This window comes from Vigna unguiculata, chromosome 8 (assembly GCF_004118075.2).
Source record: "Vigna unguiculata cultivar IT97K-499-35 chromosome 8, ASM411807v1, whole genome shotgun sequence".
NCBI lineage: Eukaryota > Viridiplantae > Streptophyta > Magnoliopsida > Fabales > Fabaceae > Vigna > Vigna unguiculata.
In genome coordinates, this window is record NC_040286.1 from 30986073 (window position 1) to 31104263 (window position 118191).

At 32.3% G+C, this 118191-nt stretch overlaps 11 protein-coding genes and 2 non-coding genes across 25 annotated transcripts; 6 read left to right on the plus strand and 7 right to left on the minus strand.

Annotated features, from left to right (window-relative positions):
• Nucleotides 1-7329: 7329 nt before the first annotated feature.
• On the minus strand, nt 7330-27717 carry LOC114194167 (ABC transporter B family member 25, mitochondrial). 2 transcript variants are annotated; one of them, XM_028084256.1, is made up of 20 exons: nt 27144-27717; nt 26606-26836; nt 26333-26507; nt 25555-25616; nt 25151-25194; nt 23517-23619; nt 23190-23297; nt 17595-17678; nt 17446-17506; nt 16935-17080; nt 16623-16739; nt 16119-16204; nt 15834-15922; nt 11304-11359; nt 10643-10723; nt 10485-10550; nt 10295-10387; nt 9551-9615; nt 8168-8303; nt 7330-7887 (listed from the first exon to the last, which is right to left on the minus strand). In XM_028084256.1, the coding sequence occupies exons 1-20, from the start codon at nt 27435-27437 to the stop codon at nt 7741-7743; spliced, it is 2244 nt and encodes a 747-aa protein (XP_027940057.1). In that variant the 5' UTR covers nt 27438-27717; the 3' UTR covers nt 7330-7740. The 2 variants fall into 2 exon arrangements, with proteins under 2 accessions (XP_027940057.1, XP_027940058.1); XM_028084257.1 differs by having other exon boundaries at nt 27102-27275.
• Nucleotides 27718-33800: 6083 nt separating this feature from the next.
• LOC114194500 (sister chromatid cohesion protein SCC4) lies at nt 33801-41530 on the minus strand. The gene is made up of 13 exons (XM_028084766.1): nt 41097-41530; nt 40855-41006; nt 39203-39344; nt 38607-38723; nt 37955-38456; nt 37282-37320; nt 37060-37181; nt 36376-36522; nt 36085-36174; nt 35862-35986; nt 35077-35282; nt 34481-34605; nt 33801-34394 (listed from the first exon to the last, which is right to left on the minus strand). The coding sequence occupies exons 1-13, from the start codon at nt 41307-41309 to the stop codon at nt 34206-34208; spliced, it is 2169 nt and encodes a 722-aa protein (XP_027940567.1). The 5' UTR covers nt 41310-41530; the 3' UTR covers nt 33801-34205.
• A 110-nt stretch (nt 41531-41640) lies between these two features.
• Nucleotides 41641-41713, plus strand: TRNAF-GAA. The gene has a single exon. It is a non-coding gene; the product is annotated as a tRNA-Phe (tRNA).
• A 94-nt stretch (nt 41714-41807) lies between these two features.
• Nucleotides 41808-41880, plus strand: TRNAF-GAA. The gene has a single exon. It is a non-coding gene; the product is annotated as a tRNA-Phe (tRNA).
• A 1380-nt stretch (nt 41881-43260) lies between these two features.
• LOC114193417 (calcium uniporter protein 5, mitochondrial-like) lies at nt 43261-45544 on the minus strand. The gene is made up of 2 exons (XM_028083206.1): nt 44567-45544; nt 43261-43868 (listed from the first exon to the last, which is right to left on the minus strand). Exons 1-2 carry the CDS (start codon nt 45128-45130, stop codon nt 43383-43385), a joined length of 1050 nt encoding a protein of 349 aa, XP_027939007.1. The 5' UTR covers nt 45131-45544; the 3' UTR covers nt 43261-43382.
• A 2446-nt stretch (nt 45545-47990) lies between these two features.
• On the minus strand, nt 47991-50639 carry LOC114193525 (transmembrane protein 56-like). 2 transcript variants are annotated; one of them, XM_028083356.1, is made up of 8 exons: nt 50292-50627; nt 50008-50096; nt 49797-49935; nt 49558-49632; nt 49336-49457; nt 49181-49256; nt 48423-48482; nt 47991-48320 (listed from the first exon to the last, which is right to left on the minus strand). In XM_028083356.1, the coding sequence occupies exons 1-8, from the start codon at nt 50400-50402 to the stop codon at nt 48177-48179; spliced, it is 816 nt and encodes a 271-aa protein (XP_027939157.1). In that variant the 5' UTR covers nt 50403-50627; the 3' UTR covers nt 47991-48176. The 2 variants fall into 2 exon arrangements, with proteins under 2 accessions (XP_027939157.1, XP_027939158.1); XM_028083357.1 differs by having other exon boundaries at nt 48021-48320; nt 49185-49256; nt 50292-50639.
• A 1911-nt stretch (nt 50640-52550) lies between these two features.
• LOC114194445 (CBS domain-containing protein CBSX3, mitochondrial) lies at nt 52551-55889 on the minus strand. 2 transcript variants are annotated; one of them, XM_028084660.1, is made up of 6 exons: nt 55355-55759; nt 54644-54910; nt 54479-54560; nt 53713-53786; nt 53112-53172; nt 52551-52930 (listed from the first exon to the last, which is right to left on the minus strand). In XM_028084660.1, the coding sequence occupies exons 2-6, from the start codon at nt 54899-54901 to the stop codon at nt 52788-52790; spliced, it is 618 nt and encodes a 205-aa protein (XP_027940461.1). In that variant the 5' UTR covers nt 54902-54910; nt 55355-55759; the 3' UTR covers nt 52551-52787. The 2 variants fall into 2 exon arrangements, with proteins under 2 accessions (XP_027940461.1, XP_027940460.1); XM_028084659.1 differs by having other exon boundaries at nt 52562-52930; nt 55748-55889.
• A 17695-nt stretch (nt 55890-73584) lies between these two features.
• Nucleotides 73585-79422, plus strand: LOC114195378 (2-hydroxyacyl-CoA lyase). Of its 5 annotated transcripts, none has more exons than XM_028085818.1 (4): nt 73585-75140; nt 75948-76933; nt 77563-77663; nt 77773-79422. In XM_028085818.1, the coding sequence occupies exons 1-2, from the start codon at nt 73764-73766 to the stop codon at nt 76260-76262; spliced, it is 1692 nt and encodes a 563-aa protein (XP_027941619.1). In that variant the 5' UTR covers nt 73585-73763; the 3' UTR covers nt 76263-76933; nt 77563-77663; nt 77773-79422. The 5 variants fall into 5 exon arrangements, with proteins under 5 accessions (XP_027941619.1, XP_027941620.1, XP_027941621.1 ...); XM_028085819.1 differs by having other exon boundaries at nt 79166-79422; XM_028085820.1 differs by having other exon boundaries at nt 77566-77663; nt 79166-79422.
• An 8630-nt stretch (nt 79423-88052) lies between these two features.
• LOC114193809 (deoxyuridine 5'-triphosphate nucleotidohydrolase) lies at nt 88053-89076 on the plus strand. Its single transcript, XM_028083750.1, has 3 exons — nt 88053-88400; nt 88482-88573; nt 88662-89076. The coding sequence occupies exons 1-3, from the start codon at nt 88096-88098 to the stop codon at nt 88904-88906; spliced, it is 642 nt and encodes a 213-aa protein (XP_027939551.1). The 5' UTR covers nt 88053-88095; the 3' UTR covers nt 88907-89076.
• A 4418-nt stretch (nt 89077-93494) lies between these two features.
• LOC114193350 (uncharacterized protein At1g65710-like) lies at nt 93495-95997 on the plus strand. Its single transcript, XM_028083102.1, has 2 exons — nt 93495-94746; nt 94835-95997. The coding sequence occupies exons 1-2, from the start codon at nt 93658-93660 to the stop codon at nt 95705-95707; spliced, it is 1962 nt and encodes a 653-aa protein (XP_027938903.1). The 5' UTR covers nt 93495-93657; the 3' UTR covers nt 95708-95997.
• A 2376-nt stretch (nt 95998-98373) lies between these two features.
• On the plus strand, nt 98374-99514 carry LOC114193769 (NDR1/HIN1-like protein 6). The gene has a single exon (XM_028083701.1). It carries the CDS (start codon nt 98524-98526, stop codon nt 99310-99312), a length of 789 nt encoding a protein of 262 aa, XP_027939502.1. The 5' UTR covers nt 98374-98523; the 3' UTR covers nt 99313-99514.
• Nucleotides 99515-99927: 413 nt separating this feature from the next.
• Nucleotides 99928-108135, minus strand: LOC114195421 (nijmegen breakage syndrome 1 protein). Of its 6 annotated transcripts, none has more exons than XR_003606482.1 (14): nt 108044-108135; nt 107814-107867; nt 106369-106633; nt 106107-106189; nt 105370-105500; nt 104568-104614; nt 104336-104447; nt 103994-104080; nt 102841-103012; nt 101461-101921; nt 101219-101234; nt 100950-101052; nt 100743-100813; nt 99928-100284 (listed from the first exon to the last, which is right to left on the minus strand). XR_003606482.1 is itself a non-coding variant. In XM_028085893.1 (14 exons), exons 1-13 carry the CDS (start codon nt 108078-108080, stop codon nt 100745-100747), a joined length of 1680 nt encoding a protein of 559 aa, XP_027941694.1. In that variant the 5' UTR covers nt 108081-108135; the 3' UTR covers nt 99928-100309; nt 100743-100744. The 6 variants fall into 6 exon arrangements, 4 of the variants coding, with proteins under 4 accessions (XP_027941694.1, XP_027941693.1, XP_027941692.1 ...); XR_003606481.1 differs by having other exon boundaries at nt 99928-100309; XM_028085893.1 differs by having other exon boundaries at nt 99928-100309; nt 101173-101234; nt 104336-104444.
• Nucleotides 108136-113505: 5370 nt separating this feature from the next.
• LOC114193970 (probable acyl-activating enzyme 5, peroxisomal) lies at nt 113506-115699 on the minus strand. The gene has a single exon (XM_028083982.1). It carries the CDS (start codon nt 115315-115317, stop codon nt 113659-113661), a length of 1659 nt encoding a protein of 552 aa, XP_027939783.1. The 5' UTR covers nt 115318-115699; the 3' UTR covers nt 113506-113658.
• Between the last annotated feature and the right edge of the window lie 2492 nt (nt 115700-118191).

Consider the following 118191-nt stretch of genomic DNA (forward strand, 5'->3'; position numbering starts at 1 on the left):
TTATAATGTTATCTTCTCTTGGGTTTAGTTTCTCTTATATGTATTTGCACCTGACAGAATCTTGCTCAGGATGTGCTTTTCAGTCTCCATTTTAAACCTTCATGGAATTTCTCATTGTGCAAATGATCATATCATTAAATTGTATTTTTTTTTGGTGATTTATTTTCCAGAAAATTTTTTGCAGGGCTGCTACTTTTCTATCTTGATTTATTTTCCTGGCTATTGTTGCATGCATCTTCCTAATCTAATCATTGTACTTCATTTTGTGTTGGAAATTTGATCTATGTCTCTTTGGATTATAAGTTTAATCCACTTTACTTTTGGAAATGGCTAGTTCATATTGCAAGTTTAGTCCACAAATTTCACAAGTTTTTTGCAGGTAATAGATCCATCTTAAGACCTACCAGATAGAAAAAAAGTAAGGAAATTTATAACTACCCTTAGTACCTCAAATTAAGGTAATAACACCAATTGCTTTGGTTTGGATTTAATAAGAACCCTCAATTTATGATTGTGCAATATTTTTTCCATGTAAAAGGTTTTTTTTTTTCTTTTTTATAAATTTTAGCCAATATAACAACACTATTAGAAGGTCAAAATTTTGTCGTGATATTTTTTCTATAGGGTATTTAAATAGTTGCCTGTCTACAAAGTGAATTTTTACTTGTGAAATTGACATCTTTTACGTTTATTTTTCGTCTAATATATGCAATCTAATTAAACAAAACTCTTGACTTAAATTCAATGGCTTATGTTATAAACTCTTGTACTCATGCACACAGAAATGTAATTGCAAATTTTTACTGCAAACAACCATTTTGTGATAGAAACAGTAGAAGTAAATTCTGTATCCTGGTAAGGATAAAAATAATGTAAAATGTTGGGTAATGAATAAGAATATAGTCTTAAAAGATGGTGAAATCTAGTTTACTGGTTTTAACTTATTTTTATGATTTTTTGTTGGCTAGACATCTATAATTTCCATTCATTTAATAATTTATTCATATTAATTTTTATTTTCTTTTACTTATACTAAATAGAACACAGGAAAACACGTAAGGGATGAATTTTTTATGGGGCAGTTGGACAATTGTTAATCAAGAAAACCATGTATATAATTTTGACATATTCAGCGAAAGAACTTAGAATCAGTTTATTGGTTTTTAAAAGTATTTTATACATTATGTCAAAGGTGAAAATGGTAGACTCGTATTGGATGTATTTACAGAGTAAGAGTTTCTTGTAATACACATATATTCTTACTAGAAATTATTAAAGTGAGAATGGGTAACACATACAAGTGCATTATCATTCGTTATACATCTCTCCCAGATTTATCTTAGAAACATGCCAACATTGATTGTAGTGCGACACTCACTTTACTCCCAAATGACAACAAAAGAAAACATTTCATTGGTCACATGAAAACATTATTACATTTTCCTTTTCATGCATTTTTCTTATAGGAGGAGGCTCTTGAAGGCAAACAGTAAGTGTCATTATCGTGATGGCAGGTTAATGGTGATGATTCTGCTTACAGGGACTACATTTTTATGTGTCATTTATCAGGTAGTGGTTTTACCAGATAACTGTCATAAAAGATGAAGAAAACAAACAACTCCTTGAATGCAAGACAGTAGTTCATATAAATAATCTATAATATCTAGAACAAATATTATAAATTACTAATTTATATCTATGTGATTGATGATATTACTACTTGAGAATGAGGCTGTTATATAGCTGTTTATAGACTGACAATCTACATTTGTGTCATACTCTTTTTTCATATTTTCTTCTTGGAGTAACGTTGTTGTAATAATAATTGCATAACTGATCAATCTTCTGTACTCTGACCAGTTTTGCAGTGCCTGAAATTAATTAAATATAATTAAATATCAGCCGTGCAATCGGCGCCACAGACCCTGCCTTTTTGTGTATCATCACTGTTCACTAGGCTGGGTCTACAACCCTAGCTACTGATTGGAACTTGGAGCTAGGACCTTCTAGTTTCTTTGACATTCGCAAGATTTATTTTTTCTAATTTTTCTCTTCAAATACCGTGCACTGTTAATACATTATACAACTGTTACTTTCAATTTCTTTTTCATGAAAGTGTATAAAAAAATGGTCTGGTGGATAGTGTTACACTATTCTGATGTAATGACATTGACAGAAGTTTTAATCATGGTCCATGTTTGTTTTGTTTACTTATAATGTGTTTTTGAGGATAATGTCACAGTACAGTACCATCTTAAGCCTCAGCTCAGGAGTTTCATATATAGAGGAGCTTCATATTAAGAAATAATGATAAATAGGCTTGGTATTCCTATATACTTCCAAAAGGGCATGTTATTATTATATAGGGTTGCATGTGTATAACTGGACTAAAACTAGGCTAGTTACTTGAGGAGATCGAGATGAAAGTACAATTGAACTGGATCTCTTACTTTTTTTTTATGTATTGATTTAATACTAGATATTTTGAGGGGCATGTGATGTGTTAAAGTCATGAAGTGAAGTGCTCTTAAATCTGAAGTGGATTTTCCTCTCCTATTCCCTTTTGTCCATATGTTAGAATCCCCATATATTATTTTTTTATAATCATGCTCAGTGTTGATGATGTTAATGCAGGACCACTATTCCTTCATGTTTGTCCAGGGACGTGTGTGAGTCATTTGTTTAGTATTTTATAATCAGTTGCATGTCACGTGTTGAAAAACCATTTGACAATTTGATTTTTGGAGGGTTTATATTGGTTAAAAGTTTTCAATTCTTTTAATAATAATACAAAAGTGGCACTTGTCTCCATTGTGGTACGGCATTTTGTAAATACTTTAATTAAGCATCTCCTCACTCACACTAATCCTCCATCAAGGGTGGTCCAAAGTGAGATGTTGAATGTTCTCATGATGAGTGCATGGGTGGCATCATATGCATGCTGCTGGAATTGTTGTGAGAGAGATGGTGAAACAATTTTTGTGGTACATGAGGAAGTGGGGTGCATGGTCTCAGAAAGCTTTTTCAATCACTAAGATTTATCTGAGAAAGCTGAGCTTGAAAAGCCAACCAACAAGGTTGGTGGAGAGGGTTTTGCATTCCATAGGACAAACAATAAGGGAACAAGGACAAAGAAAAGCAATAAGAGTATAACATAAATAAAAACCCCATTATGGAGTACATTGCATGTGCCATGAACAGTGCTGTGTTTTCACTGCCAAATTTCTCAAATGATTTTAGGGTTTATAAGCCAAGATTAATATCCTTGTGTTTAAGGTGTTCAGAAGCAGCATTGGCAAGAGCAGGGTTAATACTGTCTGGAGTGTGAAGAGTCACATGATGTTTTTTATGAATCTTAACTGATGATAATGTGTAATATTTTGAAGATTTTGTCTGAGTCCATGAATCTAACATGGACCGAGTCCTCGTTTTTCACGAAGAGACTTGAGGATGGTGACACCACTCACAGTCCAAGTGGCAGTACATTAAATACTGAAGTGTGGGGTTTCACCTGTGGTGGTGTGGTCCTGCTGAGTGTGATGGCAGCTGGGTAATCAATGATGCATAAATATGGTAAAAGGGCAATGGGAGTTATTCACTTGGATTATACTCTTTTTTAGGTTTTAAATTTTTAATATTATTAAACCTTCAACTTGTGTTTTTGAGCTGTCTTTGTCACTGCTACTGTGGAGTCTCTGAAACCTTATGTTTATTCTAAAGGGTTATGTTTCAGCCAAATTAATAATCTCTTGTTATCATTAGAATCAACTTCGGAGAATCTACACAACAAAAATCTAGACAACATGGTTTCAGATTTTATTTGCTAAGGTGGATGTCACTACAGTTATACTTTCTGTCTAGTATGCAGTTAAGCACACTACTACCAAATCAACTCATTTATGGAACTTCAATAATTAATGTTTAATTATTAGTAGGGGACAACTTGAATCTTTCACTGCTAATCTGCTTCCATATTATATCGTTTTTGCTACATGAAACATATATTTTAAATCCTGCATTGGTTTTATAGAGCTAGTTTGCAATGGACAATTTATCTTCCACTTTCAGGTCTAAAACACATCTAAACATTACTGGTGAATCATGAGTCTTTATTTTATAATGAAGTTTAAAATGTTTAGACTTTATTTGAATAAATGTAAGAACTCGTAATAGATAAATATGTATTTGTTTTTTCATAAATTAGAATCTGTCTGCATATGAAAGAAATTATTGTACTGGTTTTTTCAAAAACTTGATTAGATCTTTTTCGAGATAGTTTTAAGTTACTAGCAATGTCTTGTGATAAAGTTCATGAAATCGTAGTCTAAATGTGTGTACGAAGAAGTAATGAATAAAATTGCACAATTGAAAATTATTATTATTGTCTTTTTTCTAACTTATTCAGGTTCAACAGGAATAGATAATGGGGAATGGTGAATCCATTCACATTTTATGTCACAGGAAAATAACAATCTTTATCCAATCAAACCTTAATCTCTTTTAATAATATAACCATGATTGAATTTGTATAATGAAAGATTAACTCTAAATAATGTGAAAGTATACCTATTGAAAACAAATCTGATGGAGGGAAGGCAGAACACATTCATTGTTTATCCAAATACGAAGAGTTCAAACTATAGCTAGTCATGCAGAACTGATGGGTACAGAAAATAAAATTACATAAACAGCAAAGTGGATACTGCATGTATTTGACTCCTGTTTGAATTTTTACAAATGATATATAAAATACAAGTTTAATTAAAGAGCACTTAAAAATAATGATTAAATTTCAATCACTTCATGTATATAATTCTACAACTTGTGCAATAGTTTAGAGAAGGTAGCAGAAGTATAATACTGGGTGAAAGTGCTTGTTACAGTGTAAAATAGACATGTAGAATGAGTTTGGTAAGTTTCTATTACAACGATGTTTTTGTTTTCTAGGAGTTCAATATCTTGATTTTTAGCAGTCCCATAAAATGCACATATCTCAACGCATTTAGGACACTTCCGAGAGTAGTAGTGTTTCTTTCGGGAACATTTGTGTCCCATACAGTGAATTGTCTCCATTTTCTTCCTCAAGTGTCCCATATCTTTGTTTTCACCTGTATCAAGGATAGAAAATAAAATTAGTTGCACTTAATCATTCAAACAAAGAGATAGTGTTAAAAAAACATTTTAGTTAATTGTATGATCATGGATTCTTTAACAAAGAAACTGCAAGAATTTAGCAAACACTTCAATTGAAAAACGAGAGCAGCAAACGTCACAAATCTTGAATTCGTTGCAGAAATTCAATTATTTGTAGGAGATGGATCCTAATAACATAATCATAAAGGTTAAGTATTCACCAGAATTCCTTACCAGCAATTTTAGGAACTTGCACCCTCTGCTGCGGTTGTGTGCTTTCTTCCTCCTTCTCTATCTGGGACTGTTTCGGAAGAAAGTTACTCCTGAAAATGTTAAGGGTCAGAACCATCTTCGAAAACCTTCTGTGAAGAGCACACAACTATAATTTTACCGCTGAAAGAACACTGATAATGTTTTTCATTTCTTCAAGCACCTTGTGTTCGTGCGATTAACAACACCCTTTGTGCAAAGTTATGCATAATAGAAGCACGTTATCAAAATGTACTTAACTGAATATATGAAGAAAACATCGGGAAGTGCATCACCAAATCAATATTTATTAAATACGTGAAAAAATTGAAATTTCCTTCTAAGTATGAATTGTTTTAGATTGTGTGGATGACGAGAAAAATTGAAATAGTAGAAAATGATCCTCAAAATAACAACTTGGATTAAATATGTTTTTGGTTCCTTAACTTAGTGAATTTTGGAATAAGTTCATTTCGAAACTTTGGACTAATTTAGTCATTTATTTTTAAGATAAGTGGATTTAGTTATGTTAATAAAATTTTATTAAGTTTATTTGACATTTCAAGCGCGTTTCATAATAGGATTTGACTTAACATTAAAGAAAAATGTGTCAAACAGTATAAACAACTCAACTGCAATGCTGAAATACGGACGAAACGTCAAATAAATCTAACAAAATTTGATTAAAAGGACTAAATTCACATATTTTAAAAGATAAATGACTAAATTGGTCTCAAGTTTTGGAATGGACTAATTCTAAATTTCACTAAAACTTAAGGGACAAAAACATATTTAACCCTAATAACTTTTTAGCATAAAAATGCAACGGGATAAATTATTCAGTTATAAATCATAATTTAATGTATATAAGTATCTTTATTATGGATCGTCTTGAATATTGTTTTTTTTTTTGTTTCTATTAGGGTTGGCTGGTTTGATCTTCACATTTTGCCTTTCCTTCCTTTATTAATTCACATCATATAGTAGAGAAATATATATTACATTTCTTTCTTGATGTGTTAATTTTAGGGGTGGGGCACAACACTCAGACATAAACGTAAACGTAAATATTATCTGCTTAAAAAATTCCAAATAGATCCCGTGATAATGATAAAATCTAAATTTGACAACATATAAATTTAAATATTAATATTTATTTATTTATTTTATCCGCTAATAAACAGAGATGTCTCTCTTCAATTTTATAAGAAAATATCAACAAAATAAATTTCACACAACTTAATTTAAAAGTAATGTATATCTATAAAGTTTTATTTAGTTATCCTAGCGGTCTGTTGACAAAAAAAAAATGTTTTACATGATGTTATTTGTTGATGAAAATATTTAACTGAAAATAGACTTTGTTGTGTTCTTGTCTAAATATAGAACAAAAACTAATTTTTCTAGTGCATCTTGTAAGAAAAAATAGAGTTTAAAGGTATTAAGAAGGTTATTAATTTGAGCACTAATTCTTATAAAAGTTCTTATTAGAGCAAATTGATGTGATATAGTGGGTTATTAAAATTGGAAATTGAGTATTAAAGATACTGTGTTTTAAAATACAAGATTCGTAATTTTTTAAAGGTGTATACCATGAAAATGTTGGTTCTTAAAGCACTTTATTATTAGAACAAAATTTGTAAAATAAAATGAGTTGTTAAAAAGTTATATGGATGGTAAGACCCATATAATATCATTGCACGGTAAGCATTCTAACAGTGCTCAAAAGTATGTTTAAATTGGATTCCAGAAAAAGAAAATGAAATTCAGAACAATTAATTTTCATCTGTTTGAACTTTAGTTTTGTATTTCCAAACTAACTCTATCAAGTACAAATTGGTTCAATTCAAATCAACCAAACCCCCAAATTTACAAATTTTATTTTTGAAGAAAAATACCTAATTTTGTAGGAAAAAAGGTATAATGGCGTAAACAACATATATTGACTTACATTAACCAAATAATACAATTAATTTATTTAGTTGAAAGTGCTTTTGTTTATGCAACAATAGATACCCCACAGTCTGTAATTCAAATTCAATAATACAAACTCTTGCTGTAAGCAGAAAGCTCATAAGACCAAAAACTGTGTTGGACTGACGTATACAAGTGTTGCTTTTGAAGACCAAAAACTTACATATGTTGGTACAAAGAATTGATATTCCCATGAAATGACTTTCGATATTCCTTGCTGCAGAATTGGCCTAGCTAAACAATACAAAATGTGCTACAGAGGCTAAGAAAAGCTTACAACAATTAGGGATCACAGCACTTCAAAATTGTAATGAAGTTATGGACTATTAACATTGCATTATGCCTTTTTCTCTCACCGAGAGGAAGGGAGAAGCTTTCTATCACTTATTGTGCTCCTACATCAATGGCTGTATCAATTGCATCAATTGAGTTATTTTGTTGTCCCCACAGTTGTGCATATCTTCCTGCTTTTGATAACAGCTCTTCATGTGGTCCTTGCTCAACCACCTTCCCATTTTCCAGAACAATAATCTGAACAATGGCAAATAAAGCTTTTGATGTAAATAATGTACTGTTCAAAGAACATACACAGGTTTTCTTTGGGGTTCATCATATATCCACTGTTATGAAATGTGCCTTTTTTATGATGTGTCCAACTTCAACATATACATTATTACTATTAGAAAAAAATTAGTAACTGTTCTGGAGCAATCTATGTAAACTTAAAGTTTGTTATAACAGGTTCACATGAGGAAACACATAATCTAGGAGCTAAGCAATGTTTAAGGACATAAAAATAGATAGAGATTACCTCATCACACTGCATTGCAGTGGTAAGCCTGTGAGCAATGAATATGGAAGTCCGATTTTTTGCTACGGATTTTAATGCACTTAAAATCTCTGCTTCTGTAGTGCTGTCAAGAGCACTTGTAGCTTCATCACACAACCTGGTAGCGAGACAGGACAAGGGCAAAGGGGAGCAATTAAAATAAACATCACTAACATTTATTTATTCTATGTTGACAAACAATGATGCTTCTCACTTTATCTGAATCACAGGGATCTCCCATGATTGAAGAATGGCAGACTATATATCTAATAATTTCGATCAGATTGTTAAATCAGTAATGCAGCATGACCACAATATCTCAGTAGAAACCTATAGGTTATTTATTTACCATAACCGTATTTATAGTTATAATTTGATAATACATCAAAATAAGAGGCAAATTTTAAGTAAAATAAGTCAACTCACAATTTCAACATTCCCATTTATGCATGATCCAAGAAAAAAACACATCCAAACAGTTAACAAAATTCTTTAGTACTTCACGTCAAGTGCAGGAAACGGGTTATTGTTCAGGAAAGAAGACACTTTAATCTCAAAAATATATACTAATGTAGACTATACAGGTTATGTTACTAAGAAAATCAGCTTCGGCATACTGTGTTTCTTGGAGTGGTAACATGGAGAAAGAAAAAACATGATAGTATCTCTTTCCAATGCAAAAGCTGAATTTCGAGCCCTTGCTCAAGGTGTGTGTGAAGGACTCTGGATGAAAATTACACTAGATGACCTTAAAATAAAGATAGATAACAGGTCAATCATGAGCATTACCCCATATTCCAGTACAACATGATAAGACCAAACATATTGAAATTGACAAAGGCCTTGTGATTACAACAACCTATATCCCTACATGACTTCAGATAACAGACATTTTCACCAAGGACTTCCTCAGGGTAGATTTCAAAATCTTGTAATCAAGTTGAAAATGATCTACAGTCATTTAGCAACTTGAGGGGGAGAGGATTAAATAGGGAATTATTAGGCTAAGAATATATTTAGAATTTTCTTATTCATTTTAACATTTATTTCCTTATTTTAAAGAGTTTAATTGTTTAAAAATAAAGCTGAGGAGATGTAATTGGTGTGATTGTCATCAATAATTTATTTATTTTTATTTCCTTACTTAGTTCAAGTGTAATCTTTTTGTTCTTGAGGAAAGGTAATTCAATAAACACATTTTATAGAAATGATTTGATTACATCTTTGGAAAGAAAGTAGACAAATTCATTAAAATAATTTCAGTCCACAAAGACAAATCATTTTCGTCTGAAACGTGGTAAATATAAAAATACAAGCCACACACAAGAAAAAGTGTCAAGTAGATAAAATGATTAGAATACTCACAGAATTGCAGGTGCTTTTAAGAATGAACGAGCCAAGGCAACACGTTGCTTCTCACCACCACTCAACTAATAAGAAAAGCCATAAGTAAAAATTTAAGAGTTTTTCATTGTAGACTTCTATCATTTGAAAAAAATAAAATAATGTAAGAACATGGGATTGTATTTCTCAAGGTAAGACATTACAACACTCACAAACATAATAAGATCCCTAGGTAAATCTTTTACATCTTCTATAATCAGATCTTTGTAAAAGAAACTGAAAGAGAGAGAAGTTTGTAACAAACTAAACTGCATACATTTTATTAACCTGTGAAAGAGGAACATTACATGCACATTTATAGTTAACTACAACAGAAGAGGAACTAACTGCTTTATTGTACATAACAAAATATAAGTACATACCTCTAATACTATTTAACACTTTAATCTAAAATGTCAGGTATGACTTTTGTAACAACCTAAATAGATATATGGAAATTTTAGCCACAAAGGCCACATCTCCTCTCACTTAAAGAACTTCTTTTCTAATTTATTTAAGCAATGCATCCATGTCCGTTTTAAATTAATTGTCATGTCCTTTTATAAGTTATTAACATCGGATTTTCTCAATACATCTAGATTGTGGGTGTTTATTTCAGTGATCTCAGATTTGCAATGCATAATCCTCAATACCCTTGAACAAGTTATTACCCAGAAGAACAATACTGAGAAACGTATATTTTAAAAAAGAAGAAATTTCTATCACCTTGAGCCCTCGCTCCCCGACAACAGTTGAATATTGATCAGGAAAATTCATGATAGTGTTATGAATCGCTGCTTGTTGAGCAGCTTCATAGACCTGTATCCATATAGTAATAAATAAAACTTGGAACCTAGCAGTGGAAATTTGCAAGTTGAAGAAGCAAGCAGAGATACAGCATTACAGTAAAAGTTACCTCCTCTTTTGTTGCAGAAAGCCGACCATAGTGGATGTTGTGAAATATAGTATCATTAAAAAGTACCTGTCCACAATCAATTAGGTTTCCACAACTTCCAACATCTGGCAGGGGAAACATGTATGAGATTTTAGAGATATGTGCTTTGTTCAACTTACAGTATCTTGTGGAACAACACCAATGGACTTCCGCAAACTCTCAAGGGTTACCTCCCGAATATCTTGATTATCTATCTTTATCTGTAAGGTTCGAGAAAAAAGGAGAATGAGAGAAAAATAATGTCTAATTTAACAATATAAGACAATGAGCAATTCGTGGCATAATTACAAAGATTGCAGATAAAAAAACTGCCGTTGGGCTATCAAAAGCCTTAATTATAAAGACAACCTGCTTGCAAGAAGTGATCAGTAGTACTCACTATTACTGGCTAGAAATTCATAAAGGAAACAGAAGTTTCAACGATAAAAATGGCAAGAGTCTGATGAAACCAAAGTTCATGCATAAGCTCCATGCAAAGGATCATTTATTTGTAAACTAAAGCAAGCTAAACTTAGATTAATGTTCTTTAAGTTATAATGGAATATAAATCCATCTATCAGAACCAAAACATTTAGCTTTATTACATGTCAAGTATCCATGGATAAGTAACTAACCAAATTAACCTCAATTTATATAGTTCATTCATTATTGACGCCTATACACATCTTAAAAATCATGCCTCTCATGGTACAAATGAGACAGGACGAAACTGCATGTCATTTATATCATGGCAATATAGCTTAAATTCACGACAGTTAGATCAATTGATTCATATCTTACACTTCCAGAATTAGGATCAAAGAACCTGAATAGCAATCTAAGAATGGTTGATTTTCCTGTCCAGAATTACAAATTTGAATCATGTCAGAAATGAGCATGTATTATTATTAAAGAGCAGAGAATATTCAAAAGCCAGAAAATGCAACAGGCACCATATTTAAATTTGAACACCGAGGCATTTCATGTTTTAGAAGTATGTATACCGTATACGAACTAAATAATACTAAGCTTCAATATCATAGGAAAACCCATTATAAAGAGAAAATCCTGTTCAAGTGAGGCTGGCTAAACAAAAAACACGAAAACTTCACTCTCAATTAACTAATAGACATGGTTGTGATTAAGTAAACCAACAGCCAAACCTTAAAAACAAGAAGCAATGAGTTATCAATCATAAATAAATATAGAACACACTGTTGATTGTTGAAATTGTCAGACACACCGTGTGGCATACCAACTACTAGATGAAAAATCATGCGGAGAGTGGCAGTGCATGAATGGGTTTTAAACCACAATCTCCCACCTGCTTCCTAGTTGGTGACCATCAGATGCAATAGAAATGTCAATTATTCACAAAACGAAAGGCTGATAATAACCTTGGGAGAACCACACCACAAAAGCTAGTCATTGTACTAGAGACTTAAGGCCTTAACCCTGCACCAGATTCCTATGCTTCGTATATGACTTAGGTTCAATATCTTCAAATCATGTAAAACACATTTTCCTACCACAAATTTAGAACGATGATATTTTCCACACGAGCGAGCAAACAGACCTATGCTTGACAGCAATCCCAGAACACAGGATTCAACTAGTCAGGAAAGGAAATGGCTACATGCCATGAAGAAGGCCACCCTAAAAGGATAGCAAATAGGGCAAATGGATCCAAAACTTCCTGCGCAGATCAGCCCCTTCTAAATCCGATGGCCAGTTAATTCCAAAAAAAGTATACACCCACTAATGTTGTTGGGAAAGGTATAGCATGCATGGACTAAATGCGGACAAGAAAATTATAATTATTGTTGCAACCAAATACAAATAAAGCATTTGATCCCTAAAAATTGTATGATAAAAATTTTAAAATTTATAAAGTCCTCGGAAGTTTTATTTTTTGAGTGACTTGTCAAATTTCACCTTAAAATCAATTTACATTATGTGAACATATATTTATAAGCTGCACTCAAAAATTGAAGTAGGTAATGCTGGACGGCTGAACAATCCCCCGCCTTAGATGCACGCTGAAACAGGTGAGTCTATCATGATGAGCAATTTATCAAGATCTATTGGCTTTGATATCATGATAGATTTCATCTTAAAAACAATTGACACGAAGCGAAGTTACACTCGAAGAATTGAGGTAGACAACTTGAGACTTCCCAACATGACTTAAGTGTTTTTGGACTAGAAAAGTACATAAAACGCACATACATATTGTAGTGTGATTACTCAGAAATATTTGAGTTATGTATGCAAGCATCCATATATGCTTAATATAAGTTGTCTTAATGTTTTTATACATAAGCGTTCGCACCTTAAGGAGTTTCTCTTTAATAAAACCATCCACAACCGCTTTTCATAAAAAGAATTATAAAGAATTGTGTTATATGCTATCTCTATTATAATCTTCGACAAAGTGTTTTGTAACCTTTAACTGCTTTCAGAAAACAGCTAAGTGATTCAACAATCATATATTTTTCTATCTTTCTAAATATTATGTTTGCATTTGTGAAGTAGATATAGCTATAAACTTTGTACAAGTCAATGAAAAAAGAAAGTTAGCTAATCAGCACGCATGCCAAAGTAGCTTGTTAAAATGTAATGTTATTTCATTATTATTTCTGTTGTATGTACCCACCTCTAGGATTAGGGTTCATGGTAAGTGCCTTCTTACCTTATTTTGTAACTCCTATATAAAAAGCAAAACAGTGTAGTTTGAATACACTGGTTTTCCTCCATCTGATTTATTCAAGTTAGCCAGACAAAAAGAAAAGGAAGAAATGTGTCTTACAGTTATATGAAAGAGAGAACTTTTTCACAAAAAATTGTCATGTTGTTTGGCTAGACTCTCTTCCCTCAACCTTGTGTGGTTTGATATTTCATTTCTTTAATACATATAAAAGAGAAAGAACTTTTTCATAAAAATGGTCCTGTTTGTTGTTGGTGTCTGATATTTCATGCCTTTAATAAAGAAAAGAATGGGAAGAAACTTATTCTACTATGATTATCTTATCAAGCTTATATAAGAAGACTCCCAGATCAAAGATTCCCCAAACTTCAATATGGAAGAAACAAATCGCAAGACCTTCTCAGTCTTTTTTGTTTTGCTTTCTTCAAATTCATTTTTTTTTGTCAGGTCGGATTATGAACAAGTGCTTGAATGCAGCAGTAACATCTATCTTGTGTGCAAACCCTTGCCTGCAATTGATAGCTCAATGCCACGAGAACATTATCCCTGTTTCTATTTGATCCCAAAAATTAACCAAAAAAAACATTTATTGTACTAGTGCTTGTATACAACAACTATAGAAAGCAATGAACCTCAAGAGCTTTGTTTGTTCATATAATCCTAGAATTGTTCACTGCTACTGCTACGTTCAAAGTGGTGCAACTGAAGAGAACATGCGCCAAGAAAAAGCGTTCGATCCAATTCATTTGCCACAATTTGATAATAAACAAAGGAAATGTATCAGAATTAGATAGTGTGGGAGATAAAGTCTCGTCATGCCTATAATATAATTTGGATTGGGATGAAAAATGTAAAGCTGTCTGTGTTGTGTAGTAGATTTCAGAATGGGAGGTTGGAGAACATTCTTTTGCTTTGCAGAGAAGGAAGTGTGTCGGTGTGTGTGTGAGTTCTTCAGACTATTCCGAAAAAATAAACAATTCTGGAACAGATTTTAAATGTTCGAGCAAATTTATTCCATAATGAAAAATATTCTTTGGAGTGTTTCAGAACAAGTAACCTGAAAATTTCAGATTCTTTATTCCGCAATAGGTAAGAATGCATTCCAGAATCCTGTAGAATATGATTTTTCCTATAGTCTCTTTTCCAGAGATGGGTTGTTTGGAAGATTTTTAAAACATTCTGAATAGCATTTTCCAAAAAGAATAAGGATTTTAAAAGGCCATTTTACTCATTCCACTGCAATTGGGGGGTGCAAGAAGAGATGATGGCTGTAAAGGAAGCAATTGCCTTTTCTATTTATTATTTCTAGAGCCTTGGGCCATGAGTTGAATCCAATTTGAGTCAAACATTTCTCTATCCTATTTTTACATGGACCGGTATTTAACTTGTTATTTATGAACTGTTACTAATGGTAATATAGTAAAAGCTAAAGAAGAAGAAGAATAAATCAATGTTGATTAAAAAATATTACAGAAACATTTTAAGCATAAGATATAACATTATAAACTAAATAGAGCATAATAAACATAAAACTTCAAATGTTAATAAAGAAACTTAAATATCATAATAATACTAAACTTAAAGAAACCTAAAATCCTATTTGTGTATGTATGTATGTAGATAAGTAAAAAAGAATATCAATATTATCAAACATACATATATTATTATATAACACAAACAATATATATGTAAAAAATCTAAGAGTATCCTCTGGCGAATCAGGTAGGCCAAGTGGAAACATTGCGTCGGTCCATATTCTTAATGGAGCCAAAAAAATAAATAATATAGCAGTCATTTTGGCCCAAACTAAAAGAAAGATAAAAAAAATCTAAATATAAAAAAATATGCACTTCTTATCATTTAAGTCACATAAATGAAATTAATTTTAATTGTTAGATCCAGTAATCTGATAAATAAATTATAACACAACACAAGATATGTTATAAATTATAATCAAATAATATTATTTTCAATTTTTTTAAAATTATAATTTTTATTTTAAAAAAAGACTGACCAACAAGCCTATGGGTCAAGCCGACCTAGACCCATTTGGACAGTAGGATAAATGAACCGGGTCAGAATTGGTCCACTTAAATTTAGACTGTTATATTTCCAGCCTAACCAAACCCATTTTACCAGCTATTTGGGCTGGCCCAATAAGGCCAAAACAATTTTACTGGCTCTGCCTACTACTGCTATCAACTATTGGCAATTATGATCTACTTTACTTTTTGTTTATGTACAATAAGTTTTTATTATGAATGATTATTAGTGCATGAATTTTGATCTATTTTCCCTTTTTGAACTTTTATAAATGTGTGTAGAATAATAAAATAGCGGTCATTCCACTATTATCAGCACACATCTATGTCACTTTAAGGATCAGCTGCTAGTTTGGTAGCACTTCACATTGCAAAAACTGAAACACTTTGTGATGTGAATTAGTGATGGAGAATGGTAGCAGATAGATGCCACTCGCTTTGCAAAATAGTATGAAAAGTAAAAATAAATCGTAGGAAAATCCATTCCATTGCGAATCTCCAGGAATAGGCAGCAGGAAAATTTCTAAGACTTAGCATGTAAAATAATTTAAGAAAATAAAGAATTATCATGCTGAAGCTTACCACTTCCACTAGTTCCAACAATTGCAACACTTTTACCCGCTGGCACAACAAATGATATTCCATCTAGTATCTTTCTTTCTGTGAGGTAACTGGAGATAAAATGCATCAATATACAATCAATTGAATACAAATCAAAACTTATAGGTATCATTGCATCAGACATAAATCTGGCTTCTTAATTTTCTACTGCATCAATCTCCCTCTACTAGTATTATCATATATATTAGCCGAAAGTCAATCTATATGAATGGTAAAACATAACGTAGTAAAGAGGCAATCACGCACCTAAAATGTACATTCTCAAATTGGATACTCCCCCCATTATATTTGAGAGTCTGTGCATTTTCTTTATCCCTAATGTCTGCTCTTTCCTGTAATAATAGTAATAATAATAAAAATAAATAATAATAATAATAATAACTAATAATAATAATAATAGAAAAAGCAAATAAGCAGTATCACAAAATCAGAAAGGCGTAGATCTAGTAAGCATGATCACATAACTAAACATATCTTTGTTACTTTTGCAATTACAGCATGCTCACTAGAATCCAGAAAACTGATTAAAAGAAAGAAATAGACAAACATCTAGCGATTAAGAACAAACAATACTAACTCCAATAAGAAGAAATTACATAATTATCCATGATGTGAAAAAAATCTAGCAATAATCAGTATTTTGAACTCGTCTATGGTACATACGAGGTGAAAGAAAGAAATTTGACAATCAACAATACATATTTCAAATTAACTTCAAGATAATTTACTAAAATTCAACATGGAAGATACCTCGAGTAACTGAAACATGGATTTCATGTCAACTAAACTCTGTACAGTCTCACGAAAAACACTACCAAGGAAATTAAGTGGAAGTGATAATTGGAAGAGAAGCCCATTCACCATTACCTGCATATTGAATTTAGATTAATTTAAGAAAAGAAGATATTCATTATGACAGTAAGAAGATAACTACAAAGAGATTGGAGGATAAGGAATCCTTTGTCCATGACAACAAACATAATCATTAAAGAACAAATAAAAGCTTCAATGGAGTAAAGCTATTCAACCCTCATACTAGAACTAAATTTAAGAAAACTTTACCAAATCACCAACAGTCATCGTTCCATCCATGATCCCATGAGAGCACAGCACCATGGCCGATGAAAGAGCAGCACTAAATATAAAATTTTGACCAAAATTCAATACAGCAAGACTTTGTTGGGTTTTCAAAGCAGCATCCTCATATCCTAGACAATGACATTACAAACCGCAGCAGGACAAGCAACATCAATTATAAAAAAGAATTAAGAGAAGCACAAAAAAACTGGAGAAGCAAGCAACATCAATTATAAAAGAATTAAATTAATAAAGTCAAGAAGCACCTAATCTCGAAACTCAAAAGCTAACTTAAACAAGATTATATGCTCTCTTAAGTGAGTTTAAAGGCAACAACGTGAAGGCTCATTACTAGCTTAAGTGAGAGACGCCCATATAGACCTATGAAATGATGGTCATACAAATTGGCCAAGAACAATATATGAGCAATAAGAATATACAAAATAACTAGTGCCATTTTGCACACCGAACTTAACAAGGAAAATTGATCACTTACTCTTTAGGTACTTGTCATAATTATCAGCTTCATAAACTTCATTATTAAAATATTTGACAGTCTGTAAAAAAGAAAAAATAAGTGATAAAAAAAAACACTAAATCGAAGATAACATAAAAAATCTGGCATTAATAACTGAAAATGCTCACCTCGTAATTAATAAGTGAGTCAATAACCCTTGTACTAGCATCATTATCAGCCCTGTTCATGGTTTTCCGGAACTTAGTCCTCCACTGAAAAAAAAAAACAGAAAACATAACAGTTCATGACTACTATAATCAATTAATTTTCAACAAATCCATTGCATCATACTAAAATCCATGTATTCCACCAAGTCATTAGTTGGCCAACAAAAAACAAATTATTTGTTACAGAGAACTGAAACTTTATTTCACATAAAAGAGAACTGCAAAATTACTGAATGTGATATTTGGAGGAATATTTCTTAAAGGGAAATTCACTTTTATAGAAAATTTGAAATGTTTTATGACAAAAAGAGTTGTTAGCATGGATAATTTCAAAAGAAATTGAAATTTCAGAAATTTACTAGCAATTTGTACCTTAACATTAGAGAATTTCAAATTCTACCTATAAACTTTTTAGTAAAAAGTGAAAACTTGAAATCTTTTGTACACTTTTCTCTCTCAAATGCATGTCTCTTTGTCTTCATATTTTCTTTGATTCAATCTGAGTCAGGACAATGTCAATTCCGCTTTGGTAAAGGACATTTTCGGTTCAGCCAAGATCAAATCGTCATCGGCTTGACATAATTTTTTCAACTAGTGTCTACAAGATTTCATTCATGTTAAAGCTTCTCGTAGGTACTTTTGGTCACTACCATCAAGGTTATATTTTGCTGATATAGACCCGCATTATTTCTCTATTGCTGATAAAAGCAATTCACATTCAATGTATTTGAATTTTCTAAAAATTGTAAAATTTCCTATTCTAACACAAGGTATGTGATTTTGATAATCATAAAGGGGCTAAACTTTTAGGAATGTGTAATCCAAGCTACTACCAAGTGCTTTTTGTAGGAGCATAAGACTCATCACTTTACGTAGGTTTCATTGGCCTGGTAGCTAATTGAGGGAAAGACTTGGCAAATCGTGTTCACTTAGTTTAGAATGGTCCTCTTTTAGGTTTTCCCATCTTTAATTTATAGAAACTTATCCCATCCATCTTAGTCAAAACCTAGGAGGAACAAAAAAAGATAAGTGATAATTGTGTAAACAAAGATAGTGACCATTAAACCTCCACATCTGTAACGGCTAAAAGTAAAAATGAAGCACAAGCTTTGATGCATCGATATGATACATGTTGTTAGATATTGTTTGATATTATTAAGATATTGTTAGATATTATTAAGATATTGTTAGATATTTAACATGGTATCTAGAGCTTAAGGTTTTTTTTTTTTTTCGCTACGGCTGCCTCCGCCTCTGCCGCCACCGCCACTGCTGCCACCGGATCCGCCGGCGCCGCCCGCCGGAGCCGCCGCTGCCGGAGCCGCCATCACCTTCGCCACCGAGTCGTCGTCGCCGGAGTGTTAATTCCGACCGGCGACCATACAGTTCTAATCGTCCCTCTACACACGTTGGTACAGTTATGGAGTCTCCTTCTCTTATTCATGCTCAGTTAGGTCATCCAAGCCTTGCCAAGTTACAACAGCTTGTCCCTGCCTTGTCCAAGTTGTCTCATTTGGATTGTGAGCCGTGTCAATTAGGCAAGCATAGTCGTACTTCTTTTCCTCGTAGTGTCACACATGATGCTTCGTCCCCTTTTGCCTTGGTTCACTCTAACATTTGGGGTCTTAGTCGCGTTAAGTCTACTTTAGGTTTTCAATACTTTGTTACTTTCATTGATGATTATTCCAGATGCCCTTGGTTATTTTTAATGAAACATCGTTGGAAATTATTTCATATCTTTCAATCTTTTTTTAATGAAATTAAAACTCAGTTCGGTGTTTCTATTAGAGTTTTGCGTAGTGATAATGGCCGTGAATATCTTTCTCATTCTTTCAAACAATTTATGGCTTCTCACGGCATTCTGCATCAAACTTCTTGTGCTTATACCCCTCAACAAAATGGTGTAGCTGAACGTAAAAATAGACATCTTATGGAAACCACTCGCACTCTTTTAATTCTTAGCGAGGTTCCTGAAAATTTCTGAGGTGATGCCATTCTTACTGCCTGTTATCTCATTAATCGTATGCCTTCTTCGGCTTTAAAGAATAACATACCTCATTCCATTTTATTCCCTCATGAACCTCTTCATCCCTTACCTCTAAGGGTTTTCGGGTCTACATGTTTTGTTCATAATTTTAGTCATGGTCTTGACAAGCTTTCTCCTAGATCACATAAGTGTGTTTTCTTAGGGTTTACAAGATCACAAAGAGGATACAAATGTTTTTCTCCTTTTCTTAACCGTTATTTTGTGTCTGCAGATGTCACCTTTAATGAGTTCTCCCTTTATTTTAAGAGTCAATCTTCACCTCTGACTCCATCCAATCCTGACAACTCTTCTAATACCTTTAATGTTCCTATTGTTTGTGACCCTCTTACTGTGTCTTCTTCACCCTCGGTTCCTGCTCCACAGTCAACTACTCCACCACCACCTCTTCAGGTTTATAGTCGTCGTAATCGATCACAACCACCATGACTCCACTCCAGTGCCAACTACTCTGTCTCCTTCGGCTCTGACACATGAGTCTGACCTTCCCATTGCCCTCCGAAAAGGTATGTGTTCTACCCGTAATCCCTCTCCCCATTATATTGCTTTGAGTTATCATCGATTGTCATTACCTTTTTATACATGTCTTTCCTCTATTTCTTCTGTGACCATTCCAAAAACTGTTCGTGACGTTTTAGCCCATCCTGGTTGGCGTCAGGCCATGACAGATGAATTAAGTGCTCTTCATAACAGTGGAACTTGGGAACTGGTCCCGTTGCCGTCTGAGAAATCTATTGTTGGTTGCAGGCAGGTGTTTACTATCAAAGTTGGACCTAATAGTACTATTGATTGCCTCAAAGCTCGTCTTGTGGCCAAAGGTTATACTCAAATTTTTGGGTTGGATTATGGAGATACTTTTTCCCCCGTGGCAAAGATGGCTTCTGTTCGTTTATTTATCGCCATGGCTACTCTTCAACAATGGCCTCTTTATCAACTAGATGTTAAAAATGCTTTCCTCAATGGTGATTTGCAAGAAGAAATCTATATGGAGCAACCTCCTGGATTTGTTGCTCAGGAGGAGTCTTCTAGGATGGTATGTCGTCTTCGCAAATCCCTATATGGCCTAAAACAATCTCCTAGGGCCTGGTTTGGAAAGTTTAGCAATGTTGTTCAGCAATTTGGTATGACTCGATATGAAGGAGATCATTCTGTCTTTTACCAACACTCGGGTGTTGGATGTGCTTACTTGATAGTATATGTTGATGACATCGTTCTTACAGGAAGTAACAACCATGGCATCTCTCAGTTGAAACAACATATCTGTCACCATTTTCAGACCAAAGATCTTGGCAAAATCATATATTTCTTGGGTATTGAGGTGGCACAGTCTAATGATGGTATTGTTATATCTCAGAGAAAGTATGCCATGGATATTCTGGAGGAAACTGGGTTGATGAGTTCAAAGTCTGTTGATACACACATGGATCCCAATACTAAACTTCTACCAAATCAGGGGGAGCCTATATCTGATCCTGAGCAGTATAGAAGATTGGTTGGAAAATTGAATTATCTTTCCTTTGCAGTCAGTGTGGTAAGCCAATTTCTTAATTCTCCATGTGAAGATCATTGGAATGCAGTCATTCGCATCTTGAAGTATATTAAAAAATCTCTTGGAAAAGGATTGTTATATGGTTCTAATAACCATACAAGAGTTGTTTGCTATTCAGATGCTGATTGGGAAGAATCTCCTTCTGATAGAAGATCTACATCTAGGTATTGTGTCTCCATTGGTGATAACTTGATCTCGTGGAAAAGTAAGAAACAGAGTGTTGTAACAAGATCCAGTGCAAAAGCAGAATATAGAGCTATGGTCTCAGCTGCCTGTGAACTTGTTTGGCTCAAACAATTGCTTAAAGAGTTACAATTTGGAGATGTTACCCAAATGACACTTGTGTGTAACAATCAGGCTGCTCTTCATATTAGCTCTAATCATGTCTTTCATGAGAGGACCAAACACATTGAGATTGATTGTCATTTCATTCGGGAAAAGATCATGTCTGGAGACATCAAAACTGAGTTTGTTAACTCAAGTGATCAGTTAGTAGATATTTTTACTAAGTCTTTACGGGGACCTAGAATTGATTATATTTGTAACAAGCTTGGCACATACGATTTGTATGCTCCAGCTTGAGGGGGAGTGTTAGATATTGTTTGATATTATTAAGATATTGTTAGATATTGTTAATCACAATATCAAACAATATCTTCTATTTATTCTTTTTATTTTCAGTTACTCTTTTTACTTGTACCTCTCTCTATTATAAATAGATTACCCTATGTGTGGTTTATACACAAGGGAGATTAATCTCAATCCCTATTTTTTTTATTCTCAACACATGTATCATATATAATGCATGTCCGATACAGCAATAAGCTTACTTAAAAGATAAGTGCATACTATATGTGACATGCATATTTAAAATTGTATAAATTTCTGAAAAAATAAAAATCAGTGTTATGAAAAATCAGCTATAGCACCATGGCAGAAATTGGGGGTAGAGTTATAGCTTGTCAACAGAAAACAATAGTGGGGATGTGGGTTTTCCATGGCAGCCCATTGCAGTTGCTTTGGGTGTCACAGAGTGGCATCACACGAGATGTGGCAGATGTTGCAAAGTGGCAGCACAGTGCCCATGCAAAACAAATGAGGAGAAGCTTCAGCTCTCATGACCCGACTCAAGCCAGCGAAACCCTAATCTTTTCTCTTTCTTTTTATTTTCCTACCAAGTTAAAAACCTAGTCATCCCAAGTGTTATTTTCCTCTTGAGAAAAAAAAAAGAGTCGGTCAATACAACCTAGAGCGTACAAAACATTACAACAGAATGTTAACCTAGGCCACCTTACCCATATTGAACCAACAGCCTGCTTCGTTATTAAGAAAAATGCAAGTCCTTTTCTTTTCTTTCAAATTTACTTTTATCGGTGCCACGCCACGCCACCCACCCTTTTCTCAGGTTGTTTTAATTTGATTTTAATGTTATTTGAATTTCTAAACATGATATTATTCTTACTAACCATGGTTGTCTTTTACTTTTGCATTGTAATTATATTTATGCATTTTTATTAAATTACCTATATGTATATGTTGTATTTTTTATGCCCAATAAACCATTAAGGCTTCCGATATATTCATGAAGGAATTTTGGGGTTCCCAATATTTTCCGTTATCTAGGTAACAGTAACACGGTAATAAATATATAACGACAATTGTGCAGAACCAACTTAAAATCACATTTCAAACACATTTACAAAATAAAAAAGTATAAACCATTCTCATCATAAAAGTATTTGTTCTTCATAGCTGTGGATACTTCATCAAGCGTATTGGTGAAGTATCCTATAGTATTGATGTCGAATATGTAAAACATATAAAAGTATCAGTACATCAGAGTGTATAAGGTTGCCATAATGTCATTAACATATATAACAAGACCAAAAGGCAATGCAAGAGAGTACCAAACTTTTCCAAGCGTAACTATATTGCATAATTAGATTGGTTTAAGGCATGATACCTGTGTGATAGACAAAGTGAAAATAACATAAGCAGCAACTGATGAGGAAGTAATCAGCGCAAAGGGAGCTCCAAATTTGTAGGCCAGTATACCTGCTACCATAGATATCTGGATGGATACATGTTAAATCTGTTGAACTTGTTAAAAAACCGTAAGCATGAGTTGGGATGACAAAATAATTTTCGAAGATCATTAAAGAAACCTCAAAGAGAACAGGAAGCCACTATTAAAATACGGTTCCTGCTAAATATTTTCTATGCTTAAATGTGAGCAACATTGGGAGAATACATCATTGAGCTAAGCAACAAGGGAACAACTGAGGCGTACCTCTAATATGGTAGGCACTACATTGAACACCATAGAGTAGAGAATGAAACTTATTCCACGACTACCGCGATCAATTATTCTACTTAATGCACCAGTTTCTCGGCTGGAAATAACAATAACTAGGTGAAGGGGGTACTCGATTAAACAATAGACAAACACTAAAAAAACATAAGACAATCACAAATAGAAGTGAATATTTTGTGACTTCGATGGTTTAGTTAATAATTAATGATTCACATTCAATCATTTACCATAGCAAATGTTGCTGTTTTAAAATGTGTGAATAAACACAATTCACCCAAGCAGACTGCAGACAGAAATTTACTTGCGGTTCTAAATTGTGACTGGTAGGTGTTCACAAAAGCAGAAAACTAAGCCAATCATGAATTACAGAGAAGATGTTCAATGCTCGAGCCATGTTGAATGGTTGACCTAGTTCTGCTTCAACCACAAACCCTTCGAAAATTCCAAATATAGTACTTTTTTGGTGTAGAAAGTCCAAATCAAACACGGACCACTTCATAACAATCAGATCTTAACTAATAATATTCGTAAATTTCTTTGGGAAGAGAGGGAGCTAAGAAACAAATATAACCAGAAAACTAATTCAGAGATCAAGGAACAATGCTCCTTTTGAAACTATTCACAATAACTCGGCAGAGCCTATTAGAAAGCAACCAAAAACTCCCAATGCATTCCGTGGTGAGACCATAATTTCATTTATAATCAAACCTTCAAAAAGCCCTTTTTTGTATGAAGTTACAATCATAAGGTAAAAATTAAAAAAGTAAATAACATAAAAGAGGGAAACAAATATCCCACGATATCCTAAATATAAGTATCCATGACATCCTAGAAATAAATATCACATGATATCCGACAGATATATCACACAAAGATCAACGTTTCGTAAATAAAGATGATATGAGCCCAGCAATATGGGAACATGAATATAAGTCAAGAGTTGAACCAAGGCTATTCTCTCTTCAGAAATGGTGAATATGTGTCAAGCAGCAGAGGAACACCCAAGGTAAGGCATTAATCAGAAAAAAGATTAAACGACCAGTGATGGACTGCTTCAAACAGCAAAATTGCTCAAAGATAAGGACAACTGATCCCTGGCACGGGAAGAGAGGATGTCAACAAGGTTTGTGGAGGCAGCATCCCAAACCATGGTCTGGAAGGTAGTCTGTGGATGACTTTCTTGAGAAGATGTTTAGGGACTAGTCCAATCTAGGCATTGCAAATACAGTTGTAATGCTCTTATCTGATCAAAGCACTTTCCAAGGGTGGATGATGGCTGGCAACTGACAGCAATTCGCAACTAAGGAGGAAGAACCTGGCCACTAGAAATAGCGGCTGGACTTTGGTGCAATTAATGCAATGCAGGACTGGCAGCAATGAAGGTGGCTAGGGTACTATGAGCACAATGAAGGCAGGTAGGGTTTAGACACAAGCAAAACCAGCCAAGGATCAGGTCCTCTCATAAAAAAGTGTGATTACATATCATATATATAAACTCCATCTAACCTAAATTAAGGGAATACGACATGCACAAATAAAATAAAATTTGAGCAATTATAAATCTGACTGAGAGTAGGAGTAAATCCTAGTAAATATATTACAACACATACCTTAGATGATACCGAAGGTCAAGGTCATGCAAATGTGAGAAGACCTACGACAGTCAGATACAAGTGTAATTTGAGTATTTTTAACATCATATAAGAACATAAAGTGTGATTTTGAAAAAGACGGCTCTGAAGCTGTTTAAAAGAGAGTTAAATCTAAAACCTTTGGATTTGCCTCCCCTAGAAAGAACAAGTGTGATGGGTGTATCACCCATGATTTAAATGAATGTACCTCACGAAATTAACCCTCTAAAACAAACAGGGATGCACTGTTATTTTCTCACTAATCATTTTAGATAAACCAAATCCTAAATAAATGTATTCTATAGATACAAAATACAAACAGATATATCAAAAATACTTATATCCTTATTTGATGTATTGAAACCAAGAAAAAGCATGCATACCTTCCTTGATACTAATCGAATTGTCCGCAGTGCAACCTTAGAAAATATAGCAGTCCGCAGTTCTGCCACAAGTTGGATCCAATAAATAAAAATTTAGCAGAATGAATGATGAAAACGCATGCCTTTTTTCAAAGAAAAATATAAAAGCAAGGTATATCAGTAGAGAGTAATGAGTGTATACAAAAATTGGATTTGAAGAAGAAAGGATGAGGTTTAAGGATTTAAGTTCAAGTTTTATAATCATGTGGTTGGTATGCACAAACTTAATAATAATATAGATGAGCATTGACTGTGCATTGCATGGGTTAAAATCTAGTTATTATCAAATGAGAATTGTATTAGTTATTCTTGTGGGCTCGAACTTAATATTCAATTTGCTAAGAGATCAGCATCTCTAAAAGTGCATATAGCTGTTTCAAATTTTCCCTTCAATTTGCTTTGGAATAGGAACATGTTTTCAAACTCTCTCTGCTATTGATTTTTCCTTTTCAATATGCAGATGGATTGGGCAGCCCTGCTGTACTCCTACTTACCATTTTTACGCTTGTTTTCGTGCTTTAGATTAGCTCATTTCAGCTCATAAGGATATATCTTATCCTCGCTCCTAATCTAGTTACTTCTCTAACATAAATGTAGCTCCAAGTCCAACCAGCATAACTTAAAAAATTGTTTCGGTTGAGAATCCTAGACTTAAAAATTTAGAATTGTAAAGCATGCCAATGCCACTCCAATAGATAAGACCAGGTTCAGAAGGTAGATAAAAGAAGTACATAAATACCATTGAAAGCAGAGGCTCCTGAACGCGCAATCCCATATCCAACCAACACTGCCACTGGGGTTGCAAAAAGAGCCAACCCACTTGAACTCGAAGCAAGAGCAGCAGCATTCCCCGAAGCAGTCGTCAGCGAATCAACTGCAAGCTTGAACAAGAACGGGACCTGAACATTCAAAACCTGAACACAAAGTTCCGACAAAAAGCAAGGGTCATCAATCACCATAAGCAAGTTATCCGTAGCATAAACCATGAACAGTAAGCAACCAGGTCACGAACCTTAGCCCCAACAAGTAAACCCAAAGCGGCAATAACCCGAACCCGGAATTCAAAATTATCTTTCATCCAAAGGTAACTGGCTAGTGTGCGAAGGATCTTCACATCAGCAACTTTCCCATCAGGAAGTGATGGTGGTGGTTTAGGAATGGTGGAAGAAGCAGCCTTTTGACTTTGGTTTCCATCATCTTTAGCTGAAGTTGAGAAAAATGCTCGCCCATCCACACTTGAACTCTAATCCACACAATTCAATAACCACGATCAGCATCGAAGTCATTCAATTTAAACTAATCACATGCATTTGTTCAAGAGAACCAAGAGGGAAAACGACAAAACTTATATGCATTTTTTAGATACTTTTGGTGGTGCTCTCCAATCAAAATTGAATTTTCACTTCGATAACCGATGTTGATTATTAAGGTAACCCTTTAGAATGCATATGAGGTGAAACTTCAAGAATAATTGAAGAACTGCAGCAAAAGCATCTAAGAAACTGCACCTAAGTTTTGCCCCAAAGAAAAAAGTAGATAATTGGACTAACGGGATGTGGTAAGTGAGGTCTGGGAACTCTGCCATGTGGAGAATTAGAATTTGATGAATCAGAGAGGAACCCCTTTACAGCAAAAAGTAAACCTGGGCACGCTCTGTGTTTTGGGGCATTGAAACTGATTCCATAACCATGACTGCAACATGTTCTAGTGCGACTTGGGTAGGTTGTGGCGATCACAGAAACTGTAAAAAGAGAGCGAACTCGATTGCCACTGCCACTGCAAGCACCGATGCTGGCATCGCGTTGAAGAAGGTGCCGAGAAGCTGAAGCAGCAGCAGCAAGCATTTTAGAACAAGTTTGAAGCTTGTTTGTGTTTTCCTTTCCTTCCGCAAATGGGTCAAAGCAAAGGTCGGAACTTTCTAGAGTTTGACGGATTCGGAAAGTTCAGAAAAAACCCTAATGGGATTCGAATCGAAGAATGTTAGATGAAAAAGGAAGGGGAGACATTCCTGTGGGAATTTGAAAAACATAAGGACTCCAAAGTGTTGATTTTTGGTATGAAGTTATGTACCCATCATTCATTCCCCCACGGAATAAAATGGAAAATGAAACATAGTCAATTGCTCTAGGTTTCTTCACTTTAAATTCTGAGAACCATGGAGAAAATTTGAAAATTATGTTTTTTTTAGAGGAAAAATATGGTGTTAGTTTTACCCAAATTCGATTTAATTAAAAATATTTGTAGCCTCTCGATTAATTTCAGGACAAGTTTGTCTTTGGATAACCTACAAACCATGGTTTTCATTTATCTAAATTATATGTAAAGTTAAAAAAATAAACTTAAATATATATTCTTTTATCCTCTAAATTTAAAATTAATTTTCGAGTTCTTTTACAATTTCAGGGAAAAATTGAAAAAGAAATACACATGTTCATATAAGATGCCTCGGGAAGCGAATGAAAAATAAAAGTGACTTAAGTAAAGTTTTAACCATGTTTGGGTAAAAATGACTGATACATACTTTATTTTTCAAATTATTATACGGTTAAATTTAAATTTTGATTAAAAGACTTACTTTCAATTTTATAGATTATACTATATTTTTTTAAATTATTCTAGGGAAGTACTTACTTGTATTATTTATTATTTTGCTCAAATGATCAATCCAAAATCACATGCTATTGTTCTTTCTTTGTGCATGGAAGAAAGTTATCTTCATGGCAACAAAACTCCCTTAATGCATATCATTAAATATCGGAGGTCGGCATTGTATATGCTTTAATAAGTTGATTTATGCTGAACTCATTTTTGCAAATTAATTTATGAAGTGAGAGTTATACTCAACTTATATGACACAAGTTCCTTTTATAAATAATTGGTGTGAGATTTATAATTAATGGAATAAAAAGTATATTAATATAATCATTTAAGAGTTTACACTATGAAGCTATATTATTTATACAATAATACAAAAAACTTTAAAGGTATCCCTATATTGTACTAACCACCGATACCTTTGTCACAATATCATAATTCTAACTATGGACTCCTCGTTCTTCAAAGGTGTCTCTAAACTTGCATCTTCATTTGCTCCCATCAGAATGGTGATCATTGCAAAAGAATAACACAATACAAGACCACAAAGTGCAAGGGTAAGCTAGTATACAAAAGAGTTATCCTAAATAAGACCATTTAAATCATATTAATTATAAGTCATTATACTCTATTTGAGGTGAATGATCATTATAGTCTCAGGATGTCACTTTACTTAAATCCATAGTGCAATGCATACACTAAAGTAACATCACCATAAAATCTTCCCACGAGATCCATGGAATTACGTTAAACACATACAATGCTTGTATATATCAACAAACTCATTATCATCACAGTTTTACAATAATACTTTCACAATCAGATACAACCTTAATCACATTTTCAAATTCACATATCAATAATTCCATCTCACATTCAAAATACCAAACAATCACATATTATACAAAAACATATCAAGTCGAGTCTCAAAATACCAACATCATTCATGCATAGCTTCATACATCATATTTTAAAATTAACTCAATCAATCACAGCTTAAAAATAAGGAATTAAAATTTTGCAGCATTATCATTTGAGTTGGAAATTCTCGCTTAAGCGACTATGGCTCTCGTTCAAACGATAAGGGCTCACTTAAGCTAAAGATTATCGGTTGAGCTAAAACTAAACACAAACAAAAAGAATTATAGTGGCTTTCTCACTTAAGCTAAAGATTATCGCTTAAGCGACAAGGACCCTCGCTTAAGCGAAAAATTCTCATTTGAGTTAAAATTTGAATAAAGAGTAGAGCGGAATTCTGACTATTTTCGATTGAATTAGATTTCTCTCGCTTTAGCGACGACAAAAGCTCTCGCTTAAGCTAAAAATTATCACTTAAGTTAAAGTAGTATATTTTCACATATTCTCAAACATTAAAAACCAGAAAACACAAACCACCACAATTTGCATGCACTCATCAATTTAGTACATAAAAACACAACTAATGACCAAGATAAGTAGTTTATTTCGAAATTTAAACAAAATCTAACTTTTCTTACCTTGTGATGCAGGACAAATCTAACTAGTGTCAATATAAAATATTATCATTCATTTGATATCCGTTAAAAGTTTTTCTCAACATGCACCTAGGATTGATAACTTTTTAGAAATCTCCATTATTATCTTCCTTTCATATTTCAAAAATTGTCATGTTATGCTTTCTTCACATATAAAACATGTTTAATGACCCTTAACAATATATTTTGACAAGTTTTCATATATAAAAAGGTCATTCATGATACAAAATAACGTGCACGTAGAGGTGTCAATTTGGCCCAGCCCACAGGGTTTGGCCCTGGCCCATGTGGGCTAGGGCCAAAAAAGCCCACATTGAAAAAAAGCCCCCAACAAAGAAGCTCACAGGGCCAAAAACCCTACAAAAGCCTTGTGGGCCAGGGCCAACCCATGGGCTTTCATCTTCCACATGAAAAATATATTATTTTTTAAAATATATTACTATCTATGGGACAGGCCCAACGAGTCGTACAAGCACGACGACCCGAATAGGTCTAACGACTCGGACCTGCCCGACGACCTCGACAAGAACGACGACTCGAACGGGCCAAATGATCCAAATGGGCCCAACAACCCAAACTGGCCCAACAACCCGAACGAGACAAACGATATGAACAGGCCCGACGACACAGATGGGCCCGACGATCCGAACGAGCCCAATGATCCAAACAAGCCCAACGACCACAACGGGCCCAACAACCTATATGGACCTGACGACCCAAACGGGGCCTACGACCCAAACAGGCCCTACGACCCAGACGGGCCCTACGACTCGAACGGGCACGAAGACACATACGGGGCTGACGACCCAGACGGACCCGACAATCAGGACGGGCCCGACGACCTGGATGAGCTCGACGACCCGGATCGAGTCTGACTACCTAGACGGGCCCAACACATAGACGGGCCCAATGAACTGAACGGGCCCGACGAGCCAGACGGACCCGACGACCTGAACGGGTCCGACGACCCGAACAGGTCGTCAGGCCCATCCGAGTTGTCGAGAGCGTTCGGGTCGTCGAGCCCGTTCAGGTCGTCGGGCTTGTTCGGGTCGTCGGACCCGTTCGGGTTGTGGGGCCCATCTGGGTCGTCTGGCATGTTCGGGTCGTCTGGGTTATCGGGCCCGTTCTGGTCGTCGGGCCCGTTCGGGTCATCTGACATGTTTGGGTCGTCGGGCCCATTCGGATTGTCAGGCCCATTTGGCTCGTTGGGCCCGTTCAGGTTGTCGACCCTATTTGGATCGTCGGGTCCATACGAGTCATCGGCCCGTTCAGGTCGTTGGGCCTGTATGGATTATTGGGCCTGTTTGAATCGTTGGGCCCGTTCGGGTCGTCAGCCCGTTTAGATCGTTGGGCTCGTCTAGGTCGTAGGGCCCATCTGGCTCGTCTGGCCTGTCCCGGTTTTCGGGCCCGTTTGGGTCGTTGGGCCCGTCCGTGTTGTCTGGCATGTCCGGGTTGTCAAGTCCGTCTTGGTCATCGGGCCCATCTTGGTCGTCTGGCCCGTCTAGGTTTTTGGGCCCGTCCGTGTTGTTTAGCATGTCCAGGTTGTCAATCCCGTCCTGGTCGTCGGGCTCATCTTGGTCGTCGGGTCTGTCCTTGTCATCAGGCCTGTCCTGGTCATTGGGCTCGTCCGGGTTGTCGAGCCCATCCGGGTCATCGAGTCCGTTTGGGTCGCTCAACTTAATCTTTGACTCTGGCTTAATGTAGATTATTTAGGGGGCTAACCCACCTTAGCCCTAGCCCTAACCCACTAGAGAGGGGACTTTGGGGGCTGGGGCTTTTTTTTGGCCCCCTCATTTGGGAGTCCCCTAAAAGGAGACTTTATGAAGAGTGGACCAGGGCTAGGAGCCAAATTGACACCTCTACGTGCACGTATTTGGAAAGATGTATAAGCAAGCATTTCAATTCCTTCATCCTATAACAATTTTAAATCCTCTTATTGTACAACAATTTTAAATCCTCAATGAAGGGATTGAAATAAACATCTATGTTCTATTCCGAATATCTTGAATCAAAGATCACTATAAATAACATTCTGCTTTTTCACTTCACAAAATTCAAAAGATAAACTGTAAATAAATATCTCAGTAAATAATGAATTATGGTTGACACTTAATTACTAAATGAGTTTATTTTATCTTCAAATAAACCACACATTGTTTTTTCATTGTTTATGATGTGTAATATGCATTTGATTTATATAAAACTGGAGCCTTTTAGAAAGCAAACTTGTTTTATGCATCTTCTCTAGTAGTTCATTGAACAAAAGGTGATGAATTACAAGATAAAGGTTTAACAATACGTTACTCATAAACAACGGTAAGTGTCTTTTTTCTTTGTTCACATAACAATTTTTCTAACGATTAATAAAAGAACCATTAATTCCATCACAAAGAATAAAAGAAATATTTTTTAAGTGTATTATAGATCATTTCATTCAAACCCGAGCTATAACCTATACTAGTTACATATTATATAAAGTTGAACTTGGGACTAAAGAATTTAAATGTTTAAGGCAATTACCCTTTCATTTTCTTTCTACCTCCTATCGAATTTTAGTTTTAGGAACACGAAAAAAAAATTGGAATTTTTTTTCCAGAAATTAATCACACCTTTTACGAAAACATCTATTTTCTAAAAGCTTTTGATGAAATGAGAGAAGAAATTTATCCAAGTAAAGGAAGTAATTGTCCATGTTTAAATCTTTCTTAATTGAGTAAGTATCTTCTTGGTATGTTAATTTTAGAGATGCGTGGATTTAATTATTTTAATTAAATTTTGTTAAATCAAACATATTTTATGATAACATTTGAGTTATTTATATTGTTTAATATATTTATGTTTTTAATGTTAACTAAGAAACACATTTAAATCGTAAAATAAACTTAATAAAATTTGGTTAGAACGATTGAATTCACGTATTTCTAAAGTTTGAAGATAAAATTAGACAAAATTTCGAAGATATACTAATTTCAATTTTCACTATCAAAAACATATTTAATCCTTCTTAATTCTTTTAGGCTTTATCTTCCAAATATTTTGTTCTAAAAAGTTCTTTCTAAAATTTACTTCATACATTTAAGAAAACTTAATTAAAAAAAATTGTTATGAAAATTTTATTGGAGACGGTTTCTAAAACAGGTGATCAAAAAGTCATCCTTAGGAAAGATAAAATGGCCCTTTAAAAATTTATAGGAATGCAATTAGAAATTATGGAGATGCAGGAAGAAAATAAAACTTTTTTTATTGCAACTTATGTTGGCATTGTTCTTCCAACGAATCAAGGGGCGCTTCTTGGTGTACTTCCATAGTTTCTCGGTCCATCTCCATAAGTCAACACCCTCTTCCTCCTCATCATGCATGATATCATAAATACTTGGATCTAAGTTCTTATTATAATTTAATTGATCTCACTGCAGATTTTTTTTTTTCTTATTGAATGCATATAACATTCATAGATTTATTTTATGGACAACTATCATTTCTGAAAAAAACAGCATGGCATAACAAATTTACATAAATATAACATTATTAAACTTCCAAGTAAAATATAGTTTGAAAATTGATATTTGTATCCTATTGAACAACACATTTCCAGATATATAAGATTACATTTTCCCGTCTCATTCAATAAAATTGCACAATCTCAAACTAAACACTGCAATTCAGTTACGTCCCTTGAAACTTTTAGTCTTTTTTTTTTTCACACATTTTACAAAAGCTAATTTTCATAATTCAATGTCTAGTGGACATTGCCTTTTGCTAACAACGATGCGTATTACTCCAGTTTAACACCAGAATATTATCAACTCACTCCACAGCAAGGTAGTATTCTTACAACCCACAAAAGTGGATAGCACATTCACATTTTGAGAGGACCGAGTGGATAATTGAAGCCAATTTTTACAACATTCGAACAATCTACACACATTTAAGCTTCTGGCATTCTGTATTGAATAACCATGAACAACAGCGGCAAAAAGGCCAAAGCAAATGAAGTTCCTTTTGTAAACAAGTAGATCAGCCATAATCATGAATGGTATGATTAACTTTGACAAAGAACAAAACATTTCGTCTAGATGTAGTGTACATGAAATTCTATTTCACTAAAACCATTGCAATTAATTTACATATAACATCTTCAAATAAGAATGCATACTGACTTCTTTGAATTGAAAAATACTATAAACAGCCGAACAAACAACAATCCTAAGGACCTGCCTTAAAAAACCTACTCTACTTTTTTTTCTCTCTTTCGATACAAAAAGAATAAAATAGAAATAAGCACCTATTCTAAATGTTAATTGGTAGCTTCTAATATCTATCCCCTCTATAACTTATGAATAACATTTTAATTAACTGTACAGAATCTTTTACAGTGATGCGCGTGAAACAAAACCTTGCTGGAAACCCTATCTACTAACTCTTCAACCCACTTGGACCTTGGACCAATAGCTTGCAACTAATTCACAAAAATATAATGGCTTTGCCTGCACAAGGAACATACTAAAGTCTCCGTTTTCCACGTCTTCTGGTGTCTATATCAACAAGCCTTGACGATGAAGGAGCAGGCATGGCTGCCGACAGACCAATAGATTCTGGGATATCAAGATTGATTCCCAGAGCTGGGCCTGCCATTGCACGCTTGATGTCCAAATCGTTTAATTGATGGACTTGAAGTCTTATTTTGTCAATCTGTTAATCAAAGTGATGAAATAAACAATAAATTGCTAAATCCAAAAGTCATACTGCATACCGATTCTTTGTCGAGAAGAACTTACAATTTCAATATGATAAATGGATGCATGTGCATCAGCAAGTCTCCTCTGCAAATCTTCAGTTTTTTTTGCCTGATACTCCACATTTTCCATTTCGTTTCCCCTTTCACCTAATTCTTTATATAAAGCTACAAGAACCAGGAATTATATTTGAACATTTTTTTTTTAAATAAAAGAAACCTAATAAGAAACATTGAGATACATTCAATTAAGGACGACCATTGTAAAAACAGGAATATAACAGGAATATACATGCATAATCTTCAATCACACATACATAAGCATATGGATGCACACACATGCAATTAAGGATGACCATTGTAAAAACAGGAAGCACATGCAGGCACACACACGCAATTAAGGACGACCGTTGTAAAAACAGGAATACACACACACCCAACCTCCAAATAATATACCGCATACACAAGGTTTGTCATCAAAAAGTTCAAACCAAAAATGAGCACAATAAATAAGAAAGGCATGACACTCAGATGGCAATATAAGTACTCGTCTACAAAGTGTGCAACTAGGGAACACTTAAAGTCATGATAGATTTGTTGCATTCGCAAATTTGGTAGTCTTAGATAAGATAAACGTACCGGTCAAAACAGATAGCACCCAAATCTGAGTAGGAATATCATAAAGTTTCTTTGCTAAAGTCAAAGAAGATCTCAATATCTCCCTGGCTTGTACGGTGTCACGTAATGCAAGGGCCAAACTGCCTAGGATTGTCAAATACTGTGAAACAAGTTGAAGGTTTCCCAAATATGTATGTGTCAGCTGCAATCCCCTTGCCAGGCGATTTCTGCAACAAATTTGCAACTTAGACAAAGGAAGAAGTAGAACTTATATATGTCGATGGAGATAAGAGATCAGTCGCAAGTGAGATTCCATTCTAGAGATTACTTACTTTTGAGGTCCATTTAACAGTCAAATCCGTTACATTACATGACAATCATTTAAAGAAACATCCACCAACTAAGGTGTGCACTGATAGCACTGGTTCTTTTATATGAATGAAACCCAACAGAAGGCATAATAATTCTTCCCATATCCATGTTCCAAAAACTGACGCAATGAAGTAATCCAGTCAATGGTTCAACCAAGAATCTTAAATACTATATAACAAAAGTATGAATAAAATAAATGTAGGTAAAGTGCATTTTCCAATTTGGATGCATAGTTAAAATAAGCTAAATTAAATATTTTTTCATTGCTAACTTTTTACTCTAATCTACAAGTTCAAGGTGTTGTAAAAATTTTTATACACATATGCACTAACAAATTTACTTTTAAATTAAAAAATAATAGACAAATACATTAAACTCTAGATTGTAAACTCAACACCTGTGCAGGTTATTGCATTAGTTATTTAAAAACTTACCTTGCTTCTTGTAGATCCTGTTGCTTCATCAATAAAAGACCATAAGCAAAAAGAACACCTGTCTTTTCTCTAACTCCTACAAAAGAATCCATTACTCCATAAACTGGGCCGATCAAATCAAGTGCCTGAGGGAAAAATATCATTCAATAAAAAATCTCATGGAATAAAACTACTGAAAAAATATGCAGGACCAATTTAATTTGTGTTAGAGGCATTTCTCCACCTGTGAAGAAGATTCAGCATCACCAATGCAGATGTAAGAGACAGCTGCATAAACTTGGCACATAGCTTGCATTGATTTGCTGTCTGTAAGCTACACAGAAATATGTAGTCATTGCTTGGATACCATGAGGTTACCTCCATCAACAATTCATAACAAGCTCTACAGACAAACATTAATATGTATGTAGCCAAAACAGCATATATGTGTCAAAATTATCAAAACTGTAGAAACTACATCTTGTTTACTGCTAAAATATCACATCTATGTTACAGAATATGCATACATATATACCTTCACTGCCTCAATATAATGAAAAACAGCTTCGTTGTAACAGCCAACTGAATGAGCATATTGACCTCTAAGCATCTCAATGATGCATTCACATGCCTGTAATATGGTTGGAAACCGCATGAACCAATTTTTCATCTGTACCAAAGCCTGAAAAATTGCAGTGGTAATAATTAACTATTTGTTAGGCATGGAAGTAATGAGAGAGTTAGGAAGAAATTTAAAAATAAAAATAATAAAATTGTTAGTTGTTATGGAGGGGTGGGAGGGAAGTTTCTAGGAAAGTCTATATATTCTTATCTTGCGGGATGTTGAGGAGCAGTTTTTAGAGTTGATGTTTGTCACAGGGATAACCCTGTGAGAAAGGAAATCAGTTTTCCTTTGGATGCTTTGGCTTTTACTGTGTGTAAAGTGAATAATACAGTGCAAGGTTTTATCTTTGCTTCTTTTAGTCTTGTTCTGTCTTTTACTTTCTCTGGGTTCCTAACACAATTTCAATTCCAGAATGTAATGGAATACCACTCTATAAATCCACAAGAACAAGAAAAATATCAGCAGAAGCAAGCCAGCTATCAAGGTGGATTATTATTTATTACTCGTGATTTTGAAATTGTATGAAATAAATGCAAACTATCATGTCTTTTCCTCCTTGGTGCTGACAAAATAGACCATAGGAAGATAACCAACCTCCTGTGCTTCAACAAATTCTGCTCGTGTGAGCTCTATAGCCACTTTGTTTTCAAGAAACTGAACTAGTAGCATTAAGTACACACCAGCCATCCAGATAGAAGAGTGTTGTAAATCCACTTCTGGTAAAAATGAAGGGTCAACAAAATTGCATTAGGAATTCTTGATTGCATGACAGCCTAAGCATCTTACAGCAGACAAGCTAGGAATAACAAATCTCACCTCTAACACCATCAGTAATTCCAAGCTTTACTAACTCATCTGCAAGGAAGTACTTGAAAATATGAATAACTATATATAATTAAATGATTTTACATATATGGCAACTAATAATCATTAGCATAGAAAATTGTAAAATACATTATTTACAACATTTACAGTGTGAGACACTATTACAGAAGAAGAAATATTGTTTTCATAAGGAAAATAATTTCAAAGTGGCTACAACTTCAATCTCCAAAGCAGGCCATAAAACAGCTGCGACTAACATGGAAATCCATTTGAATAACAGAAACAACTGAACTCATAAATCGTGCAATCAGAACAAATAATTCAACAGAGTAATGCTTCTAATCAGTTGACGCTTCCTAACACATTTCACATTAAAGCCTAGCTAAGAAAACTATAAAAGGACATTTTATGGTTGTGATTGGACATATAGAATAGTTGAAAACTGATAGATGGTGGAACTGCGAGTTAAAGGGCATAAATCAGACAACTTCGAAAATTATCACAGGGCTATTTGGACAGCAAAAATACAAATCGATTTCACATGAGAAATCATTATTTTGTACTTAAAAGTAGCAGATGTAGTTTCAGGAAAGCAATAAATTGGAACAAACCCAAATGATGATGAATAAAACACACAAACTCACTAAAAATGCTGTTGAACAACCTTGTATTATATGCATCCCAGATTGTATGCGTTTAGCACATTCTTTAAAAAGTCCCTTTGGGCGCCCAAATACAACGACTATTAGATCAACTAATGCATAGACAGCACTTTTAGGAAGCCATTCACCATCAATGGGAGGAGGTGCTAACTGAAGCTTATCTCCAATGGTCCTTCTGACATTCCCAAAATACACTGGTTGCAGTGATTCCTGCCCAATTAAATTCAACCCAGTCATGCTGCTGAGTTGCTCCTTAATCATTGTTTGCTTTCTAGATAATGCTGTCCTATCCCTGTAATGAAGGTCAGATCGTGAGAGACTTTGATCTAAAATATCAAGCTCCTTCACTAGCTCCTGTATTTGCTGCGTTTGCTGCATATCGAACTTCATGGCGGCATCCAGATTGTCTACATGGGGTGCAGCATTCTTGTAATCACATAGTCGCAATCGGTAGAATATGTGAAGTAATTCATTATAAAATAGTAAGCCAGGGCATTGTCGTCGCTGAGAAGTGTTAGGATGCAAGAGAGAAGATAAATTAGAGCAGAATAAATCATGATATATCTCACTTAAAAACATCCAGTCTCTACAGCTGTACATTGTCTGCACAAAGAAAACTAAAAAAGTAAGAAGCTAAAGAACACTTGCACTCACTTTATCTAGATCAATTGACTCCCAAATCTCGTTGCATTTATTAACAGCTTGCTCAACCAAATTATCATCATCCCATTGCATGAGTCGGACATGCAATATTGAAGTGGCAAAAAACATCTGCTCCATTGTTATAAAACAAGAAATTACACACAGCTGATAGGAAATATTATAGTAAACTCATAACAAATGGAGTGCCCTTTATTTTAGCAAAGTAGAGAGTTAGAGTGTGTTTGATCTGCAGTTAAAAAAATTAAGTTTGGTTGAATGAAACTGAAAATCTCATTCAACAGAAAAGCTTTATGGTTTTGCTTTAAAAGCAACCAACGTTTGGAGTTTAATGAAACAGAACAAAAATTTGTCACAAATCATTTGTGACGTTCCACGCAAAGTAAACTTGGGTTTGAGCTCCCAAACTGAAAACCAAACACACACTTAATAGTTGACACACACAATAGATGTGAAAGACAACAAGCTTCCAGAAGGTTCTATCTATTAGAGTTAGAAATTCACCATCGAATAGGTGGCAAATGAAGAGAAGGAAGCAAATAACATTTCTTTTCACGTAAGTTGTAAATTTGTAACTTTTGACAGCATACCTGCAACTCTGGCAAGCATACTTCAGTAGCACAGACATATCCACACTCTAAGGCAGAGATTGAACCCTGGTAGTCCCCTTCAATAGATAAAGCATTTGCAAGCTGTGAATTGAAGTTGCAAGACCACAACTTCATTGAAATCCTTCAAAAAAATAAACCAGACACCATGAATACGTCGCACCAGTAGTGACAGTAGTTGTAGTAGCAGTGTTAGTCAGACTTGAGAAAGGCAAGGGAAGAGATTAACATAGGGAAGAAATCCTGATTGGGATTCTTAATGTAAACTGTACAATAGGCTACCACTCTAGAAATAAATTATTGAAATAAATACAATAATTAATAATTATTCATCCCATCCCTACGATATATTGATAGTCCCAATAATTAATAGTATTTCCTTATATCTCAACACCCCCCTCAAGCTAGTGAATGGATATTTACCATTTGCAACTTAAATGTAAGATCATAAAACCGCTCCGTAAGAAGTCCCTTCGTAAACAAATATGTTAATTGAAGCCCTAATGGTATATTGGAACCAGTTATAAGACCATTATCCAGTTTTTCTTTGAAGTTGTATTGGTCTATCTCTATGTGTTTGGTATTATCGTGGACTGAATTGTGAGCAATACAAATAGCCTATTATTATCTCAAAAGAGAATTATAGGTATTTCGCATTCCACTTTAGGATTATCCAAAAAAGATTCAACCATAAGAAATCATTCACCCCTTGAGCCATAGGTCAAAATTTTGGTTTTAACTTTTTTGAAGACATGTGTTTCCACCCAAAAACATGCAATATTAGATATTACAAATAAATTCATTTCCGTGGTATTGTCCAAAATTTGGACACCAAATCCGTCCACATGTTGACAAGAATATCCAAATTGATGGGTATGGGTATGGGTATGCAAATACCCAACTTTTTAAATCGCATACAGAAATGGAATGAGTATGTATATATTTGACTCCATTTTAAATTACTAAAGCATTATTAGTTAATTTGGTTCTTTATTTTGAGGTTTATGCAACTGTAATTAATGCCTTATTATTTAACATTGAAAAGAAGAAAATATGTCAGTTTAACATTGAATTGTTAGTAAATACATTTTTTACTACAATCCTTATTTTTTGTAAGAAATTATTTAATAAATATACGAATGGATGCCAATATACCTGTCATCCAATAGGGATGGAGATGAGACACAAATTCCATATCCATTCAGGAATGAGTTTATATTTCGGGGACTGTTACAATCAAACCCGCACCTTTCCTATTGCCATCCAATGCAATCCCATCATACTCTAAACCCAGCATAGTCCACATCACTACAAGCTAATTTTAATTTATGGAGAAACACATTTCATCATTTTTCTTCTTATTTTTCTCTCCTAGAAGAAGTTTGTCTAAACAAATCCAGTGGCAACAACAGATGGGCATCGTCCAAACTGTGAAGCATAACATCAGACAATAAAGTGCAGCAGTGACAACAACCATTGATGGTAAGAAGCAAGCACGCTAACAACAAACATTGAAGCTACAACTACGTTTCATTCTTCAAAGTCCAAAGTGCAAACCACTAGTTTAAGATGAGCTAAACTAAAACCTAAAATTAAAATACCGGAGAGAAAGATCTAGGAAAGAGAACACATACTCGTATCCAACAGATGCAGTGAGCTCAAGTCCCTTGTGCAAGACCTGTTTCTGCGGTGGAATAGCTCCGACGAGATGGTAACACTGGCTGAGCAAGCTATACGCTCTGCACTTCAACTCGAAGCATGACGGAATAGACTTCAAAAGCAATTGCTGCAAAAAAGAACCAAAACAAATACCATAAGCAAAGAATTTGAAGTAGTGGAAACTAACAGCAGCGAGAAGGAGAAGAAGAAGACTAACGGAACGTTCGAGGTGGGACTTGGCGTGGTTTACGTTGTGCGAATGGTGGAGGAGAAGCGTGGCAATGCGAAGACGAGTCTTGACCTCAACGATTGGGAAAAACGAAACCTCGCTTTGGCATATGGCTTCGAGGCACTTCACTGCTTTCCCAATTTCTCCTCTCTTCTCGTGGTACTCCGCGAGTCCCCATAGACCCTCGGCCACCGCCTCCATCGAAACGCGATTCTGCGCCTGCTTCTGCGGTTATGCTAATCCTGTTTTCCTCTCTCTTCCTCCAATTCGAACGCCACAATTCCACATCCAAATTCAACAACCACTTTTGCGTTTCGCTTTTCCCGTTTATCGCTTGCTACTTTGCTTATGCTTAGATGTGAAGTCAAAAGTCAGCCACGAAAAGGAAAAGAAAAGAAACGAAATTTGAAGAAAACAAAACAGTTCGGCTCTTCATTCGGTGTCGTGCCTTAACGGGCCCTTCTTGGGCTACTTACTCCAACCTTAATTTATTAAGTTTTAAACTTTTAATATCCAATGATATTAATAAATTGCGGGGATAGCTCAGTTGGGAGAGCGTCAGACTGAAGATCTGAAGGTCACGTGTTCGATCCACGTTCACCGCAAAGTCTACAAAGTATTTTTGTTTTTTCATTTTGATTTAAAATATCTAATTATCCAAGTTACAGATAAAATTTCATTCAATCAATTCGACAAGCTGCGAGGATAGCTCAGTTGGGAGAGCGTCAGACTGAAGATCTGAAGGTCACGTGTTCGATCCACGTTCATCGCAATGTTAAATATGGTTTTTGTTTTCCTTTTTATTTTAAAAATATTTAATTTTCAAATTTAAAGTTTTTGAATATGGATAATCAATTATTTATTTATCTATTATCTTTCTGATAACCAATTAAAATTCTCTGAGCTTTGTATAATCCAACTCATAATTCTATTATTATCTTAATTCATATCGCAATGGATCCCTTTTTTGTTTGGCTATACTCTATTCATGGGCAAAATCGTATATATCAATCTCAAAAGAAATGTTAAATATCTGAAGCAATCTCTTTTCTTTTTCTTTTTTGCATATACTTAAATGGAATATATAGTTTTCTGAAAATATCTCAATTTAATTAAAAAATTATATTTAACGTTCTTAATTTCTCGTTTTAAAGCACTTTAAAATTAACTTCTTTTGAACGATTTCAATAATATTCTTTATTTTTATTAAAAATCTCATATGAATTAATTACTAGTAGTTTTAAATTATATTTAAAAAATTGCTTCAATTTTAAATCAACACGACTCGCAGATTAGGATTATTATGAACGAATTGAAGGGTATTTATCATGTGGTCACTTTCGAATGTAAATTCACAAAGGTTAATTAACTAAAACTTTTGTTCTAATTAATGAATTTGTTTGGATAAATTTATAATTATAAACAGTTCTATAAAAACATAAGTTTCTGTAACTTAAAATTATTTTATGTATAATTTAATTTATAAAAACTCTTTCATTTTTAGTTTTTTGAAAAAATAATATTTAATTGGCGCATAGACTAATTCCAATTTATTAAAAAACTTAATTTTTCTTTTTCACCAGTTGAATTGCTCATTTTATAGTTATAATAATTGGATCTTTTTAAGCTTTAAATACATAATCCTATAAATCGCAACTTTAAACTTCTTAAAATGAAATCTATCGGTGCTACAGTGCACAAACTTCTTCCATTTTGTTACGACTTTTTCCATTTTGTTATTTATGTCTTAATTTGAACTGAAATCTACAACTTTATTTTAAGAAGGCTAAAGTCGTATCATATATACACGACTTATTGCCGATGCCTTTGAACTAAAATCTATAACTTTACTTTAAGAAATCTAAAGTCGTGCCATAAATACACAACGTATTCGCAATGACGACACGCAAACATGAAGTACCTATGTGTGTTAAAAATAAAAAATTTGTCCATTTCAATAATTTTTGTTTGAAGTTGAACTAATATGGTGAGAAAAACCTCATTCTTTTAGTTTTTATGCATACTACTTTTTTAGTCTCTATGAGATGAGATGACAAGAATTAAAGAGATTAAAATAATAGCGGAAGGAAACTAAAGTGATTTCTTAATTATCAAGTATAAAGGCTTGATAATAAAGTTTATACAACTAAAAGGAATAAATGAATAATGAAACATTTTTCTTATTTTGTTCGGTAAGGGTTAATGGAAAAGATTTATCTTTAGAAACCAAAAGTATGAATATGATTCATACTGAAAGAGAAGTTAGTGAGTGGGTTAATCTTTGCGCAAAACATCCTCCAAATCCTGTTCCACCCCAAGGCGATTTCTGAAAATGGCTTTGGCATTCAAAGGTTTATGGCACATGCATTGGAGCTCATTGAATCTGTCAACATCAAAATTGAAGGTCTTGTTAAGGATCTTCTGTCTGGAGTTCAAGAGTCTCTTCATGAAGTCTTGGTAAGTGGGGTCTCTAGAAGTGAACAAGAAATAAGCATAGCCTACCACCAAACCAGTGGTAGTGGTGAAATATGTGATAGGTTCCATCACATCCCATGAGAATTCCCAGAATGTTAGCCTGAAGAACAGTCCAACAGTGAACACACCACATCCTAGTCCAGACCACAGGATTCTCCGAACCTGTTTGTGTGCCAAGGAATCAATTTCTCTCTTCTTCTCTTGCATCTTCTTTAGCTCCTCCATCACTGGATCACCATCATCTGCTAGTGCCAGAGGCACTGCTCTTCTAACCATATCCACCACCTGATATTCACCATACAATATAACAAAAGGGTCATCATCAGATATCAGATCAGAACATTAATCTCAACCAAAAACCTTTTAAAATAACGGGTTTATGGATCCTTCTACTTTTATACTAGTCGTCTCACTATTTTATTCACTTTCAAATCTGTTACTCCTAAGATAAAATAGATGCTTTTGGTAAGTTTTATTTAGATGATAAATATAATAAAAGTTTGCGTACAAGGTCAAAATAAATTGCTAAAACAAAATTCCAATTTTAAAAGAACAACAACACAGAAGTACTCAACAAATTGCAGATAAAAACAGTAGATTTGTGTGTTTAACACAGTTAACAATTTTGAACAATTTTGAAGTATCCATGCCTTCTATTATGGAGTGTGTACCAATAACAATGTTTGACTCATTTAATAAGGTTGGATACGTGGATCACGCAATATTATTCCACTAGATGAAATATCATGTTTCAGTGAGTTTGAAACAACTAACACTAATGCAGACAACAGAGTTTTCATGTCAATAAATGAAGGGGACCATGAAAAAGGGTAATAAATGGTATCTCCTGATATTGAATACATGCTTGATCTGATCATGTTTGAAGAGATCCACACAATCACAAATTCAATTTTTTTTTTTCATTCTGAGAGAGAAACAATTATCAAACACTGAATGATAGAATGATGATAGAGAGCAGTTACCTTATCAGGATGCAGATAGACCTTGTCTCTGAAGAGGAGAATAACCCCAGCATCATCAAGACACTGTGCAAATGCTGCAGCCTCCTCAGCATTCCTTGCAACACCCATTTTCTCACACTCTTGAAGAAGCTCACAGTAGGGAATCATATCCTTCTCCTCCCTCTCAAGCTTCTCCTTCAGCGATTCCACATTCGCCAATCTCATAAGCTTCTTCGCCTCACGGAAGGACATTGACCCTTTTGTTCCATTCCCATTATCATCATTACTCCTATTATTATCCTTATCCTTATCATTATTATTATTATTATTATTACTATTCCCATTCCCATTCGCACCATCAGAAGCAGGGTGTGAAACCGAAGTTGTAGAACAGACACCCCTCTTCATCTGCCTCAACACAAACCCCACCCCTCCTCTCCTTCCACCACATTCCCCTTCAAAACCCCTCAAAGGATCAAAAGCTTGAACCTTTCCCCCACAACCATGGCTTCCATTGAAAACAAAAGACACCCTTTGCCTCAGAATCGATCCTCCACCACCGGCACACCAATATCTACTCCACATCTTGAACACCCCCGAAACAAAAAGGCCCAAACTTTTATCTACCCTAAACAGACACTACCTAGCACGGTAATTACGACTTACCGTGCCCAGATCAAGCGTTACCAGAACCCATCTTAGTTCTCAGATTTGCATGTTAAGAACTTTGTAGAAAAGAGAATGTGTGCATTTACTGGTACTAAAAATAAAATGAAAAAATACAAAATAGAAGAGGAAAGGAGGAAATAGAGGCAAAGACATCGCGGGATGAAAAGAAGAGAGGAAGCAAAACCTATTTCGGGAAAGAAAAGGCAAAGCTTGTTAAGTATATAGAAAGAAAACACGTCAAAACACGTCTGTGAAAGCTAACACATGCAACAACCACGAATTATCAGTGTTCCGTTTCCGTAACATTCCCGTGTAAATAGCTAACAGTCTTACACCACAAAATTGATTGGTAGTTTCACTGTCTTCAACAGAGACACCGATGTACGCTTCTGTTTGAGGATAAAGACAGGTAAATATGAGATTTTTTTGGATTAAGGAAAAAATATATAAGAAATAAATCTATTTGGGGATGAAAATTTATAGTTTAATAGATTAAAAAATGTTTTAGATGAAAAAAATAAAAGTTTTTCATTGGTGATAAAAATAAATTGCCATTGATGACATGACATCATTTGTAGGTACTGAGATCACATACTAAGGAAAGTTGATGCTCTTCAATAGTTAATGCTACAATTTTTCTTGGCTTTCGTGTAACAAAACCAAAGTTGGATTCTTGGCTAGTACGATGTTCATTCTTTCGGGTTTGTAAATTGCTTACTGTAAACGTGATGCTTTCTGGTGTGATTTATACCTCAAAATGTTGTTTTTGTGCTTGAGACATGGTGTAATGGTTACACAGGAAAAAAGAGGACAAAATTTGTTTTTTATTTTAAGAAAAACGATACTTTAATACCCACAGGAAAAAATACATTTTGATATAAGTACTAGTATTTTAAGTTAAAGTGTAAAAAATGTATTAAAATATTAATAGTTTGAGGTGTCATGAGAGTATTTTTCTTAAAAGAATTCATCATTTCTATCTTTACTTTTAGGTTAAAATACTCCTTTGGTCCACGTTTTTTTCAAAAATCTCAAATACGTTCCAAGATTTTGTTTAGTCTCAATAAGATCCATATTTTTTTAAATGTATAATAATTTGGCCAATTCCGTTAGTATGGTGTTAATGGTGTCAAGGATGTGTCACATGTCAGCTCTTCTTCTTTTTTAAAATTTTTTTTTTTGAATTTTTTTTGAATTTTTCTTTCAGTTTTTTTGATTTTTTTTTGAAAATTATTTGTCACGTATCTTGTTAATATTGTGCCACGTGTCAAGTCAGTCAGGTAACACGTGTCAAGTCATTGTTTGAATATCAATTTGGTCCCTATATTTGTTATTTTTATTATATTTCACTCTTTTTTTTTAATTTTTAATTTCATCCTTTCCAAATTGAGACCAAACTTAACTTTGATATAAATTTTATAATGATATTTTTATTAAATATTTTAATAATATTAAGTTTATTTAAATTTATATTTTACATTAAACTTTACTTATATTTTGTTTTAAAATTTTAAAATATTTATTTTAACTTGTTACAAAATTGTTTTAAATAATTTATATACAAATTTTAGAGTTGGATTAAAAATAAAAATTTTATAAATTTAAATATAAAATTTGAAAATAATTTTGTAAAAAGTTAAAATAAATATATTTAAAATTTAAAAAAAAATGGACTGAAATGTAATAAAAATAACAAATATATGGATCAAATTGAGATTCAGACAATGACTTGACACATGTCACCTGACTTGACACGTGGCACGTGGCATGAATAATTTTCAAAAAAAATAAAAAAAGTGAAAGAAAAATTTTAAAAATAAAAATAAAATAAAAAATTCAAAAAAATGAATAGCTGACAGGTGGCACATCATTAACATCGTTAACACCATACTAACAGAATGGATCTAATTGTTACATATTTTAAAAAATATGGATTTAATTGAAACTAAAAAAAAAATTGTAGAACCTATTTAAGATTTTTGAAAAAAACGTAAGGAATATTTTAACCTTACTTTTATTGTAATATTTATTTTAGATAAGTTATAATTTAATATTAACCTTTTATTTTAATAATTAATATTTTTTAAAACAATTTCCATCAAATGTTGGACAACATGTTATATTTATTTAGTTATTCTTTTATTTAAAACCATGAAATAAAGAATAATTTATTTAAACACTACATAAGTAATAGTCTTTCTTATATGAAATAATAATAATAATAATAATAATAATAATAATAATAATAATAATTAGGAATGATTTTGGAATGAAGTAACATTTTATGGTAATTTTACAAGTAAAAGCACGAATTTCTTTATTTTAATTATAGATAGTAGAAGTGAAAAATTAATTAATGTTAATTTGTATGTGAAGTTCTAATCATAAATGGAAAATAATACTGAATATACGATTCACATCTAATAAATGTTTGCATCCACTATTTTATCTTTTATTATTCTTTTTTACAGATGCAAAGTTATTTTTTTAATGATGATATTAATCTTAAAAGTGAATGGTCTTATGGGTGAAAATAAAGTTGTTGTAAAGCTCAAAGTTAAAATTATATTTACTCTTTTCATTGATACTATTCTGGTGTATTTTCTAATTACGTGAAATTATAATTAGACTAACATTATATCAGTAGGATTCAGTAATGGAAAGAGAATAATTTATTTTCATTTTCCATAAAGATAACAACAACAGATTCTCATGCATAATTGATAACTAACATTTTCCATAAGTTAGATCCTTCAAGCTTATCAACTAACCAGTAGAAAAAACTAAGAAAATGATTGAGATCATATTTTGACACTGAAAGAATTTCAATTGAGTATTTCAAATTTCAAAATATACAATTGAAGTAAATCTTACAATTTCAAGTTAAAACAAAAGTGTTCTTTGTAACTGTACCATAAAACAATTGTTGGCCGTGTCAAGATACTATGTTAAGAGTACATTGTCATGCTCCCTTGTTGTGTTTTGCTTTAGTGAGAGTTTTAATCATGCCCTTTGCAATCTTCCAGAACCAAAATATGTTCATCACTGCCAACACAGAAGGCACCATAATCAAGGTGTAAAAGCCAAAAAGAAACACCTCCTGCACCTGAAATCAACCATGTAGAGTTTTTGATTCAGTGCAATGAAGAAGGAAAACTGTGAAGACTTATGTAACAGGGTCACAGGGTATCATAGAGCACATGCTAACCTCAACCAAACGGGTCCATATATGGTAAAAAAGGAACATGAACAAGAAAATCCTTGCAACCTACCACAGAGAACACAATAATTAAGGATAGAAATTCAAGGGGTTGAAATCACTCTGCATAAAATGTTCAGTAAGATCTAACTGGTTTTGTAAGAATTTGGATTCTCTGTTAAATTTTTTCTTATTGTTCCTTCAAAATAATATGATGGTTACTGTTTTAAAGTTTTCAAATATATTAAAATAAATTTAAACTATCAAGTTAATGTATTTTTAATGTTTAACAGAATACAGCATCAGAACATTTAATAAAGGATCTGGACTCGTTTTGTACATGAAACTACCAAGAAAAGTAGTTCCATAACAACTAACGGAACCAACTAAAACCAAAAGTCACAACAAAAGTTTGACATTCGTGCTAACATTTATTGTAAGGACTAAATTTCTGCATTTGGTGTTGAAAATCAAATAGCTTCAGCATTTTCAGATCCATGTTTTGGTTGGATGGCACATACTTATCTGTATATTTTATCATTACAATGTTCTGAACAGTATACTTGTAAGGAATAATCTAAGTCCACGACCGATAAACTCAATGTTTCGAGATTTTAGGTTAAAAGTAGTGTTATGGTTAAAAACTAAAGTCGCTTATATATAACCTCTCTTAGATGGAACTTCCTTGAAAAATCCCATCAATACTTAACCTACTTAGCAGGAATTAGAGTCAGGTCAAGAGTAAAATTATCAGACAGTAGTAGTACCAACCACCCGAGGAACAATGCAATGCCATTCCAAATGTAAAGTTTGGAACTCTTAAGGCCAGCAATATCCAAGTACCTATATATAAAACTAATGTTATAAGTAATGTTGACAAAAAGTACATGAAGGTAAATGAAATTCTGAACAAGAGATTTACCATCTAAGATTTACAAAAGGAGTAGTACTCTCAGAGAAAAGAACCATTAGTATGTAGATATGAACTTGACCAGTTAGCAAGGATAGTGTAATGGAACCTATGGATAACCCATGGTGTAGAACCTAAACATTGAAAGTAAAAGATGTGCAAAAGGATAAGATTAAAATAATTTATCAGATAGTGCATTGATATTATTGCTAATGTTTTAATATATCTACTTACATATTCAAGCCCTCCTAAAGCTGGAAAGTTCCAAAGAATCATAGCCAGATCTGTTAGAAAATAACCAATAGAAATCTGTGCAGGGAAGTGTAATGAAAACCCAAAACAGAACAAGTTAACAGTCATAAACAAATCACAAATAGTATCATCACAGATAGAATCTTAACAACAATGTTTCAAAACAAGTGAAATTTTGTTATGAGACTAACAACTAAAATTTGCTTGTATCTTCAACTTACCCCTAATACTGTTTCTGATAACCTTGATGATTTAGTAATAACTACATCGTTCTGTGAATTCGCATTGAATACATCTGATAAGAAAATGAGGTAGAAAGATGCAGATGATACAAAAAGAGCATGAAATGTAGAGAATCCCCTGCATTGCAAATTATGTTAATACTCAGAAAATATTAGTTAATCAATATGCAACTATGCAAAAACACTTCACCTGTTATTCCATTCAATTTTCTCTGCACTGCTCAATTTGCCATATTTCTTGATCAACAAAGAACTCAAAATAGCAGTTGATGTATAAGCCTTCAAGAAGGAACAGAACAATCAGGCTTTAAAATTGCCAACAAAAAGTTCTTGATTACAACTAGTCATTCTTGGAATTAACCCCTTTCAGATAAAACTGAACATATGTTTCAGAAATTGAAGAGGGAACAAACAGAAACTCCATTCATAAATCTCACACAGAACAGAACTAATGAAGAATCTGAGTTTACTTACAATAAGACAGAAGATTATGCCAGAGAAGATAGATGCCAGCCATAGCACGACTTTGGTTGGACTAGCATACTCGTAAAAGGAGAATGAACCAAAAGAAGAAGTGGATTCCATGAAGCCCTTTTGTTCAGATTTTCTGTATCAAACCAAACATCACCGAAGACATGACATGATATGAAAAGTATATTCTATTATAAGGGAGAGATACGATAATGGTGTTGGAGGAGTCTCTCCTCACAACAAATACAAAAACATGTCCATAATAATTCGTAAGTCAATTATTTTGTGTCATTTTTAAGTACATTGTGGCCATCCATTTCGCTTTTCCCACTTCACAAAATTCCTTGGAAAGCAAACAAAAGAGATAGGAATTGGGTGGGACAAAGACAAAAAGCACACTTCTTTTAAGGTTTAAAGTTGGAGCAATATATGTACACTGAGTTTTGCTTTCTTAATCAATTATAAATTTTACATTGTTGATGATGCGTTTTAAAGAGAACTCATTGGAAAAACGTATTGTTAATAATAATACGAGTAAGTCAAACTTATAAAAAAAAACTTACATAAAATAATTATAGTACCGTCTCTCACTTAAAAAGGCAATAAATTTATCATTTTTAAGGAAGTAGGTTTTAAGGAAATTTTCCAATCATAAAAGTAGTAAAATCAACTTAATGAGAAGCAATTATGTACCATAATAAATTGTAAGAAGTGAAGATGAGCAAGAAATGATGGGTTCTTGACGCAGAAGCTTCACTTGTCTTCTGATCCATTCTACAAGCTACGCACGTTATTGGTTGTAACTTTTGCGTTATGTAAGCTTTGACGTGATTTGTCGTCGTAATTAAGATCTATAAAAATTATATTCAAAAATTAATAAAAGATAGTAGTGATTATTGTTTTTTCCTTGGCTTTTTAAGTTATAATTGGATCAATTATAAATAAAAAAAGTTTATAGTTTACACTTCTCCTATCTCCAAAATTATAAAAAAGGAACATATAAACTTTGAAAATACAATTACAACTACAATCTTTATTTTTTTGGAACCGGAGAATGACAATGCGCAAACAAAAACAATAAAAACATGTGGGCTTATATGTATACGTTTGGGCTCATGCACTTGTTTTAATCTTTTGGTTTCTGCACCTCATCATTGATCGCTGCAGCGCATACTAATAAAAAGACTAAAATACTCTCTATCACTGTACTAAACCACTGCAGCTGCAGTAGAAGAAGAAGAAAGAACGTGTTGCAGAAAAAAGCTCGTTCTGGAAATTTATTTTTGGAACACATTTCATATATTTTGAAAAGTAAAACTCATTTTGAAATATTTATACCGAAACGTTTTATACACATTCTAAAAACCTTGTTCCAGAAATCATATTCTAGAAACCTTGTTTCAAAATATATTTCATGTTTCAGAATTCTTATTTTGGAGATGACATTACAGAAATCCCATTCCATAAATCCTGTTCTGCAAATTCCATTCCAAAAAGTATGTCCCAGAAAATCCATAAAACGTGTTTCAAAAAGTTTTTTTTAGCGAAAAGAAATGTTTCGGAATAAAAAAATATGTTTCAAAAAGTTTATTAGCAAATAATCCAAAAGTTACTCTTATGACAAATTTTGAAAATTAGAGGATTCTCCGATAAATTATGGGTAGTATGAAGAGAAGGTCCATGTTTTAATGCAGATCCACTTAAACATTATTTGCCACATCTCAAAAAGTAATGTCATTTTTGTTTAGAACATAATCATAGGAAAAGGAGAGAAGGGTAGTTTTATTAAAGTCAACCTACAACCTCGTAACCGTTCCAGAAACAGATGAAAAAGAAGAGTCTTTTATCAAGTTAAAACCTAATGATACAACATATCAATAAATGACGACATATAACGTTTTTATTCAACATATAAATGTAAAATTTAAACTTTTAACAGTTTTCTATTCATAATTTTTTTTAATAGTTACGAATTAAGAATTTAATTTTTCAATATAAAAAAGCAAATACCATATAAAATATTATATATTTAGACGACAGTACATTATACTGTCAATATATAACCTATTTTCTTTGAAAGCAAGTGGTCAGATAGATAACTTACACATAATTTCTCTAAATAACTGGAGTTCAATTTTTTTTTCTTAATTATTATCAAGCACTTATTCGACAATATTATGTGTAAAAGTAACATATTCAACTGTGGAGACCATGATAGGGCAAAAAAAAAAGGTTACCATCTGTAGTGTGCAGATTAGAAGATGCACTCAATCAACAGTGAAACATGTTCTGGAAAGTTGAAAACAGATTCAAACTGCATCCAGTTGTTATTATTAACATGCTGCTACACCATTAGGGTTAATGTTCATAGAACCGAAATCACAGGGAAGCAAACGAGTAGGCACTGTGGCCATAACATATTTACAAGCACTCAGGCTTATTACTTAATCCAAATTAGCTTGAGTGCTCTTCAGGGATTTTCATCATCATCGTCATCACCTAATAACCCCCTTGAATGAAAGCATTCAAACGCTCAACCTCTTGGCGGTGCTCACGCACCACAGCACGAACCACATCTCCAATCGACACCATTCCAATCATCCCCTTCTCATCAATCACAGGAATGTGTCTGATTCTGTTATCTGCAACAGAATCCAGAATAAGATCACAACCATGAGTTACTACAACCTTATCTAATCAATCTTGGTTTCAAATCATAAAGTTATATGATCTTTCCGAATGAATAACTATCTCAGAAGTCATATGAAGGATGATTTTTTATTAGTTGATTGCTTAAAACAATGTTTCAAAGCTCATACATACCAGTCATCAGTTGCATAGCCTGTAAAACTCTGGTATTAGGAGTGACTGTGATAAGTTTGTTCTGCACTCACAACATTAGAATTTTAGTGTAGTTATGAACACCACTAACAAGGGGAACAGTTTAATTCTATGAACACATAACATAGCACAAATCGCAGGTTCAATATAGAATAACAGTGTGTATGGTAGTTTATTTCTCCAAAGTGTAGAAAACAAAGTAGTTTAGAGGAAGGGAACTACCGTAAAAATCTCTTCCCAATCGTAATCATAAAATTTACGAAAGAGACTTAGAGCTTAGGGTTGAGACTAAGAAAAGAGGAACTACACCAAGAATTCCTTCTCTATATAGATCATTTGGACTCTTGATATCATATAGAAAACAAAGAAATGCATGAAGAAGGGAATCGTGTAATATTGAATGTGTATAAAATGTTATAAGATGTGTGTACACACAAAAGTAACCCTAAAATCATAAGTAAATGGATCTAAAGGATGATCTTATGCAAACAAAAAGCTTTCTACATGTGCATGTTGGCTATGTAGAAATAATAAATATTTCTCCAAGTTGAAGTAAACACAAGAAATACAATAACACACATACCTCCTCAGTCATAATATCTCCAACCTTGGTAGACTTGGAAGATCTTCCCTGCACGATGATCTTTCTCAGGTAATCTGAATGAGAAAAGGACCAAATAGTTAGCACAAATGACCAAGGGATAAACATACAGTGCTGTAGATAATAAGACCATTTAACAGCAAGAAAATATATTGACAAAAAGACCATACTATTTTCTTCCACTGCATTATGCAAAAGCTTTTCCTGGATTATTAGCTAGTTAGCCAATAATCATAGCATTCTTATCAGAGCACATGCAGGTAGTTACTACTTACACAGCACATGATACAGAGAATCTTGAAAGCCAAAAGCACCATCGATTGAATACAATACAACCCACTTTTTTGTCATCCTTTTTTGTTTTTACAGGGTGCCAAGTGTGTCAAGCATACCAATCTATTTTTTCATGTTCAGTTAGGCAATTATGTATATGATGCTCAATGGCTTAACATATAAAACATGTACAATATAGAACTGAACTATTGTTACCAAAAATATAGCCCCAAATCTAAATAGAATCTTAGGATCTTATATATCACGAATAGGGAGAAACAGATGAAGAGCTTCTCCCTCCTCTTTCTCTGTTTCTATAACATAGAAAATCTATGTTCACTACTTTGCATTTCCAAACAATTTTATAGAGACATTAGGGTAAAGAATTGCATCAGACATAAGCCATCATTTTCTAAAGAAAACTAAATCATCCATTACATAGTTTATCACAGAACTGAGTACACCGATCGGGTACCTCTTTCGGTTATAATCCCTGCAATTGCCTTATTCGCATCAGGTTTCACAACAACCAGAGCACCAACATTGTTTTGGGTCATCTGCAATGGATGTGAATGTAAGAACATACATCAACCCATTGTAAACTCCCAGATTTATTGCAATAAAATCAAATACACATTACCGATTTAACAGCATCATAAACAGTATCATCCGTGGTGCACCAAAGCCAGGATCCATCTGCACCCTTGCCTTTATCTTTCATGATGTCTGCAATCGTTGTGCTCTCAAAACCATGTTCCTCAATGCGAGCAGGTGTAACAGATTCAAACCGTGAGGAGGCGATTGGCTGTAACAGGGGATTCACCCTGCGAACCCGTTGCAGAACAGCATTTTTAATGACATTCCCGTTGGACAAAAATGTTCTCAATCCTCCTTGCATTTTAGCTCTCTAACAACCAGATAGAACATCTTAGAATTTTCGATTTCGCAGTTTAATCAGTCTCAACTATATCCATGCACAGATTCATGAGAAAATAATTGATGAAAACTGCGCTCCCCAAAGAATCGTACAAGAACAAACTACATGCAAATTGGGAGATTCTATAGAACTAGTTTTGGATCCAGGATTTGTGTTCCAAGAACAGAATAACCCTCGTGTCCAATTAACAAATAGTTGGCTCAAATCATAGAAATCATTTGATTTACTTATCTTCATATATCCATTGAAGAATCTCAAACAGGAAAGTTGAGACATGTTAGAGAAAAAAAAGATCACCTATCAGAAGCTGAAAATATGTCAAAATATTAACAGAAAAAAACAAAAAACAGCGAAACATGCAGAATTTGCAGATCCAATCCCCAGATAGACATAAAAGTTGAATCACACTCTCACCTCAGATTTCTTTCTTAGATCGCCGAAGGATGAAGGATTGGATGTAAATATATAAAAGCTCACAAAAACAAAACCTGGTCCCCGAGAAACCAAATCAATAAACACAACACAACCCTACCCACATCAGCATCAATACACAACCTTAACTAAAACTAACAAGCCTTTATTAGTCTTTCATTCAAATCTGACCAACCAGTATCCCTTTCGAATTAAATTAAGATAGGTGAGACGTGGACCCTTAGAGTTTACATTAATGATCACCCAGAACAACAACATATCAACCACAACTCAGAAACTGTTCAGATCCTTCATTTCCAAACATCACAAGGCTCAAAGGAAGATGGAAAGGTGAGATAAGATCATGAAGAAGAAGAAGAGGAAGAAGAAGAATACCAGAGATTAAGGTGAAGGTTGTGAAAGAGAGAGTGAGAGTGTGAAGGAGCGGCGTGTAGATAGAATGGCTGAGCTTAGCCCTACCCTTGTAAGACACTGACAACACTTGACTTGTTCTTCAAATCTCACAATGACCGTGAAAGTGGGGCCCTCTCTATACTTTTGGATCATGACAATGATGACATTATCCAAATTATTATTATTATTATTATTATTACTTATTTTTATTTTGTACCTTTATTATTTCAATTTGCAATTTGGTAAGTTATGAGTGATTCTGACAACCTATCTTATCTGCTACCTAAGACTATATTGTTATGTTTGCTGATTGATTGTGCCAAACTATTATTAAATTTTTCAGGGAATCTTCATATTTGTTATGTCAGTAATCTAGTTTTGATTTCACTTATTATTTTTCATGTCATTGTGTTATTGGCTGAATTTTATGATATAAATATTTAAAATTGGATATCTCATATTTATTTATGTAAGAGAGAATCTGAAAAATGGCATTATGATTTAGGATAAATTTCTTTTCTGTCACGTATGTAATATATGTAATACTATATACTCCTCTTCTTGTAAAAGAAAAAATGCAAGGAATCTTGCTTTTCTTTTTAAGCTAGTAACGTAGTTCTTTTTTCATGTAGTTTATAATTAAATGTGTTATGATAAGAAAAATAACTTACATATAAGGTGAATTTAAATTTGAGACAAAAAATTATTACATTTTGCATTTATTATTTTTCTTATTCTCATACGAACAAAAACATAATTTTCTTCTATTTCTCAGCTAAGTGAATTGTGTATAATTTATATTTATATAAAGTAAAGCTTGCATAATTGATTTGAATATGTTTAATTCACTATGATATTTAAATTTTGAGTTATTTACAGAATCTCCCAGAAGGGTTTAAGATCGAAGATCGTGTTTAGTTATTTTTTACACTTGAATTATATATTATGCATAATTAAATTCTTAAACTCAAATTTTAAGACCTGATTTTTTCAGTTTCTTCACCAATGATTAATTTCCATAACGATAAAAATCCAAATTACAAAGATAGACACAACAAAATGCAAAATTGAAATTATGTAAGAAAGACAACCCAAACTATGTAGAAATTCAAGTCGTGTTCATTAAACCTAAATTATAGGATTTTAGTTATTCGTTGAGACCATGAAACAAGAATATTGGGAAAAAGTCACCTCTGTTAGATTAACTCCCTTTAAATTTGTGTAACTTTTGAATTCTAAAACTAACCTAAAGAATTTTTCTAAGGTAGGTTTGGTCAAATACCTTACAAGTGTTGGGTCCTCAAATTATGGATACTCTATGCAAAAATGGTAGTAAAAAAGACTACCTTATAAATTATAAATTATAAATTAATAAAAATGCAATAATACATACAACATTATAGGAAGCTAAAATTGTTACTGTAAAATAATAGAAATGCAATAATACGTACATAATTATAGGTAGCTAAAATCGTGGATGTTACTACGGACAAATTGGTCTGAGTTTAAGACATATTTAGATCCGACTATATTAATTTATTTTAATTAAATAAGATCTTTTTAGGAGTTATTATGAAACAAATAATATGATGATATTGGAATTTGTTTTGATTAATTCATTGAATCGCCTAATTATATATATATATATATATATATATGGTTAAATATGTTATTGGTCTCCTAACTTGAAGTGAAAATTAAAATTAGTCATTTTTTAAAAATTTTGTACTAATTTAGTCTTTCATTTTGCATAAAGTTCAATGCAAAATATAAATTTAAATGAACTTAATTTGGTTTAAAATGTCTATTATCATAAAGATTATAGTATTTATATAAAAGATAAATTTTGTCTCAATTTGGAAGAGATGGAAGTGCTCCAGTTTTAAAAAATTTGAGACTAAATTGACACAAAATAAAAAATACAAATACCAAATTGAGATTTTTCATATAACAATGACACATGACAAAAACCTAAATTGACATGTGATAGATTTTTTTTAATTTAAAAAAAAAATAAGTGAACACGTGAGAGAACCTTAATTTGACACATGATAGTTGTTTTACCAAAAATAAATAAATAAAAGTTGACACGTGACAGAACCTTAATTTAAACACTTAGACAATTGTTTTTTCAAAAAGTAACAAAATAAATAAATAATTAAAAAACTCAAAACTGACACATGACAGAGAGTTAATATGTTAATGTTGCACTAGTGGATATAGTCAAGTTGGAACACATTCTCAAACATAGAACTTAATTGGAATGACTTAAAATTTAAAAATCCAGTTGAGATTTTGAAATAAAATGGAGGATCTCTAAGGGATATATCTATTTTATTACAACTTTATTTAATGAATGTTTTGAAAACATTCGAGCATGTGAATTTATGTATATGAATATAATTATAATATTTATATATTTATAATATCGTTTTGGATGGATGTACACATTGAATGAAAATTTAAAAATATCATATAAATGAATTATAATTTGTTTAAAAAATTCCTTGATGCTAAAAGTTTTTCTTTTATATATGATTGTTGGGTCAATCACCAATGTTTTAACTGTTTCAAAAGAAAGCATACATTAACTCAATATAATATAAAATAATTTAGCTACATATTATATTGCCTGAACTACAGTTCAAACAAATTCTATGTCAATTCCTTGTACACATTTAAGTATTATATTTTTCAATTTTCATGTATCTAAATCATCGGTAAAACCAATTTATTATTAAAAAGGTAAAACCAACTTATTGTTATTATTTAAAAATACTAAGTGGTTTTATTACTCTAGAAAAATATTTCATTAACAAATAAATATAGTGATTAAAAGTTGTTAGTCACTATAATAACTAATTTACAAAATAAAAAATTATTTAATTACTAAAATAGTCATTATTATGAATAAAAAATTATAATTAGCATTTACATTGGTTTTTAAAATTTAGCTATTAAGGTTTGGGCTACCTAAGAAAATTGGTTACTAAACATTAGTTCTCAAGATTTTTGCTACAAAAGTTATTGGTTTATAGATTATTTTATAATTAATTAGTGATCAACTTAGTGACTAATTATAAGTTTTTACTCATAATAATGACTATTTTAGTAACCAATAACTTTTTATTTTGTAAATTGATACCTAAATTAGTCATTGTAGTGACTAACAACTTTTGATAACTAAAATTAATTATTAATGAGTCATTTTGTTGTAATGTATTATGTGTAGAAGTTTGAAAAATAATTATAAAATAAGTGAAGAAATAAATTTAAAAATTAAATATTTATGTGGTTTTTTATAAAATTAGTGAGCTTAAGTTTTGATCCTTATAAAACTTTTTCTTTGTTTTTCCCAAAGTATTTTTCTTTAATCTTTATAAACAGTTTAAATTTTTTTAGTTTAATCCTTATAAAAATATTTTCTTTCATTAGTATTCCTTAAAAATTTTAAATCATTATTCTAGTACGTAATTTTTATTTAATGTTCTTATGAGATTGAAGTATATTTTACAAAATTTCTTACAAAGTTTAAGAGGATTCATGAATTCGAACTCAATTGACACTTGTCCTCAAACGTCACATATGGGGGATGTGTCTTCAAAAGATACTCTTGTGCCAATGTGAGACTGAGGTGTGAGAGAATAATTGTCAATCAAAACGTAATCAATGTACTTCTTAAAATGTGCCTTTTATTCCATGGTTCATGGGCCTTATGTGGTTGGACTTTGGTTTAAATAACCTAATTACCTGATAATCAAATTAAGATGACTGACATTAGATATAGTTCTTCTAAACGAGGATCATGTTGGACCAATCTTTTGGCGTACTTCGAGTACATGTCGTCCTAGAGGATTAAAATTGAATTTCGTCAATGTTCTAAACTTTGATACATTTTGATCCATAAAATTTAAAAATTAACAAATATAGTCATTTTAACCTAATGACATTAAAAAAATTTTAGGTGTTAAATGATGTTTTAGGTTGATATTTGAGTTGTTTAGACCATTTGACACATTTTAGCTCAAATGTCAACCTAAAAAATTATTTCACACTTAAAAATAAGTTAATGTAATTGGGTTAATATAACTATATCCAATCATTTTTAAAGCTTGGGACCAAAATATATCCAAATTTAGGACAAAGGTGAATTATAATTTTTACGACCATGTTTAGAGACTAAAAATATATTTAATCACTATAATAAAAAAACAAAAAAAATACATACAAAGCATGCAAACCACACCAAAATCGTGATAAATTATACCTACTATGAAAAAAATATATAAAGGTAAAATATTAAATCACTTATATCGTTATCTATGAATAAAAGTCAAATTAGTCAACTTATTAGAACAATGATTTTTCTCATTGGTGTGAGCAGATGTAGAAACCCCTGGAGGTTCTCAGGGTGGTGACGATGCTGTTGTGCAGAGTGGTTCCTATGGTCTGGGTTGTGGCTTGCAGTTGAGCCCTTTTGAAGAACTTGTGTTAAATTTTAAATTCATTGCTCTATGAGCAATCTTTTGTAAAACAATAGTACTCTTGTGTTCTATTTTTAATTGGCATCATGGTGTGCTTAAACTTTCTCCTCAATATGCTTTTGGATAATTGTACCAGTGGATCCTCCATACTCTATGTCATGTGCTCTTTTATATTATAATTATCTGATGCTTAATTTTAGTAGATTACTCTATTAGAAATGGGATGTCACATTTTTATGATATCATGCATATGCTTACAAAAATACAAACACCAACACCATCTCTCTCTAAGACTGTAAGAATCACTTGTTGATCCAGGAAACCATGACAAAATGTGGTCCCTCAAAGCCTTCTAAAGTCCTCCCTCAAAACACTTAAAATATATACATTATATAGAACACCTTTATCAATGGTATGAATAGACAGTATTAAAGCATAAATTAATATAACAACATAAACATTAGCTATAGACATCACAAAAAAATTATTCAATGAGCAGGAATATCATTTATCCATAATTTTATTTATTGTTACCAATAAAAATAGAAACAATTATACACATCAATTTTTAGGCTTAGTTGAAACTCATTTAACTATACCATAAGAAACACATTAATTCACAAAATGTGTTTTACAGTCTTCAACTTTATATTGTTTTTAATTTTAGAATGAATATAAACGAGTAATCAAAAAAATAGAAATAACAAGATAAACTTTTCTCTCTAAGAATGTTAGAAAATGATTACTCAAATAATACTAATAATAATAAAAATATGAAATAATATAATAATAATAATTAGAGTAATAATAATACTAAAACAGTATATAAAACAAAGAATATTAATCAGAGATCAACAATTATAATAACAATAATAAATAAAAGATAAAAGGTAAGGAGTAGAAATATCATGGGTTGAGGCACGCCTAGCACTATCCTTAAAGAGAAAATGCCCTTACTGCACAAGGCTAAACAAATATATCAATACACAATCATATGTATTTCTCTCCCAAGATACAACAACCCGTCAGATCGATCGAGTGCAGCGAAGGATATCCGAACCTTATGAACACCACTGTCTTAAAGATAATATAGAGAAGAAAAGAAAAACACTTTAAGAAAAGACTCTAGTGTTTGTTGTCTTTGTTGTTGTTGTTTTTTTCCATGCACCTAGGTGGTATGTATAGGTAGAAAAGGGAGACAAAGAAGTAAATAGTAATAAGAATATAGCCGTTAGCCATAAAAACCATTAACCCATAAATTAAAGGTCTATAAAAACTTCAGTAACAGTAGAATTTTTATTTTAATTATTTATTTTTTAAATTATATTAAAATATTTATAACAATCCCCCACATAATTTAAAAAATAAAATAAAACAAAAAATATATTATCTTTTTAAACAAAATATTATAGTTTAGTGTAAGGAAACTTCCGGGTCTGACCCTTACACCTAGTGCTTATAAACTTCCACCCGATAAAATGCAGAGACTTGATTGTCTTGAACTACATCCCCTGTGACCAGGTTTTAGTAAATAACACATACAATATCGGTGTTCATTATAGGTTCTAATCAGTGGGTGCACGTTACGACCTTGTGCAAGTGTCTTGTTTTATGAGTGTCACTTAGAGACTTGCCCATGTCTCACAATGGCGGCCCCACCATCACACTCACTAGGTAAACCCTCAAAGGGTAGTTTGTGACTCACACCCCTACAATAATTGTCATTGGATTTATTAAGAGGTATTTTATAAAATAATGTACATACCTCAACCATTGGGTTTATTAAGAGGTATTTTATAAAATAAGCATAATAATGCACATACCTCAACCTTATTATTGTCACAATTTATAGTATACCTCGCCATATGAATGAGACATAAAATTGAATCAAATTATTTGGTGTACTTTAGTCAACAACAACTTCATTGTTACCCATTGAACTCCATTCCATGGGATCGCCATTCATGTGGAGATGGGTATCCATTGTTGCAACTAATTTATGGGCTATAGTCTCATTCCCCTCGATGACTCAAATACTTGTTGTTGATGCATCAACCCTTTGATAAGCAGATCTGCAATATTTCTTTCTAACCTGACAAAGTCAAGAGAGATAACCATAAGTAATCAAGTTTCTAATACTATCATTATATGTCAGTTATTCATTGACATTTTTACTAGAAACTTCAAATATAACAATTTGATTGTCAGGATGCTTTGAACAAATGGAATAATTTATGTTTGCATAGTAGATCATGACGACAACTTTTTAACATATTTCCATGATAGTACACCTTCATCCAAGGTTAAAACATAGCCATAACCAGTAGTTAATTTTGTCACCAAAATCAATATCAAATTCACATTAATATATATCATTCAATAATCTCAAAAAAATGGACATATTTCCATAAGTAGACACAAATAATATTACATTCGAAGGCAAAATAGTGAGGTATATATTCATTCACTTTATAATATATAACCAAGATTTTTTTATTAACAAGTATGTTACCATTGCAAGACACCCCCACACTTTGAAATATTTTAAATGTGGTTCTTTTTTCTTTCATAACTCAAAAAGTTTTATCTCAATCTTTTGTGTTCAAAATATGGTAAGCAAGATATAAAATTTCACTAATATAATGTTACACAAGCTAGAACTTGTAGAATAACATTTACCATATCAAAGCATTTTTTTTTTCTTTCACTGCACCATTATATTAACATCATACACTATATAAAGATGTTACTTAATGAATAATACCATGAGTTTCACACAAAAACACTCATTCATTTATAAAGATATGTATCATCACTTCTCTATTTAATTAATTTTGTACCTCAAAATTTTATAATATGAATGGTCTCTAACCAAACTTCTCAACAATTATAATAATAGCATGTCATATATCAATACTTTCAACATATGTAATAACCAAAGAAAAAGTTATTAAATATTTTATTACAAGATAAAAACACTTAACTCAAACAAGTTATCACAAATATATCATTTATCAACCAAAAAACAATGTCTAGAAATAATAATCATATTGCACTCAAGAATCACCTCATAACTATGTTAAGCAAGTTTCTAAATTCAGAAACATGAAAAACATTTAAAAAGAAAAACCTAGAAGACACGTTTAATTTTTACTTGACCATCCTTTCAATTTATCATATGAAGATTTTTTTTTTATCATCACACACATGATCATAAGCATGATGTCAATTATTTCATTTTAATTTCATGTCATAAACAATAATTTTAAAATCAATAATATGATAATTTATTATCAATCCTTTTTTTTCATATAAATATCAAGCTAATTTTATTTCCTTGCAAATGCAAAGTTTCACAACTAATAATATTTTTAGTATGGCAAACATTTCACAATTATTTTCATACAAAACACTTAAAATATATACATGATATAGAACATCTTTATCAATGGTAAGAATAGACAATATCAAAGCATAAATTAATATAACAACATAAACATTAGCTATAGACATCACAAAAAATTATTCAATGAGCAGGAATATCATTTATCCATAATTTTATTTATTGTTACCAATAGAAATAGAAACAATTATACACATCAATTTTTAGGCTTAGTTGAAACTGATTTAATTATACCATAAGAAACACATTAATTCACAAAATGTATTTTGCAATCTTTAACTTTATATTGTTTTTAATTTTAGAATGAATATAAACGAGTAATCAAAAAAATAGAAATAACAAGATAAACTTTTCTCTCTAAGAATGTTAGAAAATGATTACTCAAATAATACTAATAATAATAAAAATATGAAATAATATAATAATAATAATAATTAGAGCAATAATAATACTAAAACAATATATAAAACAAAGAATATTAATCAGAGATCAACAATTATAATAACAACAATAAATAAAAGATAAAAGGTAAGGAGTAGAAATATCTTGGGTTGAGGCACGCAATCATATGTGTTTATTTCCCAAGATACAACAACCCGTCAGATCGATCGAGTGCAGCGAAGGATCTCCGAACCTTATGAACACCACTGTCTTAAAGATAATGATAATATAAAGAAGAAAATAAAAACAACACTTTAAGGAAAGACTATAGTGTTTGTTGTCTTTGTTGTTGTTGTTTTTCCCCATATACCTAGGTGGTATTTATAGGTAGAAAAGGGAGACAAAGAAGTAAATAGTAATAAGAATATAGCTGTTAGCCATAAAAACCATTAACCCATAAATTAAAGGTCTATAAAAACTTCAGTAACAGTATAATTTTTATTTTAATTATTTATTTTTTAAATTATATTAAAATATTTCTAACATTTTTATCCTTTAAATGATTTAGATAATCGCAGTAATGACTTCATTTCTGAACAACCCTGAGAAGGTGACTTCATTCTTGAAAAATCCCTTCAACCATTCTCACAAACGCATAGCAACAGAACAATGAAAGAACAAATGAAAGAAATGTTTAACACTATTCCCACACAAAGAACACATAAATCATAAAATCACACCTTTTTTATATTTTAAATCAATAGTCAAACGATCATACAACAATTTTCAATGAACCAAAGTTTTAGCTGGTGACATAACATCCAACCAAATCAATTCCTCCAATCCACACATTACATTCTAGAAAATAAAAACTTTTAACAACTTTATGATAAAGCACATCACTATAATCCATAATACAATTAGGCTTATCTTCGTCCTCATTAACCATCAAAGAAGAAAAATCACGTAAATTGACAATAAAAGGGGAAGAGTTTCATTGAGTACTTGTCCATACCAAGTTAGTAACATACTATAATTGTACTCTATCAAAAATAAAAAATTCTAATTAATTTAGATATGCAAATGTTAAAACATCCCATAGTCATTTAAAAAATTAATCACATGTATCTAGCATTTGAAATTATTTTAAAAAATAACAGTATATATATTCTTAATCACCTTTTTAGGTAACCCATATACTAGCAATTTTTCATTTCATAAGTATTTAATTGATTACATACAATAACAAAGATAAAATTTGGAAATTTTAAATTTGGTTTAAATTCGAAAGAATTAAAAAATAGTATTTTTTATTTATAAGAACTAAATTGAAAACTCATTCATTTTACGTCAACTATAATTCTATTTAAGTCAAAATTAAATAATAAAAGTTATAATATACATATATAACTAAACAATAAAACAGTAATTAATTCAAACAAAAATTACTATTAATCAATTTATCTTCGAAGGAAAATGGGATGGACGCAAAAAAACAGTGAATAAATAATTTGGGATTTGTGGTAATCGTGATGGCGATTGGGTTGATATGGGAACTTGTGAAGTTTTGTCTTTTAGTGGGGAAGGGCTTTTGGCAAATGCCCGTGAGGTATTATTCGTCTTTTTCTGCCAAAAAAAAAACAGCAAACTCATCACACTTAAATAATCTCTTTTTCTTTTCTACATTTGTTTATATAACTCCTTTCCCTTTTTCTTTTTCTTTATAAAATGTTATAATATTTATATAAAACTAATGGTAACATATATATATATATATATGATGTGAACGTATATATTGTATATTGTTAACAATTAATATCAAGTATATCTAATTGATTTTAGTGATCAAAAGTTGTTAGTTATTATAATGATTACTTTATATACCAATTTATAAAATTAAAATTATTGGTTATTAAAATAGTTACTATTATAAATAAAAAATTATAATTGGTCACTAAATTGGTTATGTATGGATATTAGGGTTGACAGATTGGGGGCTTTTGGTGAATTGAGTATAATTATTGTTAATTTGCATTGTAATTGCTGCTGGATATAGTTAAATTTGAATATTTGTGCCGTTGTTATCATGTTCACGTGCGAAACAACTAAGATAGGCATAGAAAAGCATCGGGGAAATGTTAAGAGGGTCTTTGCAGGTGTCAAAATTATGGGAATTTTCCCAGAAATGCATGCACCGCCTGGCTGCGCGGGGCCTACCGCCAGGCACCAGTGGAGAGACATTGATTTTGCGTGGCTGCGAGGTGCAGTTCTGGTCTTGGGATATTTTGACGTCCAGTTGCTGGGGAAATGGATTTTGAGAAATTACCAGGAGGATTGAATATGAATTAATTTGAGGGTGGGGTTGGGATTGGAAGAATTGGAATTTTAGTCCATTACAGTTTAGTTCCTAAACTAGGATCATGAATCAGGTTGGTTGTGAAAAACAAAAAGAAGGATTTAGGCATTGAGATTACTATTATGTGCCTAATTTGCCAATAATGTAATTAATGTGTCTAAGTGTTAAATAAAGTGGCATGAGCTTGAAAAGAATAACTGAGTAATGACAAACCAGGTTTATATTAAGGATTTGGGGAAGAGTACAATAATGGTAAGTGGAATTGTTAAGAATGAATGCATGATTCGGTACCCTTGGGACAACCTAAAGCTAATGGAATGCAACTAGACCGGGACATGATCGGGGACAGTGCTGACCATATTTAGCTAAGTAGCATTGTTATGATAAGTGTTGAGGTAGTTAAAGGTGTGTAAGAAACTTAGCAGGTTGTGAAAAATTAGTATCATTCGTTGTACAGGTGTAGCGCCTGGAGGCATAACTTGAGCTGCCAGGCAATAGCCACAAAAATAGTGGGGTTCTGGAGCGCGTAGCGCCTGGCGATGTAGGTGGTCCCGCCAAGCGATGTCTGCAAGTTAGTGTGCTCTGATGCGCTTGGCGCCTGGCGGTACGTGTCCCCCGTCAGGCTCAAAATGACATCTCTTGAGTTGTGGCTTAGAATGATGGATGAACACGAGGAACTCTTGAGTTGTGGCTCGAGTTGGCGAGTGTTGCCTGTGTGAGTGTGCGAGTTGTGGCTTGTACGGATGGGTCCAGATAGATTGCCCTCCTTAGTATGCGGGTGACGAGTTTGGTAGTCTTGTGACATTACGAACTATGTTCGTATTGGGAACTCCACCTGGCGTTACATAGTATGGTCTGTAGTTGGTTTCCTGCACGTGCTCTACAAGTTGTGGCTTGTAGGTGTGGCAGCAAGATATATTGGGATATTCATCTAAAGACGTAGAACACGGGTAACATGGTGGTAACCATGTGGTATGGAATCAAAGGATGAAATTCTTTTGGTGTTATATATATATATATATATATATATATATATATATATATATATATATATGGTTTTGTATATATGTTTGTTTAATTGCTAGCTTACCCTATCTGCTTGTGTTTGGCGATGATCGTGTACGCGGTACACGAGAGTAGATAATGTTGCAGGTGGATTTAGTGAACCATAGAGCCAAAACGGGGCTAGTATGGGAGAAAAGTTTTATCAGAGTTTTTATCTATTTATAGTTGGAATAATTTTGTAATCTCTTGTTATCATAATTTAATCTTATAATTAAGTTTTATAAAGTATGGATTTTGAAATTTTCGGATGTAATAAATGTTTCAAATTTTTCACATTTTTGGAAAATGTATTTAAATAAATGAGATATTATTATCATGTTTTGTTTTATTATTTAAATATTCATAATATTCAAACAGAATGTTACGGTAATAATAATTGAGACATAAACGTTTATTTAAATTGCAAGTATGTCATCACGTCTTAGACATAAACATATAAGACGATTTAATAAGCCCAAAATTGCTTTTAAAAATATATAAAAAGTTTTTGTACTTCTAATTACACCCTATTTATGATCTTAGCTCCCACTTCTATTTTGTTTTGTCCTAGATTAATAAAAGTGTGAGAATCCATTTTAATTTAAAAGATGTATTTTTTTAAGAAAATAAATATAAAATTCTATTATATATTGTGTATATGATTAAAATTTTTAATACTTAATTATTCATTTTATAAAATCACAACTTCTTTCTGAACCGTTTTTATTTTCTCTCTAAAATTTTGAATCTGATTCTCATCTTTTTGTGATTAGACAACATCAGTAAGTAGGTATTAGAATAAATATTACTTTAAACATCATTACGTTTATTTATGTTATATATTTATTTTCTAGTTTTTTTTTCTTTTCAAATTTTGGTTAAAGTTTTTGATTTTGGTAACTTATCTGAAATGATTAGATGATATTTTATCAAATTATCCTCTAATTTTGATGTTTTATTCCTTTTCAATAAGTATTTGATTTTTGTTGCAAAGAAGTTCTCGATCCTAAATGGATTTTGATATTAGTATGTTTTTATCTAAATTCGCATATCGTATAAAATTGTATTTAGAAAGAGAAAAATTTCACAAAAAATTACTTAAAGTCATTTGATTTTATATTCTGTTACATTTTATTTATTATATGTGTGTGTGAAGAGAGGGAAAGAAAATATATGAATAAAATAAAATAACAAGTTTTTCATGTAACATATCTTTTATATTTATCATATATATATATATATATATATATATATATATATATATATATATATATATATTATCTCTTATATTTTTATAATTCCTACACGTCATCAACACTTCTAATATTTCATATTGTAATTATGTGACACCTAATATTTTATATTGTAATAAAATTTCACAAGTTCCCATCAAACTCTTATATAAAATTTCATTAGTTTGTATCAAACTCTCAAGATCAAGAAAATAAAACTTTATAAGTTCTCATCAAACTCTCAAAATAAAAATGCGACTGGAGTGAGTTTAATGTAGTTTGAAGAAAAAACTTAAAAGAAAAAGGATAAATTAGTCTTTGTTCATTTGATTTGAGCATTTATTTCCTTAAATATCTTAAATTAAATATTTAAAATCGATTATATTTTTTTCCCGATGTTATTCGATAAAACAAGTATTTATTTAAGGTTGTGTCAATGACTTTAACTTCAAAATTTTAAATATAGTTTCGAAACAATAATAAAAAACTAGTGTCGAGTTTATTGTTTCAACGAGCTAAATTAATTTTTTTAAGGTTATTATAAGTTTGAGTATTTTGAATTGATTATATATTAATTTTTTTGTTTATTGATTGTTTTAAAAAGTGAATTTTAATTTTTATACAGAAAATATAGGTTAAGCCGATTTCATGATGACTTTTCTTCCTGCACCCCCTTTTGTTTCTTTTTCATCACCCGTAAAATTTGTAAACCCGAAACTATCCCTCTTTAAAATTGTAATAAAGACTCATGCTTCTCTTTTTGTAATATTGATATTTCATAATATCTAATTGATTACTCAAAATTTTATATATTTTTTAATTGAGTTATTATTAATTTTTACGTTAATTGACTGATGGGATTGTATAATTATCTTGCATTCTTATACCTATTGACATATGTAAGATTCTGTATAAAATAGCAGATTAAAATTATTAGTGATTTTAATATTTTGATTAAAAATCTGTGATAACAAAAATATTCTATGAAAGAAGTTGTTATGAAAACAATTTATTAACTATTGTAGGTGATGATATAGAAGCTCTTTGCAGAGTATGTCCACAATATAATTGTTATCCAATAGGTTTTGATAAAAATTTAATTAAAAATATTCAAATTTATAACAGTTTTAAAATTTAAATAAACTTATAGTTTAACTTGGTTTATAAATATGAGATTTAAAAACCTTTACTTTAATAATTTTATACTTATAAAATTTATTTTAAAATATTAATTTTGACATGAGGGAATTATTTCTCCCGAAATAAGTGTAGCTGAGAACACTGATAAAGCAAGTTATGGTTGCATCTAGGTAGTGGCTTGCTGAGGTTGACGAGGTTGTAACTGGTGGAGGGTCTATTGTGGTGAGTTTTGTCATTAATCACAATATCTATTGAAATCTTACACTTTCAAGAAGAACATTACAAAATTAAATAACAATAAAACAAAATTCAGAAATTATAATTAATTTTAAAAAACAATATTTCTTTAATTAAATACTAAATAAATATTTAAATAACCATTGGAAAACATGAAACACTGACACTTCTAGTAGGATAATTAAATTCTAAAATTTTATTTTCATTGTTGTTTGAGTTTATGATGTTGTATTTACATCACCCATATTTGTTATCAATTATAAGTTATAAAATCATTTTAATCAATATTTTAAATTGAGTTTATTTGAAGAATGTTAAATTAATTTTAATTTCAATTTGGATAAAAATATATTTAATAATTTATATGTTTATGGTTTATACCAATTTTAACTTTTACTTAATATTATGAAAAATATCAGCTTAAGTTGTTAAAATTGGTATGGATAGATAAATCTTTAACGAACCAAGATAATATGATCTTTAAATATAGGTACCAAGAGTAATCATGGAGGAACCATTCCAAAAACTTGAAATACAGGTTTTAATGAAGCAATTAGCTAGTTATGTTGTAAGAACTTTCTCACTTAGCCATTAAATTCTCATCGCTCAATACTTGAAAGACTATGTGATGATAGATAAGTTTGTAATCTACTTACTTTAGTGTGAGTCTTGTTGCTTAAAATCCAAAGTCTATTTGTTTATGTTTGTGGAATATCATTAGATTGCGATATAATTGCATTATAGAAGTAATGACATTTATTTGTTTGTTTTCGTAGAAGATTGTTCAATTACAAATATTCAATTAATTATTTGGAATGTTCCTAATGATTATAATAAAGATAGTCTATCAACTTGAAAAAGTGATGCTTTCTTTATGATATTTATTTAACCTTATAGTCCAAAAGACTATGGCTAGAAAACATAGTTGCTAAGAGTACTCATTGAACATTATATGTTTATATACTTTTGTTTATAATGTATTTGTAATTGTAGAAATACGAGAAACACAATTCGTCTAGATTTTCTTGATAAAGAGGTAATTTTTTTTGTTTAATGTACATAACATTGTAATTATAATTTTAAATGTAATAATCTAGTTCTAATTTTTTTTCTTAATTATCATTACTTAGTTGTGTGCGTTATTGTAGCTATTATTTGAAATGTGATATTTTAATTTTATTTCATTCTTATTATTGAAATTATTGAAAGGTAGATGTAACGATTAGAAAAGTGGTTAAATATATTTGTTTGTCTATTAACTTTTATTAAAAATTGAAATTAGTTATTATTTGAATTTAGTTTTTCAATTTTAGGAATGCATGAATTTAGTCATTTTTAATCAAATTTTATTAAGTTTATTTTATGTTTTATATATATTTCATGATAATATTTGAGTCTTTTACATTATTTGATACATTTCCATGTCAATGTTAGATGAGAAATGCGTTTAAAAATGTCAAATAAACTTAATAAAATTTAGTTAAAATGACTAAATTGACACATTTCTAAAATTGTATAACTAAATTGGTCAGAAATTTTAAAAATAGATTAATTATAATTTTCACAAAAAAAGTTAAAAGACCAAAACGTTCGTGAATCAAACTGAATTGAAAAAATGTTACACTTATTTGATATAAAATCCATCCATGACTCAAGATGAAACTTGTACATTGTTAACAGTTAAGAAACATCAACTATGCTATGAGGCTTTTACAATTGTAAGTTTGAAATTAACTTAAAGCATATAGATGTTAAAGATTCGAATCATTTATACAATAATGCTAAATTTTCGTTAGTAAAATTTGTTTTCATAAGGGTAAGTCTATTGCAATTGTAAGCATAATCTTGAAGGTTGTATTTAAAACAAAATTATATTATAAAGCTTCCATAACATGGATAACATGTTATAATTAATTGTAGGTTTAATTCGTTTGAATGGTAATCACTGAGGTAGGGATATGACAATTTGATTACCACATTTAAAACCGTTTCAATTGTGTCTCAATTTTTAAAAAGTGTGTTAAACAAGTTTCTTAAAAATAAAAACATAACAGCGTATCACCTGTCAATATGTAATTTTTTTAATATTTAAAAATTTTATTTTTATTTAAAAAAATGTGTCACATGTTAGGTTCCTAGTACGACATATGACAATATCAGTGTCACTTGACAAGATAATGTCACATGTCAGTATCAATACCAAAAGTTAATGTATTAATTTCAATTTAGTTTTCATTATATATAAGTTTCATTGATCCAATTTATATGTTTATTCAATTCAATTTGATCAATTCTTTATTTAATTAATTAAATTAAATTGTGTTTTTTAAAAAGTTACCTCTTTAACCTATAATATATTAGGTGATAAAATTTAATTCACCATTTAATATATTAAATGTTGAATTACTAATTATTATTTAATACATTAATTTAAAACTATTAATGTCATACATAGTTATATGAATTAAATTTTGTGATTTATTTTTCTTTAATTAATTAAATTTAATTATATTTTCAAAAACCAAACATTAATTACCTTTTTAACATATAATATATAGGTGATAAAATTTAATTCACCATTAAATATTAATGGTTGAATTACTAATTATTATTTAATACAAATTAATTTTTGTGATTATATTTTCTTTAATTAATTAAATTTAATTACATTTTCAAATACGAAACATTAATTACCTTTTTAATATATTATATATTAATTAATAAAATTTGAATAACTATTTAATTAAAGAAAAAAGAATCATATAATATATATATATATATATTAGTATAATATTTATATAAATAATAAATTTATTCTTATGAAATATAATGAGATTCTATTGTTCTATTTAAAAGAAATAATTTGGAATTAAATTAAATAAAAAGATATATATATTGATTAAATTAAAAAAAAACATATATAAAAATTATATTGAAAATAACAAGATACCGATAATAATATTAATACTGACACATATTATTATCTTGTAATGTGACACTATCCCGTGACAATTTTGTTTTTTAAATATATTTTTTTTCAAATAACGTATTGACATATTACTACTAAAAATAGTGTTGTTCGACTCATAAAACCTTAATATAAATTTTAATTAATTGTCGTTATTGTACTACACGTTTTAAAAGGACAGTATTTTCATAATTTTGATAAATGAAATATTCTTTACTATCTTAGAAACCAAACTAGTCAAAGATGACAATTTGTAAATATTTTGAAATAAAATATAAAATTCAGACTGAGAAGTACCTCAAGTTACACCAGTTGTACCCATTTCCGCAGTCATGCCAGATGATTGGAGGAGTGGAACTGTCCAAGAACAAATTTGCTTCCTCAACGTTTAGTTTCTTCTCATTCCAACCCGCACTTAATACAATTATGCCTCGCAATAATTTTTATTTTTTCCTCCAAATCCATATATCTGCATAAGAAATAACAGAAAAATAATAATATTTATTATTATTATTATTATAATTAGTACCACAATTTACCAATAATTATAATTACAGTAACTGGCTTCTCAGTTATCTGAATGAATGAAGTCGTGGTTGGGTGGAGGCAAATTCAACAAGGTTCCAAATTTCCACTCGTGTATAAATTCAGATCCGCACGTTAACCAAATCGCAATTCGCACTCCAGAGTCCTATCGCTTTCCACGTAAGTCACACACCAGCTGCAGAAACAGAAACACTGAATTCACCGCCGATGGAGATCGACGGCAACGTTCTCGCCGCCAAGTCGTTGGTCCGCTTCGGCGTGCGCCATATGTTCGGCGTGGTGGGAATTCCGGTGACGTCGCTTGCAAACCGCGCTGTCGCCCTCGGCGTCCGATTCATCGCCTTCCACAATGAGCAATCTGCGGGCTACGCCGCCTCCGCCTACGGCTACCTCACCGCGAGCCCCGGCGTTTTCCTCACCGTATCCGGCCCCGGCTGCGTCCACGGTCTCGCTGGCCTCTCTAATGGCTCCGTCAACACCTGGCCCACCGTCCTGATCTCCGGTTCCTGCGACCAGGCTGACGTCGGCCGCGGCGACTTCCAGGAACTCAACCAGATCGAAGCCACCAAGCCTTTCTCCAAACTCTCCGTCAGAGCCTCTCACATCTCCGAAATCCCGGCCCGTGTGGCCCAAGTTTTGGACTGGGCCCAATCAGGCCGGCCTGGTGGGTGCTACTTAGATCTCCCCACCGATGTCTTACATCAAAAGATATCAGAATCCGAAGCGGAAAAGCTCTTAACCGAAGCGGAAAAAAACCGCGCGAAACCCGAACCTTATTCTATTTCCAATTCGAAGATCGAAGAAGCTGTTTCTCTGCTTAGACGTGCGGAGAGGCCGTTGATTGTGTTTGGAAAAGGAGCGGCGTACGCGCGTGCGGAACACGTCCTTACGAAGCTGGTGGAGACGACTGGAATTCCGTTTCTCCCCACTCCGATGGGTAAGGGGTTGTTGCCGGATACTCACGCGCTTGCTGCCACCGCTGCTAGGTCACTCGCGATTGGGAAGTGCGACGTGGCACTTGTGGTTGGAGCGAGGTTGAATTGGCTTCTCCATTTCGGTGAGCCACCGAAGTGGTCGAAGGATGTGAAGTTTATCTTGGTGGATGTGAGTGAGGAGGAGATTGAGCTGAGAAAACCTCACTTGGGTTTGGTGGGTGATGCTAAGCACGTGATTGAGGTTTTGAATAAGGAGATTAAGGATGACCCGTTTTGCTTGGGGAACACGCATCCGTGGGTGCAAGCTATTTCCAACAAGGCGAAGGAGAATGTGGCAAAGATGGAGGTTCAGTTGAGGAAGGACGTTGTACCGTTTAATTTCTTGACGCCTATGAGGATTATACGCGATGCTATTGCGGGTTTAGGAAGTCCTGCTCCTATAGTGGTTTCCGAAGGGGCAAATACCATGGATGTGGGAAGGTCTGTGTTGGTTCAGACCGAGCCCCGGACGAGATTGGATGCAGGCACGTGGGGGACCATGGGAGTTGGTCTTGGTTACTGCATTGCCGCCGCTGTTGCTTCACCGGACCGGCTCGTGGTTGCCGTTGAAGGGGATTCTGGATTTGGGTTTAGTGCCATTGAAGTTGAGGTACATTCTTGACCCATCATGCCTTGTTTGTTATGCATAGTAATTACTTTGCTGTTCTTGTACGATAAGTGTGTATGTGTGCTCGAGAGAGACATTGTAATTTCTATTCGTTTTACTGTCCTATGCAAACTGAACCTAGTCCTGGAATCGAGATGGCATATTTGCCATCTGTTGGAATAGATTATAGGATGGTGTTCCTGAAGGTGTAAATAGATTTGTTAATTGTGACGAATATATTCCCCTTCTTCTCCCTGTCATTGGAATAGTGGTTCAGCCTACACTGGGCTGAACAGTATTATCCCAGTGCTCATTTACTTTGTAGACGAGGGAGTAAAAAACAAAATGGATGAAAAAGTACCCGAGTTCTAAGTCGCATTTGGCTTGCTTAACTGTAGTATCTCAGTAGGATGCGATTTTGACTTCTTTTGAGAACTTATAAACAAGGTTTTGCTGTTGTCGTTTGTTGTAATTCTGAACTTTTTCTGTTTCGGTTATCTTTTCTCAAAGACTTGAGAAGTTTTATATCTTTTAGCCTGAACCAGGAAAATAAGTTCCTCCAAGTTTGAAATGAGAATGCTTATGGATTTTAGTTGATCTAAATGGTTTTCTTGTTTAACTAACTCAGAAACTCAATTTTTGTTCCAACTTTACAGGTTTATAAATTGTTGTTATTATGATATGTATATGCAAATTCTCTCAATTAACATGACTGTATGATTTCCTATGTTTTTACTGTCATTGTTGCTACTGCCGCAATTAATTTTTGGGAATACAAGAATGCCATGTGATGCTTTATCTTTTATCCAGACATTGGTTCGCTACCAGCTTCCTGTGGTTGTGATTGTTTTCAACAATGGGGGTGTATATGGTGGCGACCGTAGACGCCCAGAAGAGATAGATGGACCTCACAAAGGTGATCCTGCCCCTACAGATTTTGTCCCAAATGCAGGATACCATGCTTTGATAGAAGCTTTTGGCGGAAAGGGCTATCTTGTTGGGACGCCTGATGAACTCAAGTTTGCTCTTTCAGAATCGTTCTCTGCTCGGAAACCAGCTGTAATAAATGTTGTGATCGACCCCTATGCCGGTTCAGAGAGCGGGAGGATGCAACACAAAAATTAATTTCACTTAGTTGCCAAATGCTATATAGCATCCTTTCGCTTATTTTATTTCTGGTTTTGAATAACACATCAAATGTAAGGTTTTTCATGCTTGAGTTATCTGTTTCAGCATAGCCATCTTCAAGTATATTTTTAACTTCAACACAGTAAATTTCTCCGGTACCCTCAAATTTAAAAGGGTTTCAGTATCCTTAAGTGGATCAATAGTAATTTCTCGTCTGTACCTTAGCCATCTCATTGTTGGATACGGCTTTTCATGGTTTTGTTCAAGTTTTTATGAAGGTTAAGACTATATTAAATAACCAATGGGTCAAGTTCATGATATTCAACAGATTGACTCCCTATTCTGCAAACTCTTGGAAGAAAGTTGGATTGCTATCGAAACCACAGATTGAACACTAAAGCTTTGATTGGAACCATTGTTTGAAACCTAAATCCTAAATCATATTCTAATTTTTGTTAGCCAGGGACCTTAGATGAACCATTACTGATTAATTTTCCGAGGCAAATATAGGGACACAAAAATAAGTTGCAAATAGTGTCATAATTCTTGCCAAGTCGAAGTGATGCGGATGACTTGAATTTTGACTGGTGCAAACTTGGCAGGCAAGGAAAGGAAGCATATATTATATCAAATGTTGGTGATGACCGAGGGAATCACAGTATCTGCCGGTAGGTGAGGGTTTCAACAGTTTTTTTTTTTTATAGTTTTTTATTTATTTATGTTTGAGGTATCTTTCATATACTGGCTTGTGTTATGCCAACATATACAATTTACATCGTATGTAGAACCAGTTTCTTACTAAATTGGTTTATGATGGACAATGGTTTTGCTCTCTACTCATATCATATGACTTTTCCATTCCGCCCCTCTTTAAACTATGCTAACTTTTTCCTATTTTTCACTTCTATGGAAGGAAAATATAGGAAAAAGTTAGATTTTAATCATGAGGTTATAAAACAGAAAATTAGTGAAGTACATTAGATATCATATCAAAATAGGATTCTCTGCTTGAATCAAAGTCCTCTTGTAGCTTGTTGTCTTCATTAGAGTGATATTACTCAGTAATAAAAGCAGAAAATGAACGGAGTAGCTCTGGTATCATATAAACCTACAATTCCTCTTAAGTAAAATTCTTTGGCAGCTTGTCATAATATATTTGAGTAATAATATGTAAGATCCCATTTTTCTGTGATAAAGAGTTGGGCCAGCTTTGGTAAAAAGACCAAAGGCAGCCCACCTGTTTTCCAGACCCCTTTCAGTTGTTCCCTTACTTTCATTCTGTTTTCTCACTTGGCAGCAGCTCACTTTCCTTTCTTCCTGTCTGAAAACAACAAAAAACTCTGCTAGGACATAGCAAGATCCTCTCGGGAGTCAACCAAACCCTCTTACTTCGCATAAGTAAGACTCAAACCTCAGTCTCTTTTAGTTTCTTTTCTGTGCTAGAGCTTTGATTCCATTGTAAATCTCTGCTAAGGTCTCATTTTGTCTCCTTGTTCTGTTGTGCCAGCTCCGTAAGCCATAAGCTGAAATTGTACTGTGGTGCTCCTCTTTGATGCCTGTTTTGTTTGGCTAGCATCTATCCCGATAAGGAAAGTTAGGGTTTTCACGTTTTTGAAGTATATTGTTTGTATTTGCTTCTGTTTCATGATTAAATGCTTGGTTGACATGTGTGCTTTTATGAGAATGAACTGGATGTTGTTTGTACTGTTTTTCTTCCTTGCATGCGTGAACAAGTGAAGGACCTGCTATACTCGTCCAAACGAGTAGCTTTCGCCTAAACAAGAGTAACATATATCCACCACTGTCTCTGCTCGAGTTGTCGCTCTGGCGAGGAACTTCATTTTTGAGTGAAGAGTAATCTCGCTCAAGCGAGAAGGTCCTGCTTAGACGAGAATTTGCAGAAAGTTCATTGTGTTACTGTTGAAGTTTCCGCTCAGTCGAGAAGGCCTAGCTTAAGCAGAATGGTGTAGACTTGTTTTTAATTACTTTGTTTAATTTGTGATTGACTGTATATCTTGAGAATGCATGAAGTATATGACTATAAGTGAAGAGTAATCTCATTTAGGCGAGAAGGTCCTGCTTAGGCGAGAATTTGCAGAAAGTTCACTGTGTTACTGTTGAAGTTATCACTTAGACGAGAAGGCCTAGCTTAAGCCAAAATGGTGTAGACTTGTTTTTAATTCCTCTGTTTAATCTGTGATTGACTGTATATCTTGAGAATGCATGAAGTATATGGCTATGAGTGTCTTATGGGATTTTATGAATTTAAATTGATGTGCTCGGTATAAAATAAATCATGAACTGGTTGGTTGGTTGTGCATTGGCATGAGGTTATGATGTTTTGAGATAACATGTGGATTTGGTGTGAGAACATGGATGTGACATGAGTTAGACGCAATCACATGAGCTTCTTGGGGATGCCTCATGGTGGTGTTGTAGTGTATATAATCAGATAAGGATTCAAGTAAGGTTGCATCCTGAAACTCTAAAGAATCAGTTAGTCTCACATAGAACAAATTGATTTCAATTGGTGAGAGTAGCATGAGATCCTAGTCTTTGGCAGGATAACGACCTTAGATGATCATGGATTATGTGTTAACCTTGTGCGTGGTAGGATGAAACCCATTGGCAATGGCTCTGTAGAGCAGTAGAGGCCACCACAAGTGCAAGCATTCCATGAATCCAATCTCTTTATATGTATCCGGATAATTGAGTTTGAGGGTCTTGCATTATTTGACTTCACGTCTTTTGTGCTTACTTGAAATGTATGTTTAAAAATCTACTTGTATATATATATGATGAAAATTATTTTTATCTCTAGCTTACCCTTTTTCTCTGTGTTTGTGTTCTCTGTTTGACTTTTCCTTTTGCAATGATCACCAAATACTTGGTGTGAGCAGACATGGAGATTCCTGGATATCGCTCAAATGGTGTTGATGCTGCTGTCTCGTTTGGGCGTGGCTGCTAAAGCTCTTTTGAGCACCTTTTTGTTGAACTGTTTTATTTTGCAATTTCTTGCTATGTGAGTAATCTCTAGTTAAACTGTTTTATGTTTTGTCTATGTTCAAGGCATACGTTCTGCCTTTGGGTATCCTTCCGGTATATTACGGATAACTCTAAGTTAATTCTAATATACTTTGTCGGTGTTCTATTTTTTTATATAACGTGTTATTTATTAGAATTATTTTATTAAATTAGGATGTTACATAATATACTCTATACTTTGATGATTGTGAGTAATATTTATTTAGCTATGCATTTTTTTATTAGGGTACTGTAAATCGTTAACTTTGAAGCCATAATAATGACTTCGCCAGGTGCTAGGATACACTTGTTTTCTGCATTTGATATTTGGATACCTGTTTTGGGACTTGAATGGTCGGATATTCTCTCACAGTTGTTGGATTTATTCTGCATCAATGTCTAGAATGCTTGGATATTCTTCCGTAGTTATTGGATTTACTGTATACAGTGAAGCTAACTGAGATACCTGAGCCCGTGAACCCAAGTTTTGGCACATCAGAAACTACCAATAGAAGCCATTGCAATTGTTCCGTTACAAAATTCTTCTTGTTGAGTCGCTGAGAATGAAAAACAAAATTACATCTTTGGAGTTCATCTCGTGATTGATTAGGAAGTCGACTTAATGTTTATTTTAGATGTTTTTCTAAGCTTGGGATAGTCGTCAGTCATCAAAATAGGATAATAAACCTGCTAGACATACCATTAAATTTGTACTTGGGGTGAGTTCGCGGCCATGGATTATAAGAGAATAACCTTATACGCATTTTTTTATGTAAACACTCGGCAACAGTAAACAGAAGTTTCTGTTCTTATAGTAAGGTTACTTTGAGAATGGCGGCAGTAAATTATGTTACTAGAACTCATCAATGTCGTTAAATATGCAGGTATAGTTTTCTGTCAATGTTATTATGCTTGAATCCGTAATTTCTACGTTAACTAATGGTGCAGTTTATCTCTCAAATTCATACCATTTTTGAAGTCGAATTAAATAATTTACAGTAGAAAGGCAATGAAAGTGTCGACCTGGGTGCTAAGAGAATGTAAGAATAAAAAGCGATGCATGCTGATATATTTTGGATGTTATGATTGGCATTTAATCAGAGATTTTGTTGAGAATGAGAAAAGTAGAGAAATGAGTGTTATGTTCGATCAGCTTTTGGATGTTATGATGTGTATGAGTATGATCCTTTAATCAGATTCGCTCCAAGTTTTGTTTGAGGATGGGAAAATAGGTGTGTGCCCCTCAAGTAAAATGGAAGCAAAATCACCCAAAAGTATTAATTGGGTCCTAATTATTGACTCTAGCTATATCATAACAGGCAAACCAAAAGCTAATCAGACTGCAATGCATTCCACTTTTCACAGACAAAATGCAACATACCACTACTATTAACTTGTACGACTGTTAACTAAATCCCGAATCTCTAGTTCCATTTAGAACTTTGATTCTTCGATGAGGATGCTGTCCAAGAAGACAAAATTTAAGATATTATTTTTAATATTTTTCTTGTGTAAAGTCGTCTTAATTTATTCACATGAGTTAGCATGAACATCTATAAATTAAATAAATGGGAGGTGAACATGAATAGAAATATAATCTACTTAAAAACTAAGAAAACAAACTACTAGAGATATTACCCTAAAACCCCTATCTGATAAGCTGACACGTGTCCAATAAATAGGTTTTTTCATCATTTTGGTGTCCTTTAGGAATGGTTGAAGCAGCTGAAGACGTGATTACTGTTGTGTCTTTCTGTTCTCTTCACCCCTGAATTTCTGTTTGGGTAGTTTGGAAATTTCACGACACAATGGTCTTTTCCCGTTATTTTTGCATTGGCGCCATCATAGCAGATAATTTCTTTGACTGAGGCTTTTGAAATGGCACGAATACCGTACATGATTTAATTGGATTTCTTTTTGAACTCAGAAAGTTGGTGAAGAAACTTCCTAGGGAAGACTCAAGCAGATTAAAGTTTTGAAAGTGGGTTTCTGAAATTAAACCGCACTACCTCCTTTCTTTCCTAATGAAGTTTCAAACCCTAAGAAAGCATTTTCTCATCTGGAAAACTAAAACACCATTTGATTCCCTTTGAGAAGTCTTCTCCTTCCTTTTCTCGACTCAATCAAATTTATTTGCTTTCTATTACTTCTTTAAATCCTCACAAATCTCTATTAAATTTTATTTGCTTTCTGTTACTCCATCAAACCCTTACGAAATTTTATAAATTTATTTGCTTCATGTGATTCCATCAAATTACAATCTCTGTTTGAAGTTTTTATTTATTTTGGTGTATCAGTTCTTTGGCATAGGACGTGGTGGCTGGCATAGAAGTTGCATCAGTGAGTTTCCATTTTTGTCTTGTGGGTTCTAAAGTTTCAATTTTTTTCATTATTCTTATTATCATTTTGTCTTTATTCAACTTGCCATTTGGTTTGATCAATGTTTCCCATTTTTTTATGGTTTTGCAATATTTTCGTCTTTCCTACTCACTTCATCTTCTTCCCAATAACATTTCTTTTGGATTATTCATGCTTATGGTTGACGAGTTGGGTAAGTTTTGTGATTATTTGTAGATTCGGGTTAGTGTGATGTATATATAAAGGCCAGCCTTGCAACTCATCTGTTCCTGTTTCTCTTCAGATTTGCAGCAAATGGGCAAGAAAAAGTTAATGCCTTTCCTCTTCGTACCTTTTTTCCACTTTCCATTTCTTTTTTAGTTTCAGTTTCTAATCACTGTTCTCACATGTACAGGTCTGATTCAAAGTCCAACCTCAGCTTCGAGAAGAACCTCCAATTCTATTCCAGTATGTTCCCGGATTAATTTCTGAATGTTTTTTCTACTTTTTTTTAATAATACAGCAAAAATATTTAATAAGTTTATTGAGAAAATTAAATAAAATGTTAGGTATTGTTCTATTTGTTTGCTTGTGTTTGACTATGAAGTTTTATCGAGGGTGGTGGTACTACATGTCAATTTCTGCTCTAAGTTTCAACCCTTCTGATCAACCACTGTAGATCTGAAGAGTTTCTCATCCCAGTAAAGGTCAGCCTTACAAAATCAATTCATGTTCCAATAAAGGTGAAAACTTTAGTTAAATGAAATGGGAATTTCTCTTTGTGCACATTTGTTTGAATTTTAATTATGTATTACTTGGATATTAGATAAAATTTGTTCTGTAGGATGGCCTTTAAGACATTCTGAATCTGAACTTGAATTAAAATTTTTGTTTTATGTGTTAAATACTTAAATGATGTCCTTTGTTTTCATATTTTTTGTTTTACCGTGGTTAAGTTTTTTTTTTGTGATTTTTTGGGGTTTCAAGTTGCTAACATTTATGTTTTTGGTTTGATTTTCTGAAATTTAGTTGGAGAACCCCGGTAGAAAGATTATGGAGTTGCAGTTCAATATTGTGAGAAAGTTAGAGGTTATTGGGATGGTAAATAGGAAGTACAATCACTTCCTTTGTCCAAAGATCCTTATTATTACTTCTTCCTTCCGTTTCCCTTGAAAAGTTGTCCACTTTCAATTATTCCTTTGTCAATTTCTCTTATTTTTTTTAATTCAACTGTCTTCTGCGGGTTTTAATTTTGAAGTGTGTTTTTTGGCAATTTCTACATATCGTTTGTCGTTGTCTTTGTCGATTATTTTTTTGTTTTTAAAGAGAAATTCTTATTTTGTGATTTCTTGAAAGTTGTTATGGCTTTACATTCCAAATTGTTAAATGAGTGGATTGGGATCAATGTTGGATCTATTGATATATACTGTTGTTTTATTAAATTATTGTCATCGTGATTATGTGGTTTAGTTAAATGTTTATTTTGTGGCTAATATTGGTTTATGAAGGATTATCCAATGTGCTCTATGAATTATGGATTGTCGATTCGGAATCCAAGAAGAAATGAATGCTCATTCAAGTGCTACTGTCCATTTTTTCTCATATATTATCCAATGTTATTGTTGTAGTCAAAATTGCAGGTCGTGAACTTTTGAATGCTTTCTGTCTGAGACTTTGATTCATGATTTTTATATTTCCTCTGAATTAAACTTTTTGTACTGTGATACTTGTATTTACAGCAAGGGATCTACGTCTGAGGCTTTGATGAATTGTGTTGGTTGTTAAGGAATTGTTCTGAAGGTTTCTATAATAACATGGAGCAAGTAATGTAACTCTTCTTTTATGGTTCTCTTAAATGTGTTATGATTTTGTTTTTTTATTCATGTTTAAATGCGATAGGAACTTGGATAGGAACTTGGAGCCAGTAGTGTAACTCCTTTTATTATAGATAATGACACTGATGCTAACAATGCATACATGTTGTTTCAGGCTTCACCAAAACTCAGGGAAGATAAAGTCCGGCAGTATGTTCATACAAGATTGGGAGGAGAATATCCACCTTTCACAATTTACTTTATTTCCCCTTTTCTTGCTAAATGTCCTTGAAAATATTATATTGCTTATATCTTTGAAACGATATGTATATGAATTGGAAAACTATGCAATGTAACTCAGTAGAGGTAGCATTAGAATTCTATATTTTGTTTAGGTAGTAAATTCTAGATATGCAAAAGACCAAAATTTGAATCTAAAATGTTGTATACCTTTAAGTGGAGATTTGTTGGATGTATTCATTAGTTTTAGTTTAGCAAAAGACAATATTTTATGTTGTTTATGATCTCAATTTCGGTACATATAAAGGTATTAATTAAGGCTGAGAAAATTTGACAAATTTTTAGTGTAGGAATCGTACCTATATTTTTTCCTAAGAATATTAAAAGGAACTATATATACTAGGACAATAAAAGATCAATTTTAAAAAAGAAAAATATTCATGGATAACAATGTGATACTTAGTTTTAGACGGTTGTTGTTGCTGCAACTTGTATTGAATACAAAGTTGATTACAGACCATGAGTGTTGTAGTCAAAGCTATTCAACCTTTGTTGGGTACTTGATATATTCAAACTTCTGATCACACAATTATAATTTCAATTATTCTCCAATATGGAAAATAAGTATAGTGATGTTGTAAAACTTTATGTATTATGTGTATTGAAGTGGAATCGTATGTGGTTTAACAAAAAGAGAAAAAGATAAAATAGGAGGACTAAGGAGGATGACAAATTTTGATTGCATTTTTAGTATAAAAAAGAGAATATGGAACTATGTATAGCTTTTTATAGCAATTTAAATCATATTGAAGAAAAAAAATAAGTATAATAGTATCACAATTATTTATTTAAACAATAATCAAATTTATATAACTTAAAATTAAATCTTTAATCTCACAAAAAATATCATTGTTACTCTTAAAATAATTTAAGATAAATATACAAAATAAAATGTTGTTATAAATAAAAGATTCAATTTAGTAATGATTTGTACACAGATCGAAAATGATTGTTACAATCAATGATGATATTATTTGTTTTTAAATTTTTTTATTAATTACTAATTAATTTCATTAATTGTTTTTAACTTTTTAACTATGAAAGGATTGTTTTTTTATTTCATACATTTTGAAATCTTTTAAATTTATACATTTAAAATTAATAATTGTATGATTCATTTTTATAATTTTTTTATTAATTAGTTGATTTTATTAATTATTTTAAATTCTTTTAATTATGGATGGAGTTTTGGATTGATAATCGATAATATTATTATAATTATTATTAATTTTGTTATTATTATTTGAATTAATAAATATATATTTTTAAATTATTATTTCATTTATTATTCCACAAGTTTTGAATTAATATTTATTAAAAATATTTATTACATTTTATTACTTTCCGTTACAAAAGTCAATTTTAATATTAATTTATTTTTTTAATTAGAGTGGATACTCACTGTTTTAATCGTAGTGATTATATTTGATTTTAAAAAAATCAATAATTAATTCGCATTCTTTTCTTAATTTGTAATATATTTATCAGTACATATGATGCACATATACGATACGTGTATCGGATATGACACGTATTCGATACGTTCATTTATAAAATAAAAGGATACGATACGTGATAGATACGTGATATATGAATATTGAAAATTTCACAATAATTCTTACAAACTAATAAATATATGATTGTTAATGTGTAAATCCAAATTTCCTAATTAGAGACCAATTATTTTGGTAGCTAAAACCTGATAGCTTATCTTAGTGACAAATTTAAAAAACCAATTCATAATTGAAACTATTTTAATTAGCAATTAGAAACCAATTATAATTTTTTAGAACTATTTTAGCTATCAAATTGGTCACTATATAATGACTAATTATTTTTTGTTACTAAAATTGGTCATTATTTAAAAGTTTTATTGTAGTGTACTACGATTTTATAAATTAAATACTTCATTAATAATTATTGTTAAAGTATTCTAAAATATCAGATACGATACGTGTCAGACACGAATACGTGATCAAAGTTGAAATATCGGTGCATCATAGATCACTACTGTTGTTTATATTATACTTTTATTCAATAATTATATTTTATTTTAATATTTTTTTCAATTTTAATTTTATTTTTCTATTATTATTTGTTACTATAATTATAATCAACTTTTATATTTTTGATTTTAAGGTTAACATTAATGTGATATTTAAAAAGATTATAAATTTGTTTATTTGAATTATGTAAAACTAATTGAAATAATACACAACTTAATTAATTTTATCAAATAGTTAATTTCATTAATTATTTTATATTTTTTTAAATTCCTCTTTACATAATTATTTATATTTTAAATTTTCTATATTTATTAATTTTTCTAACACCAATTATGTTACAAACGTCTGATTAATTTTTCAACAACTTAACAAATAATTATAAAAAGTGAACAATCAACCTACTTAATTCTCTTGCACAATAACTAAATATCTTATACTATAATATATATATATATATATATATATATATATATATATATATATATATATATATATATATATATATATATATATATATATATATATATATATATATAAAATCTAAAACATACCTACCATCATAAGTTTATATTATAATAATCGGTTAAAATTTTTATGTTTAACTATTAAATCAAAAGTTTACATTTATATTATTAAATAAGATTCATGTTAGCATAATTTAACGATCTATGTCTCACAACAAAATAACATAGTTATTCTTAAAATAATATAGATAAATATATAAAATAATATTACTTTAGATAATATTTTAATAAAGAGGTTTATAAAGAAACTTTCCTTAGAGGTAAAGATTCACACCTAAATAAATGAAAAATTCAATTTAGTAATGACTTAAATAGTATGTACAAATTCGAATGAATTTATAATATCAAGAATTATATGATTTGTTTCTAAAAAATTTTCATTAATTAACCAATTAATTTCATTAATTGTTTTTAATGTTTTAATTATGAATGGATTTTTTTTATTCCATACATTTTGAAATCTGTTAAACTTATACATCTGTAATTAATAATTATATGATTAGTTTCTAAAGATTTATTATTAATTAATTGATTTCATTAATTGTTTTAAATTTCTTTAATTATAAATGAAGTTTTAATTGGTAATTACTAATACTATCGTAATTATTAGTATTTTTGTTATTGTTATTTGAATCAATAAATAAAATATTTATTATTATTATTTTATTATTATTGTTTTGTACATATTATATATTTCATTCTATAAATCACCTGTACATACGTATGTCACGTCATTCTAACTTTTTTAAATATATATTACTTTTGTTTATCATATTTCAAGTTTACCTGTTTTTGTAATTTTATATGACTATTTTTTTAAAATATTGTTTTAAGTTGTTTGTATATGCGTGTTTCTATTGATAAATTTTATATGGCTATTATTATTATTATTATTATTATTATTATTATTATTATTATTATTAACCGTACTTATATGAGATATTTAATTATTTTTATACGGTTATTATTATTGCTCTTCTGATCCATTACATTTTCATATTATATACAAACAAACTTATTTAAATAGGATTAAAACAAGGTTACAAATTTTGGTATTATTTAGTGCACAATTTTTTTATATAGTCATGAAGTTCTTTTTTTTTCCCACGGTGAAACTTTCTCTTAGAACACAAATAAATCTACCAAAGAGTTTTTTCCCTCTTTAAACATCCTTTTCCATCTATTACATTCAATATTTGTAATTTTACACTCGAAATATTAAAAAAAAAACAATTCCTCACATTTGCAACTATATTTAAACTTTTAATTAATATATCTGTCCAAAGATTATAATAACCAATAATAATAACCAACAATCATATGACATTTTAATACATAAATAACATAATCAAAATAACCATAACTATAACCAATTTATTTATTAGTAAGTAATTACAAAACATAATATTTTGTTATTCAACTGATAAGATATTTATGATTATTTCTAAACAATTTTAAAACAATCCACTAAAAAATATAATATAAATTTATTTATATTAAAAAATATCTAAATTTGTATGTAACCAATACTAATTCTAACATCTAAGTACAATATTTATTATTATTATTCGTATAAACAATAATATTGTACAATGATATATTTACTTTACAAATACAAAATTAAAAGAAAAAAAAAAAAACACATCACCCGTGCCGTATAACACTAGTTAAGTATACAAGTAAGGCAATTTAATAATAGTACAGGAGGGATGGATGAAGAGTAAACGTGTCTTCAGTGCATCTGACACTGCCGTATACCACATTCCGCTTCTTCTTGACCATTCAAACCCTAACCAAAAACAAAAAGGCGGGAAAATTTGGTGCCATGAGAGCATTGGGCGCCTTTTCTGTTTCTCTTCTTCCTCCTCTATATAAACCCTACCCTCCATCCCTTCTTCCCTCGTCAATTCTATCCATTAGCAGGTATCGTTCAATTTCCATAATGGCTCAACCTCAACCAGAGTCCCACGCCACCAACGGCTCCTGCCAGCCATCGCCCAAAATCCCAAAACTCCACCAAAACGACGACGTCTCCTCAACCCCACCCTTTCTACGCGTCAAAAAGCTCTCCGACAAGGCGGTTTTGCCCTCCAGGGCTTCCCCTCTCTCTGCCGGTTACGATCTCTCTAGGTATTACTAAAAACTTCGCTCTCTCATCATTCACTACTTTTAATTAATAAATCATTGAAACGTGAAGTGGTATTTTGATAGTGCGGTGGAGACAAAGGTGCCGGCCAGGGGGAAGGCTCTGGTAGCCACTGACATCAGCATCGCGGTTCCAGAAGGGACTTATGCGCGTGTTGGTTAGTTTCCCTCCGATTAAGGACATTCACAATTTTTATAGCCTTTATCTTTTTAGTTTGATTTATTTTTGTTTGTGTTGAATTGCAGCTCCACGATCCGGGTTGGCATGGAAGCACTCCATCGATGTGGGCGCTGGAGTGATTGACGCGGACTACAGGGGACCGGTTGGTGTTATACTGTTCAACCATTCGGATGTGGATTTTGAAGTGAAGGTTGGAGATAGGGTTGCACAACTCATCATTGAGAAGATCGTGACTCCCAGTGTTACTGAGGTTGATGATTTAGATGAAACTGTGAGGGGTGAAGGTGGGTTTGGATCCACAGGTGTTTGATTTGTTCTGTTCTGTTCTGTTGGTTATTTTGTAGAGCAGTTGGTGGGGTGTAAAAGAATTAAACCCCTCTTTTGGTATTATCTATGATATTATCAGACATTATATGTGAATGATGCTTCCTGTCTTCCAATCTATGGTTTTATAAAAGAAGTTTAAATTCCCTGCCCCAAGATAATCGGAGAAATTTTGCAAATGCCAGTGCTAAGTTTAAAATCCCCCCAAAAAAGGTTTTTTTATTTATTAATAATATAGTTAATATGTATCAGTATTTATGTATTACATCTATCTCAATCTGAAGTTTTTATTGATGGTTTCATTCAGTGTCTTGAGATCTTTGTGCTTGGTATCTGATCAATTTTTTCTAGGAAAGGAAGTAGCAGTGAGATTCAAATTCGAGTGAACTTGCAACACAATAATTTTATGAGAAGTTATTCTATTATTATTTTATGTTTAAGTCAAACTAAAGAGAAAGATCATACGAAGTGAAAAAGCAGAGAACAGAGCGGTTTGTGATGTACAATTCAAACAACTGTAGTTGAGAATTCTCTCTAGGCAACATATGTTCATTATATGCAAATGAAGAAAACGATAAATTATTTTTTCAGAGAGTATTTGTCATACTGTGAAACTGATGATATAAATAAAATATAGTAAATTTTCGGAACAATTTAAAATATAATTTGAAAATGAAGTAATTTGAAACTTTTGAAAGTGTCATTTTTAGAAGGCTTTCTATTTCTAAATTGGGAAAACTTGTTTTGGAAATTCTTGTTTGCTAACTTAAGGGGTACAAAAGTGTAAGAAATTTGAACATTTAATCTTACGGATTTGAGTTAAACCTCAAGATTTTTTTCGTTATCCATCCATAAGTAGAGAAGTTTCTTTTAATAAACTCATGGAAATCTTGTATATGATAAACTTCTATTCATCTGGTATTTTTATTTTATTTTTTTAACTTTTACTAGTTATATTCAAATTCTTTTTTCTAGAGTTAATATTCAAATTCTGTCAAAGTCATGGACCGAGTATTGAGTTGGAGAAATTTTTTTAATTGACCTTTTAGATGCTTTAGGGGTTTTAATCTCCTCTTCTACATCATCTTTGGGACTAATTGAGGTTCTTATGTCATCATTTTTCACAAGATTTGGTTCGATAAGAACTTTTACCATCATTTACAAGATTATTTCGGAACAATTTCAAATTTTAGTGTTTTCAGAACAAATATTTTGAAATATATTTCGAATTATCTTGAACACGTTAACTCTAAAAGTTTTTTTTTTCATCCTTTCATGACTTTTACTTGCATTCTAACAATTTCTTCTGACACTCAAATTTTTAAAATGACGGCGATGATGATGGAAGCGTAGTTGTAGTGACAATGGTAAAAGGTGTTAGAGTCATTTCCTTTTATTATGAAGTGCACTTAGTATTTATAAGGGTGCAGAAAAAGATAATCTCTTTTCAAAATTAGAATAGACCTAGTCTGAAAGGCCTTTCTGCTCTTTCCTCTTATTGCAATTTTTTTGTAGTTTTGTTTTGTTTATGTCTGCCAAAAATTAACTTTTAAAATACAATGTTATATTAGGAACATATTTTGAAAATTGGTAGATGTTCCAGAACGTAGATTCACATGTATTTGATACAGTTAGGAAACTAATTTTCGAAAACGTTTAATCGAACACTTTTTACAACTAAATTCTAGAAACCTCTAGAAACTTCATATATGAAAGTCAAAGGCTACTTTTGATTGTTTTCTTCACTTTACTTTGATTGAATTCTCCAATGTACACACAATTGCTCAAACTTCATACTTTGCTTCCACATAAAAGGAAGGAAAACAATACGATCAACTTCGAATTCCATGGCCACTGTAGTAACAAATGTTAAGGAAGCAGGCTTGAAAAATTATAGTTTGACCTCATTTTTTTAAGAACTGAATAATTAAATTTTATTTTAATTATTTAGTTATTTAATCATCTATATTATTATGTAAAAGAGATTTCGGATTACACAAATTTTTTCTAATTTTATCTTTAAGTATATATTTAAATGATATTATTTTAAAATTTAATATTTTTTATCTTGAGATTTTTTAAAATTTAATTATTTTTTAAATTAAAACAACTATCTACAATAAAAAATATGTATAACAACTTTAAAATTTAACTATTTTTTTATCTTTGCAACCTTTACATCTCCATATTTAGAAGCTGTATTTAGAAGCTGATATTCGTATCTAGGTTAAGGATGCTTTAGTCTACAATAACATTTTCAACAAAAATCTTAACTAGCACATTTTGGGTGCTAATGTATATGTATAGGTTGAGAATGCCTTAACATGTATATAGGTCAAAGACATCTTAACATGTACTAAAAAAACCAAAATCAAAGATACATAAACTAATGTTATAGTATAGATTTACATAAGTAATAAAATAAATATAAGAGAGATTAAAGATATGTAAACACGTTAAGTATTAAGAAACTTTAAAACATAATATTCATGCGAAGTCTGAATCTAAGAAACAGGACCCATCCAAATATTATATCTCGGTCCAACACGAATATATTATTACTATAGATATATTTTTTTTTTTAGCTTAATTCTTACATTGATTAAAAATATAATAATTACAAAAAATTAAGTATAAACATGTATTATTAATTGTAATTTTGATATTTAAATGGAATAAAAAAGAAAAGGATAGTGTTTTATAATTAATTTTTCTTTCATTTTCTTTTCTTTTATCCTGCAATCATATCCCAACCATAAGTGGTGTCACTGAAAGACATCGGATAAACTATATTAGTCAACTGCAATTATGAGTATATTATGTAGCAATAATTTATTCATTACATTTATAACAGCTTTTACTTTTTATTAAAGGAATATGATAGTCTTTTATTGGTACTTCATATTTCAATTCAAGAAAAAATAGTTCACTTAACTTTTCCGTCACACTTTTTCACTGTCACGAATCTCACTTTATGACTTTCTTTTGTTCCAAACTCCATTTCAATACTCTTGAAAATCAAATTCTGAAGGAAGTTTTTTCTTTTGCGTGGGTTCTTCAATAAAGTTAGTTCTACATCTTATTAATTACTCACTAATAATCCTTGGAGGATTGAGATAACAGTTGGGGTGGAGCGTTTATTAAAAACTATAATTATTACACTTTAATTAAAATGTCCTTCTACAGTTGAAAAGAAGTATACAAAATTAAAATTTGGTCAAAATTGAGAATTTATTAAAAAGTAAATGTATAAAAGAGTGATGTATTGTTCTCTTATAAGGTTATGTTAAACCGAAGAACACAATTTAAAATAATATTTTAGAATGTTTTATTTAGAAATTAGAGTAATTCCAAGTTAGAGAATTCAAGTCAAGTAAAATAGGTAGTATAAAATAATTGAAATCATATAAAATTAGGAAAATAAAATTATTGAATGTGTTCTGAAAAATCTATTCGTCTTGCATGTTTAGGAGTTAAGTTTATAAAGAGTTTAAATACAGCTTTATACTTTAATTTTGTGAGACATATTTTAAAGATAAATTTGTATAAAATTTCAAATTTTAAAATTGATGTATCTATAACAATATATAAAAAGATATTTTTTTTATCTCCACATTTTAATATTTCAATTTTACCCTTAATTATTATTTTTAAAATTAATTATTTTATAAATGGTTTATTTTTAACCATTATTTTAAAAGTCTTTTTTGTCTTTAACTATTATTTTGAAATTTTTTTTGTGTACATATCTTACTTTTCAAATTTTACATTCAACAACTATTTTAAAACTTAATTATATATTTTTATTCATTTTACCTCAAATATTTTTAAAAATCAAGAAGATGTGAACATACATGCACGACGTACGTGTTTTTGCTGGTGATAATAATGATATTTCATTGTACCAAAATTAATAAAGAAGTTTGAACTCATTATGTCAAATTAATAATCTTTAAATACTTAATTAAAGAACTATTTACGGTTTAGCAGATTATAACTCAACATACTAACCTTAATCAAACCTTTCAAGATAGGGGATCACATATTAAAAAGAAAAGGGTCTAAAATTAGAATGTATATTCTTATTTATTTTAAAGTTTACACTTTTATGGGTTAATTTTGAAACAAAAGTCGTATATAGAATTGAGGTAGACATACAAGTGAGTGTAAACATTCTTGGAGAAGGCCCAAATACCAACAACAATCCAAACGAATATAGCCGTTGCTCATTTTTTAACCGTTCAATGCAAAAATCTCCCAGTTTTCTAGGTTTACACTGTTTCTTTATCCAAACAAATTAAGCCGTTATCATATGCGAATTTGAATCCTGAGAGAGAAAGACAAACACAACATGTTACGTTAGAGATACCCATCTGGCATCTGCACCCAAGATCCAATTTTTTTTACATATTATTTAGTTATTTCAGAAAAAAGTTAACAAATTGAAGGTTTTGTCTCAGTGGGGTCATCTGGGTCACACAAAAATTTGAATTCTTTTCCTCTTTCTTTCGTTCTCCCCCTCATTATTAAAGCTAATACTAACATAGTATAGTTTTTAAAAAATGTTTCTTAAACAACGTTCACTTTCCACGAGCCACAACCTTTCTCTGCTCTGTCTCTTTATCTAATCTAATTGAAATTCAAATCTTCTTAAACTCTTTTTCCCCTGTTCCTTCTTCCACTTCTTCAAATTCGGTCTCACTCTCTTTGTCATTTACCACCCTTTCTGTAGCCTCTATGGGTACATGTTTGAGCAAGAAGAATGGGTCCTCCTCTGCTTCATCCAGGGCAGTTTCTCATTCTGAGAACTGTGTCAGTGTCGCCTTGTCCAAACCCACCGAGCCAGAAGTGAGCCTCAAGAACAAGACACTGCAAGAGAAACAAGACCAAGAATCAGCACCACAACATGACGGTGAAGTGAGGAAAGAGGTGTTCATAATCAAACACAGGAAGAGCCATGATGACAGGGAAAGAACAACAGCAACGACAACAACAATCTCCAAATCCCCACCTTTCATTGCTCAGTCACCAGCACCACAAAAAGGTGATGGAGCTTCCACCAATGAAGAATCTATGGTTAATAACAAGATTGCACCTTCCACTCCGAACATCGGTGTGGGAGTAAGGACTTCAAGCTGCACTAAAGAAGAGGTGGATGCTATTCTGATCCAGTGTGGGAGGCTCAGCAGAAGCAGCTCTTGTAGAAAGTACTCGGGCTCTAAGAGAAGTTTTGATTTTGATAACTGTGACAATGACACGACTTCTGCTGAGGATGAACAGAGGAGAGCCAAAGGCAGTGGCAGTGAGGAGAACGATGTGGCGGCGGAGAGCCGCCGCCACCGCCAGTCCCCGAGGCGTTCTCAGGGAAGGAGAAGAACCCCGAGTAGGGAAAGAGACCAATCCAGTGGCAAAGAAAGAAGAGTGAGTAGATCCCCTGGTAGAAGATCTTCTGACACTGCTGCAAATGCAAGCAACAACAATGCAAGTTCTAGGCCTGGGAAAATGGTGTCCGTTCCTCCCACTGTTTCATCTTTGGCCATGGATAAGAGTAACAACTGTGGTGGAGAATCTGGCACCAAGAGAATCACTGTTAAGAGAAATGTTGGAGATGTTGGCTCAAGGGGGTCTGCATCACCACGTGCTCAGTCTCCTGCTAGAGTTAAAGCTTTGAGTGAGAATCAGCAGCAGCAGCAACCCTCTCTTAGCCGCAATAACTCCTCAAGGAAAGCAGAACAATCTCCTTACAGAAGAAACCCTCTTGGTGAGGTTGATACCAACATCAAGGTGCAACAAAACAAGCCCAAGATTGAAGCAGAAGTCATGCAGGTAAATCACCTTGTATTGTATCCCAAATTTATTGTGTTATTGTTGTGATTGGTGGCATTAAGATGATCTTTTGCCTTGATTGCTGCAGAAAGCAAATGGCAGAGTTGCACTGGAGAAGGGTGTGCTAGTGAGTTCCAAGACAAAGGAACATCATGAGGAAGTGTATTCAGAGAGTGCTGTTGTGAAGACAACAGTGGTTTCATCAGGGGTTGACAACCTTAAACCCCAAGGTTTAACAAGAAGCAGATCTTCTAGAAGATCTAGAGACCTAGACATGAATCCTGAGGCTGTGGTGAATGTGAATGCTACACATTCCTATGCCTCCCTACTGCTTGAAGACATCCAGAACTTCCATCAAAAGAACACACCACCACAACAAACACAACAACCACAACAACCTTCTTCTATGTCTCTCCCAGCTTGTCTAACCAAGGCTTGCTCTATCCTTGAAGCTGTTGCTGATCTGAGCTACAATACCAGCTCCAATGTCTCTGGTGGTTTCCCTGAGGACAGGAAAAGTGCATCCACTCAACAATCTATTAGGAACGAGTACTATGGAAAGAAAGTGCAAGGTGGTCCTTTTGTGGAATCTGAGGTAGGTGTTGGTGATGATGTGATGGAACCAAGCTTGCACAAGTATGTGACAGTGAAGAGGGGTGGTGGGGTAGTTGACATGGATGATCAAGAGTCTTCAGGAAGCAACAGCTTCACTGTGAGCAGTAGTGGCCAAAATCATTGGGAAGGTATTTCTTGCTCTTCATGGGAACCAAACTCTGCTGACTCAAGAGATTGCTGGACTTCAAGATTGAGCTCAAGAGAGGAGGGACAGTGTAATTTGTCCTCTGAAGTGAAGAAGAAGAAGAAGGATTTGAATAGCAAAAGAAGAGAGTGTGATCATGAACACAGCAGTGGCATTGGACGTGGCAGACTTGGTTCTGATAAGGGTGTGTGCGTGTGGTGATGATGATGATGATGATGATGATGAATTCCACCTTTTCGTGTTGTATCTTAGATATTCAACCTGGTTGAAATTTCTCTCTAATGTTTTGAGTTGCATTCTCGCAACTGTTTTTTCTTGTTTCATCAAGGCCAATTCAAGTTGATCTCTCACCATTTCTTGTGTTTATCAACAATTTGTGCCATTCTTCATGAATTTGTGTTGTGTTGTGGCAGCATTGTATCATGCTCTTCGATTCTTCTAATACAGAGGAAAATAATAAACACCGTTTGTGTGTATCAACGATAATTAAACAAGTGATTGCTCAAACTCTATTTACTTGTATATAAACTTAAATCAATGTTTCAAAGATTTGGAACTACCCGCACATTCCAATTTAATTGATTATTGGTTTAAACAGTTATCTATATTTATACCTTGATGTATTCTTATATATTTTTTATTGGATTGAGTATTAATATTTAAAAAAAAATCGATTGAGTTTTTATTTCTATAAAAAAGACTTAATGCGATTTCTTTTGTTAAATTAACATTATCATAGGTTAAAATGTTATGTATCAAAATTTAACTGTCATATATCACAATCTAGATTAGTTACTTGTTAAATGATGGTCATTTTTTACAATGAAAACGTGACATGTAAAAATCAAATGGATTCTCCGATAGAAAATAATCTAGTTTTGACACATGATAATATAGATTTTTACAATGACACTTCCATACAATGTTAAGTCAATTTAACGAAATAAATCACATTGTCACATGTTTTACTAATTAAATCTTATTTATTTTTGTTAATAAAAAGTAAAAAAGTTAGACCTTAATTATTTAATATAAGTAGTTTATTTTTATTAATATAACAATAATAAAAATAAAAAAGTTAGAGTTCTGTAACTTAACAGAGGTTGGTAGGATTTTAATTGATGATAATGATGTAACATTGAACAGTACTTGGATTTCATATATCAACTTTTAATAAGTATAGTAATTAGAATTTAAAAGGCATGGCTTTGACTTGGTCTTTTGAAACAGACGCGTATCTAGGGCAGAACAACCATTTGTTTACCTGTAACCAAAAAATGATGCATATATTGTTGTGACTTTAAGACTTTTTGAGGAATATTTCAGCTTTTCATTCAAGTCAAGGAAAACAAAAGAATCATTTGTTAATTGTCAAATGTTTAGATTAGTATCAACTAATTCTATAATTTCATAATACTATAATTGTGAATGATTTATATTATGTTATATGCATTGCAAAAGAAAAAATTATTATTGTACAAATCATCAATTAAGATTATAATACTAATTTTGTCTAACATTTAATATTTGTTATATTCATATGGGTTTGCTAACCGACTCACCAAACTATTAAAATGGCTAACTTTTTGGGATAATATTTTAATAGAAAGAGAATCAAATTCAATGACATAAAAGTCTCAAAAAAATAGAAAAAAAATGCCTTATTTTTAGAGTCATTGACAATTACTGCCTTCAATTAAGAGTTTATACTTCATCTTAATGTGGAATAAAAAATCAAATAACTAAAAGCCCCTATTCATTAATCATTTTTATTCCTTTTTAGTGACTAATAAAATATTATTTTAAATGATAAGATAACAAATATATTGGGTTGTTATTTAAAAATACATTTGAAGAATATGTAACAAAACAAGATACCGTAACGAACCAAATTATTTCAAGTAATAGCAAATTCTGAAAAAAAAATAGCAATAAAAATTAATTATATAAATGTCAATATAATGATATGCAATAATTGAATAAATCAACTTTCTTATTTGAGTTCAATTTTTTATTACGTGCCTGATTTAACACGCTGTTTATTCTTCTCAAACAGCTATCTTTTATAACACAATAACTTAAAGTAATTGTTCTAATGGTACTTCTATTATAATAATTTTTAAATAATCCATACACATTTTTATATTCCTCTCGTGGAACTTTAATCCCTTCTTCTTTTAATAGAAGAAAATTCTAAGACAAAAGGATGTTTATTACACGTGGTGATTTTTAAAATTCTACCAACCTAATCTTATTATTATAAATAATTATCATAATTTTATAATTTGATCCTTAGATTCTAGTGTTATTATTCTGCCTTAAATATACTTTGATTTTAATATTTTAAAGTATATTAAAAATGAATGTATTTTAAAGATATAATAGAACCAAAATGTCAAAATTTCAGAAAAAATTACAAATTCATTTTTGTTTTCAAATTTTGTTATCTTTTCTTTCTTTTCTTTTTTTTGGCATCATTGTCATATCACTTTTTCTTCCTCCCTCTCGTACCCTCAGATTTTGCGTGTAGCCGTTTAGGTTGAAGTTTTTGGAAGAAAATTGTGAAATTGACCTACAAAAGGAAAATGGTCTAGAAAGCATGACAGAGTTACGTCATGCAAATGAGAAACCAAGAAACTAAAGAAAGAACCTTCGGCGGCATTATATCTTATTTCTATAAAAGACACCAACATTGAATATTAACCTTAACATGGTATAAGAAAGAAGTTACTCGTTTGAACAGTATCAAACGTAATTTCTTCAAACACCATTTTCTATTCAAATTTTATGATATGTAAAAGAAGTCACACTTTTGGCCATTGGAGTCATCATTGGGAAGCTTCAAGGCTTCAAACTCTTCTTTATAATCCATGACTTCCTCAAAACGTGTTTATGTCAACCTTTGCTTCTGTCTAATGTATATATACATTAATTCCAAACAAAAGATAAAAGAAACCAACCAAAACAACCTCAAAAACACAATTTCTTTGTGAGATTATCCTAAACCAAAAATCAAGATGGCTGCAGACCCTCAGAAAATTCACCCTGTCTATGATGTTGAAGCACCAAACCACCCTTCTGCACCCTTGGTGCCAAGAAGCATGTCTAAATCTGATGCAGGTGATCCAGAGAGAGCAGTGTTACAACAACAGCAACAGCAACAGCAACAACAACATCCTCCACAACACACCATTCCTGTGATGAGGCCACCAAAGAAAAGAAGAAGCTGCTGCTGCAGGTTTTTCTGTTGGTTGATAAGCATATTGCTGATTCTGATTGTGGCCATTGGCATCACAGTTGGGATACTATACCTTGTGTTCAGACCAAAGGTTCCAAAGTACTCGGTGGATGAGCTTATAGTCACACAGTTTGATATCTCTGACAATAACAGTTTATCTGCCACTTTCAACTTGACAATCACTGCCAGAAACCCTAACAAGAAGATTGGAATATACTACAGAGGTGGCAGCCATATAAGTGCTTGGTACGATGACACAAAACTATGTGAAGGGTCTTTACCAAAGTTCTACCAAGGTCACCGCAACACCACAGTGCTCAGTATCCCTCTCACTGGTCAAACACAGGATGCTACTGGTCTGCAAACTAGTCTTCAGCAGCAGCTGCAGGAAACAGCAAATGTGCCTCTCAATTTGAAGGTGAATCAGCCTGTGAGGATCAAGCTTGGGAAGTTGAAACTGTTCACAATCAAGTTCAGGGTTAGGTGCAAGATTGTGGTGGACAATCTTAGTGCTAATAGTTCTATCAGAATTCAGAGCAGTAGTTGTAAATTCAGGATTAGGCTGTGATTTTTGTGATCCATATATGCATGTTCATTTATACTTGACAGAACGTGCTGATTGCTTTATTATTACTTTTTAATTTGTTTTATCTCTTGTGTTCTCTGATTGAGATTTCTCTTTTGGTGGACTTTTGTTTCCACCACCACTTCGAGATATTACTGTTCTTGTATTTTTATTCTGGTTGTTCAACCAATTCTCTTGCACACTATACTTAGAGTATACATGTTGATATTCTGTATTTTCAATAACGAAAATCTTTAAACTTATAGTATAAATTTTGTACAAATAAAATAAAACGTAAATTGGTAACGCTGGTTTATAAGGTATGATCAGTTTTAGGATGTATAGTTGATCTTACATTCAAATGGTTTTCATCTCTTTGGCTTAAAGAAGAATTTTTTGAACAATGGCTTAATTTTAACACAATTCTGCACCGTTTTAAAATCAAAACTTTAGTTAATCCCAAAGTACAACTAAAATAATAGCTCAAGGCTACAAAACTTGGTTCAAAGGGATTTATTGAAAAAGACACTTATATCATATTTCAATGCTATTTTTTCGTCTTACTAGTATCGGATTGCGATATTGTTCGAATAAAGTTATTTTTATCAATATGGTACGTCACAAAGCAAGAGAATAAATATGATTTACAGTGTTTAGGATTACCATACAAAGTTTAATTCGTAAAATGTGTTTTATATCAACACACCACATTATATTGTTTCACTATCCAAGATAATATGATCATCTCACTCCTCTAAGATATCAACTCTTGCTGTACTTCATATGCTAACAAGCAACACTAGACAGATCCTTCAAGAGCCCTCTCAAAGATACGAGGAAGAGTGTCACCATATACGACCAACAATAACCTCACTCCATTCTCGATCAAAACCCAGACGAGTGAAAAACTCAACCTTCAATTGAAAATGGCATCAAGTGCGCAGTATCTTTGAAGCCACGACTTTGGAGAAATCTCTGCAGTAGCATTCCACCATGCCCACTTCAGAGGAAAAAAGAAAAGGCATAGTAGCACAATATATTACGAGAGTGTTTAAAAGAGTGTTGCTAATATTCCTCTATTATTATTTAACCAAGTTCCACACATTTGAAAAAAGCAAAAAGACCAAATAAATTATGAAATCAGGACAGATCGACCAAGTATTCACAATTAATCTATTTGTTGCATAAGGCTTAGAAGCAACTGATAGTGTACTCGATCAAAATGGATAAATGACCTAGCTAAATAGTGCACCAATTTTCTTTTATGTTCTTGCTCGGCAATGTAAAATAAAAAATTTTATTCTTTTATCTGTGTAATGCCAAGAGGAACTATACTATTACTTCCATAATTTATCACATCAGACCCTTGTCATATTAATGGTTAAGATATTATTTTTATAAAGTTTTGCACTAATTTAAAGTTTCATCATTACCTTCATGAAGAAAGAATGCTACGAAGAGAACCAACAGTGCCTCGTGAACCAGCTGCGCCTCGTTTCCTCGCCTGAAACAGGGAAAAAGGTTAAGGTAGATACTTAATATCAAGATTATGTATGGACCAGATCTCTCTCTCTCCCCCCCCCCCCCCCCCCCCCCCCCCTCTCTCTCTCTCTGGGGCATGGGAGGAGTATTAGACTCACCTTCTCATTATTAAATAGTTCATCTGCGACAGCTTCCATTTTCTTACGCCTTTTCTCCTCCTTCACTAACTCAGACATTTCATCATCCCCACAGTCAGAATCCCTGGGGAAGTAAAAAAATAATGAAATATCAAATAACCTATCACTAGGAGGAGAAAAAGAATGAAGCATAGACTAGCTAAATTTTTGTTCAAAATAACATCAGATTTAGTATTATTCTTACTTGTATGGATATTTTGCAAATGGAACAAGATTGTCAAAGCTATTACCTGACTGAGTGTGTGCCTGAAATTTCATTTAAAAGAAAACAGGTTAGGGTAGGCACAGGTTTCATGAACCATGACATTAATAATATATGTTAAAATTTAATAATTGCCATTGCATGAAGCAACAATGTTTTTAGGTATTTAGACGTCAAGATAAAATTTAATTACAAAACCAACATATGTTTGGTTTCAATTTTCTACAATAAGCACATTTTTAAGCGAGATGCGGCACCACAACTACATACCTTTCTGAAACATTTAAAATTTGGAAAACTGCTGCTTGGTGAAGTGCTTATGCTACTCCGTATGTTTGTATCTCGAACAATTAAATTTTGGCTGTAAACAACATCTGAATTTCCAGTTTCATTATCATCAACGTTGTCTTTCTTTACTTTGACACCATCGTTATCGTTCCCGAAGTTGGTAGCATGTGATCTGACAGAAGCACCATCCAAGGATTTTTCTGTTTTTGTACGTTTAATGTCATGCAATCTGGTTAAAACATCATCTGAGGATGCCTCTATACTCTCATGTTTTCTCTTATCCAAAGTGTAAGAATCGTCATATATTTCTTCTGTTTTTTCATATTTTACATTATTGTCGTTGCTTAATGCTTCAGTGGAACGGGCTGACGTGGCTGTTTCAACTTCTGTATCTGAATCTGCAACAATTGTCTCATCTGTAGAGCATGATGACGAAACAAGTACTGCAACAACACAGTGCTTGTTATTGTAACACTGAAGTACAAATTTATTTAAGATAACATGCTGATTTATAAAAGATAATATGCTAATTTACATCCCTACAATTAGGGATTGTATTGTAGAATTTCAAATTTAGTTAGTGAATTTATTCCCTGCAATTGGATATTTAATTTCGGATCGAAGCCATGGTTCTTCAATGATATGTAATTACATGTAAGTGTGTGCACATGTGTGTATTCAGTCATGAGGTAATCAACCAATTAAGAAATCAAGACGGTTCTTATATTTCCAAGTGCCTATGTCATTACTGCAAATGTGTTCATTTTTGTTACTTGGTTTCATGAAAAGTGATTTTGGTTAATAAAAAACCTAGAAGAGATGCTACATCTGAGAAGATGCAAATTCAGATGGGCAATTTCTTTAAAAGTTGGCAATGCCATAACGCTATTTCATTCCCCTCCCCCTTTTCTTAGACCCAAGTCACACTTGTAATAAATCATGGAGAAGCGATAACAGAATCATATTAATTCATCATTAGTTTGACAATATAGACATTCGAACACAGACAATAATGCAATAAATAAATGGAAGTTACCCCCTGTGAAACATTGATTTTTCTGTATGAATAAAACAGCATACATATAACAAAACTTATTATTAGTACCAATAAACCAAAATTAATTTGAGAGTCTTTGATTGAACAGTTTCCCTTTATGGTCATTTTCATCCCCCTTTTGGGTAATCAGAGCCCCAAACATAATTTTACACTCAGCAGCAGCAAACAAAGCTATAACAGAACAAAGAAAAACAGTTGTAATTTAAAAATATTTTATGATTTGGGCTCTTCATTTTTGGAGTGGAAAACAAAGTTTTGGACCGTGCAAATATATTACTTGAGATCTAGAGAATAGTAATACTTACTGCATGGTGATCTCAAAATAGAGAGATCTAGCTGTCCACTCAGAGCAGCACAAATTATATCTATCTCACTAACTCTAAGCAAGGAATTCAGTTTATCAGAGAGATTAGACTTGCATGCTGGTCTTTCTGGGATGACACAAACCACATGATTATCCTCTCCATAATTTGAATCCTACAAGAAACACGTGAGAATCATAATACTGAAGTACATAACTTTCATGCAAAGATAATCGGCCTGAGAATATGTGTATGTCGAAAACAGAGAAATGAGAGTTGTTGACTAAGAGCTTGAAGTATTTTTCTATTCAATGATGACTATCTTTCTAACTCTTGATAATAGTAGAGAGGCCGAGATATTCAACAATAATAGATTTATTCAACTAGATGAAGTCAAGTGCATGGATCACACAATGTCATCAAACTTGGTTAAAAATCAAATCCTCAGATATAAATCATCATGAAACCCATTTTAATAATTTTCTAATGTCCTTTTTCTTTTCTTTCAACCTCTATTCACAGGGTAAAATTCATACATACTACTCCCCTCAATAGTCCCAATAATGGCCTTTTTTGCATGTGTCTAAACCACCTTAACCGATTATCCATAATCTTTGTTACAATTCATGCCACACTAATCTCGCCTTAGTATACAATCATTCTGTTCTGTATCATGTATTTCTTGTGTAGTCATATATTCATCTTGGCACTCACTTTTTTCCCCCTTTTGGTGTTCCTTTAAAATTCAACATTTACTACCATATAGACTATCGTGATACCATAAAACTTTCCTTTGAGCTTCGTATGCGATTTGCATTCACAAATAACCCATGATGTATTTATCCATTTCAACCACCTAACTTATATCCTATGTGTGTTATCTTCATTAATTAACCATCATTTTCTGATATTGAACTGATATAATTAAACTTTAGAACCTGTAATGACATCTTCAATTTTTCCCACCGTGTCAATTTTCTCCTGTTCGTTACTAAAATTGCAACGTAACTCTGTATTATTCATATACACCTTTGATTTTAACATGTCCCAAAACCATAATTTTAATGTTATTTCTACCCTTCATTCCTTTTAATCAAAGCTATATCATTCACACACAAAAATTCATAAATGGAAAAGATAGAAATGAAATACATACTTGACTATTTGAACAAAACTCTCCGGAGGAAACAACTTTTGCACCAGCCACTTCCAATAAAGATTTTAGCTGATCCTGAAATTTATACTGCAAGCAGGAAGAAGAATTAAGATAATAACATTGTCAAGTAGAGCTATGCTTCAAAATTATCAAGATGTTTCCATCTTAGAGTTTCAAAACCCCCAGCATCTTTACATATGAACATTAAAAAAAAAGTTCCAAGAATAAAGTACTGAAAATGTATCCGCATATTATTTAAAAATGGAAATCTTAAAACTAGCTAGTACTATAATACTTAATTTGGGTTTAGAGTGAGTATAAAAGACTTTGAATAACAAGTACCAAATGCTCAGATTCCAACAAAAAAGTGTATCCTTTCAAACAATCTTCACGCGATCTGGGGTCGACAATTTTTATAGATTCTCCGTCCACTGACACTGTTGGAATATATCTACTTGAGAAAGAAGAGGAAATAGAGAAGAAAAAGAAAGCTTCTTCAGTTAAATAAACTGGTCCCAAGGTCATGGAATATAAAGCTAGCATGACCAAACTCTAAAGTCAAAGCAATACTCACGAATGACAGCTAGGAATTTCAATGCTGATATTCTTTTCCGCAAAAAACTACAAGGAAGGGAACAAACAGTCACAGGTTAAAATTCAAACAGGAGAAGAGGTTCTCGACTGGTTGCATACTAAATCATTCAATCAAATCTCACACTTCAAGACTATAATTAATGTTTACGCTTGATGATTTGTTATGATAAATGAATTTTATCATTCTATGGTTTTACCTATAAGCAACAATTAATACTATTACCATAGGCCACGACTCGGAACACAAATTTTGGCCCTATGCTTTTTGCAAAAACAAAATAACTAGTGAACATGCAAAATTTGTACAGTGCACTAATCTAACCTTTAAAGTAGACCAGATCATGAGACTCTTATGTGAAGAGAATGGTCCAAAAGCTACATGAAAAGTTATGATTATAAACTTATGATTGTAACTTAATTTTGAATTGATTCTTAGCAAATCATTCTGACAATTTAAGAAGGTAACATAGATCTAAATATAGCATTGTTGTGTAAACTATTAAAGAATCTTCCAGCATTAAATCAATCCATTACATCAGCTCTCCTTTTACATAACCTATTCTACTGTTGTACAATGATATGTCAATCTTAAAAGATTTTAATCGGACATGTTAAAAAATTATAAAATGATAAAGCAAAAGAAAAAGAAAAAAAAATTCAAATACAACAAGTACATAATAAACTAACCTTCATGCTATCAAACTGTGTATACACGTGATCACTTGAATGTGACAGATAATAAAAAGTTAAGAACAAATATGCAAACCTAAATGCTTAAATACCTCAAGCCAATTTTTAAGAACACAAGATTTTTTTGCCACAACAGCATCAACAAGATCCTTCTTCAACGGCATGAGTTGATCTACCAGTACATGTGTGCACCCTTCACCTAAGGTATGAGTAAAACTAGCACCTACATTGAATGTACTAGTTGGTAAATATTAGCATTCATTCACATGAAAACAACAGTCTAGTTCTTCCAAAAAATAATTATCTTTCCTGTTTGGAGAGAAAAGCACAGTAAATTTATAACTCATGTCACAACATAGTGTGAAGTTTTCCTGAATAAATTGAGTCTAGTACAGCTTATGTAGCAAGATAAAGATTTTTCTGGACATCTTATAACTTAAATTTACATAATACCAAGTTATCATCAAAGATATGCAAACTCTACTTCCTTTCCAAGATATTTATCAGTTTCTTATAAAAATGATAGACAGTGTCAGTTGAAAGTTGAAACTACAAAAATTTAGACATTTCATAATTTCAAAACTGCACAACTAGCACGGGATAAAATAAACGGTACATTAATAGATGCCTTTCAAACCAAGGGTCTCTTAGCACACAATAAATATTGCTTCTAGCACAAATTCCTATTAGCACAGAGTTTGTTTCTTTAATAGTTTTAAATAAATGCAATATCATGAGCAAGTCACAACGTAATTTAAAGAATGTACAAAGCAAACATTCATGAATTATAAGAACTGAAGAACCTTCACATGTTCTTCCCACCACTGACCAATTGATGAAATTTTCTCTTGAAAGGATTGATCCACTTCATTTGAGGAACAGATGAAAAAAACGAGGGGTACATGGCAAAACCTGTCAGATTAAATTTGAAAGCATTTAAGCAGACATAAGATGAAAGACAAATGTTATGAGATTGTGTGTACATATACATACAAACTTAAATCTAGAAAGGTACTGCAATAGTATTTTCTAAAAATAAAAGTGAATGTCACCAAAGGAATATAAGCAAATTGAAGACATCGTTGACATACTTATAGGTAGCACTACCGGTGCCAAAAGAGACAAAGTCACCATCCTCTAGTGGTGTTTGTTTGTTTGGTAGCTCATGAACTTTTTTCTTGGGCCCAACATTTTTGCTAATAAATGTCCCATACTTGGAGCAATCTCTAATATGTATACTGGGTGACAAATGAGAACATTCATTTGGTAAAGAATTTACCAGGTTCATCGTATTAACAACTATTTCTGCATGAACCCGAGAAACACCTTTATCTTTAGTGATTATCACATCACAACCTGTAAGAAGTTAGTCGCAAGTTCATACAAAGCGTCACCATGATATTCAAAAATTAATAATACGTAACAATCATCATAAGAAAAAACTTAAAAATTGTGAATGAAAAATAAATGGCAGCAAATTGTCATAACATTCTATTCTGAGAAGCCATCTCCATGTCACTTGCTCCATAGGGACAGAACTTTAGCTTTAAAATTTAGTTTACTTTATTTGTTTTATTTCAGTTGCATGAATTTTAGTCCTGCGAAGAGGAGAGGGAGAGCAAGACGAGAATCAAAAGATGTTGTCAAGAAGGATCTCATGATAAATAACATCTCTACAACCTTAGTCTTTATTTGAGCCAAATGCCAACACCTCCCCACTTATTGGAATAACATTTTGTGGTTATTGTTGTTGTTTTTTATACTTGTTTTTATTTCAGATAATTAGCTCCAACTGCACCGGCCCTTTACTAATGGTTCTGTCCTAAATATGGACAATGACGGGTATTGCTGTAGTTTATGATACAGACTACAAAAAGCTGGAGATAAAAATCATTAAAAGGCGTCTGTATAACATTCAATCTTGGGTTAAATGGTCATAGATGTGGTATAAGAGTCTCTGTAATCATGTTGCCAGGAATTTGACCTTTACCACCCTCGTTACTATACACAAATTGTAAATTCAGCACAAGGTCTGCGTTTGGATCAACTTATTATGAAAAACAATCACATTTTGTTCCTGTAGCACCACGAGAGTTTGAGGGTCTACATAGAAAAGCATATAATTGTTTCCTCAAATGACCAAAGTAAAAATGCAGATAACCACCCATCAAACTGTATAGGGTTTTTCCTGAGCGTGCGTATTAGAAGCCCTGGTGGGATAAGTTTTTTGTCATTGTTGTGCATGTTAGGGGTAAAATTCACTCACGGGCAAGCCCTTATCTTAATAGCGTAAGCCCTTCTTCCAAATCAGTCTTTGACAAAAACACTCATACCCAATTTCAACATTTTCACTCTATCAAAGGTAGGTTACTTTACAATGCCAGAAAAGAGTCCCATGTGGATACTCTTTTCAGCATTAGCATTAAAAATCAATCAAGCACTTCGCCCACACTGTTTAGATAATTGTTTAACCATCAAATATGTGCAAAAGACTTGAGTTTTGAAAACAATCAGAAGGAACGGCAAATTACAGTACCTTTTCGACCAACTTTGTAAATTCCAGTTTTGAAAATATAGTACTTATCTTCACCTGCCACACAAATTTTAAAAAAAAAATAAAAATAAAAAATACAATAACTTTTTTTGGAACACCAATAGTATGTTAAAAGAAACTGTCATTAACCTATAATCCTACAAAAAAGAAGTAAAAAGATATATAACAGTTTCTTATAAGAACAATACTCGTTCATTGGACAAAATGGGTACCTGAAAGAGGATCAACGGGGAAGAGTCCCCACACCATGATTCTTCTTTGTTAAACTCTGAAGCACTAAAGAGCGAAGGGGGAAAGTAAATAGTTGAAAAGGAAGAATTTAAGGTCGCTATGGAACGACGTGCCGTTTGTTTTCCAATCAAAACGGCATAAAGTCTACCAAGTTCACAACTAAAACGACGTGCCATTTTTAATTTGCTCAAAATGTTTCTCTCCTTGAAATATATATTTTGATTTTGGACTGAGTAATTTTTATTTTGACTTTTTTGTCCCTATAATTTATAATTTATAATTTTGTTTTAGTCTTTTAAAATGTTTTTATCCTTCTTCATCTTTATTCCTTAAATAGATACTTTTCAAAGGACTAATTTAAAATGGAAAATTAAAAATTAAATATATATATATATATATATATATATATATATATATATATATATATATATATTATATACCAAAAACAAAAATAATATAATAAAAACCTCAATAACCATTTTATAGAAATAAAAATAAGAAGTATAATAGTATACAAAAAATCATTGACGTATTTCATTTTTAATATAATAAAAAGTATCACAGTCTCCATACAACAACTTTAATTGTGTTAGTTTTATTTAAACTTCGTCGATGGTTAATATAATTATGTTTTTGATACTTATTAATCATCATATATAATTATTAAAAAAATTAAAATTAATATATAATTAACTTTAAAAAATATTTAAAATTTATAAAACAAAAAATAAAAATAAAATATATTAATATTTTTTTACTAAATCGACTAATCATACAAATTAAAAGTAAGCAAGTATATTTCAAGAACTATAATAAAGTATTTAATCTTTCATTTTCATAAATAAAATAATGTAAACTTCTTCTATTTATATATGATAGGTTTAATTCAAAATTAAATTAATGATATAGATTTCCTCGTATATTAAAATGATTGACATTAATTTTTTGACCGATTTAAGATGAGAATTTATTAAAATAAAAATTTAAAACACTACTAAAATAAATAAATAAAATGGATAAAGTTGCTTAAGTTTAGGGTTAGGTCCAGAATTCAAAATTTGAGTGTATCTTGGTAATGATTTTATTACTCTCTTTTTTTTTTCTTTATCCATTTGGGGAGAAAGTCTTCAACTTTTCTCACCTATATGAGAACAAATATTTGATTTTTTATTTTAATTTCTAATGTGATTTTAAGTGATATATCGGGTTAAATATATTTTTTATCTTTTAATTTTTAATAAATTTTAAAATTAGTCTATTTTAAAATTTTGGATTAATTTAATCCTTATTTTTTTTAAATCAAATATATATTATTTATTTTGACTGGTTATTTCATTTCAATATATATTATTTTATTTTCTCATATTGTATCATACCTAACTTTTTTTCTCAACATGTCAATTTAAATCAAATTTTAATTGGAAAAATAATATTATCTTAAAATTAAAAAATAAGACACGAAAAGGAACACTATTTTATTTGAAATTGACAATTAAAAGAAAGTTAGAGAAAGTATCTTGCTACCAAAATTCATCATTGAAAGAAAAAGTGATACGAGACTTACATATATACCCACATAATAATGATATGTAGGTTCCTTTTGTACAATTGTTGGGTCTGAATTAAACTCTTGGAAAGTTGGGAGGGTGTCCTAAACTTGTGACATTGGGAGACATTACTTTCCATTGCAGGAATGAACTATAATGGCACATGCCCCTAAAGAGGACTATGTCAACTACTTTCGGACCAACACCATAAATAAATACTCAAACTTCTAATAGAGTGAATTTTCTAACCATTGTAGATTCATACAAATTATTTTTGGCGATAATGAAGTTTCAGAGTGGAATTTGCAAAATGGTTTGGATTGTTTTTTTTCTCCTATTTTTGATTAATAGAGAAAAATGTATTTTAAATTATTTTTCACTCTTTCATTGTTAATGAGATAAATAACATTATTAAATGTATCATCAGTTGCATGAAGTATAATTTTTATCGATTTAAATACTAAATTTAAATTGATTTGAAAAATACATGTAATTAAAAGTGAATGAAAATGATATGTTGAACTCTCTTAATGTGCTTACATATGTTGTTCCTAGATAGCACAAACAACAACTAGAAGCATTGAACGAAAATTTGTTTTTATGATGTCCCAAAGCATAGGATAAAAGTTGGGTTGAATTTAGTGTAAGACTAAGCTGAAATCCATTAAAATTAATATAATTTGAGCTTAATTTATTATGAACAAAATGTAGTGCAAATTTTCAAAATATGTGAAAGTTGTCAAGTTAATCCATTAGATAAGTACGTCGTCTAATAAATTAGAAGGCAAATCTATTATTCTACTAAGGAAATCAATTAAATATATCATAATTGAAATTTGATCATTAAAATGACTTTTCTGAATTGACGAAATGGTATGAAATTCATTCTGAAAAATATTACTGAAAGTTTTCTTGGAGAATAGTGAAAGAAGTAACTAGATTCTCTCAAGATCCATCAAGATTGTAATCATAAGGATCCTAGCTTGGCTTAGGAAGTTGGTGCAAGATCTGATTGCACAAACGTATTTAATTTGGTTATTGTCGTTGAATTTCATATTTGTTTTGAAAATCATTGAGGTGGTGATTGTATTACTGTAAGTGTGTGTAGGCTTGCATAAGAGCATTTTTTTCTTGATTAGTTTGTCTATTTTGTGTTCTAAATTTCAGATTTATTAGGTGTTACGTTAATTTTATAATTCTTTTGAGGCATAATAAAAAAATTCTCTAACTAATAAGGTTGCTAGGATAATTTGGATGTAGATTGAAAGGAATCAAATCATATAAATTATTGTGTTTGTTTGTTTTATCTCTCCTTTACCTCATTTTGATATGGTATAAAGAATCCAACACTTGAGCATCTAATTACATTTGTTAACAAGCTTTAAACTACTTTTGAAAAGATAAAATTAGGCAAATACTTTTAAATATCAATTCACTTCCCTCTTAGTTTAAGAAGATTGGTCATATCATTTTAACAATATATTCGCGTACAATTAAGTTGTATGTTGCCTATTTGTTTTAGGATTAAATATGTTTTTGGTCCCTTAACTTTTATTGAAAATTAGAATTAGTCTCTCTTCGAAACTTTGGTCCAATTTAGTTCCTTAACTTGATAATTATGTGGGTTTTGTCCTCTTAACCAAATTCTTTTAAGTTTATTTAATATTTCAAAAACACGTTTCATGATGCATTTGAGTTGTTTACAATGTTTAATACATTTTCGGTCCAATATTAACTGAGAAATGTGTTTGAAACGTCAAATAAACTTAGCAAACTTTAGCTCAAAGGACTAAATTCACGCAATTCTAAAATTGGAGGACTAAATTTAGTCAAAGTTTTAAGGAAAGACTAATTTTAATTTTTTTTTAAAAGTTAAAAGACCAAAAACATATTTAACCATTATTTTTATTATGTATATTTTGTGTTGGAAAAAAGGCATCATCAATTAAGAATATTACTGTCTTTACCTCCAAGAATCACCATATTAACAGATAAATAAAATAAAAACAAGGAACATGAGAATATAACGTGACAACCCCAAAATCGAAGAAAATCACGACCACCAGAGAATAAAATAAAACTGTAAAAATTTGCACAACACATATACTACCCTCTCATGCCCTTTGACCCCAAGTACACACATACTCTCCAAAGCAAGAATTAAACTCATACCTTACAACACTCTGCTACAGGAGTATAAGAAAAGTCAAATACAAGCTTAAATTATGTTTGATTGGGGCAAGGAACATCATGGACTTAAAGTTCATTATATAGTCATTAACACGTATCCCCTTAGTTATCCTAAGCGATGTAGGACTTTTCAAGATGAGTTATTTTCATTAGCCCAACATTCTCCACCCAAGTCGTCCCGAGAATTTCCACTTGAAATCAAACTATCTAAAGAATTTTCACTTGGAATCAAACCATCCCAAGAATTTCCACTTGGATTCAAACTATCCCAATAATTTCCACTCGGAATCAAACCATTCCAAGAATTTCCACTTGAATCAAACCATCCCAAGAATTTCCACTTGGAATTAAACCATCCCAAGAATTTTCACTTGAAATCAAATCATTCGAAGAATTTTCACTCCAAATTAAGTCATCCTAAGAATTTCCATGCATCACACATCAATGCTAACCAATGCTCGTGTATAATCACCACATACTTTGCATAATTAGCCAATGCATGTGCATAAACACCGTTCACCCTTCGTCAAAACCATGCCGCAACCCACAACGCAAAACCACCAAACATTGAGAGAAGCCACAAATAAAACATTTGCACTTCGCAGCCACCGTGTTGTCTGACTCCCTTGCTGGAGAAGCAACACCCGTCGGCGTTGCACCTCCATTGACTCTTGTTGAAATAGATTTGTAAACCGCAAAACACTTCCTCCACGCACATGTCGCAAATCGTGACTAACACATATCAGATCTTCATCGTACATCACTCACTGGATCATGTGAACACCAACTGTGATGTCCTTCACAAATCTACGAGCATCTAGCCACACACGAACTCTACTACAGATCTAACATGATTCAGTTCGTGTACCTCCACGAACCCAGCTGCATATTCACCGCGTCAACACAACACTAATAATGATCCTTACATCAAATTTCTCATTACAACTTCAACAACCAAGGATGATTCTCTAACAACAAGGTATTAACCTTTTCTAATGTGAAGATTAGATTATGCTAAAACCACATACATACTAAGAAAAAATCTTACCGAACCATAACTCTTAATACCACTTGTTAGGTCGAGCACTTACCACTTAGTCAAAAGCTATAATTATTAGTCATGATATAACTACTTTTACTTAAGAGTATAACAATTCAAATCACGATTTAATTATAACTCAACGACAATTGATACCAGAGGCAACATTTTGTAATCAAGATAACATACAAAATTTATATATTTTGTCGTCATTCCTATCCAGCTAGGAGATTTCCTGTGAAATCGAAAACAAATTCCATAACTACCCACGGATCGATTTATTTATCATCTGTGTTAAGCATGTATGGATACGACTATAGCAAATATCATTATGTTATCGCTAGATTATTAAAATATCTGATTTTTATCATTTGACTAATATTACATTATTAAAATGTCTAATAATAATTAATTGTTTACGAAATAAAATTAATTATATTCATATTATTATCGCATGAAATCAGGGTAGTTGAGCATACAATTTTTTGACGTACGCAATTGGTTGAGTATTTTCATAACTTTGCTGTTTCACATAACGTGGCAAGATGTAAATTAAATGCTTTTGTCAGGTGTTCCACCACATACATAGGTATCATTATCCTTATTCTTAAGTGACATTGATACTTAAACACCAAATTTTAACAAGTTTAAGACCAAAGCTTTTCAATTTTAAGGAATAAAATTGGTCGTTTTTTTAATTAAAAGTAATTAATTAACAAAATAAAATCTGGCGACTCAAGAAGCTTAACTCACCCCAAAAAAGGTGAAACACGCCAAACCAAACCCCACAATACTTGTTTAGTACAATACAAATCGTATTCTAGATGCGACTCCGCGTAGCCAAGGACCCCATTCCCTGAGCCTCCTTCCTCAGCACGTGCTTCAGAATCTTCCCCGTCGGCGTCTTCGGCAGCACCTCCTTGAACACCACCGTCTTCGGCACCATGAAGTGCGCCATCCTTTCTCTGCAAAACTCCACCACCTCCTCTTCCGTCGGCCGCCGCTCCAACCGCTCCTTCAGCTCCACAAACGCGCACGGCGTCTCCCCCCAGAACTCGTCCGGCCGCCCCACCACCGCCGCCTCTCTTACCGCCGGGTGCGCATACATCACGGCCTCCACCTCCACGCTGCTCACGTTCTCTCCCCCACTTATTATCACGTCCTTCGACCTATCTTTTATCTCCAAATACCCATCTCCATGCACAACCCCTACGTCCCCCGTGTACAACCACCCATTCTCTCTTACGCACCTTCTCGTTCCTTCCAAATCCTTCAGATAACCCATCATTACGCACGCGCCTCGCACCACTACTTCCCCCGAGGTAACCCCGTCGCGCTTCACGCTTTCGCCGCTCGCCGGATCGACAACATCCACCTCCGACACCGCCGCCGTTCTCACCCCCTGCCGCGCCCGCAGCCGTGCCCTCTCCCTCCGAGGAAGCCTATCCCACTCCCTCTTCCACGCGCACGACACCACCACCCCCAGCGTCTCCGTCATCCCGTACCCGTGGCTCACCACAAACCCTACTTCCTCCGCGAGAGCGAGAACCGACGCCGGGGGCGTCGACCCTCCGGTGAGGACATAAACCGGGCTTTTCAGCGGTTCTGTTCTCGTGAGCAGCATGTTGAGAACCACCGGCGCCGCGCACATGTGCGTCACGTTGTGAGACTCGATCGAACGGTAGATTATAGGAGCGGTGGTTTTACGTATGCAGACGTTAGTGCCGCCAACGGCTGCAATCCCCCACGCGAAGCCCCACCCGTTGGCGTGGAACATCGGTAGGGTCCATAAGTAAACCGGTTGTTTTGGCACGCACCAGTCATTGAGAGAGTCGAGGGCTATCATGAAAGTTGCGCGGTGGGAGTGTACCACGCCCTTGGGAGACGCCGTCGTGCCGGAAGTGTAGTTCAGGGTTATCGGGTCCCACTCGGACTTGGGCCGTACCCATCGGAAGTTCGGGTCGCCTTTGCTCAAAAGGCGCTCGTAGGTGTCTATCGCGTGCGCCGCCGCCGCGACAACATCGGCATCCCCATTCCCATCGTCTGTGATAAGTACAAGGGAAGGAAGCGGTGTGGTGCGGCGGAATTTGGAAAGAGCGGCGAGAATAAGAGGGAGTGAATGAGAGTGCACGAAGACAAGTTTTGATTCGCTATGGCGCAGGAGCACGGAGAGCGCGTGGGGGTCGAGACGGAGGTTGAGATTGTTGAGAATGGCGCCACACATGGGAACTGCAAACTGAAGTTCATACATTGAGGGGGTGTTTGGGGAGAGAACAGAGATAACTTGGCCACGTTTTAAGCCCAGAGAAGTGAGGGAAGAAGCGAGTTGGAGGCATCTACGGTGGGTTTGTGACCAGGTGAAGGAAGTGTTGTCGTAGAGGATGGAGTGAGAGTCGCCGTACACGATTGCTGCTCTTTCCAAGAAGGTGAGTGGAGTGAGAGGTACTGAGTTTGCAGGGTTTGGTGTGAGCTTATCCATGGATGAGTGAAAGTGCAGTGAGTGCAGTGTTCCAGAGAAGAGTGAAAGTGTGTGATGTTGTGTTATGCTGCTGTGTTTGGTTAGGTCATGTCGTTAAATAGTGAGTTAAGGAGCATTTATGCCCATCATAAATCATATCTAGAAGCTCTTAATACTAAATACTAATTCCCACCTCAAATTATACTTAGATAGGATCTATGATGTTCAAAAGCAAGAATCTTGTTCTATTTCTGTCATAGATTCACAAGTCAACAAGGAGAGTGGGCACCATGTCAATTTTTGGGAATTGCTTCGATGTCCTCTCAAAGTGCCCCTCCATGTGGATTCATTAAGGACAATAATAATTGCAAAGTTCCAATACGGTTTCACTGATTTTGGGTGACGTAGGTGGTTTTGAATGTGATCAAATTGTAACTTGAAGTTATTATATCTAACATGCTCTCAGTGGATCTTCACACCGGAATAGATTTTTTTGAAAGTACACCAAAACATTCACCATCGGTTCTCTCAATTGCAGATGAAATGTCAACTATCGAAGCAAGTTACTACGATGCTGTTGGATAATAAAGCTGATAAAAAAACCTCTCCACTAGACCAGTGCGAAAAAACATAAAATTCTATCTTCTGAGCACATATAAATCTGGAGCCTTTAGTTATTTCAAGTATTCGACTTAATGAAAATCTCGTATAAGTAACTTCTTTTCTGTCTTTTAGTGTGTGCTATTAGTGACCCTGATTCCATTACAATAATGAGCTTGTAGTGCATGAATCAGTAAATATAGCAAATGAGTTGTTCAATAAAAGAAGAAAGTTATCGAATTTTGAAACAATAATGATTATAAAGGGTGATTGATGAGAGAAGAAAAAAAAGAATGGAGTTTGTTGATGAATATGAGTTATTAAGAATGGTTTATGGTAATAGTATGATTGAAATAGAAATAAAGAGGGAGGGATGTAGCAGTTGGGGAAGAGTGTAATGATTTGGAAGTGAGGTAGAGATGTTTGTTCATTGGGATTAATGCAATGTATGGAGGTGTGAGATGTATATGGTCCTGGTTGGTGGATTTAAATTTAATGAAGATGAAGATAAGTTGTTGTTACTGTTACTGATAAACCAATCACGTGCATGCAGTGCAAAAACTTGCAGCATTATAGGGGTTTCTTCGTTCTGGCGTTTGTTCCTTTGTTGATGTTGATTGGACTTTCCTCTTTCGTTCATACCTATCTCTACTTTTTGCCATTTAATGGATAAACCAAAAACTTTGTTTTTTAGGTAACCATGTTCGAGGTTATTAATAACAATCACACTATGGATTGTTTGGTTTGCACCATAAAAGCAAAATTATTTTTTAACAACGTTTAGGTCATAAATTTTTCGTAGCGGTACGTCTATAGACAAAAGAAATGTGATTTGAAAAGAGAAAAGAAAAGTTTGATCCATATTAAAAAAGTAAATTTTGTTAAAATTAAGTTTGTAAAAATATCATAATACTTGAAATATACAAGAAAGAGAATGAAAAAAAAATGTATTATGACAGATAGTTTTATACAAAGAGGTATGTCTGATATATAGTTTGCTCGAAATAGTAAAAAGTGGTTCTTCATAAAGGAGGGACAAAAAATGTTGTAAAAAGCTAACGAAAATATCATTATTTTGTGTATTGTACAAGACTTCGCACTATAATAGGAATTTTTTTAGTATTTATGAGGAACTTAGAATTAGCACGAAAACTTCTAAAGAATAATAACAAGATTGGAAAGAGATTAGAGTGAGTGAAATTTCAACAATAAAAATAATATGGTTAAATATGTTTTTGGTTCCTCAAGTTTCAGTGAAATTTGGGTTTAGTCTCTCATCAAAATTTTTGACCAATTTAGTCTTTCATCTTTCAAAATGGGTGAATTTAATCCTTTTAATCAAATTTTGTTAAGTTTATCTGACGTTTCAAGCGTATTTTATGATAGTATTTAAATTATTTACACTATTTGACACATTTTTGCTTCAATATTAACTTAAATACTATCATGAAATTTGCTTGAAACGTTAGATAAACTTAACAAAATTTGGTTAAAAGGATTAAATTCACGCATTTTGAAAGATGAAGGACTAAATTGGTCAAAAGTTTTGATGAGGAACTAATTCCAAATTTCGCTGAAACTTGAGGGACCAAAAACATATTTAACCCAAAATAATAAGATGGCTAAAACCAAAAATAGTATAAAAAAAATGTAAGGGGCAGACGGTCTAACTCAATCCTAATACTATTGAATTGTCTTTAATAGATGATTTATTGGGTTCTTCCTCATATAATTATGATTTATAGTTAATATGATTCTATTTATTTTTTTAACAATATCATTTTGTTAAGGTGAATATATTCTTGTTTTAAAACATAATTCATGACAGCTATAATATCCATTATACATTTATATGTATTCAAACATATTAGAAAACTTATACATATGTACTTAACCATATAAAAAATGTACATATTTTCATTATTTCTTTAGCATCTGTAATATTCACTACAATATTCAAACATCATCCGATACAAATACAATATTATTTAATCATAAAGGAAAAATCAAAATAAATTGTACCATTTTATTCTATTTTATTTTTGAAAGCTATTGCTTGTTAAAACTAATTATATATCACAAATTCCATAAGTATCACTACTGTACTAAGGATTTTTTGCTCTGGTTATTTTTCTCATTTTGTCTCGGATCTGGAACCGAGTCATATTGGGATGAGGCCAAAAGGCATCCCTTTTGGCCTCGGTTGTTACCCGAAGCCATAAAATTTCTTTTATGCCTCGATTCTAAATGAACCGGAGCCATAGTGTTCCATTTCTGCCTCGGGTCAAAATAGAA

Bases quoted from the DNA above. Each gene is read 5' to 3' on its own strand.
- LOC114193417 (XM_028083206.1), bottom strand. From the start codon at position 45,130: ATGTGGAGTAGATATTGGTGTGCCGGTGGTGGAGGATCGATTCTGAGG. The intron at 43,869-44,566 runs GTAACTGCTCTC...GGTGAATATCAG, and splicing joins TCTATCTGCATCCTGATAAG to GTGGTGGATATGGTTAGAAG.
- LOC114193525 (XM_028083356.1), bottom strand. From the start codon at position 50,402: ATGGAATCCACTTCTTCTTTTGGTTCATTCTCCTTTTACGAGTATGCT. The intron at 49,458-49,557 runs GTAAGTAGATAT...TTCAATGTTTAG, and splicing joins CTTTAGGAGGGCTTGAATAT to GTTCTACACCATGGGTTATC. The intron at 48,483-49,180 runs GTACTACTACTG...TCTCTGTGGTAG, and splicing joins CATTGTTCCTCGGGTGGTTG to GTTGCAAGGATTTTCTTGTT.
- LOC114193350 (XM_028083102.1), top strand. From the start codon at position 93,658: ATGGGTACATGTTTGAGCAAGAAGAATGGGTCCTCCTCTGCTTCATCC. The intron at 94,747-94,834 runs GTAAATCACCTT...TGATTGCTGCAG, and splicing joins TTGAAGCAGAAGTCATGCAG to AAAGCAAATGGCAGAGTTGC.
- LOC114193809 (XM_028083750.1), top strand. From the start codon at position 88,096: ATGAGAGCATTGGGCGCCTTTTCTGTTTCTCTTCTTCCTCCTCTATAT. The intron at 88,401-88,481 runs GTATTACTAAAA...GTATTTTGATAG, and splicing joins GCCGGTTACGATCTCTCTAG to TGCGGTGGAGACAAAGGTGC. The intron at 88,574-88,661 runs GTTAGTTTCCCT...GTTGAATTGCAG, and splicing joins AGGGACTTATGCGCGTGTTG to CTCCACGATCCGGGTTGGCA.
- LOC114193769 (XM_028083701.1), top strand. From the start codon at position 98,524: ATGGCTGCAGACCCTCAGAAAATTCACCCTGTCTATGATGTTGAAGCA.
- LOC114194445 (XM_028084660.1), bottom strand. From the start codon at position 54,901: ATGCAAGGAGGATTGAGAACATTTTTGTCCAACGGGAATGTCATTAAA. The intron at 53,787-54,478 runs GTACCCGATCGG...TTTCTCATTCAG, and splicing joins AGGGATTATAACCGAAAGAG to ATTACCTGAGAAAGATCATC. The intron at 52,931-53,111 runs GTATGTATGAGC...ATTCTGTTGCAG, and splicing joins GGCTATGCAACTGATGACTG to ATAACAGAATCAGACACATT.
- LOC114194167 (XM_028084256.1), bottom strand. From the start codon at position 27,437: ATGCTTGCTGCTGCTGCTTCAGCTTCTCGGCACCTTCTTCAACGCGAT. The intron at 23,298-23,516 runs GTACGCCTCAGT...GTATCCATCCAG, and splicing joins TAGTGCCTACCATATTAGAG to ATATCTATGGTAGCAGGTAT. The intron at 10,724-11,303 runs GTAAGATATGAA...CGAACCTTACAG, and splicing joins TTGATCCTAATTCTGGAAGT to ATAAAGATAGATAATCAAGA.
- LOC114194500 (XM_028084766.1), bottom strand. From the start codon at position 41,309: ATGGAGGCGGTGGCCGAGGGTCTATGGGGACTCGCGGAGTACCACGAG. The intron at 36,175-36,375 runs GTATATATGTAT...ATTTCTGTGTAG, and splicing joins ATTATATTGAGGCAGTGAAG to CTTACAGACAGCAAATCAAT. The intron at 35,283-35,861 runs GTAAGTTTTTAA...AATTTGTTGCAG, and splicing joins CAGGATCTACAAGAAGCAAG to AAATCGCCTGGCAAGGGGAT.
- LOC114195378 (XM_028085816.1), top strand. From the start codon at position 73,764: ATGGAGATCGACGGCAACGTTCTCGCCGCCAAGTCGTTGGTCCGCTTC. The intron at 75,141-75,947 runs GTACATTCTTGA...TCTTTTATCCAG, and splicing joins TTAGTGCCATTGAAGTTGAG to ACATTGGTTCGCTACCAGCT.
- LOC114195421 (XM_028085892.1), bottom strand. From the start codon at position 108,080: ATGGTGTGGGGACTCTTCCCCGTTGATCCTCTTTCAG. The intron at 103,013-103,993 runs GTATGTATTTCA...TGTTTCTTGTAG, and splicing joins AGTTTTGTTCAAATAGTCAA to GATTCAAATTATGGAGAGGA. The intron at 101,053-101,172 runs GTAAGAATAATA...TTACTTCCCCAG, and splicing joins TTTGCAAAATATCCATACAA to GGATTCTGACTGTGGGGATG.
- LOC114193970 (XM_028083982.1), bottom strand. From the start codon at position 115,317: ATGGATAAGCTCACACCAAACCCTGCAAACTCAGTACCTCTCACTCCA.